This window comes from Schistocerca serialis, chromosome 5, assembly GCF_023864345.2.
Source record: "Schistocerca serialis cubense isolate TAMUIC-IGC-003099 chromosome 5, iqSchSeri2.2, whole genome shotgun sequence".
NCBI classification, from domain to species: domain Eukaryota; kingdom Metazoa; phylum Arthropoda; class Insecta; order Orthoptera; family Acrididae; genus Schistocerca; species Schistocerca serialis.
Window position 1 is genome coordinate 621,960,008 of NC_064642.1, and position 144,179 is coordinate 622,104,186.

At 42.6% G+C, this 144,179-nt stretch overlaps 1 protein-coding gene and 1 non-coding gene across 2 annotated transcripts; both read right to left on the reverse strand.

Moving 5' to 3' along the window:
- Positions 1-44,658: 44,658 nt before the first annotated feature.
- On the reverse strand, positions 44,659-102,874 carry LOC126482143 (uncharacterized). The gene is made up of 3 exons (XM_050106120.1): positions 102,832-102,874; positions 66,374-66,610; positions 44,659-45,209 (listed from the first exon to the last, which is right to left on the reverse strand). The coding sequence occupies exons 1-3, from the start codon at positions 102,872-102,874 to the stop codon at positions 44,659-44,661; spliced, it is 831 nt and encodes a 276-aa protein (XP_049962077.1).
- Positions 102,875-106,286: 3,412 nt separating this feature from the next.
- Trnaa-ggc (transfer RNA alanine (anticodon GGC)) lies at positions 106,287-106,359 on the reverse strand. The gene has a single exon. It is a non-coding gene; the product is annotated as a tRNA-Ala (tRNA).
- Between the last annotated feature and the right edge of the window lie 37,820 nt (positions 106,360-144,179).

Consider the following 144,179-nt stretch of genomic DNA (forward strand, 5'->3'; position numbering starts at 1 on the left):
TGCCTGAAAACTGGTATTTCAGGCACACTCTTCACAGCATGGATCTCGAAATACCGAACTCCCTAACGATTTCCGAAATGGAATGCCCCATTCGTCTAGCTCCACCTATCATTCCGTGTGCACAGCCTGATGTTTCCCGTCGTACAGTCGTAATTACGTCTGTAGCATTTTCATATGAATCACCCGGGTGCAAATGACACCTGTGCCGGCCGCGGTGGTCTAGCGGTTCTAGGCGCTCAGTCCGGAGCCGCGCGACTGCTACGGTCGCAGGTTCGAATCCTGCCTCGGGCATGGATGTGTGTGATGTCCTTAGGTTAGTTAGGTTTAAGTAGTTCTAAGTTCTAGGGGACTGATGACCATAGATGTTAAGTCCCATAGTGCTCAGAGCCATTTGAACCTTTTTTTTTGACACCTGTGCCAATGCATTGTCCTTAAATACCTTGTGTAAGCGATAATAACGCCATCTGTTATGTGCTTATCGCTATCCCATAACTTTTGTCACCTCAGTGTGAGAAATGAGGAGTTTTTCTGCAGAATCGGCAAGGAGGGATATATGTGGGAAACATTTGTAAGAAGAAGAGCATTAGGATAGTGTATCAATAAATAACTTGTGGTGTCACCGCCAGACACCACACTTGCTAGGTGGTAGCCTTTAAATCGGCCGCGGTCCATTAGTATACGTCGGACCCGCGTGTCGCCACTGTCAGTGATAGCAGACCGAGCGCCACCACACGGCAGGTCTAGAGAGACGTACTAGCTCTCGCCCCAGTGGTATAGCCGACTTTGCTAGCGAAACTACACTGACCAATACGCTCTCATTTGCCGAGACGATAGTTAGCATAGCCTTCATCTAAGTCATTGGCTACGACCTAGCAAGGCGCCATTACCAGTGTATAGTAAAATAGAGATTATATCTGTACAAGAGCGATGTACACCGATTATGGATTAAAGTTAAGTATTACAAGATTTTCGTACTTTATTGCAATTCTCAAGACATTGTCCTGTTCCAGACCTCACGCCGGTCTGCGTGTATTTAGACGCGTGCATTTCGGCCTCCTGTAGCGACACGGTGTTGGCTCTTGAGCCAACACTACATAACTTCCATGATACCATAGGAAACTGGAGAGGGCAGACACTCTAGGGGAAGAAAGACATTCTAATATACATAAAAATAATTGAGGACATATGGTATAAGTGCGACTCTTTGTTGAAGATGTTGGCACAGAAGACGAGGTCGTGGCGAGCTGTATCAGACCAGTCAGAGATCTGGTGACGCATAAAAAAGGGAAAAATGAAAAAATAAACGGCTGTATCTGTGATGATGATATCGATGTGTTGGGTACTTCTATCACTCTCGAGGTGTATAATCTTATTTGTAATTCATCGTAGCTTATAGGATTCATCAGCCATTAGCTTATATATTTATTATATGATTATCGTGCTTTTTACATTTTATTTTGTTTGATCGAAGGTGCCCCTCGGTCCATCTTCTTTACTTCTTTAATTGGGATAGATTTGTCTTAACCCATTCATATTCCACGAATATGAACCGGAGCGGTCACATCGCTTCAGTCGTAGGTGAAGCAAGTGGCAAACTGTGGGTCATTGGCAGGACACATGGGAAATGGTATCAGTCTATAAATGAGGTTGCATGCAAAACAGTTATGTGACTGATCCTAGAGTACTGCTCAAATGTGTGGGACCCCTACCAAATAGGACTAACAGGGGATATAGAACGAATACAAAGGAGGATAACACGATGACAGGTTTGTTGGACCCTTGGGAGAGTGTCAGGTGAGTGCTGAAAGAACTAAGTTGGCAGAAATTTGAAAATAAACACGAACTATCCTGCGGTCTATATAGAGAGTTTCAAGAACCAACTTATTGTTATGGATCTAGGACTACGCAACAACCCCCTACATATCATTCCGATAGAGATCACGAAGATCAGATTAGACTATTTATCATAATGCGCACAGAGTCATTTAAGTAATAATGTTTTCTACGCCCCTCACATGAATAAATATGAGAAAAGCACTAACAGCTGGTACAACGGGCCGTGCCCTCGTCCAAGCACTTCACATGTGGTATGCAGAGTACAGATATAGATGTAGATATAGCTGTAAATGTTTACAGCGTGCGACTGGAAGTAAAGTAATATTATTATTTTTCTCTGGTATCCTACAGTTGTCTTGCATCGGTACGAACTTCTACGAAGGCCTACTGACCTGTCAAGATTTTTTTTAACATTACTGAAGAGTGAAAATCGGCATCCGGAACCCATTACGAATTTAACCTCTGGTGGGGTATGTTGTGACAGATTCGGTCCACGTCCAGTCTGTTATGTGCAGATGCTGTGCTTAAGAAAATTTGGATCTATGGTCCTATGCCGGACTATTCTTTAGCGACAGTTTGTATCTCAAAATAATCTGTTGTTATCGCCTGCAGTATTGGTGGTGTCTTTCTTCAAAATTTCCCAGCCTGTAATAATATTGGAATGAATATCTCTACAACAGATAATGGTACTTTGGTGTATGCAGCAAACAGGTCATGTTGGACAGTAATGAACAGTGCCGCACTGCAGTACATCAGAATTGCATCTTTTGAAATAAACAGAGGCAGTAAAATTTACTCTAATAAATGTTATACGGACAACACAGATCTTGACAAAGTTTGCTGGAAACGTCCCATGTTTAAAAAGTAAGATTCCAAACTTCTGGTTTAATCCCTTAATTACAATGCCAATGAAATGGCTACAGATTCTCGAAAAGTGAGTAACAAAAGGCCATGTTGGTTTTTGTATCTGTATATGCAATAAATTAAAGCTAAGTTTAATGTGACGTTATTAATCGCCAATAATTTGATAGTCGTTCATAACACAAATATTGTTAGTACCCATGTAACTTAGTAAAGTATAACCTACAAACAATAACTAAATTTCTGGAGTTCACTATCAAATGGTAACTGTACAAAGCTGTAATAAAGTCAGTATTTCTCAGTTATTCCCAGCATAAAGTCCACAACGATTACACTCTAATTAAGCTTGAAAAATGTGCATGCGTCAACGTATATTCCGCTAAGGCTTAAAAATAGCTCGTCTTATACTTGTTTCCCTGGAGACATAGTTGTCAAGGGTGGAAATACTGCGGTGGGGTCTGCAGATCTTGCAGAGACTGAATTTTTTGTAAGACGCACATTCATTACAATTTTTAGCAACTCGCTCCAGACCAGGTATAGTGGTTACACCAATTTAGCAAAAAGGCTAGGACGATGCCTTCGTTAAGTCCATTTACTGAATAGCCTTCGTTCATCATCTGTGAAGGCCCGTGTGTCTACAAGACATTAAAGTGTAGCCTTCCTTCCTTTATCGACTTTTGAATTGATGCAAAAGGGGTAATGTTTTTTAATAACGTTTTTCTTAGATTCATTGATGTAATGGGATCTAGGCTGCAGAGCCACCATTAAAGTGTGCTTAGCAAAACATTTCTAATGCACACATAGTATAAAAAGTGATGTATGTATGTTCGCTATCTGTTTCTAAATCACAAGACCTATTTCAATCAAACTTGGTACACATATCCCTTTCTATCAAGCAACATTCTCTATAGGGCTAAAAACAATCAGTCATATTTCAGGGTATATGACGTTACAAACGAAATGCAGAAAAACTGGAACATCATGCATTATGTTTAACTTTGTTACTCCTGTGCTACTAACTACATTCACAACATATTTCGCAGACAGTATCCACATGTCACTATGTGTACTTAGAATATTATTTCATGGTACCACCATAGCTCAGGAGATATGAGGTGATAAACGCTGAGCTGCATGAAAACTGACGCATTGTGCATGATGTTTAAATTTAATGCGTCATTTCTACTAACTCTATTTACAATATGTTTTGCAGAATATGCCTACAAAACTGTATCAGTGTATGACACATGGACCAGGAGATGTGACGGCATAATCACTGAGATGCGTTAAAAACTGCCGCATCATACAAGAGGTTTAAAGTTATTACATCTTTGGTACTAACTATATTCACAACATATTTCGCAGTCAGTATCCACTTATACCGCTGAATGTACCCACACAATGTATGATTATACAGGCGATGGTTCAAGAAATATAACATTATAGCCACTGCAATGCACAAAAGAATGACACATCACACAAACTTTTAATACATTTATTCGTTACTTCTGAGACACTCCTACAGTCGAGTCAGTTTAAGGAAATCCCTGACACCTGGCACCGGTTTTTACAACTTACAATGGCGAAGCGGAAACAGCTGTAGACAAAAATAGCCGTGTGTAGAGCTACGAAGAGGCGTAGCCATAGAAACGTTGCAATATCGGGTTGTGGATACCCGGGGCAGCTGCGCCCCGCGTGCAGAAACTGTTTCATAGTTTCAGAGGTGTTTCGCGAACACATGGAAATTTTTCCAATAATACAATGCAAACACAGTTCACTTCGTTACTGTTTCTAACAAAAATTTGACAAAATAAATACACGGGCCATGCCGGGGTTTGTCAGCTAGTAAATGAATAAATATTGTCCTTTCTCTCTAGCAACCTTGCTTACTTGCAATACACCGTCTCACACTTCACAGCTCACATGAAATAGATGCTGGCACGTCTAGAGTGTCAGGATGAAGAAGCTGCAAGTGTGAGAGTTTTCCAGCGGGACACAGGACGACGAATAGTTGGTGGGGTGTCCGCCAGGGGCGCACCGATCGCGCCCTCCAGAACCACACGGCGGCGGCGGCGTCCGGCCAGATAACTTCTCTCCGGACACTCTGGCGCCCACGTCCCAAACTTTCTTCCCTGAGTCAATTACATTCCCTGCCGTCCTCTCCCACCCTCCTGCCCCGCATCAGCCCTACTCCTGCGCCGCTAAGAAAGTGCCTCGACCTCCATTAGGGATCTGACACGTGTCATCTGTTTGGCTTCGCCCCGACTGCTGGCAGATTCCTGCTTTTCATCCGAGGGATTGGAAAGTGTAGGAGCACCGTACAAGAACCGTAAATTGGTTTAACCTGCACAGGCACTCACATTAAGTTAGAGCTGTTAATCAACTGATATGCTACACTCGCCACATGTATCTTGCATAGACATTTTTATTGTAAGCTTTGTCTTGATGTCTAAGTTCCTACAAGTCTTAGTAGTACACAGTCTAAATGGTCCACTGTAGCACTCTCAGCGACTGTTCAGACGACAAGAGAATTGTTGCTGCGATTTCACATTCACTCGGTCGTAACAGACTGCAAAGCCACTAGCTTCCTCCGCTAGGTCTCTGCAAAAGTTTATCAAGGTGGTTGGCTACAATACGGCGCGGATATTTTCTGCCCACTAACGAGTCTGTCCACATCTGTCGTCATCCAGTGCTCTCACTGGACTTGCATAGTAGTTAGCCTTTACTCTTTCCTTTTTTAAGGTAGTGCACAGCAGGCTGATGTAGACTACAGCTTTGCTGCGAAATAACGCAAGAAGCCGGGATGGTCCAGAGGCATACGGAATTTGGAGTAATTGGGTATGAATTTCCAATTTTGGCACTGGACTCATAACCAAACGGAACTTCGGAAAAAATGTGGTTGAAATAGAGCAGGAACAAAGTTATGTATTTCCACATACAGTAATTAAAATGTTTAACACTTTTCTAATTAAAGATTTGGTAAATAGTGCTCTGATCCAAACACAGGCACAAATGTTCGTTACGAGATTTTAAGACAATCATTTATCGCTTAAAACTTCCGAAGATTTAAGTAAAGATGCTTCGCCTTTCGTCGTTCAGGACTTACTGAGTTTGGCTTTAAAGGCAAACGTTAAGCTGTGTGGTGCCCTTATCATGGTGCCAAACTCTTTGCACATACGGAGCTAGTGTTAAGGCGTCTTTGGCAGATAAAGAAGGAAGCTGATCAAAGGGGAGAGAAGGCATGAGAATGAAGCCAACATGGGAGCACTATATTACGACGCACACAGAAAGATCTAGACTGTTCCTTGTTAAAAGAAGTATGTCACCTGGTGCGGTATTGACTGTTTTTCAGTCTATAAATGTCTTCTTGAGCTGTGAAAAATTTATGAAACGCGATCTTCTTAGTCAAATATAAGAATGTTGTTGCCCGCTCGAGAAGGCAAAATCTTCCGCACAGGTCCATGACATTAAGAAATGTTTTGAACAGCGGAAGGAATGAATTTATACTCGTGTGGACTGATTTCGGCCTTACAGCGAAGGTGACCACCACTAACTGAACAAGCTCACATTCACGCAATGATATTCTCGATATTCTTACGTGACATCAAGTGTAAGGCATTTTGCTGCGGGATACGAGAACACTTCTGTGATAAACAGCTCGCCCATTGCCACTGAACTGATGGAGAAAGTTGGCATGTCTTATTGCCACAACTCGTCGTTTGAAACCAGCCAGACCGTAATACAACTGAGCAAGCAGACCCTTCGCAAAACAAGCAGTCTAATTTTGTGCCGAGACAGTACACTCAAAGAAAAATAAAAGAAAAAGAAGCTTTGGCGGCTGTTGGGCGAATGTGTGACGCTGCTGTAGCACAGTGCACATGAAGTCTTAGCAAACTACATTCGTGTACTCAATTAGATACTGTCCGAACCCGGTAGCTGAGTGGTCAGCGTGACAGAATGTCAATCCTAAGGGTCCGGGTTCGATTCCTGGTTGGGTCGGATATTTTTCTCCGCTCAGGGAGTGGGTGTTGTGTTGTCCTAATAACCATCATTTCATCCCCATCGACGCACAATTCGCCGAAGTGGCCTCAAATCGAAAGACTGGCACCCGGCGAACGGTCTACGCAACGGGAGGCCCTAGTCACACGACATTTACATTTACAGTTAGACAGTAACTATGCCTCGTAGACAAGCTCGTGAACAATATATGCAGATTCAGCGTTTGAGAGAGGACGTGTAGTTGGGCTCAAAGACGCCAACTGGAGTAATCGGCGAATGGCTCGATATTTTAATAGGAGCGATGTAGGCAAGGGTGAACCATGAACGAACACAGAGTCAAGAAGGAAGCAGTCGACCTTGAGAGACGCCAGAACGAGATGACCGAGCAATCATCAGAGAGGCACTCAGAGCTGCGGATTCATCATTATCAACGATCTGACGTGCAACACGAGCTTCAGTCACCATAAGGACCATTAACAGGAGACGCACAGAAACGGGGCTGAGATCATGCCCCCCCCTTGCGCAGACTGCCATTGACCTCTGTCTCGCGTTTGCAGCAGTATCGGGCACATGTGGCCTGGAATCTCATTGACTGGAGTAGAATTGCCCTAGTATCTCATTAAATGTTGTATAAGTGTCTCCACTGATGAGCCATGCTTCGACTTGAGTCTCGGTTCCCAGCAAAGACGTGGCGTGGGAGATGACCCGGGCATTAGTGGGATAACAACTTGTCCGTCACACTGCCCGGCAGCTAGAAATGATGGTCTGAGGTAACATTTTATTTCATAGCAGGACCTCTTCGCTTATCATCCGTGGCACCCTTACAACATAGTGGTACACCTATGATATTCTACGTCTCTTTCTGTTGCCCTTCGTGGAAAGTCATCCTGGGCCTACATTTTGGCAAGATAACGCCCGCCGGCACACGGCGAGAGGTTGTCTTGGTGCTTGGGAAACCACACTTTAGCGGGCAAGGTCGCTGGACCTCTGTCCAATTGACATTTGGAGCATTGTGGGCAGGGCGCGCCAACCAGCTCGGAATTTTGACGATCTAACGCCTCAGTTGGACAGACGTTGGCACGATATCTCTCAGGAGTACGTCCGACAACTAATCAATCAATACTAAGATGAATAAATGCTTGTATAAGGGCCAGAGATGTACCCACACGTTACTGACTTTCTCAATTTGTAAAGCTCCTTCTCTTGAGTAAAACATCCAATTTTTACAAAATTTTAATCATTTGTTTGTCTGTACAAGTACACTATTGATTTCCCTGCCATTTCGGTAATTCCTTCAAATGCTTCGTTTTCTTTTGTCTTATAGTGTAGTACGAATGCTAATTTAACGAAAGTGATTGTACCACTCTTCACACTTTTCTGTGAAACCATGCCTGCCTTCTCTAATAATTCTGTCTCGTGGATAGCAAACTGGACTCTGCACATTTCTGTATTGAACAGTTCTGTCTTCAGCTGAGTAATCCTAATTTGGAAGTTAAATGCTGAACAATTAATGTTCGTTCATTATATACATTTGTATATATCAGGCGTAGCAGATTAGCAATGGGAAACTGATACGTTGTAGTTAGTTTTATTTTTCATTGACTGCAGGCTATAAGTTTCTTCCCTAGCGAAGGAAGGCAGTGCACGTTCTCAAGTTCCTCTGACGTTGCAGCCATTTCGATTTCTGGCGCTTTAAGAAATTTTCACTGCTCCAGGTTGACCAGCACTGTACGATGGAACGTAGATTATTTCCATATAACAATATTCTGATATTTACGTATGCTGGGCATGTTTTGTACACTACCAGTAATTTTCTTCCCATTCAACAGAAACACATTTGAGATTATTTTCGTGTTGGATTTTGTTGGTTAGTGCAAATATGTACAGGATCCTAAACAGGGTGTTGAGAAAGTGTCACATACTTCTATAGCGATAGTGTTGGTAGAAACGAGAAGAAAAGTACCGCTAATAAAAGATTTTGCCTGAAATTCAGCAACTTCGGTAATATGAAGCCATCACAAAATTGTACGAGGTTAAAGTAAAGCACGATTTTTATTTATTTTGTCCTTGTTGGTGTAGTGAATCATATAAAACATCCAGAGACGCATTACTTTCCATTAAGAATGTAGAAACGTTTATGTCATTGTTGGCAACCGTTAGTGAGTTATTTCAGTCCTTTATAGTGAATGTATTGTGAAACTGTGTGTGCATTGTACAGCTTACTTCACACTAATCTTTGTGTTTTCCCGGTTTAACATGAATTCACGTGTGTTATGGTATTAATAATATCAGAATATGTGACACATTCATACAGTTTCAGTTAACGTTATAACCATCATTTCTCCAAAATTAAATTCTCTATAACTTCTGTTGAAAACTTCGTGCAATTGTCTGGAATGTAAAAAACAAATTGGCCAAGTAGTTAATAAATTAAAAATTTTACGAAATTATTTCTTTGCTTCTCATATACTACAGATACACGTCTGGGACATGTTTTATTGGATTCACCAGATGAATATCAACAATATAAATGGAATCGTGCTTTACTTTTACTAACTTTTGCGATGGCTTCATATTAGCGAAGTTACTAAATTTCCGGCAAAATCTTTTATTAGCTGTAACTGCGTAACTAGACGTTTGCGGACCTATGTTTATACGAATTTTTTCTTTAGTTTCACCTGTACGATAACATATTTAAATATTTGCATATCTTGGTGAATCACCCTGTTTAGGCGTTGCGGATCACAGGGTCGTATTCTGCCTGTTTAGATATCCCTGTATTTGAATAGGCATGCCTATACCACTTTCTTTGCCTCTTCAGTGTAATATCAATTCTTGCTTATGTGAGCCTTCCAACTTTTTGGCAATTCTGTATGGGGTACATTTATTGCTGAGCAGTCTAATTACACGGATCACCTCACTGGAAGCTTTATCAATGGTATCACAACGGTTCTCACTGAGTTGTTCCTTCAGTCTGGGAAACAAATCAATACCTGGTGGGCTCACGTCAGGACTGTGGTGTGGATGGGGAAGTATTTACCATCCATAACTTTAGAGCGTTTCTCTCACTGATGGGGCAATATGCGGTCTTCCATCGTCGTGCAAAAAATGAGGACAGTAGTTGCAAGCATGTGAGACCTTCTTTGGAGAATTTTTGGACACATAAAATTTTGCAAAAATAGCTCGTAAAAGGTTGCTCTTACAGAGGTTCCCGGGGCACTCTGTAGCTACGACTTCATTCATGTCATATGCAAAGGCCATCGTCAGTTTCGCTTTTGACTGTTGACGGCGGAATTTTTTCTGGTGTGGAGAACAGGAACTTTTTCATCGCGACGACTGAGAATTCACTTTTGGCTGAAAATCTCGTTTCCAGTTTTCATCAGGTGCAACAATCCTTTTAGAAACTTTTCTCCTTCCTTTCCATAACGTTGATGCAATTTTGCTATTCTTTTACGACGTGCTTTCTAATCTTCACTCAGATCACGTGGAACCTATCTGGTAGAAACTTCCCTTACCTTTAGCTTTTCAGTTGTGACTCTGTTAGCTTAAGTGACAGACATTCTGGCCTCATATGCAATTTCTGTACCAGTGTTTCGCCTATCGTCTATCAAAATGTCATTATCAATATCTTGAGAAACGTAGTCTCTTGCTGTTGATTCCACTTCTTCGGTTGTCTTCATTGGTTACCAGACGTTGATGGACAAGGGTACTGTCCTACGATGCACTGCACTATTCCCACACACCTCTCTCCAAGCGTTGTAAATTTCCGTTGGTTTCCTTCCACGTAGAGATTCCATTTTGGTGCAGGAACGGTGGTCACTACGTGTAATCCGACCTGACTCGGTTTCAGCTGCCATTTGAAAACTGTACTGCTCAAGACATAGCCATGGAAATCATCAAACACACATACGACAGTCACACCTAAAGTGTCTCTCACAAGAGACATGAATTTCAACTTGATCACGCCACTGTAACGGTCGCGCATGCGCAGTGTGTAGGACTTTTGAAATGACCTTGATAGTTCTGACCAACACCATCTCATGTGGTAATATGTCTCACATTCTTAATGATCCTGTACGTATAAGAGAAGAAATCTGTCATATATCTCCGTAACTTTCTCACTAAAGTACAGAAAAATGGAAAATTAAAGTCAGAAAGTAAGACAAAAAAACAAAACCAAAAGATAAGTAATCGTTTCTCTACAGGTTGTCTGGTAGCTGTCTGTCGAGTGTCAGTTGCAAACGGTTAACTGTTAGCTTCCCTGGTCGGACACTGTCACTGTTGTAATACCGGAGGCTGCAGTGAGGCGCGTACCCACCAATCAGGCGTCCTCTTGTTTACGGCCGCAGTGGATCTCCCGGTGGGCCGCATGAATCACGGAACGGCGGCAGCGGCAGGTGAGCCAACACTGTGGTCCGGCCGGCCGGGCTGTTGCTGTTATTTCAGGGCGACCGATTGTGCGAGTGAATTATGGGCCGATGCGGCCGGCGCTGACGCGTTATTGATGGGCGCTCGACGGCGCCACGTTAGCGCTCGCCGCCCTGCAGATAGCGCGCCCACACGGCCTACTGCCCGCGGACGCAGTTAGGAACAATTTTTTGTGATATTTCGCGGCTAATGGAGCGTGAGGCCTGCTGGCTGTCATTCAGCTGGACCATCACCGGCTGCCGACTGTGGTGAACGGTGTCGGGACGCTTGCGAGCACGGACAGACACTTTTAACCCTGGACATTTGCGGTTTTACCTGCTCTGAAGGGTTGGCTACCCTAGACTTCTTCTCCTCCCCCACCACCCAGCCCAAGGAATTATTTTAGAGGTGAGCAGATACCTACAGTTTTACCTGCTCCAAAGGGTTGGGTGCTCTGTTCTTCCTCCATCACTCGGCCCCTATAATTCCTCTGACGGTGTCCACACACTTGCTGGTGGGCACCCATCTCTTCTTCTACTCCCGCACTACTCAGCCCCTAGAATTCTTCTGGAGGTGTCCACACTTTTGTGGTTTTACTTGCTGTGAAGGGATGAGTACCTGTTCCCTTCTCACCCTCCCCTCTCCCTCCCCCTCACTTGGCCTCTGGGATTCCAGTGGATGGAGTCCAGACACTTGTGGTTTTACCTGCTCCAGAGGGTTGGGTGTACTCGTCTTCTCCTCCTTCCCTACCACTGGGACCTGCAATTTCTCTGGGTGGTTTGTGGTCTTACCTGCTTCAAAGTGTTGGGAGTCTTCTATCCTCCTCCTCTTCCCTCACCACTCCGCTCTGGAATTCCTCTGTGAAGAGGTCCTTGCATTGTGAGCAGAGTCAATTGTGGGATGAAAGGAAGGGAGGCCAAGCACTCTTATGAAATTAATATTCATGAACATCCCTTAAAAAGGGAAGATGACGGTAGTTTCTTTCTGGAAGACGATAGATTAGAGGAGAGTATATTCTTTATTAACGGGAACAAAGGAAAAGAATGTTTACAAACGACTTTCTATTTTTTTATGGATGGTGCATTCAAGAGCTGTAATAAACAGTATTCACGAATCTAGGCCATACATGTAGACTCAGGAGGAACGAGTGACGAAACAAACACTCTTCCTGCTTTTTTTTCACTTCTCCCGAATAAGAAGAAAGACACAAATGATCGACTGTTTCGTCTGAATAAAAAAGCAGCTCTTCCGTGGTGCCCTAGAGAAGTGAACGTCGATTTTGAGGCAGCTGCGATATGTGCCCTTCGCCAAGCATTACCCTCATGCGAACTAAATGGATGTCATTCCATGTGAAAAAGAGATTATGTTGAAGACTTCAAGATCTTGTTCTAATGAAAGATTACCGCCAGAACGAAGGTTTCAAAAATGGTTCAAATGGCTCTGAGCGCTATGGAACTTAACATCTGAAGTCATCAGTCCCCTAGAACTTATAACTACTTAAACCTAACTAACCTAAGGACATCACACACATCCATGCCCGAGGCAGGAATCGAACCTGCGACCGTAGCGGTCGCGCGGTTCCAGACTCTGTAGCGCCTAGAACCGCTCGGCCACATCGGCCGGCAACGAAGGTTTAAGACTTCATGTCAGCATGTGTGCAGCACTGGTATTTGTTATACTGCGAACGCACCTGAAAGCACAAAATGAATAATATTGTTGGAATCCTGCAACTTAGAATCACCCGCCATTTGGTGGAGTGATTGAAGAAGGAAGTGCAACTGCAAAATTCATAAACATGAAGGGAAGAAGAAATACTTGATGCTGGACGACAGGATATAGAGAACTGAAAAAACTTATGAAGAGACTGGCAACATTCAGAAAGTGGACTAAAAGATTTTAAAAATTAATGTTTTAACTAGCTATGGAGTCCACATGAGTCCTTCCAAATTATTCATTTAAAATTATTAAGCAGCATTGTCGGTGCTAATATTGAGCTACAGTTATAGATAAATGTAAAGCGTTTCTGAAGAAGAGAAATTTGTTAACATCGAGTATAGATTTAAGTGTCAGGAAGTCGTTTCTGAAAGTATTTGGATGGAGTGTAGCCATGTATGGAAGTGAAACGTAGACGATAAATATTTTGGACAAGAAGAGAATAGAAGCTTTCGAAATGTGGTGCTATATAAGAATGCTGAAGATTAGATGGGTAGATCACATAACTAATGAGGAGGTATTGAATAGAATTGAGGAGAAGATGAGTTTGTGGCACAACTTGACAAGAAGAAGGGACCAGTTGGTAGGACATATTCTGAGGCATCAAGGGATCTCAAATTTAGCATCGGAGGGCAGCGTGGAGGGTAAAAATCATAGAGGGAGACCAAGAGATGAATACACTAAGCAGATTCAGAAGGATGTAGGTTGCAGTAAGTACTGGGAGATGAAGAACCTTGCACAGGATAGAGTAGCATGGAGAGCTGCATCAAACCAGTCTCAGGACTGAAGACAACAACAACAACAACCACAACATTGCCATTGTTGCATAAAAATAATGGCACCTCTTTAGGATACTTGTACACATGCCAAACTGGTAAATGATCATTTATCATTTTGACAGTCTAAAACATGTGCAAGGTGTGATGGGAATTGGCCTTCATTATTTGTAAAAATTAAATAGTGTTCCAGGCCTCACAGAAGTATCTGCAAATAGCTTAAGGGGCTCCGGAAAGGCCCAAAATCATGTAAAGTTCAATTTTTACTTTTTTGCGTTTTCTGAATCTGAAGACTATTACCTTTTAATAGATATATAATTTATTCAATTCCGAAGACTACAACTATTTTTAAATTTTTTTTGAAATGTGTTCTACATGGGCGTGTCCCACTGTGGCGCTGTTAAACTGCTGTCAAATGGTGTTATTATTAACGTCCGTGTTCATCAGGTACATTTTAGAGATGTGAGATAAAGTATGTGTTGTGGCTAACCTGTGATGGTTCAATATATATTGCTGGTGTGATTGTCGATTGTTTCATGTTTATTTACTCTGTCGTTATCTCGAAAATATTCGTAATTAATTCTGTTTCTTGAGTCTCTGTTTTGTTGAAGTATAATAATGAGTAAAAGTAAAGTTATTAGAAATCCTTTGAAGGCTTTTAAGAAAAGGAGAAATGTTGGAAAGGCAAAGGTATGTGTTATTACTGTAAACAATAAAGACGATAACCAAGTGAGTGAACCTAACCTCCCAAGTACACCTGCCCATAGCAGTCAAAGTGGGAAAGAAAATACTTCACAGAAGAAGCTTGGTTCAATGAGTGAAAACTATGAATGTTTTATGGGCGAATCGGATGTGAATGAAATATTTGATATGTCGGTTCTCAAAGGAATTTTTTCAAACTGTGTAAGATGTATTCATTGTAGTGAAGTTGGTCTGGAACTCTCCATAATAAAGCACGTAGGACTTGCTAGTGAAATACAACTGAAATTTGATAAGTGTTCATACATGACCACCTTTTGGAACAGTGTTGCAGTAACTGCAACTGAAGAAAATGGTAGCAAAATCTACGAACACAACAACGAGCGATGCTTGCTTTAGACAAGGAACGCCTTCGGGCTGCAGACAGGGCTGTAAAGAGTCTAGAAATACAAGCAAGAGTAAACAGGAGGAGGAACAAGAGGAAGCTGGAGGAGGAGTTTGCAGAGGATGAAGATAATCCATCCTATGGACCTGGAATGCACTAAAAAGTTAATCCAATCTTTGTCGCTCGATTCCCAAAACTTTTATTTTCTCATACTAATTACATGTTTTCTAAGGATCTTCCAAACATATTTGTTTCAAACATTCAGTAAATGTTACACAGTACCTTCTGCATAATTTAACACAGCCTTTTTCCAAAAAACTGCATATTTTTGAATATATAAATAAAAAATTGCAAAAAAAGTTGTGAATTTTCATTACAATTGAAAAAAAATCATCTTTAATAACTGAAGTAAAATTTTGTAAAATCCCTGTGTTAAGTTGTAGCCCATATTCCAATAAATAATCTGTAAATAGTTCAACTTCCTACCTCAAATACTTTGTGAGGAAAGATGTAATTTATAAGCGTTATTCTAACATTGCAAGTATAGGGCGTTCCGGAGCCCCCTAATGATGAAACTAGTTGGTCGCAACTCGGTTCACTAGCGTTTAATCAGTACTCAGTGAGATTTGACTTTTTGAAGCCAACATTAAATAACACTCAAATTAAACCTCTTGTCGCCAGAAATTACAATTACATCTAACTTTTCTCAACTGTAGTTTCCTATTTACATCTACATATACAAGGATACTAAGCAAATCACATTTAAGTGCCTGGCACCTTCACAATTCTCTATTATAAATCTCATATAGCGGGCGGAAAGAATGAACAACTATATGTTTTTGTACGAGCTCTGATTTCCCTTATTTTATCGTGGTGATCGTTTCTCCCTATGCAGGTCGCTGTCAAAAAAATATTTTCGCACTCGAAGGAGAAAGTTGATCATGGGAATTTCGTGAGAAGATTCCGTTGCAACGAAAAACTCCTTTCTTTTAATGATGTCCAGCCCAAATCCTGCATCATTTCAGTGAAACTCTCTCCCATATTTCGCGATAATACAGAACGTGCTCTGCTTCTTTGAACTTTTTCGATGTACTCCGTCAGTCCCATCTGGAAAGGATGCCACATCGAGCAGCAGTATTCTAAAAGAGGACGGGCAAGCGTAGTCTCCTTAGTAGATCATTTTCTAAGTGTTCTGCCAATAAAACGCAGTCTTTTTTAGCCTTGCACACAACATTTTCTATGTATTCCTTACAATTTAACTCGTTCGTAATTGTAATTTCTAGGTACTTAGTTGAATTTACTGCTTTTAGATTTGACTGATTTATCGTGGAAACGAAGTTTAACGAATTTCTTTTAGCACTCATATGAATGAGTTGACACTTTGCGTTGTTTAGGGTCAACTGCCAATTTTCACACCATTCAGATATCTTTTCTGAATCGTTTTGCTATTTGTTTTGATCTTCTGATGACTTTATTAGTCAGTAAACGGCAGCGTCATCCACAAACAACCTAAGACAACTGCTCAGAATGTCTCCCTAATCGTTTATATAGATAAGGAACAGCAAAGGGCCCGTAACATTACCTTGGGGAACGCCAGAAATCAGTTCTGTCTTATTAGAAGACTTTCCGTCAGTTACTACGAACTGTGACCTTTCTGACCGGAAATCACAAACCTAGGCACATAGCCGGCCGCGGTGGCCGAACGGTTCTAGGCGCTTCAATCCGGAACCGCGCGACTGCTACGGTCGCAGGTTCGAATCCTGTCTCGGGCATGGATGTGTGTTGTGTCTTTAGGTTAGTTAGGTTTAAGTAGTTCTAAGTTCTAGGGGACTGATGACCTCAGATGTTAAGTCCCATAGTGCACAGAGCCATTTGAACCATTTCAACCAAGTCACATAACTGAGTCTATGTTCCATAAGCATGCAATTTCACTACAAGCCGCTTGTGTGGTACAATGTCAAAGGCCTTCCGGAAATCCAGAAATACGGAATCGACCCGAAATTCCCTGTCAGTATCATTCAGCACTTCATGCGAATAAAGAGCTAGTTGTGTTTCACAAGAACGATGTTTTCTAATCCCATGTTGACAGTGTGTCAATAGACCGTTTTCCTCGAGGTAATTCATAATGTTCGAACACAATATATGGACCAAAATCCTGCTACACATCGACAATAAAGTGACCATATTTTCTTTCTCTGTTTTGAACGTAACACTCAAGTGGAATAGTAGTTGGAAATGTTGTTCTTAATTTTTGGGCGCAAGAGATATCGGATCTTAGTGAGTAAATTAACACGGAGTTAACCGTTCTTCTTTCCAACCATTCACATAACAATTTATTGTTTTTTATTATGTTTCGGACCGTCAGTCATAGTAATTAAAATAGCCACAAACGCAGCGCTGAGATTGATATGTGAACATTCGCATTCTTTTCACATCTTGCCTTTCCTGTTCCTCCCACGGCTATGGGCGCTTTCTGTCATAGTCAGTAAGTGTGGAAAGAAGCTACCATACAGTCGGAGAGAAGATGTGGCTTTGTTTATGCTCGGAAAAACTAATTACATAACATGGTATTGCTTTCGTTTCGTTTTAAACATTTCGATTTTCGGATATTGAAAAGAAGCTCTGTATTTCAGTAAAGTGGAAATTTCAGATACGGTATTTGCATATAACACAAACACATTTCCAGTTGGAAATGTGTTGGTGTTAGAAGCAAATACCGTATCTGAAATTCAACTTTGCAGTGGGGTGCTATCATTAATTATATCAGTATTTTGATTTGCCAACGGGACTTCAAGAAACCAAGATGTCGAAGAAGGAGAGCTCTTATACAATCGCTGTGTCGGGTAAGATGCGTAGACGGTAGCTTGAAAGCGGACACGACGAGTGAGACAAAAGGCTCCCACGACAAAGGGACAGACAAACTAACAAAAATGTGTGCCTGACCGAGACTCGAACTCGAGACCTTTGCGTTTCGTGGGCAAGTGCTCTACCATCGAGCACTTGCCCGCGAAAGGCAAAGGTCCCGAGTTCGAGTCTCGGTCGAGCACACAGTTTTAATCTGCCAGGAAGTTTCATATCAGCGCACACTCCGCTGCAGAGTGAAAATCTCATTCTGGAAACATCCCCCAGGCTGTGGCTAAGCCATGTCTCCGCTATATCCTTTCTTTCAGGAGTGCTGGTTCTGCAAGTTTCGCAGGAGAGCTTCTCTAAAGTTTGGAAGGTAGGAGACGAGATACCGGCAGAAGTAAAGCTGTGAGTACCGGCCGTGAGTCGTGCTTCGGTAGCTCAGATGGTAGAGCACTTGCCCGCGAAAGGCAAAGGTCCCGAGTTCGAGTCTCGGTCGGGCACACAGTTTTAATCTGCTAGGAAGTTTCATACGGCCAAACGTTAAACATTCTGAATTCTCATTATTCTGCAGAAAGACAAACTGAAACTGCCTTTCCTTTCTAAACAACGTCAAAAATGTCAGGTCTCCATTTCTTCGTTTCTTTGACTGACACAGCATTTTCTGTTGCTTATACTGGTACGGACACCCTCTAGAGATCGCTTCTCATCAACATTGGCAGCTGAGGCCGATCTCACGTGACGCAATCTGAGAGCGCCTGTGCGTACACAGAGATGTCGAGGTACAAGGAGGCAGATGCTCACATTCAGTGCTGTACGTTTAACGTTTGCCCACCCTGTCCTACTGTCTCACCCTACTATAAGTATAAAAAGAGTGACAGTTTTCATAGTCACATCGTAATGGGAAACTCTTCTATGCTTCAAGATCACTCCACATGCACACATTTCAACAACGCTGTTCATAAGAAGGAACATATTAGTAAGCATATACAGCCGCTTGTCAGTCTGCTTGTTGACTGAAGAGCGAGTAGCTTTCATGGTGGAAGAAGTATTGCACGTGCCATATTAGTTCACGAACAATTTGTTTCCCGTTTTGCACAGTAGTACGTAGTGTGATGAGTGCATATGAGTATATTTACGAGGGATGTTTGAAAAGTTCGTGCAAAGTCCGAGAGATAGCACCATCCTGTGCGTATCGAGGTCACGTTTAGTTAGTAGCATCTTTGAAAAGAACGAACACCAAGTTTCAGCCATATTGGTCTATTTCTTTGTGTTTGGCATTCTTGTGAATCAAGGAAGTCTAGTGATTGTCAAAAAATGGACGAAAAAGTATTTCGTGTGGTGGTTAAACATTACATTATGAAAGGCAAAACGCTTCAGGAGACTAAAGAGAAGCTTGGTAAACATTACGGTGACTCTGCACCTTCGATTAGAACAGTATTTTCAAAATTTTCGGACTGGCCATATGGGCACAAGTTATGCTGAAAGTTCTGGACGTCATGTGGAGGTTACTACTCCAGAAATCATTTATAAAAGAGATGATGTAATGATGGATGACGGAAGAGTGAAGGTGCGCGAGATTGCTAGTGCTGTGGCCATCTCGAATGAATGGGTACATAATATTTTGCATAAACATTTGGACATCGGGAAGCTATCCGCAAGGTGGGTTCCCGATTGCTCACACTTGATCAAAAACTGAATCATGTGAAGTGTTGCAAGGATGGTTTGCAGCAGTTCAGGAAGAATCCACGGACTTAAAGCGTCATTTCGCCACTGTCGATGAAACATGGATACATTACTATATTCCTGAGACCAAACAACAATCTAACCAATGGGTTACCAAGGGAGAATCTGCACCAAAAAAGGCGAATATCATTCCTTTGGCTGGAAAGGTTTTGGCAACTGTCTTTTGGGATTCGCAAGGGATAATCCTCACCGACATTATGGAAAAGGGTAAAACTTTTACAGGTGCCTATTATTCATTGTTACTGGACCGTTTGAAAACCGAGTTGCAAGAAAAATGCCGGCGATTGGACCGCAAAAAAGTCCTTTACCATCACGCCAATGGACCAGCACACACCTCAGCAGTTCTGGTCGCAAAATTAATGGAAATAGGATGCCAACTCGTTTCACATCCCTCATATTCTCCAGACTTGGCTCCCTCGGACAACTTTTTCTTCCCCAATTTGAAGAAATGGCTGGCGGGACAAACATTTTATTCAAATGAGGAGGTGTTTGCAGCAACTAGTAGCTATTCTGCAGACTTGGACAATTCCTATCACTCGAAAGGGATCACCAAATTAGAACAGCGTTGGACGCAGTGTATAAGTCTAAAAGGAGACAATGTCGAAAAATAAAAAAGGTTTAGCCCAAACACGAAAGTAGATTTCAATTTTGCACAAACTTTTCAAACGCCCCTCGTATAATATCAGTTACTCGTTGAAATAGTTTTGTCGATTCACTAATGTTTTCGTTAAAAGAGCGCTTTCCAATCATGTAAAACCTTTGCTGCTTAATAGAGTAATGAGATACAACTGAAATGAGATGGTTGCACGGTGGATGCGAAAGTTGTTGGAATAACGCATTACAGTTTTAATGAAATTAAAACAGGGATGGAGAGTAACAGTAACTACGTTTCTTCATTTGCATCGTGACACATACATTTTGAATACGAAGTTCTCAGGACACAGATACGACTGAGAGATTGGGCATGTAAGAGGAGGATAGTGTTGCTGAGAACTAATCATTTGGTCTCATCACACGTTGACTGAAGAGATGTGTTGATATTGAGTGTGGCGAAAGTAACACCGCTGTTTGTTGACAGTCTCCGGCTTTTATCACCTTTTATCTCCAAATCTCTGTGTACCCACAAGTTAGAGCAGCAGCTTAATCTGCAGTATGCCCGCCGCTTCCTGTTTAGCTGCTTCCAGTCAGGCAGTTGCCCCATGACAGCACTTACTGCGATTCTATTGTCTAGGCCACAATGACTGTTCGGCTTCTTCCGTTGCACCTATAACGTCTTATATCTGCATTACTTACACTGTGAAGATCATAGGCAAGCTATATTTGAAGTTTAAGGTTAAATAACGGAAACAAAGTCATGCCCGCTAACACTGCACGGAAAAGAAAGCCATCCAAAATGAAATGCAAACTGAGAATATCACAAAGTGACAATGAACACTCGGATGAAAACAGGAATCAGAACCGAGTAGGAAACGGACACACCTCCAGAAGAATCCGGAAGTTAGAACGAGGATACGCACACAGGTTGCAGAATCAGAACTGACATGAAGTGTTACAACCTGAAAGCAGCACGAGAATGAGAATCAGATCCAGAATCACAATCAGAATTAACCAGCTCATAAGTTTTGATTTCTTGTTCTTCAGAGCACTGTCGGATCATCTTGTCATTGGTGGATTCGACGAATGACAGACATTATGCAACTCCATTCTGCCTGTCTTGCTTACAGGGCGCCAACTTTTACATTCCTCCATTATCAGACACAACGTCGGAACTGCCTCTCTGGTGCCTTTACTTTTCCTAAAACAAAACTGACTGACATGTTACAGATCCTCAGTTTTTCTTTTTAATTCTTATGCTTATTGTTACTGTTAGCAAACTGGATGCACCAGCTCTAAATCCTGGTGATAAAAAGATTCTTTCAGCATAACAGCGAAATACCTATATTTTGTACGATTTGGGAATAGCAATGAGTAGCATTTGCAGCCTACACCCTCAGTTATTTGCTGGATGTACTCCAATATCTGTTTTGCTCTACAGTTTTTACCCTCCACAGCTTCCTCTAGTACCATGGAAGTTATTCTATTATGTCTTAACAGTTTCTGCGGTACTGTCTATTCTTCTCTTCAGTGTATTCCACGTATTCCTTCCCTCGCCGATTCTCCACATAACCTTCTACTTCCTTATCGTATCAATCCTCTTAATTTTCAACATTCATCTATAGAACCACATTTCCGGTTTTCCCACAGTCCATGTTTCACTACCATACAATTCTGTGCTCCAAACGTACATACTCAGAAACGTCATTCTCAAATTAAGGCCTGTGTTTGGTATTAGTAGTCCTATCTTGGCCAGGAATGCCGTTTTTGCATTGCTAGTCTTCTCTTTATGTCCTCCTTACTTCGTTCGTCATGGGTTAGTTTGTTGCCTAGGTGGCAAAAATCCTTAACGTCATCTTATTCTTGATCACCAATCCTCCTGCACAGTTTCTCGTCCTTCTCGTTTTGCTACTTCATATTACTTTCGCCTTTCTCCGATTTACTCTGATTCCATACTCTGTACCCATTAGACTGTTGATACCACTGACCACATCCTGCAATTCTTGTTCACTTTCACTGAGAATAGCAAGATCATCAGCGAATCTTATCACCGACATCTTTACACGTGGCATTTTAACTTCATACTTTTGTTTTCGTAAGTGCTTCTTCGATGTGTAGATTGAATAGTACAGGTGAAAGACTACATTCCTCCTTTACGCCCTTTTTAATTCGGGCGCTTCGGTATTGGTCTTCCGGTCATATTGCTCTCTCTTAGCTCTTGTATATATTATATATCACTTTTCTTTCCATATTTTGCACAATTTGACATCGTGAAACGCTTGTTCCTAGTTTACAAATCCTATGAACGTGTCTTGATTTTCCTTCAGTATGGCTTGCATTATCAACCGAAACCCCAGAATTGCCTCTCTCGTACCTTTACCTTTCCTAAAGCCAAACAGATCGTCATCTAATAGATCCTCAAGTTTATTTTCCTTTCTTCTATAAATTTTTCTTGTCAGCAACTTGGACGCTTGAGCTATTAAGCTGATTGTGCAATAATTTTTGCGCCTCTCGACTCTTGAAATCTTGGAAATTGTGTGGATGACGTTTTTCCGAAAGTTAGGTGGTGTATGACCAGATACTTACATTCTACACAACAACTTGAATAGTCATTTTGTTGCAAATCCCCCAACGATTTCACAAATTCTGATGGAGTGTTATCTTTCCCTCCTGTCTTATTCGATATTAAGTCTTACAAAGCTCTTTTCAATCCTGATTCTAATACTGGATTATCTATTTCTTATATATCGACTCGTATTTTATTCTTGTGCACATCAACAGACAAGTCTTCCCTCTCGCAGAGATCTTCAATGTACTCTTTCCAGCTATCCGCTCTCGCCTGCCGGCCGGAGTGGCCGTGAGGTTCTAGGCGCTACAGTCTGGATCCGAGCGACCGCTACGCCTCGGGCATGGCTGTGTGTGATGTCCTTAGGTTAGTTAGGTTTAATTAGTTCTAAGTTCTAGGCGACTGATGACCTCAGAAGTTAAGTCGCATAGTGCTCAGAGCCGCTCTCGTCTACCGGGCGAGGTGGCTTGGTGATTAGCGCACTGGACTCACATTCAAGAGGACGACGGTTCAAAACCGCGTGCTGTCCTTTGCCTGGTTTCCCTAAACACCACCAAGAAAATTCCAGGATGGTTCCTTTGAAATGGTACGGCTGATTTCCCTCCCCATCCTTGACACAGTGCGAACTTGTGCTGTGTATCTAATGATCTCGATGTTGACGGGACGTTAGACCCAATCTTACCTCCTTTTTCGTTTTCATCTCTGCATTTAATAGTGGAGTTCCCGTTAATGTTACAGCCGTTGCTATTAATTTCAACGAAGTTAGTTTTGAATTTTATATATACTGAGTCAGTCCTTACGACAATTATTTCTTTGTCGATATCTTCGCATTTCTCATGCAGCCATTTCGCCTTAGCTTCTCTGAATTTTCTGTTTATTTCACTCCTAAGTAAGCTGTATCTCTATATTCCTGAATCCCTGAACATTTTTGTATTTCCTTCTATGATCAGTCTACTGAAGTATTTCTTCTATTAGCCATGCGTACCCCGTACTTACTTTCTTTGTACCTAAGTTTCTCTTTCCAACTTCTGTGATCGACATTTTTAGAGTTTCCGTTTCTCTTTAACTGAACTGTCTACTGAACTATTCCTTATCACAGTATCTATATACCCAGAGAACTTCAATCGTATCTCCTCATTCCTTAGTACTTCCGTATCCCACTTCCCTGTACGCCGATTCTTCCTGACCAGTCTCTTAAACTACTTTCTAATCTTCATCACTGATAATTGTGGTTTGAGTCTATGTCCACTCCTACGCAAGCCTTAGTATCCAGTATCTGATTTCGGAATCTCTGCATGGCCATTATGTACTCTGAATGAAATCCACCCATATCTCCCACCGTTTCCAAGTATACCTCTTCCTCATGTGATTCTTGAACAGCATCTTTCATAGCACTTGCTGAAATTTATTGCAGAGCCCATTTCGCCTTTCTCCTATCACGTTCCTGTTAGAAAGCCCCTATTCTCCCTTATCCTCTTCTTCTACTCTTTCCCCCTTCCACTCTCCCATGACTCTTAGATTTTTATTTCCCTTTATGTACTGAATTAGTCGTGCAATATCCTTATGTACTACCTCTGTCTCTTGGCTTCTTCTTGCGACGTCGGCATGTATACCTGAACTATGTTGTCGGTGTTGGTCTTCTGTCTGTTCTGATGAGAAACGCTACACAGTTCACAGCAACTCTCTGCCGGCCGCTGTGGCCGAGCGGTTCTAGACGCTTCAGTCCGGAACCACACTGTTACTACGGTCGCAGGTTCGAATCCTGCCTCTGGCATGGATGTGTGTGATGTCCTTAGTTTAGTTAGGTTTAAGTAGTTCTAAGTCTAGGAGACTGATGACCTCAGATGTTAAGTCCCATAGTACTTAGAACCATTTGAACCATTTGAGCAACTCTCTGCCCTGATTCCCTGTTCATAACGAATCCCTAGTCACGCTATATCATTTTCTGTTTCTGTTACCAGAAATGATTGTATTGTATCTACTTCACTGCACAGACGCCACCTATATACAGATCGTGCCTTAGCATTTCCCTTTTCAGATTTTCTAGCTTTCCTACTACGTTCGGACTCCTGTCATGCCACGCCCCGACTCGTAGAACGTTATGCTTTCGTTACTTATTCAATTATTTTCTCATTGTTACCTCCCCCTTGGCAGTCCCCTCTTGGAGATCCGAATGGGGAACTAGTTGGACATCTTTGCCAATGGGTAGATCATCATGACACTTAATCAGTTACAGGCCACAAGTCCTGTGGATACACGTTATGTATCTTTAATGCAGTGGTTTCCTTACCTTCTACTTCCTCGTGCCGTTGCTTGTTACTGATTCTTCTGCATTTAGTGATACTTTATCAGCCCAAGGGCAAGAGTGAGCTCTGAATCTCTGTCCGCTCCTCCGCCCTCTTTGAAAAAGCCATCAGCTGAAGGAGGGAAACTTTTTATGGAGGAAATCTTGGACCGCCATTGCTGATCTTTTTATCCGAAACTTAAGCCGTGGCGGTGTTAGAAACCTGGACTGTAGACGTTTTGATTATTAATCGTAGACACTACTCCTAGACCACGGAACTAACTCTTCCTTTCTATTATATGTTTATGAGTCTGCTGTGAGTTTTGAGGCGGTAAATATTCTTACTAATGGATCAGGAAGAAAACAATTATATGAGGTATTTCCATGGTATACGTAGTCCGCCCCCGGTAGCTGAGTCGCCAGTCCGGCTTTCGCCGCCGTGCAGTGCGGACGTGTTGCTGTTTCCGCCTGCGCAGCGCGCGCGCTCGCTGTTGTTTACATTTCAGCGGCCGTCACTTACGTGTCGCTTACGTGCATTAGAACCATGGCCAACCGTTTTAGAAAATCAACATTACGATTCACCTTCTGCAACGACTACGCACGACCAAAGGCCTTGGAAGTGGAACGCTTCCTACGCGACGTTGCTAAGATCCCAGCTTCCGACATCTTGGGCATCCATTTCTCCATATTAAGCAGTACGGTGTACGTCAAAGTCGTCAGTGACGCGGTGTGTGAAAGAATACTTCGTGACACCAACCATGGATTAAGCTTTTGTCACGCCGACGGCAATGTCGGAGCGGTCACTGTCGACCATGCCGGCTTAGGAATGCGCACCATACGAGTTTTCGAACTCCCGTTCGAGCTCCCGGCGGACGACGTTATCGCGGCTTTCCGCCCATATGGCACTGTACATGGCCACACTGCCGAACGCTGGGCGGAATTCCAAACGTACGCTGTTCTTAACGGTGTACGGCAGATCACCATCGATCTCCATCGCCACGTGCCATCTTACCTGCATATTAGCGGGTGCCGCGCGGTTGTCATATACGACGGCCAACCCAAGACCTGTTCCGGGTGCGGCAAAGAAGGCCACCTCAGATCTGAGTGTCTTGAGCGAGGAATCACCCAATTGCCAGCCGCTACCGTGGCACCTCCGGCTCCGACGACGGTTTCACCGATCACCTACACATCGGCGCTCTCTTCTCCTCCCACCGGCCGCCGCCCGTCGGAACACGTACCGGTGACCCTTCCAGCTGCTACGGATACCGCCGGGGCCGACACGTCGCGCTCAAAGCCTGACGCTACTCCGGCGCCACTACCAACAGTGACGACTTCCGACCCCCACCCGCCCGACCATATGGACGCCCCTTCACTTGACGTTCCCGCGACGGCCTTCCTCTCAGAGCGACGCGACTCCCTTCCGTCTTCCGACACGGAGGGACGAACCCGCAAACAACGTTCACCTAAGAGGCGCAAGAGGAGGCGCCGTACGGTCTCGGAACGAGACGGATCACCTCCCCCTGATGCTCCAGAGGCCGTCCGACCCGTCGAGGCCTCGGAGAACCTGCACGACGATACGAATGACAACATGACGCCGACTGTGGCTGTGTCGATGCCTACTCTACTGGCTCGCCCAGGTGCTCCTGAACCAATGGACTCCACCGCTGCGACTGCCGCCGAGACGTCCTCCGCCCCTACGACCGACGTGGAACGTACGACCATCGCAACGACAGCGCCTTCAATGGTGTGGAGTGAGGACGTCGATGAGGAGCCGGACCACACGCTGGGGACACAGTTACCCCAGACGGAAGCATCGTTACGCCGCTGATAACGCCGTCAGGTGGCGTACGGCACGACTCGCCGTTACCTCGCCCCTCTTCATCCTCCGCCGGTGGAGTTCCCCTCCACAGCGGAGTACGGCTCCAAACCTACCGAATAGCGACGATCAACACTAACACCATTAGCTCACCCGTTGAAACGTCAACTGCTGCGAGAGATGATATGGGCGTCGGACGTCGATATCGCACTACTACAGGAAGTACACTTGGCCACACTTCCAGACGTCGCGGGATATAACACTTATCCTTCTCCTGGTGACCACCTGAGACGCGGCGTAGCCATCTACGCCAGAGAAGGTATCACATACCTTCCATCTGCCACAGGCATGGCCGTCACCGTCATGGGGACGCGTATCGTCAACATTTACGCTCCGTCAGGCTCCACCCGCAGACGCGACAGGGCACTCTTCTATTCAGAAGACATCGCTCCTTTGTTTCTTGGACGCTGCGACCATTACTTGCTTGGGGGTGATTTTAATTGTGTCTTGCACCCCAAAGATCAAGTGCCCCACTACAACACCTGTGAAGAACTGCGTCTTGTCATCCGCGATCTGCTGCTCCGCGACACTTGGGAAGTTCGGCACGGCGTCGCGCCTGGATATACTTACCAGACGAGTAACTCCGCGAGCCGCCTTGATAGGATTTAGGTCTCCCGGGAACTCACACCTGCAGTCCAAGGTGCAGAACTTTGGCCCCTGGCCTTTTCGGACCACTGTGCCTACATCTGCAACATTCTCTTCCCCAACCCAAGTGGTCTGGCGTAGTCGTGCACCGTGGAAGCTAAACACCACCCGTCTTCATGATCCCGAATGTCTTCAACGTGTTACCAAGACATGGGCCACCTGTGAACGTCGCTTACCTACATACTGCACGACCTTGACCTGGTGGCTGGAATGTGCCAAACCTGCCATTCGACGTACTTTGATTCAGTATGGAAAGGAAGTAGCTGCGTGGCGCCGGCACACTACCGACTATTTCTACACCGTTCTCCGCGACCTGGACGCCCAACCGCCCACCCCCTACACCCAGAGGGAACGCAGCAGGATTAAGGCGCAAATTATAACATTGACAGGCCGTAGACTGCAGGGGGGTATAGTGCGAACCCGATGGCAAGATTCGGCGGAACAAGAACATCCCACCATGCATCATATCACCTCCGATAGGAAACATCGACGACAACAACTCATCACCGAGATCAACACCTGTCACGGCCAGCACGTCACTTGCCAAGCTGAAATCGTCAGTGCCTTTGTCGACCACTACCGCACAGTGTACCAGGAGGAGACTACCCACAACCACGCTGAGGAGTCTGTGTTATCATACGTAACTCGCACCTTCACCAACGACGAAGCGGACGAGATGATGGAGCCAATTATGCGTGACGAAGTCCATGACGCAATCAAAAAAGGGGCTGTGAATAAGTCACCTGGTGTCGACGGATTGCAGATAGAATTTTATCGCGCTTTCCTCACACTAATGGCGTCACGGTGGAGAACGATGTTTCATGAACTGCTGACGATGGGGAACGCCGTACCGCCGTCCTTCGTCACGGGAATTATTATACCCATCCACAAACCGACACCAGGTGTGACGACAGCTCATTACCGTCCCCTGACTCTGCTTAACGCAGATTATAAAATTTTTACACGCCAACTGGCAACGCGATGCCGCAAGGTCCTGCCTAGCATTCTATCCACGGAACAGACAACTCCGGGCGGCTCAGTTAATATACAAACGGCCACAGGAGAATGTCGCGATTTAATTGCACTGGCAGCGGCGTGCAGACTCCGCGCCGCAGTGGTTGCCATTGATTTTGACAGCGCATTCGACAAAGTGCGGCATCCTTTTCTGTTCTCAGTGATGAACCGCATGGGTTTTCCACCAGCCTTTATCGACGTGATCCGGCGCCTGTACGGCACCGCCGAATCTCTGATTCAGGTTAACGGCCGTGTGGCGGGACCAGTGGCGATCCGGCGTTCCGTACGGCAAGGCTGCCCACTTTCGACCCTACTCTATGCCATAAGCCTGGAGCCACTCATTGGGAGTCTGACGAGCCACCTTTTTGGTCTCACTTTGCGACAGCACAGTTTTCAATGTCGTGCGTATGCGGACGACCTCCTCCTCTTGATCCGCTCGCGGAGTGAAACACACACGGTACTTGATTTGATATCAACGTACGGCACTGCAGCGGGCAGTAACATGAATGTGGCTAAGTCCGCGGCGATGCCCATTGGACGCGGCCTCTCACACAACGACTTAGCACCTCTCCTGTGTGTACAAAAACTACGATACCTTGGTATCATTTTCACCTCCACTGTGCGCCGCTCCGCTGCCATCAATTTTCGGCGTGCACTGCAAACTATCCGCACGACGGTGAGACAAAATCTTCTCCGACGACTCGATTCTTTACAACGTGTCCTATACCTGAATCCAGAATGGTCCACATCGCACAGGTCCTCCCGCTGCCATCAACAATTGGACGCAGCCTCCAGGCTGCCTTCGGTACTTCCTTACGGCCGGTACGCTCTTTAAGGTCTGCTACGACACGCTCACCCTTCCCATGCGAGCGGGAGGCCTCGGCCTTGTCAATGTGCGACTCCGAGCGGCGTCCTTGTACATGTCCACCATGCACAAGCAGTGGCACGGGGGCACCTCTCTTACGCGCAGCTTGCTGGAAATTCTTGTGCCCGCGACCATAACACAAACAGTACCAGTCGGACACATCAAGCACCATCTGACGCACATTTGTGATTTCATCGTCGACTTCAGTTATGCTCACACACACTTACCGACCACGCGTTCTCCTCGACCTTCCATATCCAGCAACAATATCGAACTCAGACATCCGTCCATGCGGTGGCCCACGGTTTGGCGTCATATCCACCAGCCTTTTCTTCCCTCCAACGTCCGGGCAACGTGGTACCAAGTCGCAAATGAAAAATTCGCCACAAATCATCGCCTTCACGCCATCGGACTAATGGACTCACCACTTTGTTCCATTTTCCACCTCGTGGATGACGATGTCCATCAACTGACTTGTGCTGCCACCAGTGACGTCTGGAAACTTGTCCGACAGTTCGTTGCCTGTTACCTCCGCGTTCCGCCGGACTCGATTGACCCATGGACTTTTATCCATCCTGTGAATACTTATTTCCCCGCCGCCATGGGTCAAGGGATGTATAACGATGGCGACAAATCACGCCTTGATTTCTGGCAGTACTTACAAACCGCCCACAGTCAAGTCGAACACCGACCGCGCTACCGCGCCTTCTTCGCCAATTACCTACATGCGATCTTTACGTCACCCCCTCTCAGTTGGATGGTGCCACACGCCAACAACACTCCCGCCCCCCCTGCTGATATTGTAAGTAGGCTGTTTATGTTTTCTTATTGGCAACGTTACGTAGCGCTCAATATGAAAATCACTGGCTGTGCTGTGTGCAGTCTGTGGCTGCTTTGCATTGTTATAATACTCGCCATTGTAGTGTTAGGCAGCTGGCTGTGAACAGCGCGTAGCGTTGCGCAGTTGGAGGTGAGCCGCCAGCAGTGGTGGATGTGGGGAGAGAGATGGCGGAGTTTTGAAATTTGTCATGAACTGCTATATTTGTATATGATGATATCAAGGTAAATACATTGTTCGTTCTCTATTAATATCTTTCATTTGCTAACTATGCCTATCAGTAGTTAGTGCCTTCCATAGTTTGAATCTTTTATTTAGCTGGCAGTAGTGGCGCTTGCTGTATTGCAGTAGTGGGAGAAACGAAGATTATTGTGAGGTAAGTGATTTAGTGATTTGTGAAAGGTATAGTTTAATGTTAGTCAGGGCCATTCTTTTGTAGGGATTTTTGAAAGTCAGATTGCGTTGCGCTAAAAATATTGTGTGTCAGTTTAAGCACAGTCGTGTATAATTGTTCAAAGGGGACGTTTCAATATCTGAGACTCCCCGAGCTACTTTCTATATTGTAACCCACAGTGGAGTAGGCGCATGGACACGCGCCTCCTTTCTTTTACGCAATATACCAGAATACACTGGTTTTTCCCTCACTCCACTGTATATTGCCTCACACCTCTTAGCTTACACCAGTATTATTATTCCTTTTTTCCTACACCTTGTTCATAAAGACAAAAAAAATTGCTCGCCTTGTACGAGTATAATGTCTTGTGTTATTTTCGCCGGAAGGATGGCATTTCTGTTGTATTTCAGTTTGTACCAATAAAGATCTTTTGTTAATTTCCCTGTTCCTGGTAAAAAAAATAATCACGATAATAAAATAAAAATAAATATAAAAGCTACTTTGAGGGAGTGATTCAGGGACGGGAGGGGGGAGACATCGCAGCCAGGCCTCGGGTTCCGACCCCTGCCCGCCTTGTCTCCACCTACTCATAACTGAACACTTAGTAATAAAAAAATAATTAAAAAAAATGTCGTCAGCACTACAGAATGTCAATCCTAAGGGCCCGGGTTCGATTCCCGGCTGGGGCGGAGATTTTCTCCGCTCAGGGACTGGGTATTGTGTTGTCTTAATCATCATCATTTTATCCCCATCGGCGCGAAAGTCGCCGAAGTGGCGTCAAATCGAAAGACTTGCACCCGGCGAACCGCCTACCCGACGGGAGGCCCTCGTCACACGACCAAAAAAAATGGTATACGTATATATTTACCAGTGATTGTGCTGTAGTTTCGCATCCATCAACCAATGACAACATCGGACGCTGTAGAAGATATTCGTCTGATAGTTCCATGGTATTTCGCCAGTCTCGTAGATTCTGCATACAATCTCAACAAATCGTTTTGTGGTCATTTCTTATTTGTTTGCAAGCTCTACAAAACTTTCTCATCACTATCAAATGTGTTCTGAGTCATCCCCTGGTACACCTTAAATCCACTGTCTGATTACAAAATGCCTGTCTTAAAATGATGCAGGAGAGAGTGTTTTACCTTGGTACACTTCAGACTTTCACCTCTAGCCAGCGCAGTCCTTTTTTGAAATTACAGTATTTTTTCCAGGAAGTTAAGTTTTTTCCGCATGTTCCAAGATACAACATTGCCATTTACGTAGGAACACATATTCGAGTGAAATTTGAATGTGTTGCAACGGAGCAAAATCTTGTCAGTACTGTTCTTTTTAGCCCATATGTTTCACTTTTACTCTATTGCACACCAACAATCAGTAAGTGAAATCAAATTTGGCAGAAGAACTATCAAAAACCAGATAAAAGTTACATTCATTTTGAAACTTAGGCTATTGGAAACTAACAAAAATTTTTATTTTCAAGACAGGTGAAACCGTTGAGACATTAAAGAAATTCAGTTCCATTGCACGTAAGACGCGCTCCTTAGTAAAAAATTTTCTTCTGTTTCGACCTACAAGATGGTTCATAAACCACGAAATATGACGAAATATTACTTAACTGCCACATGTGATATAAATAGTTCTAAAACTATATAGCATTTTACTCGTCATAAAAATCTCTACCTGAAGGATTAATACGTTGCAAATAGCTGTTGTTGAGGAGTACTGGGCCATCGAGATTAAAAGGATGGGGTGGTTAACTGAGCTTGGGTCACACATTTTACACAAAACATTTATTAAAAATTGTATTAAATTTTTCATTAACCCACTTCATCATGCCAAAGCCAACTTACCTGGACTCACAGTCCAAAGGAATACAAATTTAAGAAGAAGCTAAAAATGGTTAAAAGACTCAAGCCTTCATTTATATGAATCACTTAAGAAAACAATTCAGTAAATAACCTCTCTTCAAGACAGTTTTAGACATTTTGACTTTCATTTATTTAAATAGGTTTGCCAGTAAGACTGAATTCAAAAAACACTTACGATAATACGAGGGTTCTCCAGAAAGTAAGTTCCGATCGGTCGCGAAATTGAAACCGCAAGGAAAATCTGGTAAAGCTTTGCACAGCTTTGGGCAGTGTCTCTAGCGTGTCAATCGATCCTGTCGCGTCGCTCTTTGCAGTTTTGAGCGAACAGTGAGCACATAAAGATGTGTAGGGATTAGCGTCTTCCGCCAAGTATGGAGGCCTGGTTAGAGATTTCGCCTATGTCATGCAGCCCAGTTAACACAACTGTCAGGCAGTTCCTTCTTCATGCCAACTCTCGGCCGCACACTGCAGGGCCAATGAAAACGCTCCTGCAGCGTTTCCGATGAGAATTGTTTGATCGAACACAATAAAGTGCGTAATTGACTCCCCCTGAGTCTCATCTCTGCGCACAAGAACCGGTGGCTATGAAGACAAAATTTTTCCACAGACAACGAGCTGCAGAACAGTGCAGATAACTGGCCGAAAGCACAGGCGGTTGCTTTCTATGACGAGGATGTTGGAAAGTTGATACAACACTACGACAAAAACTCGAAGTTGGAGCGGCGACTATGTAGAGAAGTAGCTGGAAGGTGTACCTAACTGTTGCTAATAAAACATTTCTGGTTTTCTCTGTGGTTTCCATTTCGCGACCGATTGGAACATACTTTCTGGACAACCATCGTAGAAAAAAGAAAGTCTGACACAGACAAAATTCTTACCGGAAGAAAGAATTAATGTTCTTGAGGAAAATGTGCTTCAATTGGGACACTCTTAATTGTAAAAGATTAAACCAGTCAATACACACATACAACCATAACTACCAAAGGAAATTCTTGATCGTATGGTTCTCTTCAGTACATTATTATGCAGACATAGCAACTGTTGCAGCAATTATAAGCAAGCCCATCTTTTAACAAGTTCAAGTAATATTACAAAATGCTGTTATAATAGATACAGTATATTCATGATAATATAAAACAAGGCGTAAACAACGTAAGCTTTCCTTGTTCACTGCGTGCGGCACCGGTGTCGCTCTCCTTCCCATATGTGACAGGCATTTAGCACATCGATTCTTTCAAGTAACAAATGTAAAGGGAATCGGACCAGGTACAGACTACAACTGAGAGACAGTAGTCACTGTTCTTAAGATCAGGGCAGTTCAACACTTCTTCCTTTCACTACAACTGCTGGCCAGCGTAAATATCAACACACATCCCCGTAACTTACAGTTAATTACACGAGAGCAACTTGGAATCAGAAAATAGCAAACAGAAAGTCAGTCCCCAAACAAACACTCTGAGTGCTTTAATACAGGAACATAGTCTCTTAGTGAACTCAATACAGCTCACTGCTATCCAAGAGGGAACTCAACAGACAGGACAGTACGATGTAGCAGGAACAGCAAGCGCAGCCCCGGCTCGTTACACAGACCACAAAGGCACTCTCTTCCGTCTCATCGGCCCAGCAGGATATCGACGTGCGATATACAATCTTTCAGAGCATTAAGGTAAGGGCACTCGCCAAACCAGCTGCTGGTGTCTGTTCACGAGGTGAGGAGTCACAACTGCCCGCTTCCTCCTACCTCTTCCAACTGTCACTCTACACTTCCTCCTCGCTGTTCCACGGATAAACACACTTTTTGGCAGCGATCTCGAAAGCCGCGGTGGAAGTTTTGCCAACTTATGTCACACTTTAGAACAGTGCCAACCATGGCACACTATATATCGGTATTTCTGTGCCTCCAGGACTTTCCTAAGAATATTTCCTCCTTTTGTGATTCTTAAACACTTGAACAGTTTCTTCCTAAAGTTTTTTGATTGGTTTTTAGCGGCCCGCTACAACATACTTTCCTGCGTCAACCTTTTCATCTCTGAGTAGCACTTGCACCCTATGTTCTCAATTGTTTATTGGGTATATTCCAGTCTCTCTCTTCCGCTACAGTTTTAGGCCCCTACAGCTCCCTTAGCACCATTTCTTCTTGCCAGTGTTTTTCATATGATCCTTTCTTCGCCGATTCTGCAGAGAACCTCCTCATTTCTTCCTTATCTTACCGGACCGCCTAAATTTCAACGTTCTGCTGTAGCAGCGAAACTGGACACTTCGATTCTCTTCGTTTCCGGCTTTCCCCCAGTTCATGATTCAGTATCATACAGTGCTGCACATTCACTGATATTTGTTCGTCATATTCAATGTTTGTCACCAGTAGGCTTCTCTTAGCCAGGAATGTCCTCTTTGCTTGTGCTAGTCTGCTATTTATGTCCTCCTTGCTTCGTTCGTCACATTTTGCTTCCAAGGTAGCAGAATTCCTTAACTCCGTCAACTTCGTGGTCACCAACTATGATGTTAAGTTTGCCGCTATTCTCATTTCCGTTACATGTAATTAATTTTGTCTGTTATCGGTTTACCCTTAATCCGTATTCTTTAATCATCAGACAGTTAATGCCATCCATCACATCCTATTACGGAGACCACATTCGCCTGTAACTCTGTCTTCTGTTCCTTCCCTTATAGCGTTCCACTCCAACTTGATTATAAAATTTAGATCTCCTTCTACCTGCTGACGTACGTATTCAGTGCCTTCACGACTTTTCTCCTTCTCTTCGCCGTTTGCTTCTAACATAATTTTGTGTATATGAACTACATTTGTTGGCGTTGACATGCTTTCGATTCATATCACTGAACTGTTCACGGCAGTTCACTGTCTCTCATGCTTTCCCGTTCATGAACAATTCTAATGCTTTTACACTGTTTTCTGATGCTATTAGTATTACCCTTTTTTCGTCTGACCAGAAATCCTAATATTCTTAGCATTTTACGCCACTGAATATTGTTATTTATCGACTGTCTTTTCATTGTTATATTTTCTCACATCCATGCATTTCCGGAGTTCAAATACATTAGCTGCTTGAATACTCCTAGGAGTCGACATTCATAACTTGTCCGAATAGTAAACTGAGAGAAATGACGAAAAATTCCTCGCGGAATGAAAATGTACTTAAGCCAAACTGTGGCTGAGATCCCAAACAGATCCCAGACAGAAATTTCTGTTGCTTGACGTTCACTGATTTGTATGGAACAGTGACAACGACAGCGAGAAGCCGTAGAAATATGGAATTTGAGGCATTTGATTTTTACTGCAACAGACAGGTGTTCAGAATCCTATATATGGATTTGGTTTCAAATGATGACATGTCAGAAAGGAGCAGTGGGGACATGACCGAAGAACGGTTTGCTCCGGCGTACAGGACTACTAACTGCAGTTGTGAAAGAAGAGTATTCGATTGGTAAAAATTAAAAATATGTTATGGATCTCAGTGAACATCTACGTTGAACAATATATACAACGTAGTGTGAGTGTAGATGTATGTTACGTTCAAGCTAGTTAACCAGTCTTTTCAGCCTTTAAGTGCGAACATCGCATATCTCCTCTGGAGCTAAATAACGATAAACAAGTGACGAATTAGTCGCTAAGTAAACTTTTACAAGCCATGATTTAGTGTAAGAAAGATCATAACTTAGAATTACGGATCAAGCTCAACACTTCGCAGTCCCCGACGCGAATACAACACGTCGGTTATGCATGGATAAAAATTATAGGACATTCATGTTTCATCGTATTGTAAGGTTTTCTAAATCTACTGTTGCGGGGTTGTTTACGTTTCCACTTAAGGCTAACTTTCCATCATGTTGTTCTTATATCCTCCGTGTCAGAGGCCGTCGGTGTAAAACTTACATGTGCATGCACATCCCGACGAATCATAGGATATTTTTGTTTTCTCAGAAGTTAGCGAATACCCAATGATAGACTATAGCTGCAAATACCACCAATATACGGCTGGAACGTTTACATGTAGACATCTTTTCTACGTTTGTAAGTTACATTACCTTTCTTTTGGTAAAAAGAAAGTGTCCTAGTCTGCCGTGAAACGGTTGTAGAGTTTTATGGCCCAGGGAGCGGTAATCTGGCATTCTGCCGCTTCTGTCTTTACAACCAGCTATAAACCGACCAATTCTTCCCTCTTTTTATACTTTGTAGCTGCTTTCAAATGATCGTAACTAAAGAAGCAAAATTAGAGCAAAGTAAAAGGTGGAACAAGGAGAAAGCATTGTGTACAACGAATATAGAAATTCTGAAAACTTTTGCGTGGAAATATAAGTCGTACAGTTTGTGTGCGCATACAAGAGGAAAGGAAGTGTTTGATAACTCACGAAATTTCTTCTTAATAAACTGTGGTGCTTGTTGTTTGGCAGATACCAATCACCAAGGTCACAAAATATAACAAATATGTCTTTTACATGCATTACAGCACGAATCGTGAAGAAAAAGTACAGCATTACACAAGTAAAGATCGCATCTAGTAAGGCCGGAGAATGGTGTTGCGTATGTGGCTGACTAATTCAGTTTAAAAAAAATTGTTATATTTAGTACTTTATCCAGCTTCAGCAGCTGTATGTCTCGTAGTGGAAAAAACATCAACCAGTTACACAAAGAAAATTTTATTCTTTTGTCAGTTTCGGGTACCTATTCCTCTTGTTCAGATTAGGTAATCGTCTGAAGAGGGGCACGGAGTGCCTTAAGCCGAAAAAGAAATGAAGTATTTTTCGTACGCCTGGTTGATGATTTTTTTCAAATAATTAAGACTTTACCGTTCGTTTGTACCATAATGCTACTTGAAACTGTACGTTTAAAACCGTATAGTGATACTGGTCATGCTAAGCAATGCATAATTTTTAATAATGGAATTGTAACAGGCTCTCCTCTATTTTGTGAACCGGTATCTCCAGTCATCTCCAGGGCAGGAAAGCGGGGACCCACCTGTCAAACCTCCCGTGGTGACACTGATGATGCGACTCTACACAACCCACCAATCAGCTTCCTCCAATCAGATCACAAAAGGCTTACCTGTAGCAGGCCCCTCTCTGCCGCTGGTCACGTTCCGCGACCGCCCGATCCGAAATCCTGACACGTTCCAAGACATTACAGCCCTTCACTACACTTCCTCTTGACTGGAGCCCATAACCCCTGTCCAAATAAACCACATATGCGTCACATATGAATCTTTATTAATCGTAATCCTCTTCCTAAATCGTTGTGTGTTTTTAATTTTATTCTGGTAAACATCTTTATTTGTCATGAACATAATTTCCTCTCGTATGCATGTGCGTGCATACTTCACTGATAATTTTCTGTCATTTGATTTTCTCACTCGTTTTTGCTTGCAGTACGAACGATGGTGTTACGTTTTAATAGTGGTGTTTTTGAAACCACGCACGACGGAAGTGTGCTAAGCTTATGTAGTGAATAAAACCTTAATTTCAGTACAACACAAAATCCATACATAAATATGAACGAATCTAGTGATACAGATTATTCAGCAATACAATACCTAACGGGCTCTAGCTGAGACCATGAAAATCTGCACGTAAGAAATATTTTTGTTGCATTTTATTATGGTGTGTAAAGTCGAATTAAAAGTAAGGAAATAAATATCGTAACTGTAACGGACTGAGAAGGTACCCGTTCTGAAGCAACTGTGGGATAGCAGATTCTAATATTCTGTGTACATAAATGAGGATTTTTTTTGGTCATGATATTTAGAAGAATACGACAGTCAAATGGCTACTTAATTATTAACTATATATATGTCTTGTCAAGGTTAATTTCTTGGACTTCTAAAGTGGTGGATACACATTCTGATGCAACGGAGTTTAAAACTAGCTCTGCTTTCCAGATTTAGATTTCCGAATGCTTCCTTAAACTACTTCAGCCAAATACTAAAGTGGCACCTTAGATTGGAATACGGCTGATTTCCTTGTCCATCGTAGTCCACTTGAGTTAATACCTCGTCTCTTAAGGCGTCTGTTTGCAAAGTTTGATGTTAGTCCTGTTGGGAATTGGGTTACTGCATACGCTCGTGGCGCTCATCTATAAGTTTAATAAACAATGCAGATATACATAATACAGACTTTGGTCATCAATAATATATTCTCCTTCACTATTTACAACAATCTGCCAACACTGGGGGAACTCTCTGCGACTGTATAAATCACTGGGGACGGCCGGTGTGGCCGAGCGGTTCTAGGCGCTTCAGTCTGGAACCGGGTGACCGCTACGGTCGCAGGTTCGAATCCGGTCTCGGGCACGGACGTGTGTGATGTCCTTTGGTTACTTCGGTTTAAGTAGTTCTAAGTTCCAGGGGACTGATGACGTCAGCTGTTAAGTCCCATAGTGTTCAGAGCCATTTCAACCATTTGAAATCACTTGATTTTGAGGCGGGAAACTCGTTGACCCAAGTTGTAGCGCACTTTCATCCGGGAAGGCAGTTCCTTGAAGACTGTTCGATACGGAGCGGAAAATGTGAAAATCGGAGGGCGCAAGATCAAGTGAATAAGGTGGCTGCTGAATGGCTTCCCTACCCAACCCTGTGTCAGTTGCGGGCAGGCGTTAGTGCGAAGTAGCATCAGTTTAGACAGTCTTACTGATCGTCGTTCTTGGATTGCGTCCGCAAGACGTCTCAGTTGTTGACAATTAATGTCACCAGTGATGGTTACCCCTTGGGGAAACAATTCATAGTACAAAGTCGCTTTCCCACCAGACGAATAACATTATCTTTTGTGGGGCTCAATCATTCCTTTCTTTTCTTTGTGTTAAAATAAAGACACAATTTCTCGTGACCAGTAACGATACAGGATTGGACTGGTCGGTGGTGTTCACGAGCCTCTTGATGACGAGCAAGCAGAAATGAACAGACTGCCACCAGCTGATTTTTGTGATTTTGGCTTACAGCATGCGGTACTCACACATCCGATTTCTGAACTTTCCCCACTGGATTATCGTGGATAAATGCGTTGCAACGATCTTAATCAAACCCTAAAAGTTTCTTAAATGTTGAGAGTCACTAATGATAAAACGATCCTCCTTGGTTCAAAAAAATGGTTCAAATGGCTCTGAGCACTATGGTACTCAACTTCTGAGGTCATCAGTGCCCTAGAACTTAGAACTACTTAACCCTAACTAACCTACGGAAACACACACACATCCATGCCCGAGGAAGGATTCGAACCTGCGACCGTAGCGTCTCGCGGTTCCACATTGTAGCGCCTAGAACCGCACCGCCACTCCGGCTGGCGATCCTCCTTGCTGTGCTCTCTCCAATGGCTTTACCCCCCTATACGACACAAATACACTCCTGGAAATGGAAAAAAGAACACATTGACACCGGTGTGTCAGACCCACCATACTTGCTCCGGACACTGCGAGAGGGCTGTACAATCAATGATCACACGCACGGCACAGCGGACACACCAGGAACCGTGGTGTTGGCCGTCGAATGGCGCTAGCTGCGCAGCATTTGTGCACCGCCGCCGTCAGTGTCAGCCAGTTTGCCGTGGCATACGGAGTTCCATCGCAGTCTTTAACACTGGTAGCATGCCGCGACAGCGTGGACGTGAACCGTATGTGCAGTTGACGGACTTTGAGCGAGGGCGTATAGTAGGCATGCGGGAGGCCGGGTGGACGTACCGCCGAATTGCTCAACACGTGGGGCGTGAGGTCTCCACAGTACATCGATGTTGTCGCCATTGGTCGGCGGAATGTGCACGTCCCCGACGACCTGGGACCGGACCGCAGCGACGCACGGATGCACGCCAAGGCCGTAGGATCCTACGTAGTGCCGTAGGGGACCGCACCGCCACTTCCCAGCAAATTAGTGACACTGTTGCTCCTGGGGTATCGGCGAGAACCATTCGCAACCGTCTCCATGAAGCTGGGCTACGGTCCCGCACACCGTTAGGCCGTCTTCCGCTCACGCCCCAACATCGTGCAGCCCGCCTCCAGTGGTGTCGCGACAGGCGTGAATGGAGGGACGAATGGTGACGTGTCGTCTTCAGCGATGAGAGTCGCTTCTGCCTTGGTGCCAATGATGGTCGTATGCGTGTTTGGCGCCGTGCAGGTGAGCGCCACAATCAGGACTGCATACGACCGAGGCACACAGGGCCAACACCCGGCATCATGGTGTGGGGAGCGATCTCCTACACTGGCTGTACGCCACTGGTGATCGTCGAGGGGACACTGAATAGTGCACGGTACATCCAAACCGTCATCGAACCCATCGTTCTATCATTCCTAGACCGGCAAGGGAACTTGCTGTTCCAACAGGACAATGCACGTCCGCATGTATCCCGTGCCACCCAACGTGCTCTAGAAGGTGTAAGTCAACTACCCTGGCCAGCAAGATCTCCGGATCTGTCCCCCATTGAGCATGTTTGGGACTGGATGAAGCATCGTCTCACGCGGTCTGCACGTCCAGCACGAACGCTGGTCCAACTGAGGCGCCAGGTGGAAATGGCATGGCAAGCCGTTCCACAGGACTACATCCAGCATCTCTACGATCGTCTCCATGGGAGAATAGCAGCCTGCATTGCTGCGAAAGGTGGATATACACTGTACTAGTGCCGACATTGTGCATGCTCTGTTGCCTGTGTCTATGTGCCTGTGGTTCTGTCAGTGTGATCATGTGATGTATCTGACCCCAGGAATGTGTCAATAAAGTTTCCCCTTCCTGGGACAATGAATTCACGGTGTTCTTATTTCAATTTCCAGGAGTGTATTTCTGGCTGCCTACGCTGCTGTCACCCGTCTATTAAACTCAAACAGAAGAATGTTTCTGTAATGTTCCGATTTCTCCCCTTGGAATTCCATTTTCTAGCATCCACAGCGCCAATCGTTAATCTCCAAATGACAAAATGGCAATATGTAAACTCAAATAGCAACAGTCAACTACAAAAAAAAAAAAAAAATCATAATTGATAAGTAAACCCATAGCAACGGGAATACCAACATGTAAAACAAAAACGATACGAACTTATGCACCAACGCAATGTATTTTGTCGCTATTTTACATTCATAAATGGCGCCACATATTTGACACCACTATGCGATATGAGGGGCATGTCTGATAGGTATTAAAGCAGAAAATCATTCACATCTGTAAACGACAGTAAGAATTCTTAATCACAAAGAAATTTATGCTTATATTGTTATTGCTGAAAACAAAAAAGAATAATTTTTACTTCTTAATTAATTTCATTTGTCTGATGACTACTAGACTGATCATTTCTGAAAGGTCCCATAAAGGGTAATTTTAGAAAAATAGAAACATAAGTTTTGTAATCAACCCGTTGCTTCCTGAACAGCTATCTCCTGTGTCAGTAATGAATATCAAAAACGGTATTGTACAACGAAAGTAGTGTTATGTATTCAGTAGGAAGAAAGCTACATCCTTCTGAATTTTATAAAATATGTGTGTTTTAGCAAAGAGTTCAGAAATATGATTTTTCACGAACAAAATGTTTAAGGTTTTATTTGTTTACTAACCTGTTCTGTGAGTGTGATGAACAATTTAACCTAGTAATGTTTTAGTCCTTCTTCCAGGAAGTATCTTCGTAATTCTGTGCATATCTGGATGGGACGCATTTTGTGACTTTAATGATGTGTTATATTTTCTTATGTTTCCCTGGAACACTTCTGCTGTACACGTGTCATCGAGGATGAGTGACACTTTTTGTTGTTCGCAAACTTACGTTGAAAGTAAACTTTACAATTCCACCAGTTAAATACGACCAGCGTTCTTAGATTGTTTCCTGGTGATGCTGTCGCTTATCGCCTTGTAAAGTCGTCAAATGATCGAAACCTATTTGAAAATGATTTAGACCGTATACTGTATGCCGCGAAAAGTGAATACTGACCCTAAATAATGAAAAGTGTGGTCATCCACATGCGTACTGAAGGGAAACTGCTAAATTTGAGTTACAGGATATATCACAAAAATCTAAAGGCTGTGAATTCAAGTACATTCTTAGGGATAAAAACTGCGAATAACTTATATTAGAACGATGATATAGATAATGTTGCGTGGAAGGCGAACCAAAGATTGCGATTTGTTGGCAGAACAGAAGATCTAACATGTTTACTAAAGAGACTGCCTACACCAAACTTGTTCCACTTTTTCAAGAGTATAGCTTTGCAATGTGGTATCAGCATCAGATACGATTGATGGACATCGAAAATGTTTAAAGAAAGACAGTTCGTTTTATGTTTTCGAGAAACAGGAGAAATATTGTCACGGATATGATACGCCAAGAGTTGAAAGAAAGACGTTTTTCGTTGCGGCATGACCTCTTCACGAAATTTCAGTCACCAACTTTGTCCTCCCAATGTGAAAATATTTTTTTTGGCGCCCACCTTCATACAGAGACATAATCATTGTAATAAAATAAGAGAAGTCACAGATCAGACGTGAAGATTTAAGAATTCGTTTTTCCTACGTGCTGTTCGAGAGTGGAACGGTAGAGAAGTGGCTTGTAGGTGGTTCTTTAAACCCTCTGCTAGGCACTTCATTATTAATTGCTGAGTAGTCATGCAGACGTAGATTTAAATAAAAGGCGGGAACCACCCATACGTCTGGATACACGCTGTCTTTGATTTTAATTGTAGAAATTTCCTCCTGATCCCCAAAGTGGACTTTCGGACTTTCTTGTTCATAAAACTCCAGGTTAAGTGCCGTTTCTCCAGAGCAAGTGCCCTTTCATAAATAAATGAAAACATTGTTAGTAGAGATAGGACATTTCTCGAAAAGGGTAACGTGAAAAATAACGCAGAATTAGCGTAGCGAAAGGAAGTGATATCCGCGAATTTTGGAGGTATCGGGAAATGCATGATTTTTCGGTATAGAAATTTTATCCAGATGGCAGATTACTAAAATTCGTAACTTTTATTTATTCAGTAATAAAATAGCATTTTGACTCGTAATCTGATCAAGGCTGAGCTTCATGTATCATCATAAAATGACAATTTGTTTCCCTCGTAACGAAGTTTGATCTGACGAGGAAAGCAACAGTTAATTCACACAAGAAACAACACCGAAATTTGAAAAACAACCTCAAAATTAGCAAAACAACAATGTATTTAACAAAATCACGGAATCTGGAACACCAAATGTGGCAAAAGATATCTAATGTGGCAAAAAAAACCATCAAGTTGGGGAAAAGCAGCAGAGAATGTGGCGAAAACAACATCCAATTTGGAAAAAAAAAGATCAAATTTCGCAAAAAACCATGCGATTTGGCAAAAGAGCAACTCAAAAGTTGACGTAAAATAGTGAATTTCGCAAAAAATAATATAGAATTTGGCGAAAAAGAACATGGCATTTGGCAACAAGGCAAAAAATTTGGTAATAACCAATACCGAAGTTAGCAAAAAGGCAGTATGGAATTTGGCAAGAAGTAACACCAAGTTTTGCCAAAAAACTCTGAACTCGACTACATTGAATCTGGCCAAAATACACACTAAATTTGGTAAAGGGTTTTCACTACATTCGGCGAAATAAAAGCAACAAAGAATTTGACAAAAAATGGTACTGGACGTTGCAAAAATAACGCCGAATTTAGCAAAAAATAACAATGAATTTGAAACTTCCTTGCAGATTAAAACAGTGTGCTGGACCGAGACTCAAACTCGGGACCTGTGCCGTTCGAGATGCATGTGCTCCACCATCTGATCTACCCAAGCACGACTCAGGCCCCTTCCTCACAGCTTTACTTCTGTCAGTACCTCGTCTCGTACCTTCCAAACTTTACAGAAGCTCTCCTGCTAACCTTGCAGAACTAGCACTCCTGAAAGAAAGGATCTACCAGGAAGTTTCATATCAGTGCATACTCCGATGCAGAGTGAGAATCTCATTCTGGAGACAATGAATTTGATAAGAAATAAAAACGACTTCGTCAAAAAAGCAATAACGAATTTTGAAAAAGTAGCTGCTAATGTGGTAAAAATAAGAGCGAATATCTCCGCATTTGACAAAAAATTGCATCGAATTTAGCTAAAATAAATCTATATTCTTCTGTCCCTCGTTATTGGCTTCTGGGTCCAACTACGAGAGGAAGTCCTGATGGCATACAGTGACGTGATTACAACTGGAGAATCATAAACCACAAAAAAAAATTAGAAAGGGCGTTTTACAAATGAGTGAGCAATTGTATCAGTGAGTGTATTGGGTGTTCAGGCATTGTAATTGACCATCCTCGAGGTCAGCAGCCGTGCAATGGTGCGGGAAGAGCACATGCACTCTCGACGTTCCGTTCGCCAAACGAGAAATGTGGAGCATTCTTCTCGTCGGCATTTCGTTCTCCTTCAGAAATGTCTCTAATTTTACGGTGAAACAGTTTCCGATCGGCAGCGACCCGGGCGACGGGTCGCGCGGCGCGGCGTTTCTTTTCTCTTTTCACGCTAGATTTCCCCGAGACAGCGGACCGGAACGCCGTACGTAGAGACCTGCGCGGCGCGGCGCGGCGTGGCGGAGAGGGGTGTGGGCAGTAGACACATCAGCGGCGCCCAATGTCCCTCGGGAGGCAAGGCGGGGGCCGCCGAAATCCGATACGGAGGCGGCGGCGGCGGCGGCCGGATTATAGCCGCAAGAAGGCCCGATATTGGCCGGCGTCGTGATGTACGGGCCCGACATGTCCTAATATCGCGGCCGGGCCCAGGCACGCGGGTCGCGTTCGCGGAGACTATCCGGCTGCGGGGGTGGAGGACGCACGCGCCGCGCCGCGCCGCGTCACAATCGGCCGGCGGCCCGGCCTGGCTCTGCTGCCCTGCCGATTTGTTGTCCGACACCTCCGGGCAGGCGCACGTGCCAGGCGGCGGCGGCGGTGAAAGAGGCGGGGGCGGGGTTCGGGGACTGAGACAGCCAGGATGCGCCAGTAGGGCGTTGTCAGTGTTCCAAACGTGACACGGCTGTCTAACACAGCATGGCGATATAGGAAAAACCATAGAAGCTCCTGAGAAAAGAAGAAACCTTAATTAACAGCGCAAAACCGATAAGCATTAAGTCAGCTATCAAGAATCTCAGAACCGAACTGTATACACTGGAAAATGGACGCGGGATATATGGTTGAATATGAAACCATACAAAACCCAACCGGTGCTGTTTGGTCATTCTTGCCTCATTAGCCCGAAATATCTCTCTTTTACTCTCATAAACCCTCGTCGCCAGTTCTTTAAACACCACGTCGCTACTGCTGTGGAGGCCGAGTTGCTACTGTTGTTACGGTATGCCGAGCTTGTGGGCTCGTGAAACGGCTTCTGGTGCAGTACACCACTAAGTCAATTTCTCCCTGCCGCTATTACACAGCTATGCCCCCTGTGGCAAGTAACAGTATAGCAGAACGAAGGTCTACACTGCTCCGACAAATTGGTAACAATCTTTGTTGATCCATTATGGATCGTGGGACGACGGCTGGCATGAACTTCTTGGTGCAATAATTTTCGAACAGCCGTATGTATTGTAGAAATTTATTTTATTTTATGAACTTCTATGTGCTACCATTTTCGGCATTACATTGATGCATTGATGCCATCTTCAGGCCCCACTCGTCATAGTCAAATCGCTATACACCGAAGGAGCCATGTAACTGGATCTGAGAATCAAATCGTCCTGCAACAGCTCTTGGTGCCCAGGCGACACAGACTGAGGTGGTTTGATAAAGGAAAAAAAGGGTAAAAAAAAGTCACACAAACGAGTTAAAAGGTTTACTTATGTTTGTGTCTGGATCAATATCAAAGTCTGCAACACTTCTTGTAATATAACACAAAAAAGACCTTCAATGGCTAACTGCAAATATTCGTTGGTGAACTTCATCCTCACCGCCGCCCGTGGCGCTGGTGGATCTCGCGCAAGTGGCAAGTCTCCATGGCACTGGCACCAACTCGCATCATTGCGCCTTTGCCTTCCACCACCTCAGACCCTAAATGGGACAAATATCAACTTCTCTCATTCAGCAAATAATGTAGGAGCTATGCAAGGAGATGACAATCTAAATTGAATTGAGCACATAACAGCAATATGCTAGGAGTACTCTGCATCCCTTCATGCCTTACAAAACATAAAAAGCCCTTCCACTTGATCTGAAAAACAATTGGACGAACATTTATAAAAAAATGTGTGTGAAATCTTATGGGACTTAACTGCTAAGGTCATCAGTCCCTAAGCTTACACACTACTTAACCTAAATTATCCTAAGGACAAACACACACACCCATCCCCGAGGGAGGACTCGAACCTCCGCCAGGACCAGCCGCACAGTCCATGACTGCAGCGCCCAAGACCGCTCGGCTAATCCCGCGCGGCTCGAACTCTTATACTTCCAATTCTTGATTACAGCGATGTTGTCCTGCAAGGCTTCTCTCAGGAAAGTCCACGGAGCCTGGAACCTATTGTGAGTGCTTGTGTTCGTTATATCTGTGATGTTTGACTCTTTGATCATATTTGATCATATTTGGTCGGCATATTCTCAGCGTATTTTGGATGAATGCAGACAAGCGCACAGAGTTCCATTCCTTCTGTCTTAAAAAGTGTACTGCTCGTCACATCTCGCTCTTGTCTGACAAACGTGATGGAGACACCCATTGCCATCAGAGCAAAATCTGTTGTCTTCCCCTCCATCATTCAGGCAATATCTCGAAGCCCTTCCCAGCTGCAGTTACCACTATATTTACATCTATACTGCACAAACTTCCTTACTATGAAAGGTGTTTATGTTCTCCAGTGGAGACTAGTGGGTCAAGAGCAGCTCGTCGGCTGCTGAAGCTTCTGTTTAGTTCTCAGTGTCACACAGGGTGAATAATGTTCAAATGTGTGTAAAATCTTATGGGACTTAACTGCTAAGGTCATCAATTGCTAAGCTTATAAACTACTGAGCCTAAATTATCCTAAGAACAAACACACACACCCATGCCCAAGGGAGGACTCGAACCTCCACCGGGACCAGCCGTACACAGGGTGAGTCACTTAAGATACATGCTCTGTTTAATTTAGTGAACGGTTCCAGATATCGAAACAATGTTTTCGGCAAATGATAAAAAGCTACGGGACACTACTTTGGTATGTAATAAAGAGTCTTCAACTCTTGTATCAATCAAGATACTGAAGCAAGGATGACTTTTTTAAAATAGAACGATGTATTTTCTTTAACGGCATCCTAAAGTGCTTGAAAAGACAAATACTGTGATTCTATGCTTGTTAATTATGAGATTGAAACTCTTCGCAAAGGAATCCGAGCGACATCCTAAAACTGAAAAATATGTCGGCGGAAATCGGCTATTGTGCTGTAAAAGCCCTCATGTCAGGCTACGTCGTTGTATCAAGCCTTTCGAATGTTTACTTGTCAGCAGTGCACAACTAGCAGGAATGTGTTGCCTATCGGCAGGCCATTTCTGTTTACATATTTCTCTCGTACAGACAAGTGTACCGATGAGGAGAAGTCGGACTTGCCACGTTTATACGGCGAATGTCAACCAAATGCTGTCGAAATGGTAATGAAAACTGCCTTGGGAAACAGTAGTTGTTTCCGTAAAAACTTGGAACCACGCACATCTGAAGCAGTTTTTCTTATTCCCGTTATCGTGCGCTAGAAGCAAGCATATCTACTGCTTTAGCACCGTATACAAAAATCATAGTTGACCCAATGTCTCCGTGTGTCGTATAAGAAATGAGGCTTTATCTTACTTACTTACGGCGGAGCTTTGTATCGGAGCTCTGCTTGGCGTTGTTTACACAGCAGTGGCCAACTCTGGCCACATTGCTCTCCAACCTTAGTGCATTGGTCGGACTCTTTTACGAAACACTTCACCGTCAGTTCTTAGAATCGCTCTATGACAGTCATTTCAATACTTCGATAGATACCGGAGTACAGAGCCTTATCCATATGAAACAGTATGTGCCCATATGATATAATCAATTGCGGAAAACCTCATTTGACGTATCGAACCGTTCAGGAAATAAAAGGGCCATCACGCGTAACGTGACTCAGCTCCTGTACTGTAACTCGTGTCCACGTCAGGCTGGTGCTTGATGGTGTGCGTTACAACCACAGTAGAGGTGATCCAGCTATCTGTTCCTACACTGTGTGATCAAAAGTATCCGGGCACCTGGCTGAAAATGACTTATAAGTTGGTGGCGCCCTCAATCGGTAAAGGTGGAATTCAATATGGTGTTGGCCCACCCTTAGCCTTATGACCGCTTCCACTTTCGCAGGCATACATTCAAAAACGTGCTGGAAGCTTTCTTGGGGATTGGCAGCACATTCTTCACGAAGTGCTGCGCTGAGGAGAGGTTTCGTCATTGGTCGGTGAGGCCGGGCACGAAGTGGTCGTTTGGAAACAACCCAAAGGTGTTCTGTCGGATACAGGTCAGGACTCTGTGCAGTCTAGTCCATTACAGGGATGTTACTGTAGTGTAACCATTTCGCCACAGGCCGTGAATTATGAACAGGTGCCCGATCGTGTGGAAAGATGCACTCGCTATCCCCGAATTGTTCTTCAACAGTGGAAGGCCTGTGCTGTGATAGTGCCACGCAAAACAACTAGAGGTGCAAGCCCCCTACATGAAAAACACGTCACACCATAACACCAGTGTTTTCGAATTTTACCGATGGCACTATACACGCTGCCAAACGACATTCACCGTGCATTCGCCATACCCACACCCTGCCATCCGATTGCCACATTGTGTACCGTGATTCGTCGCTTCATACAAGGTTTTTCCACTGTTCAATCGTCCAATGTTTACGCTGCTTACGCCAAGCGAGGCATTTACCGGTGCGATGTGTGGCTTACGAGCAGCCGCTCGACCATGAAATCCCATTTCCCACCTCCCACCTAACTGTCGTACTACTTGCAGTGGATCCTGATGCTGTTTGGAATTCCTGTGTGATGATCTGGATAGATGTCTGCCTGTTACGCTTTCTCCCGGACGAAAATACACTTTTTACGTGTTAAGTAACAGTATACTTTTCCCTGGAATTGTAAAACTTATCAATCCTTTCAGTGGTTGTGGTTTTATAAACCGGCGTAGAATTTCCCGGCACTTTAGAAAACGAATCTCAGGGGAAAGAATACGTTTAGGAAAGATGTCTGATGTGCAGCAACATGTACACTGCATATTTTCGTATTACGAAAGTATAAATTCAAATTCCACCAAACATCGCATGTTACTTTCGGAAGAACTGAAATCGAGATTGCGATGTGCTTTTGTAAGCCAGTCGTAGCTCATGTCAAGCGATCTCGCCAGCCGATGGCAGCGGATATTCAAAGCATAGAACACGTGATGTAGTCAGCCAATAGCAACATCAGTGTTAAGTAGCTCGAGCACAAAAATAGGAAAAGATAACGGTTTAAATTAATGTACATAGTGTTGCTACAAGAAAAGAAAAACTTTTACGTATAATACTGTTCTCTAAGATTAATAAGCTGCAAGAGAAGCTAAGCTTTCACACATAATGTTGATCTTTTTGGCGCGTGTTACACCTTTAGATATATCACACAAATGTGCCAGTAACATTTTTAACAGCGACATAAATGTCTGATCGTCTGGGCTCGAAAATATTCTAAATTGTCTTCGTGAAAGATTTGATTTTTGAATGAGAGTCAGACGCCCTGTTATTTAAAAAATTCATCGGACATTCGCGCACAGAGTTCATCTACCGTAAAAAGAAATTTACTTTGAAAGTAACGCTTTCCAAACAACCATTCGGAATATTTTCTCGCGACCTGTTAGAAATAGGTTCGCTTCAGCAGTTGCCAGAGAGCGCCAGATAAGAGGCGTCGCCGCTCTTGCGCAGCTACGGTGACGCAGGAAGCCCGTACGTTCGTACGTGTAAAACAGTAAATGATCTTACAGTATGTAATAAAAGAAACAAGACATTAGAGGACACTCCAAGAGCATGGGAATTTTGTGAACTATACTAAAATGCATCATTCGGCTTAAAGTGCACATTCGTATGTCCAGATTCAGATGTAAATTCTCTTGGAGTACCAGTACTGTATTATCTCATGTTTGGTTCTTTATTGAGGCATAATCCCATACGTGCTAAAAGATGAAAGTATGAACTTGAAATGCAGCGAGTAGTTGAAACTAGCCAATAGTGTAGGATTAAACACTTCGTTCAAATAAATTGACTGCCTCAGCAAAATAGATTTCTTTAACAAACCGACAAAAATAACTTCATTGTTCTGCAAGGCTATTAAAGTTTGACTGTGAGACAGGTGGAAACAAAATAAAATCTGAAACTAATTACATATTTTAGCCTTCCGTAATTATGTAAATGTATTTTAATTCACTTGGTAGCTCCCTGCCACATAAATCCGATTTGTTTTCATTTGACGTGAGAGCAATAAACGAAGAGGAAACAGAAAAATCACTTAACGTAAACACGAGTCACGTGTAAGACACGTTATTTGGTCTTAAGTGTGCCAAAGTGCAGTGCCACGCCTCTTCACACAGCATTCTTCCATCGCACGTCTCTGTATTTCACTCTGTGGCATTCAAACATGTAATATTTTGTAATGGGTGCCATCAAACTATCCTGCTCCCAATCGGCCGGTTTGACATCCTGCCCCTCTTCACAAAAATCTCACAATTAATACTGGATGGGATTATTTGTAACCAGCAGAACAAGAACGCTTTAGAAAATCTGCAGTCTTTACTGCCTATTAGCTAATAACTTGCTGTTTTGTGTGACATAAAATTAGATATAAGACACATAAAACGAGTAAAGACAAGAGACAAGCAAGACAGTAGAACACACTTCCTCAGTCAGTAAGTCCTAGCTTTTTTTCTCTCTAATCTTGCCACAGCTTTATATGTCATACTTTCCGTTCTGGAAAAGAATTTATTACCTCATCAAAGTTCGTCAACGTTTTGCTTCATGAGAATACTAATACTAGAAAAGCTGTTGATACAAATAGTACCCAAGACTGGTGTGGTTTCTCGATCTGATTACGTGTATTTTGTCACTGTCTGCTAGATAAAATGAAATAGGCCTGCCTAATATTGCAGCAATTGATAACACACCAAATAAACGAGACTGTTTTGGCACAAATGGTCATCATTTTTATAACACCACGGAATATAATTCACGAAGTACCAAAACCAAATGCCTATTAGGCCTACTACAAGCAAAACGTTTTATGTTAGGAAATAGTTTGACATTTTATTCATACTCTCTAGCTTCTGAAGCATGAGATCGAAAAGTCGTAGTACGAAATTTTTATATAATTTTCGAATCGACATATTCTTTCGTGATTTATGTGAGTCCCCGTTTCTTCTCCTTACACGTTCTAACAAACAATCTTGTCATCACTAATTCTGTAACTATTCCTGCCAGTATCAAAACTTATTCTTCGGTTAACTTCACCAACCCTGCCACAATCACCGGTTTAGTCACCCAGCATTTATTCTCTGGTTAGGCGTTATTACGTGTTCGTAGAACGCGTTTTCCGCGCTACTCCCAGAATAGAACTTTAGCGGCTGCTAGACGGGAACTGCATTACTAGCCCTTAGAAGTGTAGCGGTATGGCCTAAAGTTTTCTGTCAAAATTACATTTTCTTGGATACACAGAGGAGACAATACGCAATCTTTGTTGCCTGTTATTCCCGTTAATCGTTTATTTCCACTCTGGTAGTCTGAATCTATGGAATTTGCTAGTAGGTATAACAACGCTGATCATTTGCAAACCCAGTCAATCACATAAACAGCGACTGGCATTCACCCGTGCGGCTTTATTCCACTCAGCTTGCATAGACCCGTCCCCTTTTGTCTGCAGGAAAGTTTACTTCTAGATACGACGGGCATTCCCCTGGCACAGACATCACGTACCCTTTGCACGCATTCAAAAATCATCACGATTCTTTCAGAAATCAACTTTAAATTTCTTCAAAAAACAACAGGGATGTGTTAAAAATCATGTGAGTAATCTATAGCCCAACGTGCGCTGGTTGATAGGCGCTTTGTGAAACAAGGTCTTTTTCCTCAATAATATGAATTTGGCGCCCCCCACGCCCCTTAAACTGCCGCCTGTGGCAGATACCCAGGTTTGTCCCCGCCCCCTAGTTCCGGGCCTGTTGCGCATGCGTGAATCTGGCAGCTTAAGCACACCAGCAAATTTTTTCCGGATAGCATCTGGCTGCCTGCTGCTATTGCTTACACAGCTAATTGCCACACTTCTGTAGCCAGAAATGGGAGAAGGTATTACTCATACGTGACTCAACTGCATATGCTCATAAGCCCGCTTGCAACCGCTCAAACGAATCTAATGTAAACAGTTGTGACGTCACACTCATCGGAGGCAATTTGTTGTAATGTAACATTGCATAGTCTTCCTAAAGCCTTTGACATATTTTGCTGTTGGCAAACGATTGTATGAGCACTGTGTTTTGTTGTTGTGTATTTCCTTTGCAACTTCAGTTTTATTTTCGTTTTTTTTTCTCTCGTTAGTTTTTTATTGCTGCAGTATTATTCTGCTGTAACGAGATACAGTATTATTCTATCTTAGAGTATTAGTTCTTACCAGTCAAAGTTAGAAAAATTTAACTGAAAACTAAAACTATGAAAAAGTCCCGGAATTCTAAAAAATTCCCGGATTTTTCCCGGTTTTCTCCCGGATGAAAAAATTCCCGGGATTTTCCCAGATCTCCCGGTTATCCCGCGTCGTATGCACCCTGTATTGGTGAGAATCTAAAGTCTTTAAATTATTCATTATAGCACTGAATACGCCTTCAGCTGTTGTGCATTTTGTTTCAATCAAATCTAGGAAAATGTTAGTTGGTCCTGTCGCATCAGGTAGCATTGTTCGAATATAAATAATAAACGTAGAAAATTCAGTGATTCTTGAACTTCATCAAGTATCAAGGAAATTTTGGTATGTGATTCAATTATATTTTTTATGAGTCTGGCTTTCATTTTGCCGCTATATGACGTAATAATACATGCAAAACTGGAATGAGGAATATGATCCATTTCCACCCCATTTCATTTCTGAACAGCAATTTCTTCTCAGATTATTTAACAGTTGATTTCAGTTCGCAGTTTTGTAGGCATTTCCGAAAACATTAGCTATTATTGACTTGTCGCTCTCCAGTGCTTTAACGCAGAGTGCTAAGATTTTTCACTTCCCGCAGATAATATTTTCAGAGCATCTTTATGGGCTGAATTTTCTTTTGGAGAAATGTCGTCAGGTGTGTTTTGCTTTTTCCTTTCATAAGAATGAAATTTTTGACGACTGTTAAGAAATATTCATTCCTTGTTTACTTCTTTCTTCCCTCAGTGTCCTAATTTTCTTACAACTTCTATGCCCCCGTTCCTTGGTTTTCATTATCAACTATTCATTCTTCTTACAGAAAACTTTTTTCTGTCCAATTTTCCAAGACTCAGGAAGATCACAAAAAATGGTTCAAATGGCTCTAAGTAGTATGGGACTTAGATCTGAGGTCATCAGTCCCATAGACTTAGAAGTACTTAAACCTAACTAACCTAAGGACATCACATACATCCATGGCCGAGGCAGGATTCGAACCTGTGACCGTAGCAGCAGCGTGGTTCCGGACTGAAGCGCTTAGAACCGCTCGGTCACAGCGGCCGGCCAGGAAGATCACAATCGACATTATTTACAGAAGCAGGTCCGCACCTCAATAGCACATTTTCAGCACACGAGATTTCAGTTCCACACTTTTCTTCCCTTTCATCACCTCTGCCATTTTCGTCATCGCCCTGAAACAGTTTAATCTTTTCATTCGTTGGAAGTAAGAAATACTGGATAATCTCACGATTCATTTCGACCCTGCAAGTATAACAGAACTCCTTACTTCGGCGTAACCTCTTCAACGCCGAGTACGGAAGTGAATAAACGACATTACATCACTACACAACAATGAAAGCAGTGCCTTGTCGGAAGGTATTTTAAAATCTCACCGCACGGAACTATTATTTATTTCCGTGACTCTTAACATTCACATGAGGAACAATTTCAATAATATTGTACTTCTCGATATCCTAGTCACGTTTCTTAAAGGCTGTTAGAATGGCTACCATGGTACCTAAAACGAATATCACCGTATCATTTATAAATGCCACAGATATAGACGTAATCTAATATCATTACCTGCTTTTGTGTTACTGTCGGTGACGTTTGGTTTTTCTAACTTTTAATCTGAATAAAATGTAGTTTTTTCTTCTCTTTTGGGGATTCAAAAAGTTAAAGGGAGCCCATTCCTAGCGTACCCCCATAAACCCAGCACTGCAAGTAACATTCGAATATAAAGGGAAAAATGGCAAGCAAATATCGCCTGAAATTAAAGGAACCTCAGAAGCTGGAGACCAGACAGACGAGATGGAGTTTGAAAGATGAGAATATAGTTTGTGGTTTCAGTCAGGTCCAAGACATGAAGCATGTCTTTAACTTAATGTTAATGTACGGTTAACGTGAGCTACATTTTATTCTGAGTTAAACAGTGCACGGCAGACAAAGCACGGCACAACAGTATTTTCAGAATTTTCGTAATATTCTGTGCTTATTCAGTCAAAAATACACTGCCGCTAGAACTTCAGCCCGCTGTGGCTGGTAGGCTGCCCTTTTATAGCAATAATTTCACAACGGTATATTACGACCTATGGTTACCTGAGGAATTATGTTCTTTAATGTCAGCTTTTTGAAAAATCTGCTGTAAATGTGTAGTGGTGTGACACAACATTACAAACAACTGGTACAAACACATTACAGAATTTATTTTCTGGTTTATCTGCGATGTAGAATCATTTCTCTTGTAATACAACATCTCCCACAGTGCTGTGTTGTTTAGTTGAACTCATATTAGACTTGCAGAGGGATTTGGTGTGGGAGGGGGGTGGGGGAGGGGAGAGGGGGTGTACCGGCGCTCAAGGCAAGGTTATCAGATTGCGCTAAATGATAACCACTAGCTGGTGGCAGCTTAATTTTCGCATTCCTAAAAGCGACCGCAACACGGAGATTCTGACATGCACTTCCAGCTATTGGGATACTATTATTAGGGAAGCTGTTGAAATTAAGTAAGCTGGTAACTTTATAAATAGAGATTGTGGTTTTTGTTTAAATTCTGTATGGAATGCTGCTCTCTCACTTGCCAAACACAGAAGTACCGGGTTTATGCTACCTCACTACTGATTAATAATCTCAATACCGTTAACTTTTGACATCTGTCATCTTTGGTTTGCATTGGCGCTAGTGTTCACGGTGTGTGTGTGTGTGTGTGTGTGTGTGTGTGTGTGTGTGTGTGTGTGCGTGCGTGTCACCTTTAGGGAGTTTCTCTGAAAATCGAAGTCTTATATAGGCTTGCAGATCTCTTACCGTGAGAAACTGAAGTCTCGTGTTTGCTCCTATTCCTTTCTACATGAAATCCATTATTATGACCTATTTTCCTACACAATTCACCATGATTATTAGTATGTGGGATAAACCTTCTGTAAAGAAGGTAACAAGACCCGTAAAACCTTCTGTAAAGAAGGTAACAAGACCCGTAACGGCTGTAAGAATGTCCCTAGGCTAGAGATTATGAATTAATAATATTTCGTCATCAGTCACAAATTTTATTTTGGAATCGCTATCGAATGCGTTTCTGAACTGCACCTCCAGTGCCATGGGCTGAATGGGTATACTGGGCGTTATATCTGCTCAGTTTTCGCCGTAAAGGTGACAGAATGACACAGTTGTTAGATTTAATGAGATAAACTTTATCTCATGTGTAATTAATGATTCCTGTAAAAGGCTGGAGGAAAAGAAGTGTCGTCCCATTTTCAAACAGCAGCATCTGGTTTTAGGTCTAATGATCCGAATTATCATAGTAGATTACTGGAATAAGAAAGAACGGAAACGTCTCCCCCAAATAACCTTCGATGTAGGCAACACAAGAGTACGACCATGACGTTTGTGACAAATATGTGTAGATTGTGGCGAATGGGGTAAAAGTCAAGAGCAGTTTCAGTAGAAAGGAGTGAATGACTGTCCCAAAGAAACTACACTTCGGAGATTTAGTGCCGGCACAGGAAGGAAAGAACATTTGGTGCCTATAAAGAGCAAGGAAAGACATGGAGCTGGCTTGGCTTCCGGATATCCAATAACTTTAATGCTTGGTGAAACGAGCAAGGACTGAGTTTCACTTTCCCTTCGGAGACAATAACCGTATTGTACATGATCTTATAATTTTGAACTAATTTATAAGTGTTCATGAGTTTTTATTTATTTCCGCTTAAAGGAAAAAGTAAGTTTAGATTTTCTTTTAAAAATACTTGATATAATTTAACTCGTTCATCTGGGTTTTAGTTACAGAATTCCTTTCGTTGGTTTGACTTTAGTGCATGAACTTGTGGGTTTGAAGGTATTTTACGTAAATATTTTGAACTTTCGTTCCGTATTTGGGTTTTATTTCAGGTCACAGGGTATCGTAGGATTTGGTTTCCTTTAAATTAGATTTCATAATATTTTAGTTGTTAGGTTGGGGCTGTATGATATTCTTTCCGTGACGTTCTTTCTCAAAATGGGGACGGGGGGAGGGGAGGTGGTGAATGTACAGGGTGGCGCACGAAATGTGTTACCATTTTGTTTTTGAATATAAACTTTATTGTCAATACAATCTGAAAGGAACATATACTACAATGAAGAGCCGGCCATGGAGATTTGTTCTAACTCAACACTTGCTCAATATGTCCACCATTTCGTTTCCTAACTTCCTTCAAACGAACACTGATGTTAGTGATTACCCTACGGCACATGTCTTCCGTAATTTCACTGCAAGCTTGAAGAATAAGTCTTCTGAGCTCCATTAAATCACGTGGACATTTCGGGAAAATTTTTTCCTTTAGATACCCCCAAAGAAAAAAGTAACATGGATTGAGGTCTGGACTATTGGGGGGGGGGGGGGCAATTTTGTCCGTCATTGTAGCGACCTGGAAGCCTGAGTGAAATGATCCGCATGTCGAAATGCTCGTGTAAAAACTCCAACACAGTGCTTGCAGTATGTGGCCTTGCTCCATCTTGCATGAACCACTGCGTGTTGAAGGTCAAGGCAGTAGCAAGAAGCTGTGGAACTTAATGGAGCTCAGAAGACTTATTCTTCAAGCTTGCAGTGAAATTACGGAAGACATGTGCCGTAGGGTAATCACTAACTGCAGTGTTCGTTTGAAGGAAGTTAGGAAACGAAATGGTGGACACATTGAGCATGTGCTGAGTTAGAACAAATCTCCATGGACGGCTCTTCATTGTAGTATATGTTCCTTTCAGATTGTATTGACAATAAAGTTTATATTCAAAAACAAAATGGTAACACATTTCGTGCGCCACCCTGTATATGAAATGTTGCCTACTCTGACGGACTTTCTGTATAAAAGGGAGTTCGGCAAAAGCGTGTCATACTATGCCAGCTTTCTTATTGATTATTTAGTGTACTCGTATACTTAAACGGGATCATGTGTTCTCCGGGGCAGGGGGGAGTGGGGGGGGGGGGGGGGGGGGGAGCGACAGTAGGATATTATAGTTGATATGTAATTTTTATGGTGTTCTCGTTGTGATATTACCAGTAGTCAGGAGTTAAATCTGCGCCCTTATTGATTCCATTCCAGTGGAGATATAGTCCAATATTCTCTTCCTGGACTTGTCAAGCGAAGTTCTCCAGCCTAAAATCGGAAAGAAGGGATAACGTGATCGTTTATTCGGTGGACCTTAATCGGTATGTTTACCTCAGTATCTGTCATTCTCTAACTAAAGGCCAAATGGGGAACAGGCTATGGACAGCGGCAGAACATCAGCCGTTGGAAGCGCAGCAGTTGTCTGTCTAACAGCTCCGGTGTGAAACATGAGTGAATTGCATGGCGATTAGGAGACGTCGGACATTAGACTCCCCTACATACTTAGTCACAAGTTGGACAGAAAAAAGTTAACGCGAGCTCGATCACGTTTGGTACGAAGCCCATGAGGCACTTTTAATAGTGAGAGAATCGTATTGGTGCCGGGAACTTGAGACATCATCTTGGTACACCTAGCACGGCAGCGGAGTGATCAATGGGAGGCCAGTCATATGTATTTGGTGAGGTAATCAAGTAAAACGGTGACAAAGGAAAAAGTGTGTCTGGGTACCATCAGAGGTCATCAGTCCCCTAGATTTAGAACTACTTAAACCTAAGTAACCTAAGGACATCACACACATCCACGCCCGAGGCACGATTCGAACCTGCGACCGTAGCAGGCGCGTGGTTCCGGACTGAATCGCCTAGAACCGCTCGGCCACAGTGGCCGGCCGCAGAGAGTAAGTCGTTATTCAGTAGTAAGGAAATAGTGAGCTCTATCCCGTGTAACTTATATGCAACCAAGATGTAACATAGCTACAGCCAATATTGCCTAAGTTCGTCTGTAAAACTGGACTCGATAAGCAACCTGAGATTCCTGTAAACGGAATCTAACCTGCATACACTTTGCGCGTGTTGTATGAGTGCCAGTTTCACTGTCATTTAAACCCTCAAAAGATCGTTACATGAAAAATTTTAAACTATAATTTGGATAAGCTATCTGACTGCGTATTTTAATACGAAAAATAAGATTTTACAAGTGATACAGAATCTGACTTGTGCGACGGAATTTACTGGATTAGTGTACATGACATATTGTGTCTCTGTGTTGGCCCTAAGTTTTGTACTCACCTCATTAGATGACTGCCATTTTCCATGTGGTTTACAGCAATTAGCAACAGCATGAAGCAGCAGTGGCTAAAGCTTATTGTTACTAGGAATGAATTTAATGAAAAAGACTTTGCTTGGGTCCTGTTAACTAGTAAATAACTTGTGAGAAGGTATTTCATAAATGATGTCTGTTTAAAACTTCAGAATCACCATGACTATGACGTAGGTGCCAATGATGGCTGAGTGTCAGATTAGCAACTTATTTCAGTTTCAAAGTTACATTAATATTCAGTAACCACAGTATTTATTTATTAATTAGGTGTGGAGAATAATTATTATTATCTGGAGGATAAGAAGGCTTCTTTAACTGATAAGTAAAACATGGGATTATTGCAAACTCGGACTAACAATCACGAGCTTAACCCTGCAATCGTTTTTGCTCTATGCTTGCGAATATTACCTTGTATTCCACATTAAGGCGTAGTTAAGCCGTCTATATCTCTCCTGGCTATATACATGAATTCAGGCCTAGAGTGTGTAAGATCTGCTATCACCGACGTGAGCGTAGCGTAACACATCTTCTGTCTACCAGCTGTTGACCGACACTAATACTTCCACTCTCGCAGACAGACCTCATCTCACAACAATGCTTAGAATCGCGCTCCCATATTTCGTCCTCAGATTGTTACTATCGATATCTGAGTGCTTATTTATTTCCAGTTTTACACAAAACAAAGAATAGCGCTAAGTTGGATAAATTGTTTTCAATGTAATGGAGAGTTCTGACACACTCCTTACACCGGAGGGACGACAACCGGAGGGATGCAAACGAAAGGTAAAGAGCGGAAATAAATTCATTGTATATTTACGCATGGGAATAAGGAACTGTGATAAGTAGAAGAGACGTAGTTTTCTGTTATTTCAACTCGTTGCAGTGAAGAACTGGGAATTTCTAAGGGAATTACTAAGCATGAACTAAGAACATAGCTTAAAAATTTGTAAAGGTACACACACAGAAATCAGCTCCTACAAATATAGAAGCATCAATTCTCATTTGCAGTTGCGTGTCCTTAACAGTTAGTCTGCTCTTTTTTAATTGTTTCGACATATTTTGTGTTGTCACCGTGTTTCCAATGTGCTCCATAATGCTTTTGTATGGGAGATATAAATGAGGGAAGAGGTCTCCGTCCAGTTTTATTTGTTGCACTGAATCTTCCGACGTTGACATCCGTGTAGTTCGCCGATCCTATCTCCGAGATAGAGAGGCCTGATGATCCGCATTCAGAAAATTAGTCGGGATGATACTTTCGTAGTGAGGCAGGTGACACAATTAATTTTTGTATCAATTACCAGAGGATGATGTTGTAGCGAACTGAGGATATGTTTATTTAGACGGTTAAATACGGCGGTGAAGGGGTGATCGTCATAGGGTTATCGTCACTTCTTTTGAGTAGCCCTATTTTTACAAAAACCGAGTGAATTTAGCTGGACGAAAGTTTATCTAGATGAGTTAAAATTGACGAGAGCTACAGTGCTTTCTCCACACCGCTAATTTTAGTGCCAGAAGTGCTTCCGACACATTGTAGTCTTGGTTGCCACGTGTCAGTGCCTGACGTCAGCAACAATAACAACACACATTAACGGCAGTTTCTTGGGAAGCGACCTTGCTGTGGAACGCACCGTGTCTTTAGGAATAAGTTGCAATCTGAGGGTATTGTAACTGCTGGTGGGTTCATTGTTTTTTTCTATTCCTCGTAGTTTTATGTTTGTGCTGTTTCACTTCGTTGTAGCGATATGTCAGAAGAAAATAACTTTTTTATTTTTTTATTAATTTAACCTCATCATATAAGGTAATTCACACCCTCTCTTAAACCAGAACAATGTTTTGCATATATAGAACTTCTTTCGTTTTAGTTAACAGATGACAGTAACTATAATATGTAATTGCTGTTGTTGTCGAAGTCTTCAGTATGAAGGCTGGTTGCATGCAGCTCTCCACGCTAATGTATTCTGCCCAAGCTACTTCACCTCTGATTGAGTACTGAAACCTACACCCATTTCAACCTAATTAGTGTGTTCATGTCATGGGCACGCTCACATTTACACCCCTCCACCCCCCACCCCCCCCCTACCGCATCCAAATTCCTTCTGTTACCAAACAGAGAATTCTTTAATACCTCAGGATGTGTAGTTTCTGATAGTCAGACTATACCCAAAAATTCTTTTTTCTTCAGTTCTGTTTAGTACCTTCCTATATGATAGTCGATGTACCCATTTAATCTTCAGCATTTTTCTACAGTACGACTTTTCGGAAGCTTGTATATGCTTCTTATCTGAACTGCTCCGTTTCACATCCATACAAAGCTACTCTCCAGAAAAATACCTTGTGAGAGGAATTTAAATTTATATTACGTGTTAACAAATTCATCTTTTTCTGGAATGTACAGTCTGCGTTTTATGTCCTCTCTGCTTCGTTCATCATCAGTTATCTTGCTGTTCCATTAACAAAATTCGTTTGCTACTTTCAAAAATGAGTCAAATGGTTCTGAGCACTATGGGACTTAACAGCTGAGGTCATCAGTCCCCTAGAACTTAGAACTACTTAAACCTAACTAACCTAAGCACATCACACACATCCATGCCCGAGGCAGCATTCGAACCTGCGACCGTAGCAGTCACGCGGTTCCGGACTGCGTTTGATACTTTTATTGTCTCAGTTCCTAATCTAACATCCTCAGCTTAACACGTTTTACTTCGACTACATTCCATTACCCTTGTTTTATTTTTGTTGACGCCCATTCTAAAATCAATCCGTTCAACTGCTCTTCGACGTCCTTTGCCTCTGTGATAGGATTACAAAATCATCCTCAAACGTTAATATTTTTATTTCTTCTCCTTGAACTTTAATTTACTTCCCTAATTTATCCTTAGTTTCCTTTACTGCTTGTTCAGTGCTTGGACTGAATAACATACCGGATAGGCTACAGCCCTGTCTCACTCCCATCTCACCAAGCATCCCTTTCATGTCCTCCGACTCTTGTAACAGCTGTCTGGTTTGTGTTCAGGTCATAAATAACCTATCATGCCCTATATTTTGTACTTGCTACATCAACAATTTTAAAGAGTATTATCCAGTCAGTATTGTCAAAAGCTTTCTACATCTACATCTACATCCATACTCGGCAAGCCACCTGACGGTGTGTGGCGGAGGATACCCTGAGTACCTCTATCGGTTCTCCCTTCTATTCCAGTCTCGTATTGTTCGCGGAAAGAAGGATTGTTGGTATGCTTCTGTGTGGGCTCTAATCTCTCTATTTTATCCTCATGGTCTCCTCGCGAGATATACGTAGGAGGGAGCAATATACTGCTTGACTCTTCGGAGAAGGTATGATCTCGAAACTTTAACGAACGTCCGTACCGAGCTACTGAGCGTCTCTCCTGCAGAGTCTTCCACTGGAGTTTATCTATCATCTCCGTTACGCTTTCGCGATTACTAAATGATCCTGTAACGGAGCGCGCTGCTCTCCGTTGGATCTTCTCTATCTCTTCTATCAATCCTATCTGATACGGATCCCACACTGCTGAGCAGTATTCAAGCAGTGGGCAAAGAAGCATACTGTAACCTACTTCCTTTGTTTTCGGATTGCATTTCCTTAGGATTCTTCCAATGAATCTCAGTCTGGCATCTGCTTTACCGACGATCAACTTTATATGATCATTCCATTTTAAATCACTCGTAATGCGTACTCCCAGATAATTTATGGAATTCACTGCTTCCATTTGCTGACCTGCTATTTTGCAGCTAAATGATAAGGGATCTATCTTTCTATGTATTCGCAGCACATTACACTTGTTTACATTGAGTTTCAATTGCCATTCCCTGCACCATGCGTCAATTCGCTGCAGATCCTCCTGTATTTCAGTACAATTTTCCATTGTTACAACCTCTCGATACACCACAGCATCATCTGCAAAAAGCCTCAGTGAACTTCCGATGTCATCCACCAGGTCATTTATGTATATTGTGAATAGCAACGGTCCTATGACACTCCCCTGCAGCACACCTGAAATCACTCTTACTTCGGAAGACTTCTCTCCATTGAGAATGACATGCTGCGTTCTGTTATGTAGGAACTCCTCAATCCAATCACACAATTGGTCTGGTAGTCCTTATGCTCTTACTTTGTTCATTAAACGACTGTGGGGAACTGTATCGAAAGCCTTGCGGAAGTCAAGAAACACGGCATCTACCTGTAAACCCGTGTCCGTGGCCCTCTGAGTCTCGTGGACGAATAGCGCGAGCTGGGTTTCACACGACCGTCTTTTTCGAAACCCATGCTGATTCCTACAGAGTAGATTTCTAGTCTCCAGAAACGTCATTATACTCGAACATAATCTAGAAATTGTTTAATCGTAGGGATGTTTTTCTTTACCCTGTCTACTAAAATTAGTCGCAGGTATAGAACTGCCTCTGATGTTTTTAAATTTCTCCAGAAACCATTCACAGATGATAGAACCTAACTTTTCTGAAGTTCGAATTATTATACCTTCATTGGGTTTTTCTGGAAACTATACTAAGTACTGATATCTATAAGAACCTACTTTTCAATTCGAACTGCAACATTCTTCATTGGATTTGAGGACATTTCACCTGACTGAAATATCTTGCGTACCAGGTGGAATAGTTTTGCCATGACTATCTCTCCCAAGGCAGACATGATGGTCGTTTAGTAGATGTGTTATTAATTGACTTTGAAAATCAAGATAATATTTAATTCTCTGAAATACTACGGGAGATCACTTGAATGTAGGACTTCTGCTATTGAAAAGGACGTATGGAAAGCGGCTGACTGATGTAATGGGACCGTAAGGATTTTGCTTTGCTGCAAACGAGTGTTTCTGCTGCTGGTTTTTTAGACAAGTGATTTAAGGACCGGGAGAGATGGGAGGATTGTATACTGAACGTTGATAAGACGGCAGACGAGACACATTGTGTGTAAATCTCTGCGCTTCTGTCGACGTAGCCTGGATACATGTGAATAGAATGGTGAGCTGTGATCCGTTATTCGAGCATCACAGCTATAACGTACGTGGACGTTTATCACCAGTTCCAAGTGCCGTGAGTTTACCTGAGAAAGACCTCGCAAGATAACATCGCTGTAAACAACAACTAAACAGCAAGAGTTTTATAGTTTATATGTCAGGTCAAAAATGTGGAAACAGGTGTACATTTATTTCGGGGAAAAGGGACAGTGCATTATCCTATGACACCCCCAATGTGTACTCAATATAATCTACCAGATCATGCAGCTCTTTGTACTGAGTCTGATGATGTGATGTTCTTCAGTGGTCGAAAAAGAAGCTTTGCGCTAGACATTGTAGAGAGAGTGCTTGGCTAAACCACGGGAAGCCTTGGCTTCCGGAAAAGTATACAGTTCGAAGTTACAGTTGACAACGGTGGGATTGTCTTGTCGAATAATATATTTAATTCGTCCCGAGGATGTTCAAGTTGCTAAGGAAAATATATGAGTTTTAGGTTCCAGAGTTCTTCAGGGATATACTGTAGTAGATAAGTGAGTTGACGTCAACAAAACGCCTGAGTTGTTTATGAAGGTTTTGTTCCTTTAATTTTGAGCCGTATGGCTTGATTTCTGTCTGTAATTCTTTCCTGTCGTTAGGTATGGAAGACTCTGTAACAGTAGTTACAGGAACTGAAGGTAAGGGCAATCATTACAAGTGTACCAACGCTTATGACAGATGCAGCACAGATACGGCATTACCTACGGGTAGGATTTTTTAATTCACATCACCTGTGAAATGGTTCAAAGCAACACAGTGTGAAACTCGCCACAGCTGAGGTACCGAATTGACGTGAGATGGTGATACAGTTACCACTACTGTACCGCAGTCAGTGATCTCTCGAGTTCAACTAGCTGACAGCAGAATCTGGAGCAGGTGTAGCATGGGATGAGTAAGAACATGAGCGTAATGTAATGTTACGTGGAAATATACTATGGTTATTTAGATGATGATTACGTGAGTCTTATCGGTTGAACTGTCGTTGCATTATTTCAAACTGTGAGAGCACCTAAGACGAATAAAATGTGTCAGTTTTTGTGGCTGAGCCTGTATAGAACGATGCTCTGTACATTTTCACTGAAGCCATTCTTACTGATGACCGACGTGTCAGCTAATGGGATATTAGCCATATGCAACCAACTCCACCTTCAAGAGGCTGGAGGAGATATGGCATTTATGTTGAATTTGTTTTGTGTGGCTGTTCTAATAATGTGTATAGTTTCATTACGTAAGATAATACGTCGTAATAGCGCTTGTAAAACGGTATTTCTTATGGAATAAGCTATCACTAAGTTGTGGTTGATTATACTGTACAAAAGGGAAGGAAATCCGAGAGGGATAGTACTACATCTTACAAAATCCGTGTTCTACCCTGAAGCTCTTGCAGTATTCAAGTATTCTTTTCAGAAGATGAAACACACCTGTCGTTTCATTACCTGTGATGCCCATTGCACCTGTTACCCACTAAGTGTGTTAGGTAATTTAGTCTCTACATTCTCGTATATAAACCTTGGAAATTCTTGTAATATTTAGTGTTTCTGTACAGCTGGATATAGATTCTTTTCTGATACGTGTAAACATAATAGTACTCTTGGAGAATTATTATTTTCATATTTCATACTTCGCAAATGCAGTGTATAAAATAAGTATCCTGAATAAAACACAACTGACTTCATACTGTGACTGTGACTGTGACTGTGTGAACAATAGTAGCGTAAAACTTTAGGAGTGTACATATACATTGATGGAAGTGAATATCAATAACTTAGTTTCTATTCGCATCATCCACGTAAATAGTCTTCTGTGAAGTAACATGCCGCAGATGTCGGGGACTAAGTTTTTCCGAATAGGGTGAGGAAAATTGTGGTCCGAAAGAATGGCGTGGATTCCACGTCTCCTGCTGATGCTGGCAACACCACCACCACCACCGATTATTCTTTTTAACACGTGCCCAGTTTCAGCTCCAAATGTGTCATCTTCAGTCCCCAAGCGTAACCTACTGGCCGTTTTCATATGCGGTGGACAGAATCGTATGCAGCGGGCCAACGTTAACTGGCCCGTTACATACGATTCTGATCACTGCACATGAAAACGGCTGTGGATTGCAGGTTACGCTTGGCGCCTGAAGATCACACCATTTGGTGTCGAAACTGACAGCACGTGTTAAAAAGAATGAATGAGGTAGAATCAAACACAGCGAGTGGTTTTGTTATTGTTCCAGTACGTCGTGTCTAGCTGCGTTCCCAGTTTCCTTGATGAAGTACCAGAGAAAGGGCTAAACAGGTCGCTGGCTTAGTTTTTCGGCAATCACGGCTACGTGACGATGCCGAGAAAGCGGAAAAACAGTGCATCACCCTGGTGCTGTCAATACGAGACCATCCACTCACCAGGGCATCGGTCGAGATCTGTTGAGCAGACGAGATACGTTCGACTCCCATCTGTCGTACAGCGAGGGTCGCCTGACGTAGGAGTCTGCGGTTCGGCGCCGCCCGCGCTGTCCCGATTCACCGACGCCACCAGCGCCGCGACGCGGCCAGCAGTGCCCTGCGACCCGCGCAGTGGCCGTGACAGCCGAGGACGCCATGTCAGCCACAACTGGCGTCTGACGCAGCGCTGCACCGCCGCTTCAAACACACACCTTAGCCCTGCATCAATTGGGAATCGACGCCAGATCGCGTCCACTAGATGTGGATGCCATTCGTCTCTATGAGTGTCATGTCCCGTTGGGACGTACTGTCGTTTGATCCCACATAGAATCAGTTATCGAGGACGTAGAAATCACAACCTCTAGCGCAGAGAAGCAACTGTTAAAGTTGGAAGCCAAGCACTCGCTACGTCCAGTTCCGTCTAACAGAGAGTACAATGCGGCATTGCCCCTTGCATAGCTTGCATTTATCGAGAATCTCTCATCCAACCCAAAGTCCCAAGGATCTGAAAAAAGAGCAGATGACTCCTGTATATAAGGAAAAAAATCAATACACTTAACATCGGCTGATTCAGAACTACTGATCACATATTGAGTTCGAAGATACACACATCAGAAAAGCCGGCCGCTGTGGCCGAGCGGTTCTAGGCACTTCAGTCTGGAACCACGTGCACTACGGTCGCAGGTTCGAATCCTGCCTTCGGCATGAATGTGTGTGACGTCCTTAGGTTATTTCGGTCTAAGTAGTTCTAGGGGACTGTTAAGTGCCATAGTGCTAAGAGCCATTTGAACTACTTGAACATCAAAAAAAGTTTTGCATCACTTCGGTTCCGAGGGTTGCGAAACCTGTACAAAAACCCGGAATAGAGATCAACATTAAAATTATTTCCGCCCTTTTTATAGCTCATGAAAACCACACATTTGCACCATCATACAGCGAGACCTTCTGAGGTGGTGGTCCAGATTGCTGTACACAACGGTACCGCTAATACCCAGTAGCAGGTCCTCTTGCATTGATGCATGCCTGTAGTCGTCGTGGCATACTATCCACAAGTTCATCAAGACACTGTTGGTCCATATTGTCTCACTCCTCAACAGCGATTCGGCGTAGGTCCCTAAGAGTGGTTGGTGGTCACTTCGTCCATAAACAGCTCTTTCCAATCTATCCCAGGCATATTTGATAGGGTTCATGTCTGGAGAACACGCTGGCCACTCTAGTCGAGCGGTGTCGTCCTCCTGAAAGAATTCATTCACAAGATGTACACGATGGGGGCGTGAATTGTAGTCCATGAAGACGAATGCCTTGCCAATATGCTGCCGATATTGTTGCACTGTCGGTCGGAGGATGGAATTCACGTATCGTGCAGCCATTACGGCGCCTTCCATGACCACCAGCGGCGTACATCTGCCCCACATAATGCCACCCCAAAACAGCAGGGAACCTCCACCTTGCTGCACTCGCTGCACAGTGTGTCTAAATAGTTCAACCTAACCGGGTTGCCTCCAAACACTTCTCCGACGATTGTCTGGTTGAAGGCATATTGCGACACTCACCGGTGAAGAGAGCGTGATGCCAATCCTGAGCGATCCTTTCGGCACGTTGGTGGGCACATCTGTACCACGCTGCATGGTGTCTTGGTTGCAAAGATGGACCTCGCCATCGACGTCGGGAGTGAAGTTGCGCATCTTTAAGCCTATTGCGCATGTGGCTGCACGAGAAGCGTTATTCAACATGGTGGCGTCGCCGTACGGTTCCTCCGAGCCATAATGCGTAGGTAGCAGGCATCCACTGCAGTAGTGGCCGTTGGGCGAGGCATGTCATAGATATTTCCTGACACCCTGTATCTTCATGTCGCAACTACATCGCTTTGGTTCACTCCGAGACGCCTGGGTACTTCCTTTGTTGGGAGCCCTTCCTGGCACAAAGTAACAATGTGGACGCTGTGGAATCGCGGTATTGATTGTCTAGGCATGGTTGAACCAGAGACAACACTAGCCGTATACCTCCTTCCTGGTGGAATGACTGGACCTGATCGCCTGTCGGACCCCCTCCGTCTAATAGGCGCTGCTCATGCATAGTTGTTTACGTCATTGAGCAGGTTTAGCGACATCTCTGAACCGTCAAAGGGACTGTGTCTCTGATGCAATATCCACAGTCAACGTCTATCTTCAGGAGTTCGTGAGATACAAAAGTATCTGTACATAAGTCAGCAAGGATTTAGAAAGTATCGCTCGTGGGAAATTCAGCCTGCCTTTTCTCAAATGATATCCTACAAACAAATCTGAGTTTTCCTATAGCACAACGTTTCAAAAGCTTCTTTTCTTGTATGAACGCGGACCCACGTTTCGCTTCCATACAAGGTTACGCTTCAGACAAATGCCTTCAGAAAAGATTCCATGATACTGCAATTGATATATGCGAATGTAGACTTTTCCGGCATGTACAGTTGATGAAAAGCTCTCGGGTTTGCACCCAGGTGGCAGTATTATAAAACCGCGACCTTTCGACGAGTGACACACTCATCATCTTCTGGCGAAGTTAGGAGTTATATCAAACCAGATTCAAGACCTAACAACAACATCACTGCTACTACTACTACTACCACTACAGCTACTAAGTAACAGTGGCAAAAAAATAATGGCAACAAATACAAGATTATAGAGAGCAGGCACTTCAGCGTCTCTTCCGTAGTGATCTTCGCCAGAATATGATTAGTATGTCACTCGTCGACACGTCGCGGATTTATAATACTGCCACCCGCTAGAAACCCGAGAGCTTTTCATCAACCTCAATTGATATTTTATGTTAATAAATTCTTCTCTTTTCCAGAAATGCTTGTTTCGCTGTTGCCAATCTGCATTTCAAATACTCCCTAGTTCTCCCTTTAAAACTTACTTCGCTTCCCAAATAGTAAAACTCATCTACTACTTTCAGTCTCTCTGATTTAATTCCCTCAGTATCACTTGATTTAATTCGAGGCTACATTCCATTACTCATGTTTTACTTATGTTAATATTCATCCGTCAATGTTTTCTCAATACACTATCCATTCCGTCCAACTACCCTCCCAACTCCTTTGCCGTCTGTGAGACTATTACTGTGTTACTTTCAAACCAATATGATTTTATTTCTTCTCCCTGCACTTTAATTCCCATTCAGATGTTTTTCCTTGTATATCAGTCGAACAAATCAATTTGATAATCACCGTCCCGTGATTAATATTTTGCACCAGTTGTAATTCATATGTGCTATCTCACTCTGTCTCTTCCTAGCTCTCTCACATACACATATGAAAAAATGCCGTGATCGCCAGAAATATTTCTAGAATTTCTGGCAACGTAGGCCAGATACTCATAATCATGGTCCTTTAATAGGAGTATAGTACGCAACAGAAACCGAATTCTCATGTTCGGTACCGAACTATTAACCTCGTAAGACTAGCACTTACTTGCCGTACTTTTACTAAGTAGACAAAATCAATGAACTCTGTTACATAGGCAGTAAACTAAATCGTGATGGACGGAGTAAGGAGGCCTTAAAAAACAGACTAACACCTGCAAAAAATGCATGGACGATAACCAGTTTGGACAAGAAGAGAACAGAAGCTTTCGAAATGTGGTGCTACAGAAGAATGCTGAAGATAAGATGGGTAGATCACGTAACTAATGAGGAGGTATTGAATAGGATTGGGGAGAAGAGAAGTTTGTGGCACAACTTGACTAGAAGAAGGGATCGGTTGGTAGGACATGTTTTGAGGCATCAAGGGACCACAAATTTAGCATTGGAGGGCAGCGTGTAGGGTAAAAATCGTAGAGGGAGACCAAGAGATCAATACACTAAGCAGTTTCAGAAGGATGTAGGTTGTAGTAGGTACTGGGAGATGAAGAAGCTTGCACAGGATAGAGTAGCATGGAGAGCTGCATCAAACATGTCTCAGGACTGAAGACCACAACAACAACATCCAAAATAAATCTACTAGTTTCAAACATAGCGAAACATTGACTACGGGAAAACCGGAACAGAAGAGAATCGAAGCATTTGAGATGTGGTGCTACAGACGAATTTTGAAAATTAAGTGGACCGATAAGCTAAGGAATTGGGAGATTCACCGCGGAATCGACGAGGAAAGTAATATATATAAAACACTGACAAGAAGAAGGGACAGGATGATAGAACATCTGTTTAGACATCACAGAATAGCTTCCAAGGTATTAGAAGGAGCTGTAGAGGATAAAAACTATAGAGGAAATCAAAGACTGGAATACATCAAGCAAATAATTGAAGACGTATGTTGAAAGTGATTCTCTGAGATGAAAATGGCTGGCACAAGAGAGTAATTTGTGGCGGGCCGCATCAAACAAGAACAACTGCTGAACTGTGTGTCGTACAATGATGTAATTTTGTTGGTTCATTCAGGGTTATGTGGCTACTGTCTACAGAATGTGTCGCAATACAGTTAGTAGAAAAGAATAATAAATTAACGTCAAACTTAATGCTTCATGCAGTTTTACTTCATGAACACTGAAAAGGTGTAAACGTAAACTTTTTTCCTTTTATCATTTTGTGGGCGTTGCCAGAGAGGAAACGTTCCCTAAAGGTATGAATTATATGTAAAATACGTTGCAAGTTAAGTCCTCCCACTGCCCGGTTGTCCAATACTGGATGAACAAAATACGCTATGCGCGCATCGTGCGCTACACTACGTTTTCGCCCTCATCTCCTTCCCTTTCACAGTTAGGAGGTTCTCATCCCTACAGCGATCCTTTGTAAAGTTGTATCTGTGCCATGTTTGGCTGAAATTGGTCCTATGGTTTAGGAGGAGATGTGAAAGATACACACACACACACACACACACACACACACACACACACACACACAGATATATATATATATATATATATATATATATATATATATATATATTAGTTTACTCATACTGAGTATGAAGGGGCGATCTGTATTTACTTTCTCAGGAGAAGAAAAGCTTCATAGCCAAGATTGCGAAAATCACTGTGAGCCGTGCTGATCCCTGCTTATGCGTTGCTTTAAAACTGGGTTGTTACTCAGTGTTTGGTTTCCTCACCCGTTATCGCTGCCCAACATGGTGTGTAGTTTTTGACGGGTTAATGTATTTTTGGTTGTGGGAGGCTATGTCTATAACGTTTTGGATTTGGAAATCTCGTATACTGGTCGTTGGTTAGCAAGCCGTCTTGTCGGTGGGTCCCTGACTGTCTCTTGGTTGTGTAGCCGGCGGATCGAGTATTGTTGGGCCGACTTCTTCTCTCACCTAAGGGAGCGTTAAGATTTCAAGGGCAGACCGAGCTCCCTGGAAACTTCTGAGAGCCGTTGCCTATACTGCCTTTCTTGTTGGCGTTTAATTGTGTATTTTTAATGGCTCATAGCCGATGGTTGGAATTTCTATGCTTGTAATTGTGTTTTTAAAATCAAAGGCCTTCAGTCGTTTTAAAAGTAAGTTTTTCTAAATTGGGCAAGTCTTACATTGTCTGAAGATAGAGCTTGGGTCTTCTGCCTGTTGAAAATTTATTGTATTGTTTTAAAGTATCAGCCTTAAGCCGCTTTAAGTTTTAAGGATCTCACTTATTAAGTATTACCTTTTGGAAGATAAAGCTGTGGGCTTTCTGCCTGTTGAAAAGTTATTGTAGTGTATTGTTTTTAAAAGCATCGGCCTTCAGCCACTATAAGTTCTAAGGATCCTACTTATCAAGTATTACCTTTTGGAAGATAAAGCTGTGGACTTTCTGCCTGTTGAAGTTTTATTGTATTGCTTTTTAAAAGCGTGGGCCCTCAGCCGCTTTAAGTTTTAAGGTTCTTACTTATCAAGTATTACATTCTTTCAAGATAAAGATGTGGGCCTTCTTCCTGTTGAAAATTTATCGTAGTTGTATTGTTCCTAAAATGATGGGCGTTCGGCCGCTTTAAAATTTTAGATTCTTACTTATCAAGTCTTACATCACTTGGGCTTAAATACTATTTAAGGTTAAAAACTTTGGGCCTTCTTCCTTGGAAAATTGGTCGCAGCTTTTTTTTAAACAAAGGCCGTCATCCGTTTTGGAGTAAGGTTTCTTATTGGTCATAAAGATTGGGCCTTCTGCCTATTGAAAGGTTATGGTAGTTATGTTGTTTTAAATTGATCGGCCTTCAGCCACATTTAAAAAACTTAATCTATCTGACTAGTCAAGTCTTGCATCGCTTGGCCTTAAATACTATTTAAGGTTAAAGCATAGAGCCTTCTGTCTCAGAATAAATAACAAATATTTATAGCAGTTGTATCTAATTCCTGGGCCTTCAGCCGTTTTAGAATTAAATATCTTTTCTGTCGATAGTCAAGCTTAGAAGTAGCGCTGTAATGTTTGGACAACTAAATAAAGTGTTATGTTTGAAGTTTAACTGACAGCGGCTCATTCTGGCCCTCTTCCACAATTCCTACTACTGGTCCTGTCCTGCGGGTTTAGCAGGGCGTCTCACACTGTGTTGTGGATAACCAGTTTCGGTACTCTACGTTACCATCTTCTGATCTTCCTACAGGTTATGTTTATAATAACCTGTAAGAAGGTCTGATGATTTTTGTAACATAGTTTACCGAAACCGGTTATGCACAATACAGTGTTTCATCGCAATCTTGGCTAAGAAATTTTTCTTCTCATAAGAAAGATACATGTATTTTTACAGTATGTGTGGATATTTACTGGCGCAAAAATGACTACTAAGCATATATAACATACTGTGGAGCATAATTTGCCACATACAATGGAGGCGGAGAAATTCGCAGTGATGTAGCCCAAATTCTGTTTCACTATATAGCAAAGGTCCCATAGAAGTCGAAATGTATCTCACGCAGCACAATACTGTAAACGGCGACCTGCGACATGAGTACGGCACATGTTACAAGGAGACTTTCACTTGGATGACGCTGTACCTGGACACGACACTATCGACCTGGCCCCTCCCGCGGGAGGTTCGAGTCCTTCCTCGGGCGTGGGTGTGTGTGTTGTCGGTAGCATAAGTTAGTTTAAGTAGTGTGTGAGTCTAGGTACCGATGACAACAGCAGTTTGGTCCCTTCCGAATTCACACGCATTTGAACATTTATAGACCTGGTGCAACAACAAGTGCCTCCCACTTGATGACGCATTTATATCGATCTTTGACCAGTCTCTGTGATCCATTGTCCACAAGAATCGTAAGTGGAGGTGTCATTTGGCCAACATGGGAACACATTGTGGTCCTCTGCGATGGAGCCCTCCATTCAGAAATGTATTCTGAACGGTGTGCTGGGATACACCGGCGCTTGCAGCGGCACTGTACTCTTCCACCAGGTCTGCCACAGACTGCCTACTTGGCAGTATTGGTGTTTCCGAGGCGCCCGTTCCCAAGCGCTGGCCCATAACAATCTCCTGTTTGTCATTTCGCTTACGTCAGTGGCTTTCCCCATTTGCAGCCTCCGAGCGTGGGTCCGGAATTCCATGAATAAGGAGTTGCTCCAGAACTTGAGCACGCTAGCCTTTCGCTGTCGATGGGGGAAGGGCATCATGCGTAGGATAAAGGAGCTTTAACGCTCAGATGGCGCCTGCAGCGGCACGTGTTAGCCCCGTGGTGGGGGCGGCAGGCGGCATTTGGGAGGGTTGGGCGAGAGGCGGGATCCGGCCGCTTGGTCGTGACGCGGAAGGTAATTTGTATTTTGAGAGAACAATAAATCACTGTCAGTTGCCTGCCTGAAGAAATCCGCCAACCGCGGCGCGCTCTTCAGCAGCTGCTGCTGCTGCGTCTGCAGCTGCAATTCGCAAGACATCCAGCAAAATGACTCGTATGTCTTATCTGTACCAGTCTGTCCCACACACCTATCACGTAGAGGAGTACAAGCTACATATTAATTATGGTGATTAAGAAATTCGCTATGGTTGAAGGTTCGAATCCTGCCTCGGGCATGGATGTGTGTGATGTCCTGAGGTTAGTTAGATTTAAGTAGTTCTAAATTCTAGAGGACTGATGACCTCAGATGTTAAGTCCCATAGTGCTCAGAGCCATTTGAACAATTTTTAAGAAATTCGCGCTGTTCTTCTCTGTAGCACGAATAAGTTATCTCATAGGAATATGGGACGTATGGCTGCGCTAAGAGTACACCTTGTGTGTAGTAGAACATAGACAGCACTCGGGTTGTTGCGAGGGATAGCAAAACAATGGTAGTTTGTTGCGAGGGACAGCAAAACAGTGGAGTTTCGAAGTTTGACTACGGCGGCGTCGGTGTTTCTTCAGATTACGTTTGTTACACGAATTAGTTTCGCTACTAATTAATTATTGATGGCAGGTTGGTTAACGAACTGTGCCTGTGGAACAATATGTTGCGAGAAAAGGTGAGGTGATAATTTTGAAATAGGAATCCACATCAGAAAATGTGTAGGTTTGTACACTGTGGGGTGCAGGAGACTGAGAACACCCGGGTAGTTGTGATATAATTCTACTGAATTCTTCTCTACTGTCGTACAGTAAAGACAGATTTCGGTCACACAGTCTACACCTAGTCGCACGTAGCGATTCAGAAAGAAGCCTCTTGATTCACCTTCAAATGAATTTTCGCGTTATGAAAATTGGTTCTTATGTATGGTAACGGTTTCCACTATTACGTAAAATTGCTTCAAATGATACGTCTCTTTCCATTTAGAGCTCGTATTTAACTTTTAGAATTTACAGATATTATCCCAAGCATCACTACCAACAACTGAGGGCCACAGCAACTTCTCAATCACAGTGAAATAACGGATTTTGTGGAGCACTGCTTCAATGAACTAATTCCCCAAACCCTCATATCAGAACGCTATTCAATCCATTTCTCGAAAATTTCTTCCAAAAGAATTTTGTAGTAATTGAAGAATCGCAGATGATCCTATAATGAATGTTAATTAATTAAAATAATGACACAACTACTTCGATAACTTTCGAGACACTTTATTCTGTCCATATCTAAAATCTATGATTAAAATGAAATATTTTGATGTATTTATAACCAATTTCTGTTTGATTTTGAATTTGACTTTATGTAATGACCTTCGTTCTTCTGTGTTTCTTGAACTTTTCCCCCACGTCGATCGAGTTCAGTCCATATATTACAACATGATTTGTTTGTAAACAGATCAGTCACACACGAGGATCTTCGAATCCTAGTTAGTTCACTGAATCATACTACTTATACATCTACATGGATACAACTGCAAATCACACAAGTGCCTCGCAGCCGGTTCATCCAACCACCTTCACAATAATTCTCCATTGTTGCAATCTCGAACAGCACAATGAAAAAACGAACAGCTATATCTTTCCAAGCGAGCTCAGATTTCCCTTAATTTATTAAGACGCTCGTTTCTCCCTATTTAGAGCGGCGACAACCAAATATTTTCTCAATCGGAGGAGAGAGTTGGTGACTGAAATTTCGTGGGAGGACCCTGCCATACCAAAAAACGCCTTTTGATGATATCCATCCCAAATCCTGTATCATGTCCGTGACTCTCTGTAGTCCATTTCGGTATAGTACAAAACGTGGTGCCCTTCTTTGAACTTTCTCGATGTACTCCATTAATTCTATCTGGTATAGATCCCAGACTGCGCAGCAGTACTCCAAAAGAGGCCGGACAAGCGTACTGTGGACAATCCCTTTAATAGATCTGTTACATTTTCTATGTGTTCTGCTAATAAAACGCAGTCTTTGGTTCGCCTTCCTCCCAACATTTTCTATGTCTTGTTTTCAATTTAAGTTGTTCGTAATGGTATTTCCTAGTATTTAGTTGAACTTACGGCCGTTATATTTGATTGATTTATCGGGTAACCGAAGTTTAATGGATTCTTTTCAGCCCTCATGTGGATGACCTCAAACTTTTCACTATTTAGGGTCAATTGACAATTTCTGCATCCCACAAATATCTTTTCTAAATCGTTTTGCAATTTGTTTTGGTCCTGGGATGAATTATCTTCTCGATAAACGACAGCATCATCTGCAAACAACCTAAGATAGCTGCTCAGATTGTCTCCTAATTCATTTAGATAAGGAAGAGCAGAGTACCTATAACACTACCTTGTGGAACGCAAGAAATCGCTTTTGTTTTACTCGACGACTTTCCGTCAATTACTACGAACTGAGACCTCTCTGACAGTAAATCATGAAACCAGTCACATAACTGAAACGATATTCCATCAGGAAGAAATTTCACTACAAGCCTCTTCTGTGGTACAGTGTCAAAATCTTTTTAGAAATCTACAAATACGAAATCCCTTATCAATAACACTCAACACTTCGTGCGAGTAAAGAGCTAGTTGTGTTTCACAAAAACGATGTTTTGTAAATGCGTGTTGACTATGTGCTAATATACCATTCTCTTCGAAGTAGTTCATGTTTCGAACAAGATATATTTTCCAAAATACTGCTGCATATTGACCTTAATGATATGAACGTGTAATTTAATGGATTACTCTTACTACCTTTCTTAAATATTAGTGTGACCTGTGCAACTTCCCAGGTTTTGAATATGGATCTTTCGTCGGGCGAGCGGTTTTATATGATTGGTAAGTATGGAGCAATCGCATCAGCCTACTCTGAAAAGAACCTAAATGGTATACAGTCTGGACTTGCTTTTATTAAGTGATTTAAGTTGCTTCACTACTCCGAGGATATATGCTTCCAATTTCCACATGGTGGCAGCTATCCTTGATTCGAATTCTGGAATATTTACTTCTTCTTGTTTGGTGAAGAAATTTCGGAAGACCATGTTTAGTAAGTCTGCTTTAGCTGCGCTGTCGGCGATGGTATTTCCATTGCTATCGCGCAGAGCGGTCATCAATTGTGTCTTGCCACTAGCATATTTTACATACGACTAGAATCTCTTTGGATTTTCTGATAGGTTTCGAGAGAAGGTTTCGTTGTTGAAACTATAATAAGCAACTCGCATTGATGGCTCCGAGCTTCTGTAAAAGATAGCCGATGTTGGAGATTTTGCGTTCGTTTAAATTTCACATGCTAGTATCTGCTAGTATCATTGTTTCTGGCAACTGTTCTGACCCGATTTGTGTACAGTGGGGATCAACTCCGTTGTTTGTTAATTCATTTTGTATAAATCTGTCAACTGCTGTCGATACTATTTCTTTGAAATCAAGCAACATCTGGTCTACACCTACATTGTTAATTTGAAAGTAGTTTAGATTGTCTCTCAGGAAGACTTCAAGTGAATGTTTAGCTGCTATTCTGAATAGGTTAATTTTTCGTTTTTGGAGGATTTTGGGGTTACAGTAGTCAGTCTCGTCACGACAATCCTGTTTTCACTAATCTCTGTATCCGTTTTGATGCTCGTTATTAACTGAGGTTTATTTGCTGCTAAGAGGTCAAGAGTGTTTTCACAACCGCTCACTATCGGTGTGGGCGTATGAACCAACTGCTCGAAATAATTTCCAGAGAATGCGTTTAGCACAATTTCGGATGACGTTTTATCCGTACCTCCAGATTTAAACATGTATTTTCGCCAACATATAGAGAGTAAATTAAATTCACCAACAACTATAAATGTATGAATCGGGTATGTGTTTGTAATGAAACCCAAGTTTTCTTTTAACGTTTCAGCAGTTATGTATCGTCTGAGTTGGGAGGCCGGTAAAAGGATTAACTTTTTATTTTATTCCGGTTGCAAAGAACGATCTCTGCCCATACTAACTCACAGGAACTATCTATTTAAATTTAGCTACAAATAAACTAACAGCAAAAACGACGCCACTGCCAACTGTGTTTAGACCATCTTTCGCTAAAATTTCGGGTGAACTCATCTCCGGCTTTAGCCAGCTATCAGTGTCTACATGTATTTGAGCATCAGTGCTTTCTATTAGCGCTTGGTGCTCTGGTACTTTCTCAACACAGCTACCATAATTTACAGCTCTCATATCGATACTGAAAATTAGCTTTCAGCACCGTTGAAAATTATAAAATTATCAGTTGATTCGTAAGACTAATTATAATTATGATGTACTGTTCGGTTGATTCCGTTAGAATGGCGTCAGAAACCACCACACTAATCGTGCGGTAGCGTTCTCGCTTCCCACGCCCGGGTTCCCGGGTTCGATTCCCGGCGGGGTCAGGGATTTTCTCTGCCTCGTGATGGCTTGGTGTTGTGTGATGTCCTTAGGTTAGTTAGGTTTAAGTAGTTCTAAGTTCTAGGGGACTGATGACCATAGATGTTAAGTCCCATAGTGCTCAGAGCCATTTTTGAACCACCACACTAAAGGAAATACCTGAATTGCAGATGGAGAGTTGGAGGCAGTTGTGGAAGTTTTCAGTGTTGTAGGCTAGCTTCTAACGTAACAGGTTAATTTTCCTTAAAAATTCATTAAAATTCTTCAATTAATCTGTGACTGCAAAAATCTATACATAAAAATATCGATATTTCTAAATAATCGTAAAATATTGGTGCAAATAAACTATGACAAATGTCATTGACGAACCGTAAAAAGTAAATTACATAGTAGACTAGCTGGCCCGGCCACGCACTACAGTCAAATTAATATTCACTAATACAGCTGAAAATAGTTTAGCCGATTTTAAGACGTATGAGATTGAGAATGCAACGTTCGCAAAAATTTGAAAGTAATTAGTAAAGTATCGGAATGTTTAAATTAACCACAAACCAACATAAATTTTAAGTTTACATTTTGTTCATCTCATATTCAACTACAGTTTGTAATCAGTGACTTATTTACAAAATACTTAATAAACTAATAACATATAAAAATGAGGCATATAACATTTATTTTTCGCCTTTCAATTCCATTATTTCAAATTATTACAATTTAAAATTTTCAATTATCTAAACACTAATTGGTGTACAATATTTTTGGTTAACCTGTCTTTTGCTGAAACGAATACTTTTGATGGTTTTCCCCTCACGTGAGCAGGTGATACATAGTTTCCCATGGGAGAAACACGTATTTTCCAAGTCTAAACCGGCAAATATATATTGTTTGGCCTTGAGACTTATTTATGGTCATCGTGAAAACTAAACGAATCGGAAATTAAAGCATTCGAAATGGCTATGGAGATTCTGACGCTATCACTGGAATACGTGGCAGCAGGACGATTTCTCCTTTAAACTTTCCCGCCGACCGGACTGACCGAGCGGTTCTAGCCGCTACAGTCTGGAACCGCGCGACCGCTACGGTCGCAGGTTCGAATCCTGCCTCGGGCATGGATGTGTGTGATGTCCTTAGGTTAGTTAGGCTAAAGTAGTTCTAAGTTCTGGGGGACTGATGGCCTCAGAAGTTAAGTCCCATAGTGCTCAGAGCCATTTGAACCATTGTTTAAGCTTTCCCGTCAAAATGGTTGCTTCGGGAACATTTTCGGTGATCCTTTTGATGTCCAGACGTGTACCGTTGCATAATGCGTTTAAATTGTCGTGAAGAATAATTGTTGAACCACTCTTAAACCGAAGATTCTGTGGTAGCATTCCTGGCATATCCAGGGAATTTAAAAATTCAGTTGGATAGTTTACGGCTTCGTTTTCATCAGCTATTGTGTCATAGCTTTAAAAGACATAAAATCACCGGGCAGCAACTGTTGTATCTGGGAATTAATTTCGTTAGCATCAACATTTATTGCTGCCAAAATACAACGATTCCTGAGCCAATTATGAAGAAACTCTGAATTAGTTCACTTTTTGACTCAACAACAGTGCAGAAATTGTCTGACTATCTGATGTCTTGTGTATTTGTGATGCAGTTCAGTTTCACCGTTTCCAATATCCAGTAATTGCTTAAAAAAATACTTGTGCCGATGGATCATTTTGCAGTTGTACTCGCATGTTCATGGTCAATCGAAGCGTCACGATTGTTTTAAGCATGCGTTAATCTTATCGGCAAAAGTAGAGCAAGAAAAGACTTGTAATGTCTGCCGGAAGTCGCCAGACAGTAGGAAGTTTATCGTTGCCTTTCAAATCTTGCATAGAACTGAATTTGCGTGTCTTGAGTAACAACGGTTTCGAATCGTCTGATTCGCCAGAAAGAAGTGATTGTAAGGGTTCCGGTGGAGTAGGAAAAGGTGGTGGTATACCTTTTCCTGATGCACAACACATACTGATTGCTTCATTGCGGAATTTTGACACTTGACAATACTGGCATATTTTGTCCATCGTACCAACTGTAATTTTAGAATGTGCAGAGTATTCAGTGTCTGGTGCGTAGTCGAAAGCAAGGCGAACGAATGATGCACGTGTTAATGCACGACTGGTTCCCTGCTTTCGCATTCTCTGAATGTGGCTATGTGCCGTTTTCACTCCGCTCTTGTTCTCGATATATTTTATCACAACGTTCATCACACTGGCCTCGAGATTCTTGTCTACTAATTTCTGCTGTCATGATTCGGTGAGGTGCGTTCCTTGCCGCGATTTGTTCATCCGATTCACGAGCTCTCTCAACATACTTGCGCTGTGCTTGTCTGCTACACGCATTGTTGATGTTAGAGTTTATCCGCACCATTATGCAGAAATTGAAAAAATGATAATATTTATTATTTTAATAAATAAATTACATCAAAATTAATGGATGAATTTATTAACAATTAACAGATTAAAACATTAAAGCGAAATACAAATGATAAAGTAGGAAGAAAGCAAGAAATAGTTACAAGTTTTCGAGGTGGTATAAAGATCAACGGAAGAGAAAATTATCTGTAAAGTTTTATATTATTATTTTTTCTGTTAAAAGTGATGATAATATCCAAACGATACACAGCACAATTATAACACAGTACTCAGTACAAATATAAAAATGATACACGAAAAATTGTAATAGAACGGTTATGTCGTAAACATGAACAAATATCATAATGCAGCATCTAGAAATCGAAACACGACGCCATCTACTGTATGTCTACCCAACCTAGATTTAAAAAAATGTTAGAGTGTTGTGTCGATGAATTAACCTGTTAGGATCCATAGAACTTGAATATAAATACATACTATTGTCGTATAATAAACATTTAATTTGCAATAACAAATATTGAGCTCAATAATCGAGATAAAAACTATCCTACATTTAAGTTGGACCAAATTACACTTAGCTGCAAAACTTCATCTAGATCGGTTTAGTAGTTTCGAAATTTATCCGGGACAGACGTCGTGACACGAGACTTTTATATGTATAAAGATATCGTTTTTTTAAAAAACGGAAGCATTATAGTGTTATTTTTATAAACACTGTAATGTTCACACTGTGTTTGAAATTCTAAATTTCCTGTAATATCTTAGGAATCCGCTTTGCGTTTTCAACCTTGGGACTGGTCGTGCGGGGAAAGGACTGAACGAAATGAAAAGATGACAGTCGCAGACATGGTGTATGTCGTGGTTGCGATATATCTCTCGATGTCAGAATACTGTGAGTGTTGAAACGATGCAAAGCGCGCGAAAGTTGGTGTGGTAGCGGCAGTGGTGTCCTAAAGTAGAGAAATTGTGGATTTTGGACAACAAGAATATCCAACATTTATATAAGTTGGAATTTGTAGCCAACAGAATTTCGAGGAAAATGGCTACTACAAGCAACTTGTTAGTAATACATCACGTCCATCTTAGTGGAGACGTGAAGAGTCTACCCATTTATCATTCTGTAACCGTCATCTACAGCGCAACAACGATTCCAGTAATCGGGGCAAAGTTTTTTTTATTAAATACAAGCAATTAGACGTGAACCGGATATTGCAGTCATGAGCATTATATATAATTATGGAAAAGATTCACTTTTTTCCCTTATGTGTTTGTTAAAGTGATTCTCCTAAAGTCAGAAACTGTGCCAACTTGTTTAAGTACTTTTGAGTAAATCTGAATCTTCAAAAGATCGTATAAAGCAATTTCAGGATAACTGCAATGAACGACTGACGTAAGAGAATTTAGCTCTAAAACAGAGCTTTAAATTTATTTGTGTTGTTACCAAATTTTCAAGCTGCGTTGTTGGTTACTTCCACTTCTTTTTCAGTTATCCAGTTTCCATTAATACATAGCTGCAGTGTTTTAAAGATGGGAGCCATTGAGCTATGTCAGAATCTAACAGTTTGCATCCATCTTGATTCCAAATAGTACATATAAATTGATTATCTGCCCCCGGTAGCTGAATGGTCAGCGTGACGGATTGTCAAACCTCTGGGCCCGGGTTCGATTCCCGGCTGGGAGGAGGAATTTTCTCCGCCCATGGACTGGGTGTTGTGTTCTCCTCATCATCATCCTATGCGACTGCAGGTCGCCGAAGTGGCGTCAAATTGAAAGACCGGCACCCGGCAAACGGTCTGCCCGACGGGGGACCCTAGCCATACGAATAAATAAAAATCTGAATATGAGTAATAATAACATAAATTTATTTCTGTAACACTTAAATAACTTCTGAAAGAACAAAGCTAAAGCCGGCCGCGGTGGTCTAGCGGTTAAGGCGCTTCAGTCCGGAACCGCGCGACTGCTACGGTCGCAGGTTCGAATTCTGCCTCGGGCATGGATGTGTGTGATGTCCTTAGGTTAGTTAGGTTTAAGTAGTTCTAAGTTCTAGGGGACTGATGACCACAGATGTTAAGTCCCATAGTGCTCAGAGCCATTTGAACCATTTGAACAAAGCTAAATTGCTCCTTCGGAGCTGGCTACCAAAAATCTCCTCGTATTTATTAGTATGTTTTTCAAAGTGTGACTGTACAGCCACAGATGTGACTTCTGAAGGTCTCTCTGGACCCTGTTTCGCGTAGGTTGAGCATTGATAATGTGTAGCCTACATATAGTCTAGGGTTGGGAAATTTGGCCGGCCGGAGTTGCCGTGCGGTTGTAGACGCTTCAGTCTGGAACCGCGCGACCGCTACGATCGCAGGTTCGAATCCTGCCTCAGGCATGGATGTATGTGTTGTCCTTAGGTTAGTTAGGTTTAAGTAGTTGAAAGTTATAGGGGACTGATGACCTCAGAAGTTAAGTCCCATAGTGCTCAGAGCCATTTGAACCATTTTTTTTTGGGAAATTTGGATCTCGCGTTTATTTTTTTTCCTTTAGTTGTCATCAAATTTTGTGCAACTTCTTTTGCTTCTAGTCACCGGATTTGTGCTCGCGTAGCACGTCCGGCCAGCGAGCGGTCGGTCACCAGTGGGCTTCGTTGCGGAGCGGAGGCGGCAGATATCGCGGAGTTTGTTGACAGTTGTTGGCGCTCCGGTGGGCGGGATTACCCGAGCGGTCTAAGGCGCTGCAGTCATGGAGTGTGCGACTGGTCCCGGGTGAGGTTCGAGTCCTCCCTCGGGCATGGGTGTGTGTGTTTGTCCTTAGGATAATTTAGGTTAAGTAGTGTGTAAGGTTAGGGACTGATGACCTTAGCAGTTAAGTCCCATAAGATTTCACACGTATTTGAACATTTGTTGGCGCATGAAGTCACAGTTGACAGATAAGAAGGGGTGTTGTCAAGCTAGGCGGTGGATGAGCGTCGGCACCCACAGCGGCAGCTGCTTTGTAGTTCGTCCGCTAGATGTCGGCACTCTTCGAGCTCAACTATTGGAGCGGACACTATGTATGAGAAATTCTGATGCTGGCAGACGACTCAAGAAGATGGTGCTGGTGTTTCAAGCGCCCTAAAGACGTTGGGGAGCAAAATGGTGGAAAGAACCTGCACGAGAGACTAAAGTATCCAATGAAGGACTGAAAAATCTTATATACACTGAAGGGCCAGAGAAACTGGTACAAATGCCTAACATTGTGCAGGGCCTCGCGCACGCACAAGTGCCGCAACACGACGAAGCATGGAGTCGCCTAATGTCTGAGGTAGTTCGGGAGGGAATTCACACAATGAATGCTGCAGGGCTGTTCACAAATCCGTAAGAATAAAAGGCGATGGAGACCTCTTCAGAACAGCACGTTGCAAGGTATCCCAGATACGCTCAATAACGTTCATGTCTGGGATGTTTAGTGGCGAGCGGAATTGTCTGAACTCAGAAGAGTGTTCCTGCAGCCACTCTGTAGCAATTCTGGAAGCGTGGGTTCTTGCATTGTCATGCTGCAATTGTCCAAGTCCGTCGGAATGCACGATGGATATGAATGCATGCAGGTGATCAGACAGATTGCTTACGTATGTGTCACTTGTCAGAGTCGTATCTAGACGTATCAGGGGTCTCATATCACACCAACTACACACGCCCAACACCATTACAGTGGCTCCACCAGCTTGAACAGTCCCCTAACATGACACGCAGGATCTGTAGATACGTGAGGTTGTCTCCGTACCCGTACACTCCATCCGCTCGATACGATTTGAAACGAGACTTGTCCGATCAGGTAGCCTGTTTCCAGTCATGTCGGTGTTGACGGCTCTAGGCGAGGCATAAAGCTTTGTGTCTGCAGCCATCAAGGGTACACGAGTAAATAACTACAGACCAGAATGTGCATTGTGCGCTGAAAAGTCGATAAATGTAACCACAAGATTAATTAACGTCGTAAAAGTAGCGGGAGCATTAAAGAACATCACTAGTTAGAAGAAGAGAATTAGGTTCACAATTAACTATATTTACTAGCAATAATATCAAATGGCTCTGAGCACTATGGGATTTAACTTCTGAGGTCATCAATCCTCTAGAACTTACAACTACTTAAACCTAACTAACCTAAGGACATCACACACACCCAGGCCCGAGGCAGGATTCGAACCTGCGAGCGTAGCGGTCGCACGGTTCCAGACTGTAGCGCCTAGAACCGTTCGCCCACTCTGGCCGGCAGCAATAATATCACCGAAAGTAACGTTTTTCGCTTTAAATGTGTAATTTATGTGATAATCGTAGGAGCAAATATACTTGATTTGACTCATGTGACCTATGCGGGCGTATATATACACTGCCGCCATCTTGGCTCAGGCACGCTGGTTTGGGCAGTATTCTCTACCAGTCTCTGGTGATTTGGTTGGGCGGTGGGTTGGTCGTCCCGTGAAGGTATTGAGATTTTCCTGCGCCGAGTTGTGGACGTAAAAAATTTTATCGCGTTTCGCCAGTGAACAGTGTAATTAGAATATTTTTTCGTCAGGAGACGATTCCGAACTCTGAAATTATACCCGTTAGCATATGGGAACTTTCACTTCAATCTTAAGCATGCGGGACTTCGAAATTTTCGAGACTTTGGAGTAAGTGGGGACCTAGTTCAAATACTGCCCGATATTTTATGCTCTCGCATAAAAAGACATTCATCCTTGGAAGTTGATTAAACTTGCTGCTAGGGGTCATAAGGAAAATAAATCTAACAGTGCTTTATTACGCAAATCCCCCCCCCCCCCCCCCCTGCATTCTGTTAAATAATTTGGGAAAATGCCATGAGTGAAAAAAATCTGTGGATAATTTGTCCTTAGAATTTATCGCAACCAGACTTCAGAAAAATCCAACCTTCCCCTGTGGTCCGTGGGTTGTGCTACTAACTAAAACTTTAATTAATAGATAATTTGCACAGAAATGCTGGGGGCTCAGAGCTATTTCAGTAATCTATTGGACACTGGCTTTCAAGCGATATTTGTTTAGCTCAGTACTTTAGTCTTACGTTTATATTTTGAAGTTAGTTAGTGCACAGAGGAATTAGTGGACAGTCTAGAGAGGGATTATCGTACGGTAAGATTGCACCAGTCGACAATCCATTCGGTAGTGTATTGCGGATAAAACTAACAGGTAATCAATCAGTGTATTGAATGTAAAATACTTTGCTGCGTACCGAAACTATTGGAAATCGAGTCCCGTTATACCTATCGTCTTTGGGAGTGAAATCCAAAAGAAATCAGTTGCCCAGAATCCACAACATTCCGATGGGTTACACATGGACAATTCAGTAAACAAATTTTGTTAGAATCATCCGACGTAGTAACAGTGATAAGTAGATTTAATGTCAATGCTTACCTGAGCGAACGAAAAGTTGTATTTTCTAGGGGAAGAGAAACAGGTTGCCCAAGGAAACCGTTCTTCTTTATGACGGTACGTGGGACAGCGGCGGCGTCGTGGGCCGTGCTGCCGTAAAAGCGGACGATATAAAGGCATGTTTTTCTGTAACTCCGCAGGCGTCGAAGCTTTTCCTTTCCAATATTTTTTAACATTATTCCGCACCATATTACGCATCGTTTAAAGTAAACACACCTATTAGAGTAGCTAAAAATCGCTAGTATCGTAGTTTCGTTGCTAAAAAATATCATAAAAAAGTTCAGTTACGTGCGATTCGTGTACATTGAAATTTAGGAGACGAATCGGTCACACGTTGAATGGGCAGGTTCGGTTACAACTTCCTAGCAGAGTGCAACAGCGTCGTATGATTGTTTCCTTTTAAACAGAACGATGGCTACCACGTTTAACTGGAGCATTATGTCTTCGAACTGAATAAAAAAGAAGCATTACAGCAACCGTCATGGTCAGACAGAAATTCCAAAATCAGATGTTGGGTTGTAAGGCGTACCGGCGAGTAAACATATAGCTAAGCTCACAATCTGGTGCTTATGAAGAACACATTGCAGGTTAAGAGAACCGCGCGCAAGAATTATTGTGGAAAGAAGTGTCTAACTGACGTACTGAGAAATGATGAGATGTGATTGAAGTTCTGTATGGCTACAGATACTGTACTAATGAATACCACAGTACGGAAATGAATTGTGGAACAAGGGATATTTCTAAGAAGAGCAATCATAGAAGTTGCACAGATGTAGATAGAAAGAAGGTAAAGACCCTTTGGTAAAAGAAAAAAAATCAATTAACCTGTGAGAGAATGGAGTACAAAAATGCCCAAAAAAAGATAGTAATATAGCAACGTCAGTCATTTAGGGAAAAAAAATAAATAGGAAGAGGGGAGAAGTCAAGGGGAATAGTTACAGGAAGTAAGACACAGAAAAAGTACGGTCGCTGAAAGAGTGATTCAACATATCGAAAAGTAAAAGCAATATTAGGTGAAATTAACACCTGTGGAGTGTAGAGTCAACATTAAGAGTGGATGTGGAGTCCTCTGTTTAACGCAAAGGAGATAACAAATAGGAAGAAAGAGTACACTGAAGATCTCTACTAGGGGTATGACTTGTCTGATGACGTGTTATAAAATGAGATGGGAGCCGATATTGAAGACACAGGGAATCCAGTGTTGGAGATAGATTTTAAAGTAGCTTTGGAAGACATGGGATCAATTAAAGCAGAAGCCGTAGGTAACATCACTTTGGAATTTCTAATTTGAAGAAAAGGCAATCAAACATCTGTGCAAGACTTTCGGGAAAATGACATCGATAAAATCTAGAAGATAGTAAGAGCAGATAAATGTAAGAGCTATCGCATAATCAGCTTAACTTCTTACACATTTAAGTTGATGACAAGATTAACGCGTAGAGGAATGGAGAATATAAAATCGTGGATCTGTTAGATAACCAGTATGGAATCAATACAGGCAGTTCTGGCATTTCACTTGATAATGAGGGCAAGACTTATGAAAAGTCAACACACGTTCATGCCATTTGTAGATCTGGAAAAAAGGTGAAAGATTTTAGAATATTTCAGAAAAATTGGATTAAGTCTATAGAAAGACGAAAATATACGATAAGTATAAGAATCAAGAGAAACAAAAGGAATGGAAGACTTCTAACGAATTGCTCATTTTAGAAAGGGTGTAAGACAGAAATGCAGTCTTTCGCTCCTAGTATGAAATCTGTAATCGAAGGAACAATGATGGAAACGAAAGGAAGATTTATTAGTGGGATTAAAATTCAAGGTTTAACGATATCAATGGTTACATTTACTGATGTCATTGCCAACTTCAGTGAAAGTGGGGCAGAATTGCATGTCCATCTGTCAGTAATAAACAATCCATTGACACAGAATAGGGATTGAGAGGAAACCGAAGAATGACGGAAGTAATAAGAAACAGCAGAAATGTGAATAGTGACAAAGCTAACATCAAAATTGGTGATCGCGAAGTAGATGAAGTAACGACATGACGAACGATCCAAGAAGAACATAAACAGGAAATCAGACCGGCAAAGGGGGCCTGACCAAAAGAAGTCTACTAGTATCAAATATCTGCCTAAATCTACGGAAGACGTTTCTGGTAATGGAGTTTCGGAGCACAGCATTGTATGGTTGTGAAACATGGACTGTGGAAAAACCAGAAGGGAAGAGGATCGAAGAGTGCAAACTAAAAAAAAGGCTACCAAAGCCACATCAAACATTTTATGAAGCCGTAGGCCTGCAATCATCCCCAAGCCAAAGAACACAAGGACAGTATCAATACACAGTTGTACATTACAAATGGGAACAAATTTTAGGCCTCCAACTTGGCAGATATGTGCGGCAGCCAGCTCAGTATCTGAGTCACCTCATGGCTTTAAGAGATAAGGTACATGTGTAGAATACATCGTAGTATTCACAGTCGGACGTAGAGAATAGTGAAGAGATGCAATATCGCCTGACTGTGGTAGCCATGGATCAGGTCTTCCTCTACCAGTCCATAGCTTCCGGTACGTGGCGTCCGGATAGCGCTGCATATTTGCATCGATGTGAGCCATTGCTCCCTCATTCTACAGCCACATTATTTTACAAACCCTTAGTGATGTCCCATACAACAGCAAGAACGTCTCTGAAAGAAATGTCCTGTTATTTCATCTAGTATTACACACATGCCGATGGTATCTGACCACAAAATGTACCAGCATACAAGTTAATATTAGTCCTTTGTAGCTTACTTCTAACCACTAGCATGCGAGGTTTATCGTGTACCCAAATATCAATTTTGTTCGAGGTGACAGTGTGTGAACGTACGAGGGTGTGCTGAAAATAATGGCTCCGATATTACTGCGTGAAAACTCTTACGGGTTTTTACATAGAACAAACGTTGTTATCATTCGACATCTTTATTCTTCAAGTTTACGTATTTATTTTTCAGCATAGCCAGCCGTTGTGGCCGAGTGGTTCTAGGCGCTTCAGTCTGGAACTGCGTGACCGCTACAGTCGCAGGTTCGAATCCTGCGCATGGATCTGTGTGCTGTTCTAAGGTTAGTTAGGTTTAAGAAATTCTAAGTTCTAGGGGACTGATGACCTCAGATGTTACGTCCCATAGTGCTCAGAGCCATTTGAACCAGCCATTTTTCAGCATAGTTACCTTGGCGACCAACATAGTTCCCTCAACGACAGATCATTATCTTCATAACGTCACAGTAGAATGCTTGATCCTGTTGTGGAGACAGCCCAAGGCGTCAGACTATGGCAGGTGTCTCACAGTTCGTGTATGGCCCGGCATTGGCATGCTGAAGGACAGCGTGCACCATGCCTGGATGACGGATTCGAAACTTGATTAGAGCACGCCGTTTCTTATCTCCCAACATAGTTACGTCACACGCTACCACGATACATGCTACAATTCGAAGCCCTCTAGTGCAGAGGGCTGCAAATACGTAGGCATGAAGAATGAAGCTGTAGAATGTTAATGTTTGCTTTATTTAAACAGTTCTAAGAGTTTCTGCTTAAAAATTCGGAGGACTTACTTTTCAGCACAATGTTAATGACGTTTGTTTTCTTTGGAAAGCTGTAAGAGTCTCCACAACAAAAATTCGGTGGCATTACATTCCAGCATGCCCTAGTACATTGGTGAGCAAAACGTAAAATGTGTCACTGCCACGTAACATAGCTCTACGAAACTTGGACCATACGTAGACAGAATTGTTATAGTACAGGAGGTAACTGAAAGAAATAAGCATTGAGACAGACGGATCTGACGCTTTTATTCAAAGACAATAGCTATACAGAAGTGACGGAGATTCATTATTTTCAGGAAGCCCATTGAGGACCCTTGGAATGCGCTGGAGAGACGAACTCCAGGACGTTCACATACACCAGCAACCATGCAGCATTTGTCAACCGTGCTGGTGGAGAAATGGAACCCCCTACCACAAGAACTCGCTACCAACCTTGTGGCCAAAATTGGAGCACGTTGCAGAGTATTCTTTGTCGTCCCTGGTGATCACCGTGTTATCAGCCATGTGCCTAGTTTTATGACGTCCAGGGAACCATCACAATCCGCGGCGACTTCTGAATAATTATTATCTGTCAGTAAAAGTATAATTTCTGTTTGTCTCATTACTAATTTCTTTCATTTGCCTTGTGTACTATACTGTCGCAGCTCTTTCAGTATATGGTTCAAGTTTCACCAAGCTGTCATTGGCCATTGATACATCACGCTAAAATTGCTTTTGTAATTACGTTTGGCAAATCAGTATATAATCACCAGTGAAGATGACTGATTGATTGTTGAGGTTGTTGTAGTTGCATCATTCGAAGACTGGTTTGATGCAGCTCTCATGCTAGTCTATCCTATATAAGCTTCTTTATTTTTGCATAACCAGCACAACCAACATCGATTTGAACCTGCTTATCGTATTCATGCCTTGGTCCCCTTCTATAATTTTGACCCTTAAACTTCCATCCTTAAAAGAATTGACAATGCCTTCACGCGTCTGGATGCCCCTGTCAAACGATCTCTCATTTTTATCCAGTTGTGCCACAAATTTCTTTTTTCCCCAGTCCGATTCAGTGTATCTTCATTTGTTATTCGACCTACCCAGCTAATCTTCTACACACTTTTAGAGCAGCAAATTTCTAAGACTTTTGTTCACGTTTCACATTCTTACAAGGCTACAATATAGACCAACACCTCCGGAAAAGAGTTCCTAACATATAAATTGATATCAGATATTGTTCACGTTTCACATCCATACAAGACTGCAATTTAGACCAACACCTCCGGAAAAGACTTCCTAACATCTAAATTGATATTACATTTTTCACTATTTTCTGCCTTTCAGAAACGCTTTTCTGAACCTGTAAGTCTTCCTTCGTTTTAAAACCCCTCTACTTCGGCTACCATCAGTAATCTTACTGCCCTAATAGCAAAACTCGTCTACTACTTCTAGTTCTTCATTTCCTAATCTAATCTCCTTAGCATAGCATCATGTAATTCGATTATACTCCATATCCCTTGTCTTACTTTGATTGTTGTTCATTTTATAATCTCTTATCAAGGCAGTATCTATTACGTTCAAACAATCCTGTAAATCCTTTGTCATCCCTGAGAGAGTTACAATATCATCGGCAAATCTTAATGTATTTATATCTTGTCGATGGGCTTTAATTCCCTTGGTTTCCTTTATTGCTTGCTCAATGTACAGATTTTAAAACGTTGGGGACAGGCTATGAGATCGTCTCAGTCTTTTCTCAGCTATGATATCCCTTTCATGACCTTTGGCTTTTGTAATTTCTGCCTCGTTTCTGAACATGTTGTAAATAATTAGCTTCCTTGTGTTTTATTATACCTAAGCAGACCCCTGTGTGTGAGTGTATGTGTATTTTTCGCAGCTGCGAACCTCATACTGGATGAATCACCTAAGGCTTGCACCGCCAATTTTACTCCAATGCTAAGCGCCATTGATGTACGGTTTTCACAGAAAAAATGGATTGCTAGTCAGGGGCTCGTATCGTTCGCCAATAAACAGATTACGGTAATGCTTAGAAAGTGTACAGTTGTGCAAGCATACCCTTTTTAAATGCCTGTTGACATAAACACATTAAAAGTAGGGTAAATTACAATGTCAGTGCTGTATGTTACAGGATTATAGTGTGAGTCGTTTGCGAGATATGGTATTTTGGATACTTTTTGCATGGACACTTGCTTGTGCCATTCAAACTGAGTACTTGCTAGGTACGATGTTGTTGTGTTTGGTTGCAGTGTTCTAGTGTATTCCTTGAGTGGAGTGCGACTTGCTAGTTGGTTAGTGTCTCAGTCCAAGCAGCAGGTCGTGAGTGGTCGATGGAATTTACCAATGCAGAAAAAGTCGACATTTCCATGGTGTATGGAGATTGTAGGAAGAGAGCATTTCTTTATTGCACTGTGAATTCGGCAAGACATTCCAATATATGTCAACACGTCGGCAATTATTTATCAACTTCGTCAGCCAGTTATTTGAAAGTTGCAGTGCAAAACCCAGACAACGTAACAGAAGGAAACCCACGACGACAGAAGAGAGGGAGGATTCATGTTCTTGTTTCTGTTGCAGATGATACGCACAAAATGTATCATCTATTTTGTTTAGTGTCACAGCCACATTAACCGATTGCGGCCAGATTAACCACCGAAACATATACTATTGGTCTGCTGATAAATCTTTTTGGCTTCGCCAATTGTAAAATCAACATACATCGAGTGTAAACGCATGGTGTGGGATCAGCTCAAAGGTCCGTTTCTCATAGACCGAACACTGACAGCCGGAAGTCTCACAGCCTCCTAGCAGATCATCTTCCACAGATGCTAGAAGACGTTCCTCTGCAGGCTAGGAGGAACCTGTGGATCATTATGGATGTCCAGCCGATAGAGCACGAAGTACTAGAGCTTGTCTTCACGAATTGTTTCCAAACCGTTGGATTGGACCCAGAGGTCCTGTACCTTAGTCAGCCCGTTCCCCGGATTTTAGGCCGGTAGACTTTGCTTTGTGGGGAGAGCTGAAAGACGCTTTCTGCAACGACATACCAACTGCACCCGATGATATACAACGATGTATTACTGGAGCCTACTCGGACGTCTCCGTTGAAATGCTAGAACGTGTGCAGACAACAAGCGTGTGCTGCTGCTCCAGGTGGTCATTTTGAGCATATCCTGTTGTGGTCAGTTATTTACTTACAGGTCAGAACTCGTATAACTACTGTACGCACTTGTGTTGTTCTCTAGTATGCCCTACCGGAGTTATTATTCAAGTGCCTGTGTGGAAACCTTTCAAAATACGACATCTCGTAAAAGACTCACACTAGAATCCTACAAAAAACACTACGGAAATCCTAATTTACAGCACTACAACCCTTCAATAAACACCTCTGACATTCTAATTTACCCTACTTTCAGTTTGTTGATGTCAATAGGCACCGACGAATTTAAAAAAGTGTATGTTAGCACGAAAAATATACTTTCTAGGTATTATTACAGTCTGTTGATTGGCTAAAAATACAGGCCCCTGAATAGCAATGCATTCTGTGAAAACCGCACAACAATAGCCCTTTCCATTTGTGCAAGTCATATGGTCAGTATTGCCTCACGTGTTAATACCTGACGATTTGCTTAAAGTCGGAAATTGTGACTGGAATATGCAGTGCTGTAAACACCAATGCCTAAAATGTACTCGACGTGGATAGTGCTCATCTTGCGCTATCTCTAAATATTCACAGGCTACACGCTCCCCTCCAGCATGACTTATGCCCAAAGCTTTCGCCATTTGTTGAGTGCAGGAGGGCGGTTCCATATCGAGGTGTCTCAAAATGACTTCCTCAAAGACAACTGTTCGATCCGAGTGTGAATGGCTACAAATACCAAACAATATTTACGAGGCATAACATACAGAGTAAATTTATCGATACAATATGCCACTTCAGTACCCATACAAATAATAACAATCACAGAAATGACACTTTCTTGCGTGAATGCATCAGTTATGGAAACACTACTCGAGGAAAATACCGACTCTACATGGAATTTTCAGGCATATCTAGGCTTTGTCTCAGTCTCTCTGAACCTCGAATGCTGCGGAATATTTCTGTTGAGAAATTTTTCTACACGTAACGGCGCTACAGCATTACCGTTGCCATCAAGCTTGCCGTATGCAAGTAGAATATAGATCACTTTCGCCCGTGCGCCGATGTATATCACAAAGCTGCAAATAACATTAATGTATTGGAGTACAACACCACCACCTAGTTATGACGAAAACAACTGATTACTGTAAGATGCAGCTTTTGGTCAGTAGAGCTGTTTTGTGCCATCAGTGACGCACTTCTAACGGATAATTAGTAACATACCTAATTAAAATTCCGAGCACTGCAGCTCGGCTGCAACGATTCTCTAACATAAACGTCCAAGAGTCTCAAAATATTCATTTTCTATAGAAATCTTTCCTGCTGATAGACGATCAGCTTGCTATGCCATACAGCATACGAAGCTTTTTAGGTATTTTTCGCATGTACTCTTTAATGAATAAACACAAGGTATATTGATAATGAAAAATCATCTAGAGAAGAGGAAGATCAGTATCTTTGCACGGAGAGCTGAATATGATTTCAGTGAAGGTTTTGTCTTACATGGACATACAAAAATATTTAAACATAGAAACTTCCTTCGCATACCAGATGTGTTCCGTAATAACACTGGAGCGAAATACGCAACTTCATATTCCTTCATTTTAAGCCAACAGAAGAGAACGAGCAATCTCATGTTTATTCATTCTTTCATCTTTTAAAAGCACTCGTAACTACATTCACTCCCTTGTTAAAGAATATCTTTCGTGCATCGCATTATATTCCTTTGTGTAATCAAGTCCTACAGTAAGATTATTAACAAGTCAGCCATAATCTCAAGACAATGTTGACACAGTGTTGAGACCTAACGAAGCTTTAATTAAAACGAGATAACTCACACAAAACCTGAAGAATATTAAATATACACCTGCACTGAGGGGTATCCGAGGAATGAGGACGAAGTATTTCTGGCATCTGACCAGCTAAATATCTTAGTAGACAGAAGACAGCGATGATACCTCAGAAATGAAAATAGTTTGAACAGATACTGTATTTATCGAACTCTCACTTTAATTAATACAGACTATTTCTACATCAAAATCTATATCGAAACTCTGAAAACCAACCTCAAGTGCATGGAGGAGTGTACTTCCCTTTGTACCAGTTATTAGGCTTCTTCCAAATTACATTCACGTATGGAGCGAGGAAAGAATGAGTTTTTAAATGCCCCTGTGAGCATTGTAATTAATCTAGCTTTGTCTTCGCGTTCCCTACTGGAGCGATACGTAGGGGTTTTAGTGTATTGCTAAAGTAATCATTTTGAAATTTCGCACGCAAGCTTTCTCGGGATAGTTTGCCTCTGCCTTCAGGCGTATATCAGTTCAGTTTCTCCAAAGTCTCTGTGATACTCTCCCAAAGGTCAAATAAACCTGCGACCTGGGACTAAACCTCAGTGACCGTTTCAAACACTACGAAGTCCTGCACTTAGATTTTTACATGAGCTGAACGATTTCAACTGGTCTCGCAGATACTGTTGATATAGGACACAAAGCTTTTATGTTTCCTGAAGGGTACGAATTTTCATTTTTGAATATTTAAAGCCAGTTTCCAGTCTTACAACCACTTTGAAATCTTAACAAAATCCGACTGAATACGTGCGCAGGTTTTTCGAGCAGTACCACGTTACAGATAATTACTTCATCCGAGAAAATTATGAGGCTACTATTAAAATAGTGTGCAAGCTCATCAATATATAACATGAACAGTATTGCTTCAAAGACTCTAGTAGTTAATTCTACGTCTGTCGATGATTCCCTACCCAAGATTACTTGCTGCATCTTTCCTACCAAAAAGTCCTCAAGCTAGTCACAAATTTCGCTTGATGTCCCATGCGAACGTATTTATGATAATAAGGTAAGAAATATAGCATCTACCCTATTGGCTTGGTCAAATTGAGAAAAGTGCGGGCTGGTTTTCATATAATCGGTGTTTTCGCAGTCTTTGCTGTCTACCATAGAGGAGGCCATTCTGCTTAAGATGCACTACGATTGATCTCAGAAGATGTTCAAAATATATACAATAAATGGATATAAAAGTTGATGGAGTTAATTTTGTAGATCACTTCCGCTTCCATCATTATAGACTACTTTCCTACAACTAGTGGGCACTGATCTTTGTTAGAGTGATCTACAGTATATTATACACTGACAGAAAAGAAGCGCAACACCAAGAAGGCGTTATGCGACATAAACGAAAGTTGGTGGGTTTGTTTCTACATATGAAAGATGACGTCTGATTTCGCGCGAGTCGCTTAAGAATGGAGCTAGTAGCTCCACGATGAATAAGAAAATCAGCTTTGCTTTGAGTACATGGTGTAAGGATCGTGAGCTTTACTTACCTTTGACGCTGGACGTGGTGAGTTGATGTTAGTCAAGAACACCTTTATGGAGACAAGGACGCCATTATCAACACGTCTCGGAGTTTGAACGTGGTCGCATAATAGGCCTACGAGACGATGGATGTTTCTTCTAGAACTGCAGAAAGACTAGGCAGGAACTTAACCACAGCACATGATTGCCGGCAGCGGCGGTCACGAGAACGTACGGTCGCAAGCAGGCTGGGTTCCGGACGGCCACGTGGCACTACAGAAAGGGAGGACCAACGTGTACGGTATGTGGCTCTGTCGCATCGTACTGCAGTGGCAGTTTGAGCAGCAGTTGGCATCACAGTGACACAACGGAACTGCTACGAATCGGGTACTTCAAGGACAGCTCCGAGACAGACGCCCAGTAGTATGTATTCCACTGGCCACAAGCCACCGCCATTTGCGTCTTAGTGGTATCAGGCGAGAGGTCATTGGAGCGCTGATGCTCTTTTTCTGATAAAAGCCGGTTCTGCCTCGGCGGCAGTCGGCACTGTGCGTTGGTTAGGAGGCCAGTTGAGGGCCGGCAACCAAACTATCTGTCTGCCAGACATACTGGACACACATCTGGAGTTCTGGCCTGGGGTGCGATTTCGTACCACAGTAGGAGTGCTCTCGTGGTTGTCCCACGCACCCTGAATGCAAAATTGAATGTCAGTCTGACGATCCGACGGGCTGTACTGCCATTCATGAACGGCGTTAAAGAGTAATTCTTCAGGATGTCCCGGTGAAGCGTTGTCGTGTTGAACAATCGGGTTTCTACCGGTTATCCGACTTTTTCTTGCACGATATTTCAAATGATTCGCACTCTTGTCAGGTGCTGTCTGATACTGATTCCAGCGTGGAACGAGTGCGGTACTTGTGGGTGTGCCGTGATAGGCAATCCGTCTGCGGTCCGCCGAGCGTCAAGTGCTCTGTGCGTGGTATGCGCCGACCAATAGCAGCGGCTGTTCCGCAGGCAGTGAGCTTACTTTGTGGCTAATTAGCCGTTGTCAGCCTTGCTGTATGAAATACTCAATGACGTCCAAGTCTAGCTAGACATTTTATCTTTCGTTCTCTTCATTGCTCAACAATAGCTGACTTCGTTGCCTGTCTCAGTTTGGTATGCCTTTGGTGTTCTTTGCACCTGATGTCAGCGGTCCTACTCGTCTGGCCGAGGTATGCCATGCGACATTCACGTCCGTTTTCTGTAGATCCAGGTCATCATTCACACTCCATATCGGAGACTTAATCTTGGGGTTTGGATGGAGCTGATGGGAGAAAAGTTCAGCGGTGCTCTCCCGGACATATACAGGAACATATTGATCTCGACGTACTTCCTATATGGGGGTCTACTCTACGAGCAAACGAACATTGTGGCAAAGCGAGCCTTCTGTCTGGTGGTTGCCCATCTCTTTGTGGAGAGATTTGAAGAGGAGACACTTACATCGGCCCGAGATTAATCGAACTGTTATAGGTAAGTGGATGACAGCTTTGTTATATGGCCCCACTGTGGGAAAACCTCACTGTTCTCTTGGACCACCTAACCCCACGCCACGCTAACATTCCATTCACCATGGAACTGGAGAAGGATGGGCAACTCCCATTTCTAGATGTACTAGTCAAGAGGAAGGCGGAAGGTATATTAAGTTACATTGTGAACCGCGAGTCCACTCACACTAACTTGTATCTGCAAGCCAGTAGTTGCCACTATCCGCACAGAAAAATGATGTACTCAGGACTTTGGTTCACCGGGCACAATTCATCAGATCTCGATAATTTGGCGACGAAGGCAGAACACCTACAATCTGTGTTCTCGAAAAATGAATATTCTTCTCGAGATGTTCAAAAGGCACAGCGCCCTGTTTCCCGGCCAGATGTGTACGAAGTGTTAGAAGAAGAAACGAAGAAGGTTCGCATTTTTTCCATATGTAGGTCCAGCATTTGCTAAAATCGTAGAATTCTCCTCAAACATAACAACAAGAGCGTGTTCTATCTACCCACCAAGAGTAAGGCTGTGATAAGAAGTTTCTTTGACTATAACTCAAACCCTGGTTCGAAACCCGCAACCGCTTAAAATTTGATTAATAATCAGCATTCGCGGCCGAAGACTTCAAGCATAAGAAGTCATCCTCATTCTGTCAAAGAGGGTGGGCAGAGATTCAGGGCACTGTCTTGTCCTTGGGGTGGGAAACTGCCTCTGAAGGCGGAATATCAGCAATGAGCAACGGCATGAGGATGTAGAAGCCAATGGAAACCACTGAATTCAAGATAGATAACGTTTATCCATAGGACATATGGCCTGTAACTAAAAAAGTGTCATGATGATCTCTCAGTTGGCAAAAGACTCAGGAATAGTCTCACAGGTGACCATAAAAAAAGATTGAGTTGCTAACGAACGGATAACGTTCTACGAGTGGTGGGAAGGGGGGGGGGGGGGGGCGTGGAATGTCAGAAGCTTGAAAGCGGTACAGAAGCTATAAAATCTGGGAAGGGAAATGTAAAGGCTCAATCTAGATAGAGTATGGCGTCAGTGAAGTGAAATCGAAATAAGACTGGGATTTATGGTCAGATGAGCATTGGGTAATATCAACAGCAGCAGAAAATTGTATAAAGGAAGTGGGGTTCATTATGAAAAGGAAGATAGGGCAGAAAATATGTTACTGTGAACAGTTCAGTGATAGCGTTGTTCTTATCAAAGTTAACATAAAACCAACATCGACAACGGTTGCTGGGATATACAAGCCGACATCGCAAGATGAAAATGAAGAGATAAAGTATATGAGGATACTGAATGGGTAGTACAGTACATAAAGGGGTTCAAAATGGTTCAAATGGCTCTGAGCACTATGGGACTCAACTGCTGAGGTCATAAGTCCACGAGAACTTAGAACTACTTAAACCTAACTAACCTAAGGACAACACACACATCCATGCACGAGGCAGGATTCGATCCTGCGACCGTAGCGGTCGCGCGGTTCCAGACTGTAACGCCAGAACCGCTCGGCCACCAGCGGCCGGCACATAAATGGGGATGAAAATCTAATAGTCATGGAGGACTGGAATGCAGTTGTAGGGGAAGGAGTAGAAGAAATGGTTACAGGAGAATACGGGCTTGGGACAAGGAATGAGAGATGATAAAGGCTAATTGCGTTCTGTAATAAATTTCATGTAGTAATATCGAATACTCTGTTCATGAATTACAAGAGGACGAGGTATACTTACAAGGGGAGGCCGCCAATTGTGAAATTCAGATTCGATTCATACTGCCCATAATAAAAGCTCATGGCCACAGGTGTAACGTGGCAAAGCACCAAGATGCACTTCTCAGCCGTTGTCGACAAAATGGACAGTTAAAAGAAACCGTTGCGGTGAGATACTCTCTACGAGTAACAATTTTCTACAGCGTCGTGGCGCAGCGGTAAGCGCTCGGGTTCATAATCCGAAAGTCGCCGGATAGAATCTCGCGCCATGCAATTTTTTTATTATTAGTTTTTTGTAATTCATATATATAAACTATTAATGAATTGCTTATGCATCTTGGTGAAGGCGGATCGCTCTCCAATTGTACCGCCTCCATTTTTCCGTTTGTTTAACAGGGTGTACCAAAGCTCTCACGTCCGCACTGATTATATATATATAATTCCCGGCAATCAGTTGCAACAATGATGAATATAATAAGTTGTTGAAAGTCGTTTGTCGTGGAAAAACTGGCGACTTCGAACACCATTATGTTTTCCGCAAACGAAGTTGTATTTCACAAATGTTATTAATTGTCTTCATAATGTTAACCACGTATAGTTAACGGAAGACGTAGAAACGATATTCCGAAACGAATACGTATAGCGTAAGTCAAACATTCGAATTAGAATAGAGACCCTACGAACACAAATTTGCTGTGGCAGGTATGAAGTATAAACTCCGTTACTCGCTCGTTACACTTGTAGGACAGATGTTGAATGGGCCGAAACGAGCCGCCGCATAACAGCGTAGTTGCCTGCTAACTTCGAAAGAAGGTAGATGCGGTCCCTAGCGCAACTTATAACATCGTCGAAAATCAGTGCGGACGTGAGAGCTTTGGTACACCCTGTTAAACAAACGGAAAAATGGAGGCGGTACAATTGGAGAGCGATCCGCCTTCACCAACATGCATAAGCAATTATTAATGTTTGAATTACAAAAAACTAATAATAAAAAAAATTGCATGGCGCGAGATTCGACCCGGCGACTTTCGGATTACGAACCCGAGCGCTTACCGCTGCGCCACGACACTGTAGAAAATTATTAATTGTAGAGAGTATTTCACCGAAACGGTTTCTTTTAACTGTCGATTTTCTCGACAACGGCTGAGAAGTGCATCTTGGTGCTTTGCCACATTACACCTCTGGCCATGAGCTTTTATTATGAGCAGTATGAATCGAATCTGAATTTCACAATTGGCGGCCTCCCCTTGTTAGAAAAGGCCGGGTGATACGGGAAGATTTCAGTTGGACTACATTATGTTCAGGCAGAGATTCCGGAATCAGGTACTGGATTGCAAGGCGTACCCAGAAGCAGATATAGACTCAGATCACAATGCAGTAGTGATGAAGAGTAGGCTGAACTTTAAGAGATTAGTCAGGAAGAATCTATACGCAGAGAAGTGGGATATGGAAGTACCAAGGAATGAAGAGATGTGCTTGAAAGTCTCTAATGCTCTAGATATGGCAATAAGGAATAGCTCAGTATGCTGTAAGTTGAAGAGGAATGGGTGTCTCTAAAAAGGGCAAGCACCGAGGTTGGAAAGAAAAACATAGGTATAAAGAAGGTAACAGCGAAGAAACTATAGGTAACAGAAGAAATACCTCACCTGATAGATGAAAGAAGAAAATACAAAAATGTTCACGGAAATTCGGAAATACAGAAATACAAGTGGCTGAGGATAGAAATAAATAGGAAGTGTAGGGAAGTTAAGATGAAATGACTGCAAGGAAAATGTGAAGAAATCGAAAAAGAAATGATTGTCGGAAGGACTGACTCACTATATAGGGAAGTCAAAACAATTAAATTAAATTAAATTAAAAGCAAGGGTGGTATCATTAAGAGTGCAGTGGGAATTCCACTGTTAAATGCAGAGCAGAGAGCGTACTTGGACGGCATTGAGAACTTCATACAGTAAAACCCACAACAGATAGTAACCAAAAAGTACGCGCAAAGCGTTCGGAAGAGCTGCGGCTAAAATAAAACACAGCGATCGCTGCTATTGGTCTGCGCATACAACTGACAGACGCTCCACAAGGCGCAGACGTAGTGCGTGTCACAACATATGCATAAATACAGGACTCATTCCACACTGTAGTCAGTATCAGACAGCATATGCAAAAGACAGCGAATCATGCAGTTGAAATATCGTGCAAGGGAAATGGGATAACCGGTGGAAACCCAGTTGTTCAACATGAGAGCATTCCAGTGGATGTATTCTAACAAGATGATGCTCGCCAAATATCGCTGTTGTAACCCAACACGCTCTTCAGGGTCTCATCACATTCCCTTACCCTGCTCGATCACCAGTTTTGTCTCATCATAGGTCGATAACTCCAGCGTCATTAACAGACAGCGTAAATCGTTCCTGTCATGACCGAAGAAGTGCAACAGGCATGGAACTCTATCTCAGAAACTGCCATAAGGCACCTGCTTGCTTGCATTCATCATTCTGGCGGTGACATCGATTATTAATGTTCCAGTAATTCACATGTACAATGACTTGTCTTGCACTTAGAGTAACCTATGATCTTGCGATGTTGATGACTTAAGCATGTTACCTAGACAAATGTATCCACGAAGTTTCATTAGTGTAGATTAATTAATTTTTGATGTTTCGTTTTTCTCCGTCAGTGTAGCTGAAAGAAGGGCTAATTCAGCTGCAGATACGGTGTAGAATCAGGAATGAATTCCATCAGGCCCTGAAGCTTTGTTAAATTTCAGCGATTTCAGCTGGTTCTTAGAGCCACTAACACAAATATCCAAATCACTCATCTGTGTAGTGGTGCGAGAATTAAAATGGGACAGTATTCCTGTACATTCATTTTCAAAGGAACAATTGAAACAGAGTTCAGTGTTTCTCCTTTTGCTTTGGTACCCTCAGTTTAAGCCTCTGGATTTTCCCTGAGTAATAACTTCTGAAAACATTGCGGGAAGACTACCGTGATATGATGGATAATTAAAATACTAATCGTTCTTGATCGCAAGGACTCAATGAAAAATCATCTTCAGACCATGTCTCATCAGATGTTGAACAAAGACGACGGCTGGAGCGTTGGTAAGTGTCGGAGGACACCATTGGTAATTGCTCAGCTGAGCAGTTAACGCTGGAGTCTTCCAACACTTACCAACGCTCCAGCCGTCATCTCTGTTCATCATCTGATGAGCAGTCAGCAGAGATGTCCTCCGTTACTTACCAGTGCTGTAGCCGTTGGCTATATTCACCGTCTGGTGAGACATGTTGAAGACGGTCTTTGATAAAATCGAAATCGGATACAATTTTGATATGTGATTATTAATTTTGAGTAAATTCTAGCGATCAAGGCTGATTGGTATTTTAATTCATCTTCTATGAGTGTCTGAACACTAACTTTGGTACCATTAGCAGCCTTTTGGTATTACCAGAACATCTTGGGGTTTCGTGGAGGATTCTTCGATAATGTTCTGCTATGGTAGTCGCTGAACGTTTCACGCGTTGCCCTCTTGACAACCAAATATGTTTCATTCAGCGTTTCAGTATCTACAGGGTGTTCGGAAATTCCCATCACAAACTCCTAGGACTTCCACAAGGGATTAAGTACATAATATTTTGAATCGAACCCATGCACGGAAATGTTGCGTTTCCGTGCTACATCCGTTGAAAAGATGTTGGTAACGAGACGTTTTTTACAACCAATTTATTAGGCGTGACCCAGTACTTCACTTGGTTTACAATTCTACTTACTAATAACCAAAGAAACACGAGAAATTGTTCGTGTAATCGTTGAGGGGCTCTCTTCAACTTTGTACAACACGCCAATTCTGAAGTGCAGCGACTGCTTGGAGCGCTACCTGGAGCTTCACCAGCTGACGGTTACGGTATCCTTTCTCGAAGCCGTTGCTTCATTGTGCTAAAAAAAGGTATACTCTATGGAGTTGAACGTTTTGGATAACGATCTTGATACAGCCGACAAGCGACTCTTCCTCTACCATGAGCTTCAGATACAGAAGGATCACGTCGGTGTATCCTGCAAACATGTACTCAACCATATTGCTCTAACACTCATAGACACGTGAATGAGTTTCGAACCAGGTCAGAGACGAAGGATAGACGTCAAATGACATCAGCAGACCGGAGGTTACCAACCCCTCCCCCCTCCGCTCTCACGGTGACTGCCTTGTTGGATACCTACCTAGCAAACATGTTTTAAAACGACAGTAGGACCCTAACTGTATGTTTCCGGTCGTGCGTAACAGCTCTATGCTTTGTTTTACACCTATTATGCTGCAGTCTCTGTTTCTTCAGAAGGTTCTTTACAGTGAATGTGTACCGTGGAGGATTCCTCCCATCATGTCCTCTTCTACAAGGCACGTATACACACTGACGAGCGAAAACATTATGGCCACTTGCTTAACACCTTGTTTATCCTTGCCGGCCGCTGTGGACGAGCGGTTTTAGGCGCTTCAGTGTGGAACCGCGCTTCTGCTACGGTCGCAGTTTCGAATCCTGCCTCGGGAATGGATGTGTGTGATGTCCTTAGGTTTTAGTTAGGTTTAAGTAGTTCTAAGTCTAGGGGACTGATGACCTCAGATGTTAAGTCGCATAGTCGCGTAGAGCCATTTCAACCACTTGTCCGTCTTTGGAACGAAATACATAACAGATTTTGCGTTCCACGGATCCAACAATTTGTTGGTAGGTTTGTGGAGGTATGTGGAACCGCGCTTCTGCTACGGTCTTGTAATTCGCGTAAGGGGTCGCTGATCTGCGTACGAAGTGGTGGCGCTCGATAGCGACCCTGATGGGTTCCATAGGATTTACATCAGGTGAATTTTATCGCCGAGACATCAGCGTGAGTTCACTATTGCTCCTCAAACCACTGTAGCACGGTTCCAGTTCCGAGACAAGGACAATTATTCTGCTGAAAGATGGCATCGCCATCGCAGACGACATCAAGCATGAAGGGATGCAGGTGGTTCGAAGCTGTCAGCGCGTCTTGGATTACTACCATACGTCTCATGCAAGCGCAGGTAAATGTCTCCCACAGCATAATACTACTCCCACCGGCCTGCATCCGTGGCGCACTGCACTTTTCGAGCGGTCGTTCATCTCAGTGACGGCGTTTGTGCAGACGACCATCGACCTCGTGTAGCAAAGATGTGATACAGCCGAAAAGACGACACGTTACCGTCACTCGACAGTCGAATCCCAATGGTCTAGTGTCCACTGTAGCGTAATTGACGATGTCGTTTGGCCAACATGTGAACATATAGGATTGGTCTGCTGTATAGCTCCATGTTCAACAACGCAAGATGATCGGTGTGCTCCGAAACACTTGTGCGTGCAACAGTATTGTGCTCTTACGGCAGAGACACCACAGATCACCAACTACCCTTCTTTCCAGAACAGACCAGCCTCCGAACCCCACTTTCTGTGAAGGTTCGTGGACGTCCAACCATTTAGCGTCTGTTGGTAGTTTTACTGTCCTTCTAACTCTCTCCGTAGGTACCCGCGACAGTAGCAAGTTAACATTCGACCAACTTCGCCGTTTTCGAAATACTTGTTCACAGGCTCTGCGTAATAATAATCTGCCCTTTGACGATGTCGCTTATCTCAGTGGATTTCTCCATTTGCAGCCCATAACTTCTCTAGGGTGATCCTCCGTCCGTGTCTGCTCCGCTTGGATATTTTTGTTACCGTGTCATGTGCGCGCAACGCCATCAGGAGGCATCCTGCATTGCGGTGGGCAGTGGTCATAATGTTTTGGCTGTTCACTGTATACCAACTGCATGCCTCCAAATCTAAGCCACATTTCTTCCAGTGACTCCTCTCCGGAACTAAATGTTTCCAGTTCCTTATTGAGATAACGACACTACTGTCCCGTTATCTAGTTTGCTGAAAATTAAAAACCTTCTGCTTGTACTACTCTCGCTTTGTACTTTGGTAAAACCTGTTGCTACAGCAGCTTCATTGTCACTAATACCAGTTTCCGTGTGGACGTCCTCAAAGAAATGAGGGCTGTTTGTTCGTCTTACATCCAAAATTGTTTCATCATCAGTGGGCTTCCGAACAATCTGCTCTAAAATTTGGCAATATTTCTTAGGACGCCTTAATATGTCCGCCGCTTGGAAAACGGAAATTTTCCGAATGTTGCATGATTACAGTCTCTTCAAAGAACGAAATTACGTGCAGAGAACTTACGTACTAGTCAACTTTAATGTTGTCACTAGGTAGTAGTTTCTTGTTTCTAATGCTCTCACGCCGATGATTCCACATAAGCTTCAGCATGTATGACGTGAAGGGTAATCACATAAAGTTGTCCATGTGACCGAGGGCCGTCATGTAGAATAACGAGAAAACGTTTTTGAATTTTCTTTTACTTTCTCTATTTTTCTCATCCATGTATCGCTATACGTAACTCACCCGTTTGTAATCGCAATTTTCATTTTAAATTTCTATGTAGATGGCGAAATGAGTTATAGGGTGATGTACTATGAACGACTACACTGATGTATTCTTTTATGAATAATTAGTGTCTGTTCTTTTGGCCATATCCGAAGGAACTGACACCATAGAGAATTCGCAGCTGTGTACCATCGTATGTACATTGACGGGGATCACTGCTGTCAGCTGCAGCAGGACATTACGTGGAATCAGCACGACGAGTGAAAACGTCTACCGGACCAGGATTCGAACCTGCGATCTCCTACTTGCCAGGCAGGTGCGTTAACCACTGCGCCATCCGGGACACAGCACTTTCGCAACTGCTCGGGCTATCTCGGCCCGCCTCGCAGCCCATCCACATTCCCACTGATCGCCACATATCCGCAGTCTCTGTCCATTCCTCCGTGCTCGCTACTCTGATATTCCCACGGGGGATCGGACGTATTTGTGCATCTGCTCTGAAGAAGGTGTATGGACGCGGACTGCTGATAGGTAACTCTCGGTGGGAGTGCGGACGGGCCTTGAGTTGTGGCGAGATAATCGGCGCAGTTGCGACAGCGCTGCGCTTCGCATGGAGCAGTGGTTTAAAGCTCCTCTCTGGTAAGAAGGAGATCCAGTTTTCTAATCCCAGTTTACTGCCGCTGATTCCGCGTAATGTCGCACTGTAGCTGACTGCAATGATCGCCTTCAGTTTACATATGTTGTATTCTTCTTACAATCTATCCAAAGAAGGTGGGATGGTGACTGTGTGCGTCTCTAAGTGGTGGTAAAAAATAATGAGAAGGTCGTGAAGTGTGAGAAATTTACAAAAATTATAAAAGCACTCCAGATTCATGAGTCTTTCGGTGCAAGTCACAAACTGTCGCTTTTTTCCAGCGTGCTCAAAGGGATGTACAATAACAGTGAAAGGGATTAAGATGGAAAAGGTAGTGGGCACTAGAATGTGTGCTCATTGAGTATTTACGTGATAATTCTTACAGACTTTCCGCTCCAGTTTCCGCCCCGAACAACTCAATGAAGCGTTCAGGAGTGTATTGTTCGCAAGTATATGAGTGCCTTTAAATTGTGGAGGAAAAGGGTTAACAGCATAAGGGTTCTTGTGGAATACGTAAAACACGTAATGCAAATGCCAAGGTGTTTAGTAATGTCACAACCTCTAGAAGTAGTGGAATTTCATCAGTAAAGGATAATTATGATACATGAAGCGTTGAAAGGCTTTGAGGCCAGAAATAGTACAAATTTGGATGTATCAACGAGTACATAATTTATGTCATTAACTTTGTATGTGGTTTGAGAGCAGACGAGTGATGCTTAATAGCTGGTGGTGATACTCAAACATAGTTATATTATTCCATAGTCTGAACGGCGGCCACTCCTTCGGAAAAAAACTGAGTGTTCATATAACTTAATGAATCCGGTTTCTGCCCTGAAATGTATGTCCAGAGCAGCGCGGGATAGCCGCTTGGTCTAAGGGCGCCTTGCCATGGTTGGTGCGGCTCCCCCCGTCAGGTTCGAGTCCTCCCTCGGGCATGGGTGTGCTGGTTATCCTTAGTGTAAGTTAGTTTAAGTCAGATCAAGTAGTGTGTAAGCCATGGGACCGATGACCTCAGCAGTTTGCTCCCATACGAACTTCCCACAAATTTTCAAAAATATGTCCAGAGGCAGAACATGATCCATTAATAAGGCAATCCGAGCACAATTATGAAATTTCTAAGATAGTACAGCTTTTTACAAAACGCTGTGAAAAAGGCGGGATTACTTGGAAGTGAGAGAGATAAGATTAAAATTAGAACGTTAACTGGAAACAGCGTGCCACAATACTTTAAGTGTGATAAGTCGTCCTTCTAGCTCCAACTTGACACAGGCCGATATCTGAATCAGTTGTGGGCTATATGCTTACCAGACTACAAATATATCAACTGGCAAGGCGGAAAGTATAAATTACGATAAAGCCATCTCCGCCAGTGCGTGTCTCTTTGAGTACCGCGTAACTTCAAACTTATCTGTGGTGCTGTAAAATTCTTACGGAAGATGCAAGAACTGCTCATTCACGCCCCGTTATTCTTTGATTAATTGCAAAGAAAGTGAATGGAGCATGTCATTATGAAACAAATCGCAGAAGTTGACATAAAGATGTTACCCGTGCTGAACCTGTGAAGAATGGAAGATGTGCAAAATAATAAATTTGTGAAGACCTGAAGTATGAAAACCACAATATGTTTGAAAAGACAACAAATATGAGATCATTCGTCATGACCAATCGAAAGTATCAGATCAAACCGTTTAACTCCCCAACCGATATCGTAGCGGAGGCCGGCCGCGGTGGTCATGCGGTTCTAGGCACTGCAGTCCGGAACCGCGGAACTGCTACGGTCGCTGGTTCGAATCCTGCCTCGTGCATGGATGTGTGTGATGTCCTTAGGTTAGTTAGGTTTAAGTAGTTCTAAGTTCTAGGGGACTGATTACCTAAGATGTTAAGTCCCCTAGTACTCAGAGCCATTTGAACCATTTTTTTCGTAGCGGAAGACTATTCAAAACAATCTTACAAGCTTCTGAAACACGATATTCCTAGTGAGAGGAACTGTTCGTATGTCATTCGAATTTACGGATTGTTACCCCACAAGTAGATACCGATCACCACGTGTTCTGATGAGGTCAAAAGCGAGAATAACGGAGCAACGGTTCCAACGCCAAGTTATAATGCAAAATGAAACTAAAAAGGACAGATTTTGATATGTTGACCTAAAGCATGCCTGTGTTCTAACCACATAAATGCTGCACAAGAACATGTCGCTTGCTCCACTCTCACTGTATTTTTGAGAGTTGTGAGTTGAATGCGCACATTTAGAAAACACACGAGACAAGTGTGTCAATTTCATCCGTTCGATGTGCTTCCAGAAATCATAGTGCTTTGTACCTGAACTGTACAAGGCATCCTAATCCATCTGTACGTGTAAATCGCTCTAGCAGTGAGGTGGCGCTGTGGTCAGCACACTGCACTGTCAGTGAGGAGCACAACGACTTAAATCCGCATAGAGCCATCCGTGTTTAAGTTTTTCGTGATTTCCCTATAGCGATCCAGGGAAATGAAAGTGCAAGGCCGATTTCCTGTTCCATCGTTGAAACATTTCGCGTTTGTGTGCCGTCTCTAATAACGTCGACATTGATGGATTTTTTCTGATCTTTGTTCCATTTCATTAATAAGTTATAAAATTTTTGCCAGGTTCGCTTTTACCGTTCAAGGGTGCTTGAACGGTCCAAATATAAAATGTTGCAAGGCGTTCGGAATGCTGAAAAAAAATGGAAGTACACTATAGGAAAAGGCAGATAAAATGCAATATGTGCAACGAACAAGAGGGAACAAAAAGGATGCAAGACCAAGAGCGAAATACGCGGATTGCAAAGACGATAAGAGTAGGGAGTAGTGTTGCGCCACTGCTATTCGGACTATACATCGAAGAAGCAATGACTAAAACAAAAAAATGTTCAGGAGTAGGATTAAACTTCAGTTTGAAAGTATTTCAATCACAAGATACGCCGATGGTATTGCTATCCCCCGTAAACGTGAAGAAGACTTACAGGACTTGTTGAATTGAATGAACGTGTTGCGATATAGTCGCAGATTAAAACAATGATCTAGGAAGTGTAGAATGAATTTCTTTTATTTCCCCCTATGATCACAAAGCCTCTGGTACTTATAGTACCGGTTTCGGTCTGCAATGTCCATTTTAAGATCTGTTTCGTAACATGTCCTAATACAATATCATTATGGCTTCATTATATTAGGACGTGGTATGAAACAGACCTGAAGATGGTCGTTGTTTTCCACAACAGGTAGTCTAAGGGCCAAGCCTTTTGTTATCCTTGGAGGAAACAAAAGTCATTCAGTTTAATGAGTGCAGAATTAGGATTTATTCTAAACCGTAGAAAGACGAAAGCATGAGGAGTAGCAGAAATGAGATCAGCGACTAACTTAACATCAAAATTGACTACGAAGTAGATGAAAATAAGTAATTATACTACCTTGCAAACAAAAAAACACGTGACACACTAACTAAGGAAGACATAAAAAGCAGACTAGCACACGCAAAGAGGCTATTCCTGGCCAAGAGAAGTCTGCAAGTTACGAGACATCAGCCTTAATTTCAGGAAGATGTTTCTGACAATGCACGCTTGGAGCTCAGCGTCGTATGTTAGAGAAGGATGGACTGCGGGGGAACCGGTTTGAGACGTGCTGCAATGGAAGGATATTCAAAATTAGGTGGACTGATAAGATTCTGTGAAGAGTGCAACATGTGGGGAAAACTGAAAGGATGGACAGGATGGTAGAACACATGTTAAGACGTCATGTTTCCTGGTCGGACGAGTCTAGTTTCAAATTGTGTCGAGCGGATGGACGTGTACGGGTATGGGGACAATCTCATGAATCCATGGACCCTGCACGTCAGCAAGGGACTGTTGAAGCTGGTGTAGGCTCTGTAATGGTGTGGGGCGTGTGCAGTTGGAGTGATACGGGACCGCTGATGCGTCTAAATACGATTCAGACAGGTGAAACGTATGTAAGCATCCTGTCTGATCACCTGCATGCATTCATATCCATCGTGCATTCCGATGGGCAATTGTAGCAGAACAATTCGACACACCACACGTCCAGAATTGGTAAAGAATAGCTCCAGGAACGCTCTTCTGAGTTTAAACACTTCCGCTGGCCACCAAACTCTCCACGCATGAACATTACTGAGCATACCTGCGATGCCTTGCAACGTGATGATCAGAAGGGATCTTCTTGTATTCTTAGGGATTTATGGACATCCCTGCAGGATTCATGGTGTCAGTCCCCTCCAGCACTAGTTCAGACATTAGTCGATTTCATGCCACGTCGTGCTGCGGCAGTTCTGCGTGCTCGCGGGGGTCCTACACGATGTTAAGGTGGTGTAACAGTTTCTTTGGCTCTTCAGCGTAGTGTTAACCGGCAAGTGTGAGGGCCTGGTAAGAGATCTCGCCTGGTGTCATGCAGCTCACATAATATAACAGTAGTGCGTTTCCTTCTTAATGAAAGTTCTGGGCCGCACTCTGCTAGGGAAAAGAAGATGCTGTTGCAGTATTTTTGGTTTGAAATGTTTTATCGCCCACAATACAGCTCGTAACTGGTTGCCCCTGAGTTGACATCTCTGCTCTCATGAACCGCTGGAGAAATAACATTTTGTCGCAGACAACGAGCTGTAGATCAGCGTAGAGAATTGGCTGAAAGAACAGGCGGCTGCCTTCTATGACTAGGGTATTGGAAAGACAGTGCAAAGCTAAGACAGATTTCTAAGTCAAAGCAGCGAGTATGTAAAGTATGAGACGCCTCAATACGTCACTAGTAAAGAGGACAAGGAAGGCCTGGGGAAATGGGGATTTAATATCATTCGTTAATACACAATTGAACTACAGTTTTTTAAAATTACGAAATTCTACATAATTCACCAAATTAGCAAACTTAAAGTGTGACCCCAAATCAAAAGTTGTAATTAAATATTTTCATACTGAGATCACTGCAATGCAAAGACTTAGATGGGTAAAATTTACCATGTATACTATACACCAGTGAGCATTTGAGAGTAAAATTACACAATCGTAACAGTGTAGGCCTTTAAATAAAATCAAATAGCACTTAAAACTTTTTAACAGTGCTCGAAATGATTTATATAAACTCACAGTAACACCAAACGAACTTTAACTGGGCACATCCTGTGACATTCAAATCAAGTTAAAAATGTTTTAAGGAAAGGAATATACAAAATCTGCAATAAGGAATTTGGAGGTGAAACCTTTACAAAATACTCTGATCAATCTCTCGGTTTGTAAGCAATTTGCACTGGGTGGTAGAACTCGTGACTCTCCACAAGAATACAGCCAATTAATCAAAATTAAATGGTTGTAAATCACTGGAAACAGGGGAGCGCCAGCATTCGTCTTATAAATTTGAAACTCTTTTTTATTTTTATTATTTTTAGTCATTATTACTTTTTATTTATTTTTCATTTTATTATTTATTACTTAAAACATGCACAAGTCTACTATTACAAACAGAATAAAATTAACGCACACAATCTAGCACGGCAACTGCAGGATTCGAACCTGCGAGCCGAAATTCAGGCTCTGGGGATTAGATTTAGGAATTAGCTGCTCTCTTTCTTCAGTACTTGAGTACGACTCAGGTTCACAATATAAGAAAGGACAAGATAAATTCATGGTACCAGGTGATGTAACAGAGAACTACAATAAGTTAACACAATTTTGCTGCATTTCCAAGAAGCATAAAATTTTTCTTTGCAAAATACGCTCAACCGGGTTTAATAAAACAAACCCATTAATGGCTTAGGCAGCCGAGGTTAGGCAATTTCCACGAGGAACGTCCACAAGGAACAGGTGGAGAGTTGAAACTCATGCCACAGCTTTACGCTGTTCACAGCGGCAAAATTTACTGAATATAAGATCATATGTGCTTATTCACTTGTCTCACCAACAATAAACAGCAAGCCATTACTGAGAAGGAAGCCTTAACAAGGGAGCCTGAACCTTGTAAAACAAATCAGGTGATATAAATAGCGTGGTGATAATTAGCGGGTTTCGGTTTGTATCAGAGGCTTGCCCGCTTGACGAGCATTACCTTGCAAGACACTCTACTAGTATAGCAGGACAGCGCTGCTGCGCTGCTAATTGCAAGCAACCACCTCAAAAACTTCTCTCTGCCTATTAATGGAGAGACGTAAACAAGCAGCTTGTGGTCTCACGGCGGCACATGGAGTAGAACTCTGGCGTAATCGGCGGTTTGCAGGACCAGTCCTTACGCTGCGGTGGAAAAGGCCCCTCTTCCAGTTCTGCCTGCGCTGCGGGGGCGCGCGGCATACGCGGCCGTCGTCAAAGGCGCAGCCCCCAACACAGGTGCTCCGCAAGCCCCACGAGCTTCCCTTCTAAGCACTGCGTGCGCCCTCGCCGGACCGACTGCGAGCGAGCTAGCTCGCCAGGCACCTTTCAGAAGCCGCCCGTGGACGCCCTCTAGCCAAAGACCAAAGACAAGTGCGCACGGGAGCCTGGGGCGACAGGTCGATTCGCACACGGCTCAGAGAAGTAGCTGCAAGGTGTAGCGAACAGTTGTAAATAAAACATTTTTGATTTTCAGAGTGGTTTCCACTTCGGGCCCGATCGAACATTACTTTCAGATTTTATTTTATTTTTTGTTTTGAATCATCAGTCTTCTTACTGGTTTGATGCCGCCCGCCACGAGTTTCTCTCCTGTGCCAACCTCTTCAACTCAGACCAGCACTTGCAACCTACGTCCTTAGTTATCTGCTCAATCTATTCCAATCTCTGTCTCCCTCTACAGTTTATGCCCTCTACCACTCCCCCTAGTACCATGGAAATCATTCCGTGATGTCTTAACAGATGTCGTACCATCGCGACCCTTCTCCTTATCAGTGTTTTCCACATATTCTTTTCCTCTCCGATTCGGCGCAGAACCTCCTCGTTACTTACTTCATCAGTCCACCTAATTTTCTACATTCGTCTGTAACACCATATCTCAAATGTTTTGATTCTCTCCAGTTCCGGTTTTCCCAACTCTGCGTTCCAAATGTATATTCTCAGAAATTTCTTCCTCAAATTATGGTCTATGTTTGATACTAGTAGATTTCTCTTGGCCAAAAATGTCCTTTTTGCCAGTGCGACTCTGCTTTTGAAATCCTCCTTACTCCGTCCGTCATTCGTTATTTTGCGGCCTAGGTAGCAGAATTCCTTAACTTCATCTGCTTCATGACCATCAATCCTGATGTTAAGTTTGGCGCTCTTCTCATTTCTCCTACTTCTTGTTACATTCTTCTTTCTTCGATTTACTCCCGTTTCATATTCTATACTCATTCCAATATTCAATCCATTCAGGAGACCTTGTAATTCTTCTTCACTTTCACCCAGGATAGCAATGTCACCAGCGAATCGTATCATTGTTATCCTTTCACCTTGAACTGTAATTCCACTCCTGATCCTTTCCTTCATTTCCATCATTGCTCCTTCGACGTACAGATCGAACAGTAGGGGCGAAATACTACATCCTTGTCTTACACCCTTCTTAATCCGAGCATTTCGATCTTGGTCATCCACTCTTACTATTCCCTTGTGGATCTTCTACATATAGTATATTACTCGTCTCTCCCTATGGCTTACCATTGTTTTCCTCAGAATTTCGAACAAAAAAGTGGTTCAAATTGCTCTGAGCACTATGGGACTTAACTTCTGAGGTCATCAGTCCCCTAGAACTTAGAACTACTTAAAGCTAACTAACCTAAGGACATCACACACATCCATGCCCGAGGCAGGATTCGAACCTGTGACCGTAGCGGTCACGCGGTTCCAGACTGTAGCGCCTAGAACCGCACGGCCGGCAATTTCGAACATCTTGCACCATTTTACATTGTCGAACGCTTCTTCTAGGTCGACAAATCCTATGGACGTGTCTTGATTTTTCTTCTCTTGTTTCCACTGTCAACCACAGCGTCAGATATGCCTTCCTAAAGCCAAACTGATCGTCATCTAACACATCCTCAGTTCTGTTTTCCATCCTTCTGTATATTATTCTTGTCAGCAACTTGGATGCGTGAGCTATTAAGTTGATTTTGCTGCGATTCTCGTATTTGTCAGCTCTTGTAGTCTTCGGAGTTGTGTGGCTGATATTTTTTCTAAAGTCAGACGGTGTATTGCCAGACTCATACGTTCTAGCACCAATGTGAACAGTCGTTTTAGTGCCGCTTCCCCTAATGTTTTCGAAATTTTGATGGGATGTTATGGATCCCTTCTGCCTTATTTCATCTTAAGTTCTCCAAAGCTCTTTTAAATTTTGGTTCTAATACTGGATACCCTATCCCTTCTACATCGACTTCTGTTTCTTCTTCTATCATATCAGACAAATCCTCCTCCTCATACAGACTTTCGGCGTATTCTTTCCACCTATCCGCTCTCTCCTCTGCATTTAACAGTGGAATTCCCTTTGCAATCTTAGTGTTACCATCCTTGATTTTAATGTAACCAAAGGTTGCTTTTACTTTACTGTGTGCTGAGTCTGTCCTTCCGACTACCATTTCGTTTTCGATTTCTTTACATTTTTCATGCAGCTATTTCGTCTTAGCGTTTAGCACTTCCTATTTATTTCATTTCTAAGAGACGTGTATGTCTGTATTCCCGAATTTCCCAGAACATTTTGTACTTCCTTCTTTCATCGATCAACTGTAGTATTTCTTCTGCTATCCACGGTTTCTTTGCAGTTACCTTCTTTACACTTGTGTTTTTCCTTCCTACTTAAGTGATTGCCCTTTTTAGAGATGCACATTCCTCTTCAACTGTACTGCCTACTGGATTATTCTTTATTGATCTATTGCGTATCTCGTCATTCCTTGGTACTTCCGTATCCCACCTCTTTGCGTACTGATTCTTCCCGACTAACCTCTTAAACTTCACACTGCTATTCATCACTAGTATATTGCGATCTTAGTCTATATCTACTCCTACGTACACCTTACAATCCAGTAACTGATATCGGAACCTCTGACCACGATGTAACCTAATTGAAATCGTCCTGTATAAGCCAGCCTTCTCCAAGTATACCTCCTCCTATTGTGATTCTTGAACAGAGTATTCGGTATTACTAGCTGAAATTTATTACAGAACTCAGTTGGTCTTTCCTCTCTCTTACTCATTGTCCCAAACTAATATTCCTCAGTAACTTGTTCTTCTACACTTTCCCTTACTACTGCATTTCAGCTCCCCATGACTATTATATTTTCATCTCCTTCTGCATATTGTATTACACTTTCAATATCCTCATATACTTTCTCCATCTCTTCATCTTCAGCCTGCGATGTCGGTATGTATACGTGAACTATCGTAGTCGGTGTTGGTTTTCTGTCGATTCTGATGAGAATAACCTTATTACTGAACCGTTCACAGTACCACACCCTCTACCCTATCTTCCCGTTCATAAAGAATCCTATTCCCATCATACCATTTTGTGCTGTTGTTGGCATTACCCTGCACTCATCTAACTAGTCATCTTTGTCTTCTTTCCATTTCACTTCACTGACCTCTGCTATATCTAGACTGAGACTTTGCATTTCCCTTTTAAGACTTTCTAGCTTCCGTACCACATTCAAGCTTCTGTCATTCTGTGCACTGCCTTCTAGTATGCTAATCTTCGTTGATTATTCAATCCTTTTTTCGTGGTCACCTCCCCCGTGGCAGTCCCTTCCTGGAGAAACGAAAGGGAGAGTATTCTGGAATCTTTTGCCAATGGTGAGATCATCACATGTCCTGTGGATACACGTTATGTGTATTTAATGAAGTAGTAACCATTGCCTTCTGCGTCCTCATGCCGTTTATCATTGCTGATTCTTCCGCCTTTAGGGGCAGTTTCCCATCCCTAGGCCAAGAGAGTGCCCTGAACATCTGTCCGCTCCTCCGCCATTTTGATAAGGCCGCTGGCAGAATGAGGGTGACTTCTTATGCCGGAAGTCTTCGGCCGCCAATGTTGATTATTAATCGAAATACACTATTCGAGACCGCAACCAAAGACCTTTCGATTATGAATCAAAGGAACCTACCCAGCGCCCAAAGGGAGAGGTAGGGGTAAAGTGGGCAGGTGTCGCAACCCGAGGCCTGGCCACCATGTCCCGTTCCCATCCTTCAGGAACCAAGGAAAGCGTAGGGAACGTGGAGTAGAGGTACAACGAACATAGTTTATTTATTTTTCTTTTCGTTCTTTTTTGTTATTCTTTTTTTCAAAAAATGGTTCAAATGGCTCTGAGCACTATGGGACTTAACATCTATGGTCATCAGTCCCCTAGAACTTAGAACTACTTAAACCTAACTAACCTAAGGACAGCACACAACACCCAGCCATCACGAGGCAGAGAAAATCCCTGACCCCGCCGGGAATCGAACCCGGGAACCCGGGAGTGGGAAGCGAGAACGCTACCGCACGACCACGAGATGCGGGCTATTCTTTTTTTATTTATGCCATTAATACCACCGGGAATATCATCAAACCCACTTCACGCGAGGAGGAGGGCGCACCAAGACGTCAATCTAATTGAGATTATCAACGCTTTTTTTTCTTCGAAAGAACATTACGGATACCAGTGAATGTATCGGCTCTAAGTGTGGAAGAGGCGGGGACCAACTCTTCATGACAGGAACACCCCAGCTCTGGGGTCGGTTACGGAAGACAAGAGGAAATTGGAGAAAAATTGTATGTAATTTGGATTGCGGACAACTGCACAGTGGCTTTCATTAAGGAACTGCCAAAAGTTAAGTACACTTTTCTCGCCATCTGCAAACAAGTAGTGTGCTGCGTGCTCACAAATCCACCTCTCAGAGTTCGTCTTCTTTGCGGGAAGTATCCCGCGTCCGGGAGGAGGAGAAGATGAGTAGGTATATGATGAGGAGTACGGGTAATTAGGGATAACATACGTCATACCTAGGACCAGACACCTTTCGCCGATCTGCACACCACGCAGTGCTCGTCTGTGGCCATAACATCACAGTCGACACATAACGGGGCGTCTGTGAGGTGAATCCTGTGAAGGCGTGACCGGCATACTTGCTTCCCATTGACAATAAGGCACCAGGCAGACTGGACGTCAGGGTCAAAGTAAGGAGCGCATACCGATCGTCAAACGGCACGCCAATCGACGTGGAGAAGCTTCCCTTCAGCCTCATTCGGTTACCTGTGCTGCTGAAGGAAACCATAGATCGCCTTCGTGGATATCAATTGCGCCGCCAGTACCACAGTACGGACGTAGCTCAGCTCAAGGAAAAAGTGGAGGAAGTAAAAGAAGGGCGGCAGGACTTCCTGAAGTTGGATAGATGCTACGAAAGTGTGCCATGCAAGGGCCTCCAGCAATAGCTGCTGAGGCACATAGGACTAAGGAGCCACAATGTCATGTGAGAGCCAATGAAAAGGGCTACCGCTCTGTCGGGCACGTGATACAGACCTAAACCGACCCCGCACCACGGGGAGTGAGAGTTTCGTACCTTATCTTGAACACCAAGCCGTGACAAACAAACGAACCCAATGCTGCTAGCATGCGACGGGCAGTGGCTGGCGAAATAGGAAGCGTCTGTGCCACGTGGGGGATACGTGAAACCAAATATACATTTACGTATTGTGTGCGTTGCGGAAGACTCAGTGGTCGTAAACTGTGATCAATGAGCCCAGTTCGTAGCTGGGAATGTGGACGTCCGCAGTTGAAGGCAAATGTCCGTCGAAGTTCACTCGCGAAATAGAGTCCTAAGCAACAGAGAGCAACAACCATGGTGCTCGATTTGCGGACGTTAAGGCATTTACCAGAAGCTTCGCCGTAGGCGCTGACCCTTGCCAGTGACTTCCTGACCTCAGCACCGCTACGAATAACGATAACGAAATCGTCTCATACGCAGTGCAGCTGAATACATGGTCACCCAGAGACATCCTAGATAGGCGTTGACGGAGGCCGCATAGCAATGGTTCCATGGCAGTGGCATATAACAGTGCAGAGAGCGGGCAGCCTTGACTCACTGATCGACGGATCGAAATGAGAGGAGTAGGACGGTCATTATACACGAGACGTAGTTCCCCGTAGGATACGCACTACGACGTCGACGGTAGCATCAGGGTAGCCCATATTGCGGAGCATCCATTCCAGGAAGTCGTGATCGACTCAGTCGAACGCCCGGCTGAAGTCGAGAAGTGCCAAAAGTCCAGGCATACGACGAGCGTGTGCAAGAGCTATTATGTTCCGGTAGCGGCAGAGGGAAGTGCGGATGTTATTGGTACTTTCGAAAGAAGTTTTATGGGGAGAAACCACGTACCGAGCAGTCCATTTAAGCCGCACTGCCAACAACCGGGTAAAGATCTTTGTATCGCTGTTGAGCAAGGTCAAGTGTCGGTACTCGCATATCTGTGAGGTACCCCGAGGGAATGAGGAAACCATCGAGGAAACCGCCTGGAATTGGCATGAAAGGTTGAAAGGGTACAGTACCGCCCAACATTGAAAATAGGTACGAAATTCTTGTCAGAACAACACATTTTTTGTGTAAAAGTAACTCAATTTCAACTAATACAGCGAAGCCGGATACCAGTGTGGGAAAGAATGACAATTTATTTATTTAATTGATCACATGTGCACTCCCTCAAAATAAATCCCTACATCCAGTTTGGTGAGATCTGTGAAAGGAATGAATGTATGGTCGTCTGCTAACCACAGAGAGTGAATCGGAATATATGATCATCTTTGAGTCGATCCTTTGGCTACCTTTGGTGAGACCAAAGAGATGGAAGTTACCAGAGCTTTGAGCGTCTGAAATGTGGCTGACCAATAAGGTAGCAGGGTGCTTCTCCCACTTCGAGAGAGGTGCGAGAGAATCGGAATACGGCCATGTTTCAGGTACTCTGCCGCTGAACCTTCTGCTGTAAAGACCTGTTTTTTTGTTGTGCTCCGGAATGAAAGAGTGGAGGCATGGTATGGATGTGGAATATTTAAGAGTAGTTAGAATTAATAATTTCTCTTTCACAGGACCTTTTGTGGGGAAAATTACAAAGTGAGGCAGGTAATTTTAAGGGGATTGTAGTAAACCAACGGTCACAAAGAGCCCACGTGTAGATATAAGTTGAGATACTTCCGTGAGCTTAAGCTGAAATATTTAAGAATTAATAGCGTGTGTACAATAAGCTGAAATATTTAAGAATTAATAGCGTGTGTACAATAAGCTGAAATATTTAAGAAATAGCGTGTGTATCATAAGTTGAAGTATTTAAGAAATATCATTCCGTGTGACGCTGAATTTAAACTCTGAGAGAGAATCAAGGTGAGTCGGCCGTTTTTCCAGCAACGCCACATGGCTTGCATTGCACAGGAAGACGTGCGTTTATCTCCAGAGTTCACATTAGGAAAGTAGAAATTACAAAGTGGGGCAGTGTCGTGTGAAACTGGGATAAATATTGATTGAAGTGGGAAAGCGGAAAGTGATGAAGTTGTAACCGTTCTTTGTGTAATATTTCATATTGTTGTGTTGTGTATGTCTTGTAATTTGGGTATGTGTGTTTTGCATGGGAGTAGCAAGGTAGTTTCGAAAGATTTGTGGGTATGCCTGTTCCTTCTGTATCGCTCGATCTGGAGGAAAGTTTCGTGAGGATTATTGTGAGAGGCGAAGTGTGAGGTATAATAAAAGATCCACCATCCGATCCAGGGAGTGCACTGTTGCGGTAAATAGATTACGAGACCATAGTATAGAGATTCACTAACGTAAAGCCATGCCCACTGGGCGGAATTTCTCATGTGATTTTGTTGTAGGTTGTAGAATTTGTGTGTTTAGGAATAAATCAAATAGTGAAAAGAAAGAGATTGGAGGCCTTTTTCATTAAATTGTATGTTATCGTAATGTCCCGAATTTATATAAAAGCCGTTAAATCAAAGACAAAAGGTAAATGTGGTATTGCCAGTGCGTAGTGTACAGTCAGAGTTCTATAAATCACTGATAGTCAGATGCGTGTTTCCGTTGCGTATTATTCATACAGGAGGATAATTTGTAACTAAATAGTAAGATACGAGAATTCATGTTGCTCGATAAATTAAGGAAGATTCCACTCGCTTGGCAAACCACACATCTTGCAGGCCTGACTGCTTGATGCCACAGTATGAGAAAGGCAAGTGGGTGCCTCTCATAATTTCGACCCTGCCAGGATTCCGTTTTTTTTGCCACGATAATTTTGTTACCTGGGTATTTAATTTGTTGCCAGGATTCCATTTTTTGCCACGATAATTTTACCTGGATATTTAATTTGTTGCCAGGATTCCGTTTTTTGCCACGATAATTTTGTTACCAGGATATTTAATTTGTTGCCAGGATTCCTTTGCCAGGATCGTTTTTGTTAGGATATTTTGTTGTTAGGGTTTGCTGTTAAGATTTTTTTTATGGAATGTATTGTGATAGCGTTAAGAAGTAAAATTTTTTCTGTTTGCAAATTCTTTCTGGATTGGTGAGGATCTTTTATTTTATTTTATGTAATTAATTGCTATATCGCACAAGGCTGGAAGATCGTTTCATAATTTTTTTTGCATAATGTCCGTAGTAACTAGGTCGCAGTCGAAAAGTGTAGCCACCATGGAGAATAGCGATTCTGGGGTGGACGTAGCAGTGCAGCAGGAAGTAGCTGTTGACCATGGGTTAATGAGCGAGAAAGACAAACGCTCCGAAGGGGCTGTATTGTTCAGTGGACCGCTGCAAGGGGAACCTTTATGCGGCGGGCTTTGTCCACAAACGCGGGCTTTTCCCGACGACGCGGGCTCGGGACTAGGTCAGGTATTCAGTGAAAGTGAAGCTACCCTTAGCGAAGCTACCGTTTCTCAGGCGAACGAGGTGAGCACGTCGAAAGTAGGAAATAACGATGTGATACTGCAGTTTTTACAAGCGATGAGTAGGGAGACTAACGAAAGATTAGAAGCGATGAGTAGAGATAATAAAGCGATGAATAGGGAGACTAAGGAAAGATTTGAAGCAACTAACGAAAGATTAGAAGCAATCAATAGAGATAATAAGGAGAGAGATAGGGAGAATAAGGAGAGAGATAGGGAGGCTAAGGAGAGAGATAGGGAGGCTAAGGAGAGAGATAGGGAGACTAAGGAGAGATTGGAAGCAAATAAGGAAAGATTGGAGGCAATTGATAAGGGAAATAAAGAGGCAATGAGGAAGCTACACACAGTTATCGATGAGCGTCTGTCTGCAGTTAATAATCGGTTAGATGAGGGGGAGAAGAATCTGGATGCGGTGCAGCAAGAATGTGATGCTGTGAAAGAAAAGGCCAATAATTTGGAGGTACGAATAAGTGCAATAGAAAGCGATATTACAGAACATAGGGGCGTGTGGCCGGATGAGCGAATCAAAGACATAGTGGAGGACTTACTTGCAGATAAACAAGGGGCATTAGACAGCGTGGAAGCTCAAGTCACACGGCAGGAAATGGCGCTAAATAAACACAGGGATGAAGTTGCGGAGGTAGTGGTCAGAATGAATACGATTAGCGCAGATGTAGAAAAGATCAGTATAAGAGGCGAAACAGGCTCTGACAGTACGCAGCGAGAGGTTTATGCCGACCAGGAGGAGATACAATCACTATTACAGTTTAAAGAGGCACAATTAGAAACAAATAGGAAACATAGGGAAGAACTAGCACAGTTGCAATTAGCGTGCAGAAGCGAAGGTGAAACACCACCAGGTAGACTGCGGAGGGAGAGTGAGATAAATTCAAAAATCGAAAATAGGCAGAAAGAGGATGACGAACTCAGAGAGTTAGAAGAACGGTTGTGTCGGATAAAACAGGTGGCAAACCCAACTGGGTATAGCCCAAGGTCGGAAAACATAAATGCGGAAGAAGAATGTAGGAGACACTTCGTGTCGGTACAAACGTACACTTGTTTTCCGGATCCTGATAATTACCAACATCCATGCCTGTGGCTGTCTCAATTTCAAGATTCATTACCTTCATCGTGGGGACCGCTCCTAAAAATGAAGTTTGTGTGTAACCATTTGAGGGACGAGGCTAGAGCGAAAATGCAGGAAGTTATTAAAGACTGTAGTAGCTACCAGATGTTTTGTGACAAATTTTTAAATGAATTCTGGTCGAAAAGTAAGCAGGACCAGGTTAAGCAAAGCATATTGATGATGCCAAATTGTAACGAAGGTGGTATAAGAGATCCAGTGTCGTGTTATCAGGAAATGCTGAGACGAAACAGGTATTTGGATGTGCCATACGAAACTGGGGAGCTCATTAGGATCTGTATAACGAAGTTGCCAGTGAGATTGCGCAGAGATATAGTGATAGCAGGCAGAGGCTTGAACGATTCTGCGTCATTTCAGCACTTATTACAGGAACTGGGTAACGAGAGCAACATTGTGAACGGCGACATGACTCTTAGGTCAGGCAGAGTTGAGGATAGGAACGGTAGAAACTATCAGAATGACAGGAGAGCATGGAATCAGAGGAATGACGGAAATGGAAGATGGCGAGGAAATAGGGGGCAGAATTCATGGGGATATCGACCAGCAAACCGGGAAGATAGAAGATGGGACAGAGATGGAAGAAGGGAAAATGAAAATGATGGGCGAAGAGAGGATAGGCAATTATTGGGTTCACGACAGGACAATCATTGTCACAATGACGGAGGGACAAGAAGGTGACTACTTGATAGACGGGTACAAACCAGGACTATTAATGATGTAAGTATTAGGTATATCGATTACGGAAAACTAAGGGAGAATCTGTTAGAGGAGGTAGGAGATGTGGGGAGTGAAGTCCACCCAATAATTAGCGTAGAAATAAATAATATAATCGTACCTTGTGTCATCGACACAGGCAGTGTAATGAGTGTTTTGAGGGAAAACGTGTTCAAGTGTTGTAGCCTTACGAAACCATGGCCAACGTTGCCATTGCAAAGGACAACAGTGAGAGGGGCAATTACAGGAAAGGGAATTGAGGTGAAGTTACAAGCGCAGGTAGACTTCGTGTGCCAGGCGAAGAGGTTTAGTACAGTGTTCATGATTGTGTCATCTCTAACTGTTGAAGGGATATTAGGGGTTAATTTTTTGAACCAATATAAAGCAGTCGTTAACATGAGAAATGGTTCGATGGAGTTGAAACGAGATTCGGAGGAAATTACATTAAGATTCGACGATTGCTTACATGGTAAAGATAACGCACACTTAGCATTATGTCTGGCGGTAAAGTCCGGTAAACAGGCACAGAATACGGGGTTCGAACAAGAGAAGAAGGAAATTCATAAATGTTTGGAGGAGGAGATCAGGGAGAAAATCTGGCATTTACGAGGGACCACGGTCTACGGGGAATTGCAGAAAATTTTATACGAGAATAGAAAGGTATTTAAACATGCTGCGGGTACAATAAGAAATTTTGTGTATAGATTCAAGGTCAAGCCACATAAACATTTTAGGGCCCAAGTGTACCCGATACCTGTTGTGTACAAAGAAAGAGTGGAAGCTGAGATCGAAAACATGCTACAACAAGGGATTATCGAACCAGCATCCAGTCCGTACAACAGTCCTTTAGTTTGTGTTGAAAAAAAGGATGGGTCAATTAGATTAGTTTTGGACGCAAGAAGGATTAATAAGATAATAGAGCCAGAGACAGATCGGCCGCTGACACTTGACGAATTGCTACAAAAGTTCCACGGGATCAGAGTTCTCAGCTCAGTTGATTTGAGAATGAGTTTCTGGCAGGTGGAGTTAGACAGGGGGTGTAGAAAATACACTGCTTTCTTGTGCTACGGGAAATCGTATCAGTTCCGGAAACTACCATTTGGGTTAAATGTATCATCCGCGGCATTTATCAGAGCGCTAAATACTGTCATTCCTAATGAAATAAAAGATAAGATAACACAGTACGTGGATGATGTCCTGATAGCCGAAAGAAACTGGGAAGACCACAATAGAACGTTAGGCATATTGCTCGGTGCACTGGAGAGACATGGGGTGACCGTGAATTTGGGAAAGTCAGAATTTGGACGAAAAGAAATCGAGTTTCTAGGTCACATTGTGACACCAGAGGGAATAAGACCAAATCCAGACAAACTCGAAGCAATCAGAGATTTTCCGGTGCCAAGAACAAAACGTCAGCTACGGGGTTATTTAGGATTAATCAATTTTTACAGGAGGTTCATTAAGATTGGGGGTGCATCGACACCCAGACTATGTCAGCTGACTGGAAAGAAAACGGTATGGAATTGGGACCCTGTTGCGCAGGAAGAGTATGAGGCGTTAAAGAAGGCACTGCTATCGGCACCTCTTCTCGGGCATCCAGACCTAGGGAAAGAGTTTTGTATGGCCACGGACAGTTCCCGTAGTGGACTTGGGGTAACATTGTTCCAAGAGCAAGAGCAAGGAGGAGAAGTAATACAACAACCTATTGCATTTGCGAGCCGAGTGCTTAGCAAAGCTGAGAGAAATTACACGGTAACTGAGCTTGAAGCTTTGGCAATAGTATGGGGTTTTAGTAAGTTTAGATACTATTTGTATGGAAGGCATACTAAAATCTATACTGACCACAAGTCACTACAGTTTCTGATGTCGGCCAAACTTAACCATAGACGACTCGCTAGGTGGGCACTCTATTTACAGGAGTTTCAGTTTTCGGTCATGTATATTCCTGGGCCACAGAATATAGTGGCAGATGCGTTGTCAAGGAATCCAGTAGGTCACGGTCAATGCTTTGATGAGGAGGTAAACGAGAACAGATATGATATATTGTATATGCAGGGCGTGCCGTTCGAGAAATACATAGGGACGGTACTCACAAATATCGCGAAAGAGCAGGATAAAGACGCGTCATGGAGAATGGTGAAGGACAGAGTTACAGCGAACTTAGATGCCAATATAGCACGTTTTTATACAATTCAGAACGGGGTCCTTTTCTACCGTAGAAATCCGAACACACAGGACTGGGTGTTGTGTATACCAAATGAAATAGTCAACAAGCTGATCTGGTACACTCACCTAAGTTACGGGCATTACGGGGCAAGGAAATGCTGTAAGAAGTTAAGGGAATCAGTTTATTTCATTAGTATGGAGAGGAGGATCAAGAACGTGCTTGGTAGTTGCAAATTGTGCCAGAAGGCAAAATCGTTAACTATCTCATGCAAAGCACCGCTTTTTCCGATAGTGCCAGGTAGATTGAGGGAATTCGGAGCAACAGATTTGTTTGGCCCGCTACCTAAGTCAGTGCAGGGATATAGATATGTTTTAGTAGCAGTGGAATTGGTGTCAAAGTATGTGACTTTTACCGCATTAAAACGTGCGACGGGAAGGACAGTGGCAGCACCGATCGTTAAAAACTTTTTGCGAGAAGTAGGAACTGTAGAAAAGTTCATAGCTGACAATGGACCGCAATATAGATCCAGACAATGGCTAACCACACTGAAGAGAAGAAGGATAAAACCGGTGTTCATATCCCGATACCATGCTGCAAGTAACCCCAGTGAAAGAGTGGTAAAAGAACTGGGAAAATTGTGTAAGATCTATTGCCATAGGCAACACAGAAGTTGGAGTATTTTTCTCAAAGATTTTCAGGACATCCTCAATGAGCTACCACATGGAGCAACTGGATTATCACCAATTACGGTACTAAAGAATGAACCACCACCAGATCGAGTCAGGGAGCTGGTAGATTTTCCGCGATCAGGAAAGCAGAGGCACACAGAAATTGTCAAGGTTGCGATAGAGCGTATTAAGAAAGCAGCTAAGGATAGGCAGGAGAAGCAGAAAGGAAAGATCCGTAAGATCGAATTGGCAGTAGGAGACAAGGTTCTAATTAAAACTCATCGATTATCAAAGAAGCACAGATTCCTAACTAGCAAATTCTTTACTGTGTATAGTGGACCATTCAGAGTGAGGTGGATTGTCCATGAAAATGCTGTACTGATTGAGACGATCAAGGGAAAACAGTCTCGTGGGCTTCATCACATTTCTAACATCAAATTATGGAAAAGTTAAGGATAGATCTAAAGTAGGCAATTTATGGTAGATAGTCAGTGTATTTATTTGTGGTGTGTAACGTTGTGCAGGGTCAAATCGAACATAAGAATTTTCAGGCGGGATGTCAGGAAGTATGACGGAATAGACTGGTCAAATGAGCCATGAACAGGAGTCGACAGAGTGGTGTATGTACGTATTTTTTGTCGTATGAATAAGGATCAAGCAGAAACGACGTGATGATTTATGAGGGAATAAAGATGGTAGATAGAGAAGCGACGTGATAAATAGTAGTGGATAAAGGTGATAGGTAAGGGAAGAAGCGACGTGAAGCAGTGTGATTAATAAATAGAGATTCGACGTGATGAAACAGTGGTAAATAAAGGTGAGTAGAATTGAATAATGTGGAGATGTCTTAGATGTATGTTACAGAGAGACCTGTGTATGCTGCAATAGAGATTGATGCGAATGGCGAAGGAAGACCAGGAAATGATGGAGTAATGGACGGACGGAGAGCCGAAATACGAATGAAGAGATGAGGACAACTGCACAATGTGAAAGGACATAAAGGGAGTATGAGATCCAGATGGTGAACGTTGTGGAACACTGACGTAAGATGTAATATAAGTGTAAGATCTAATTCTTAGCATAACATTTGCGATTTGGCAAAAATAATATTTATTGTTGTTGTTGTTGAAGCCTGGTACCAGGATAACTAATCAAAACGGTACCAAGAATGTGTACAGTTATTTTGCAGGTTGAATAATTTGTGTATTTTTGTTTCTTAGATGAAATGTCGCAATTCTAAGTTGATATTTAGCATGAAGTGAATGCGGAGGTAAGCCGATGGAGAGAGGTGCCAGAGTGAAAGGACGAATTCGGAGACTGGAAAGCTATCTCCGGAACAGCTTCATGTGTTATGTGGTTGAGTATAAGGGAGCAAAGGTATGGTATGTTGTCGTGAGTGTGGTGGTGTTATAAGTATAAGGGAGCAAAGGTATGGTATGTTGTCGTGAGTGTGGTGGTGTTAAGGTTAGCTGACTTCTAGACCTATTCTATTAGTGCATTAATGGATTGAATGAGAAGGAAAATGTGATGTCTGGTGAGTGAGAGTTGTAGAGTAGTGTGATCAATGCGCACACTCCTCTAAAGGGGATGCTACCGATCCATAACTAAAACATTATTGTGTATTGTTTGATTTGGATGAACCTCGATGGCAGGTCAGGATTAGACATCATGTGGATGGTTCATACATGTCCTAGAAATGTTGTTATATATAATAAAATGTAAAATGTATAAAGAGATACTAATTTCAATCTGTCACAAGCACAAAGGTGCATTGTATGTTGTAGATTTAGAGTCATCAGTTTCAAAAAAATGTTTGTTGTGTTAGGATGTGAAAGTAGTTTACTATTTAATAACATGTGGTAGGTAATTGTGAGCTATGTAGATTATTCTTATTTTTTGTTAGAACACTTTCAAGGGGTATTAATTTCAGTGTGTCACAAGCACAAAAGTTCGTTGTATATTGTAGTTTTAGGATAAAGTTTCTAATATTTTCACTGTGATAGGATGTTAGAGTAGACAACTATTTGATATTGTAATTATGAGCTGTATAGATTGTTTACTATTCCTTTTGTTTTTTTTTACACTTTCATGTTTTGTATGAGGGACGACAGGTACAATGAATAGCACGAGTGTTGGCTGTCTATAGAAAAGAGATAAATGTTGATGTTGTATGTGTAGAAAACTAGGGTGTATAATTTTAATGTAAGAATTTCCTTTTGTCTGTAATGTTGCGAGATGCACGGAAGGCTAAATGATTGGGTGTCGTAACGCCCATACCGCTAGCGGGCCGAGCTGACGATGCCATGGCGACAGGCGACAGAGCCGCGGCACTCCCCACTCCACTGTCGGACGGGGTACACTCCACGCGCCCGCTACAGCAGGTCAACGGCCTGGGGCGACACGCACGTACCACTGGCCATTCATGAGTTCCGCCACCCTTACGACTGGGGGAGGTATCCCGCGGAGGCAACAGCGGGTGGTTTCTTCTGCTCAACGGCGCGCGCAGCGGCGCTACTGCAGAATGGACAAGGCGCGGCAGAGCCCGGCGAGCATTTTTTTTACCAGCAGCTAATAACTAGTACTGGACTGTGGAGCCGTGAAACAAGATGACTGCGACTTTCCATAATGTGGAAAGTGAAGGACTGGTGTTTCCACGTTGTGAGTGGTGGAAAAGATTTTGTCTTTAGCAGACAGGACGATCGTTTTGTTTTGTCTTGACCACTGAATGGTGGGATCCATAAACTTTTGGCAGTGACTTGTTAAGTGTGCTTTGTGAATTTCATGTGGGACACTTGGTATACTTAAAGAGGACAGTTGTCGTTTGGTGAACAATTATTGTATGAAGGCAAGAAACTAGAGTGGGACATTGACATTTGCGTCTGTAGTAGGAGACATTTCTTGAACTGGTGCGGGAATAAGTGCTGTTTGTTGAAACTTACGACTTTTAATTACACCATGAACTGAAAGGACAGAACCGTGGGTAATAGTAGTTGTAGGGCCATTTTTTTGGACGAACAGATTCGTGTGGATGGTACTCTGACAGTGACTATGACATTTGTGTTTAATGTGAGATACAGCTTACTGTCCAGTGCGTGTTCAAAATGCCGATTTGAGTGACTCAAAGACTTTCGTCCGGGTAACCATGGGAGAGCTTTGACACCGAGACAGTGGTCCTAGGAAAACTATCAGCAACTTTTTGACCCCAAGAAAATCACAGAATGAAAGGTTTCCGTGTGACTCGCAAGATAGGGAATAATGTATTTGTAATTGTGTAAATGTTTTTTTATGTGTTTCATTCCTGGAGGGACAGCAAGTGTAATTGTATTTCATCAACATTTGTGTTTAGAATAGTTAGTGTTTGTTTTTTGTCTGTTCTGGGTTATCAAGTTCACGTAGCATGTTTATTAGAATATTTGGTACAATAATGCTCTAATTATAAGCCAGTGGCGTAATACTAACGTAGCGGTTCATGTAGCATTGATCAGTAAGATTGTCACAGGGGACAAGAGTTTGCATTGCACAACAAATATCGGAATTAACTGATGTATTTTGATGTCGTCCATAGTAATAATCTTGTTGGTGTTTTGACTGAAGCCACTTATTTTTATTATCACAGTGGTGACATTTCACATTAAAGTGTAACGAAGGCTAGTCGAAATGCAAGTTCTTGTCGTCTATATGTGTGACAACAGAGAAAGTATTTTTTTTTGTCTTAGAATTAGTGAAATTTGGATTACTCATAAAAATAACGAAGATCCCAGTAACTAAAGCAAAATTTTATCTCAAGATTATTTTTTCATTTCTATGATGTGATGTTTTATTTGTCATGTAGATTGTTGTAAATTTGTATGTGTACGTTACTCCGGATTGTGGAGAGTACAATAATGCAACAACTGCCAATTTGGTAAAGTAACAACATTTGGTCGTCAGTTTGAGGTCACCAGGGGCTAAGGTCTCCTCCTGGTTATTTTGATGAATTGCTACGTTTGTTTTAATACAATTTTCTTAAAAAAAAAAAAAAAATGTTCGGAACTACCCTCGCATTGCAAGGATAGTACCGTGCCATTTTTTTCTGCATGGGTAGCCGGTGGTGAAAGGGTACAGTACCGCCCAACATTGAAAATAGGTACGAAATTCTTGTCAGAACAACACATTTTTTGTGTAAAAGTAACTCAATTTCAACTAATACAGCGAAGCCGGATACCAGTGTGGGAAAGAATGACAATTTATTTATTTAATTGATCACATGTGCACTCCCTCAAAATAAATCCCTACATCCAGTTTGGTGAGATCTGTGAAAGGAATGAATGTATGGTCGTCTGCTAACCACAGAGAGTGAATCGGAATATATGATCATCTTTGAGTCGATCCTTTGGCTACCTTTGGTGAGACCAAAGAGATGGAAGTTACCAGAGCTTTGAGCGTCTGAAATGTGGCTGACCAATAAGGTAGCAGGGTGCTTCTCCCACTTCGAGAGAGGTGCGAGAGAATCGGAATATGGCCATGTTTCAGGTACTCTGCCGCTGAACCTTCTGCTGTAAAGACCTGTTTTTTTGTTGTGCTCCGGAATGAAAGAGTGGAGGCATGGTATGGATGTGGAATATTTAAGAGTAGTTAGAATTAATAATTTCTCTTTCACAGGACCTTTTGTGGGGAAAATTACAAAGTGAGGCAGGTAATTTTAAGGGGATTGTAGTAAACCAACGGTCACAAAGAGCCCACGTGTAGATATAAGTTGAGATACTTCCGTGAGCTTAAGCTGAAATATTTAAGAATTAATAGCGTGTGTACAATAAGCTGAAATATTTAAGAATTAATAGCGTGTGTACAATAAGCTGAAATATTTAAGAAATAGCGTGTGTATCATAAGTTGAAGTATTTAAGAAATATCATTCCGTGTGACGCTGAATTTAAACTCTGAGAGAGAATCAAGGTGAGTCGGCCGTTTTTCCAGCAACGCCACATGGCTTGCATTGCACAGGAAGACGTGCGTTTATCTCCAGAGTTCACATTAGGAAAGTAGAAATTACAAAGTGGGGCAGTGTCGTGTGAAACTGGGATAAATATTGATTGAAGTGGGAAAGCGGAAAGTGATGAAGTTGTAACCGTTCTTTGTGTAATATTTCATATTGTTGTGTTGTGTATGTCTTGTAATTTGGGTATGTGTGTTTTGCATGGGAGTAGCAAGGTAGTTTCGAAAGATTTGTGGGTATACCTGTTCCTTCTGTATCGCTCGATCTGGAGGAAAGTTTCGTGAGGATTATTGTGAGAGGCGAAGTGTGAGGTATAATAAAAGATCCACCATCCGATCCAGGGAGTGCACTGTTGCGGTAAATAGATTACGAGACCATAGTATAGAGATTCACTAACGTAAAGCCATGCCCACTGGGCGGAATTTCTCATGTGATTTTGTTGTAGGTTGTAGAATTTGTGTGTTTAGGAATAAATCAAATAGTGAAAAGAAAGAGATTGGAGGCCTTTTTCATTAAATTGTATGTTATCGTAATGTCCCGAATTTATATAAAAGCCGTTAAATCAAAGACAAAAGGTAAATGTGGTATTGCCAGTGCGTAGTGTACAGTCAGAGTTCTATAAATCACTGATAGTCAGATGCGTGTTTCCGTTGCGTATTATTCATACAGGAGGATAATTTGTAACTAAATAGTAAGATACGAGAATTCATGTTGCTCGATAAATTAAGGAAGATTCCACTCGCTTGGCAAACCACACATCTTGCAGGCCTGACTGCTTGATGCCACAGTATGAGAAAGGCAAGTGGGTGCCTCTCATAATTTCGACCCTGCCAGGATTCCGTTTTTTTTGCCACGATAATTTTGTTACCTGGGTATTTAATTTGTTGCCAGGATTCCATTTTTTGCCACGATAATTTTACCTGGATATTTAATTTGTTGCCAGGATTCCGTTTTTTGCCACGATAATTTTGTTACCAGGATATTTAATTTGTTGCCAGGATTCCTTTGCCAGGATCGTTTTTGTTAGGATATTTTGTTGTTAGGGTTTGCTGTTAAGATTTTTTTTATGGAATGTATTGTGATAGCGTTAAGAAGTAAAATTTTTTCTGTTTGCAAATTCTTTCTGGATTGGTGAGGATCTTTTATTTTATTTTATGTAATTAATTGCTATATCGCACAAGGCTGGAAGATCGTTTCATAATTTTTTTTGCATAATGTCCGTAGTAACTAGGTCGCAGTCGAAATGTGTAGCCACCATGGAGAATAGCGATTCTGGGGTGGACGTAGCAGTGCAGCAGGAAGTAGCTGTTGACCATGGGTTAATGAGCGAGAAAGACAAACGCTCCGAAGGGGCTGTATTGTTCAGTGGACCGCTGCAAGGGGAACCTTTATGCGGCGGGCTTTGTCCACAAACGCGGGCTTTTCCCGACGACGCGGGCTCGGGACTAGGTCAGGTATTCAGTGAAAGTGAAGCTACCCTTAGCGAAGCTACCGTTTCTCAGGCGAACGAGGTGAGCACGTCGAAAGTAGGAAATAACGATGTGATACTGCAGTTTTTACAAGCGATGAGTAGGGAGACTAACGAAAGATTAGAAGCGATGAGTAGAGATAATAAAGCGATGAATAGGGAGACTAAGGAAAGATTTGAAGCAACTAACGAAAGATTAGAAGCAATCAATAGAGATAATAAGGAGAGAGATAGGGAGAATAAGGAGAGAGATAGGGAGGCTAAGGAGAGAGATAGGGAGGCTAAGGAGAGAGATAGGGAGACTAAGGAGAGATTGGAAGCAAATAAGGAAAGATTGGAGGCAATTGATAAGGGAAATAAAGAGGCAATGAGGAAGCTACACACAGTTATCGATGAGCGTCTGTCTGCAGTTAATAATCGGTTAGATGAGGGGGAGAAGAATCTGGATGCGGTGCAGCAAGAATGTGATGCTGTGAAAGAAAAGGCCAATAATTTGGAGGTACGAATAAGTGCAATAGAAAGCGATATTACAGAACATAGGGGCGTGTGGCCGGATGAGCGAATCAAAGACATAGTGGAGGACTTACTTGCAGATAAACAAGGGGCATTAGACAGCGTGGAAGCTCAAGTCACACGGCAGGAAATGGCGCTAAATAAACACAGGGATGAAGTTGCGGAGGTAGTGGTCAGAATGAATACGATTAGCGCAGATGTAGAAAAGATCAGTATAAGAGGCGAAACAGGCTCTGACAGTACGCAGCGAGAGGTTTATGCCGACCAGGAGGAGATACAATCACTATTACAGTTTAAAGAGGCACAATTAGAAACAAATAGGAAACATAGGGAAGAACTAGCACAGTTGCAATTAGCGTGCAGAAGCGAAGGTGAAACACCACCAGGTAGACTGCGGAGGGAGAGTGAGATAAATTCAAAAATCGAAAATAGGCAGAAAGAGGATGACGAACTCAGAGAGTTAGAAGAACGGTTGTGTCGGATAAAACAGGTGGCAAACCCAACTGGGTATAGCCCAAGGTCGGAAAACATAAATGCGGAAGAAGAATGTAGGAGACACTTCGTGTCGGTACAAACGTACACTTGTTTTCCGGATCCTGATAATTACCAACATCCATGCCTGTGGCTGTCTCAATTTCAAGATTCATTACCTTCATCGTGGGGACCGCTCCTAAAAATGAAGTTTGTGTGTAACCATTTGAGGGACGAGGCTAGAGCGAAAATGCAGGAAGTTATTAAAGACTGTAGTAGCTACCAGATGTTTTGTGACAAATTTTTAAATGAATTCTGGTCGAAAAGTAAGCAGGACCAGGTTAAGCAAAGCATATTGATGATGCCAAATTGTAACGAAGGTGGTATAAGAGATCCAGTGTCGTGTTATCAGGAAATGCTGAGACGAAACAGGTATTTGGATGTGCCATACGAAACTGGGGAGCTCATTAGGATCTGTATAACGAAGTTGCCAGTGAGATTGCGCAGAGATATAGTGATAGCAGGCAGAGGCTTGAACGATTCTGCGTCATTTCAGCACTTATTACAGGAACTGGGTAACGAGAGCAACATTGTGAACGGCGACATGACTCTTAGGTCAGGCAGAGTTGAGGATAGGAACGGTAGAAACTATCAGAATGACAGGAGAGCATGGAATCAGAGGAATGACGGAAATGGAAGATGGCGAGGAAATAGGGGGCAGAATTCATGGGGATATCGACCAGCAAACCGGGAAGATAGAAGATGGGACAGAGATGGAAGAAGGGAAAATGAAAATGATGGGCGAAGAGAGGATAGGCAATTATTGGGTTCACGACAGGACAATCATTGTCACAATGACGGAGGGACAAGAAGGTGACTACTTGATAGACGGGTACAAACCAGGACTATTAATGATGTAAGTATTAGGTATATCGATTACGGAAAACTAAGGGAGAATCTGTTAGAGGAGGTAGGAGATGTGGGGAGTGAAGTCCACCCAATAATTAGCGTAGAAATAAATAATATAATCGTACCTTGTGTCATCGACACAGGCAGTGTAATGAGTGTTTTGAGGGAAAACGTGTTCAAGTGTTGTAGCCTTACGAAACCATGGCCAACGTTGCCATTGCAAAGGACAACAGTGAGAGGGGCAATTACAGGAAAGGGAATTGAGGTGAAGTTACAAGCGCAGGTAGACTTCGTGTGCCAGGTGAAGAGGTTTAGTACAGTGTTCATGATTGTGTCATCTCTAACTGTTGAAGGGATATTAGGGGTTAATTTTTTGAACCAATATAAAGCAGTCGTTAACATGAGAAATGGTTCGATGGAGTTGAAACGAGATTCGGAGGAAATTACATTAAGATTCGACGATTGCTTACATGGTAAAGATAACGCACACTTAGCATTATGTCTGGCGGTAAAGTCCGGTAAACAGGCACAGAATACGGGGTTCGAACAAGAGAAGAAGGAAATTCATAAATGTTTGGAGGAGGAGATCAGGGAGAAAATCTGGCATTTACGAGGGACCACGGTCTACGGGGAATTGCAGAAAATTTTATACGAGAATAGAAAGGTATTTAAACATGCTGCGGGTACAATAAGAAATTTTGTGTATAGATTCAAGGTCAAGCCACATAAACATTTTAGGGCCCAAGTGTACCCGATACCTGTTGTGTACAAAGAAAGAGTGGAAGCTGAGATCGAAAACATGCTACAACAAGGGATTATCGAACCAGCATCCAGTCCGTACAACAGTCCTTTAGTTTGTGTTGAAAAAAAGGATGGGTCAATTAGATTAGTTTTGGACGCAAGAAGGATTAATAAGATAATAGAGCCAGAGACAGATCGGCCGCTGACACTTGACGAATTGCTACAAAAGTTCCACGGGATCAGAGTTCTCAGCTCAGTTGATTTGAGAATGAGTTTCTGGCAGGTGGAGTTAGACAGGGGGTGTAGAAAATACACTGCTTTCTTGTGCTACGGGAAATCGTATCAGTTCCGGAAACTACCATTTGGGTTAAATGTATCATCCGCGGCATTTATCAGAGCGCTAAATACTGTCATTCCTAATGAAATAAAAGATAAGATAACACAGTACGTGGATGATGTCCTGATAGCCGAAAGAAACTGGGAAGACCACAATAGAACGTTAGGCATATTGCTCGGTGCACTGGAGAGACATGGGGTGACCGTGAATTTGGGAAAGTCAGAATTTGGACGAAAAGAAATCGAGTTTCTAGGTCACATTGTGACACCAGAGGGAATAAGACCAAATCCAGACAAACTCGAAGCAATCAGAGATTTTCCGGTGCCAAGAACAAAACGTCAGCTACGGGGTTATTTAGGATTAATCAATTTTTACAGGAGGTTCATTAAGATTGGGGGTGCATCGACACCCAGACTATGTCAGCTGACTGGAAAGAAAACGGTATGGAATTGGGACCCTGTTGCGCAGGAAGAGTATGAGGCGTTAAAGAAGGCACTGCTATCGGCACCTCTTCTCGGGCATCCAGACCTAGGGAAAGAGTTTTGTATGGCCACGGACAGTTCCCGTAGTGGACTTGGGGTAACATTGTTCCAAGAGCAAGAGCAAGGAGGAGAAGTAATACAACAACCTATTGCATTTGCGAGCCGAGTGCTTAGCAAAGCTGAGAGAAATTACACGGTAACTGAGCTTGAAGCTTTGGCAATAGTATGGGGTTTTAGTAAGTTTAGATACTATTTGTGTGGAAGGCATACTAAAATCTATACTGACCACAAGTCACTACAGTTTCTGATGTCGGCCAAACTTAACCATAGACGACTCGCTAGGTGGGCACTCTATTTACAGGAGTTTCAGTTTTCGGTCATGTATATTCCTGGGCCACAGAATATAGTGGCAGATGCGTTGTCAAGGAATCCAGTAGGTCACGGTCAATGCTTTGATGAGGAGGTAAACGAGAACAGATATGATATATTGTATATGCAGGGCGTGCCGTTCGAGAAATACATAGGGACGGTACTCACAAATATCGCGAAAGAGCAGGATAAAGACGCGTCATGGAGAATGGTGAAGGACAGAGTTACAGCGAACTTAGATGCCAATATAGCACGTTTTTATACAATTCAGAACGGGGTCCTTTTCTACCGTAGAAATCCGAACACACAGGACTGGGTGTTGTGTATACCAAATGAAATAGTCAACAAGCTGATCTGGTACACTCACCTAAGTTACGGGCATTACGGGGCAAGGAAATGCTGTAAGAAGTTAAGGGAATCAGTTTATTTCATTAGTATGGAGAGGAGGATCAAGAACGTGCTTGGTAGTTGCAAATTGTGCCAGAAGGCAAAATCGTTAACTATCTCATGCAAAGCACCGCTTTTTCCGATAGTGCCAGGTAGATTGAGGGAATTCGGAGCAACAGATTTGTTTGGCCCGCTACCTAAGTCAGTGCAGGGATATAGATATGTTTTAGTAGCAGTGGAATTGGTGTCAAAGTATGTGACTTTTACCGCATTAAAACGTGCGACGGGAAGGACAGTGGCAGCACCGATCGTTAAAAACTTTTTGCGAGAAGTAGGAACTGTAGAAAAGTTCATAGCTGACAATGGACCGCAATATAGATCCAGACAATGGCTAACCACACTGAAGAGAAGAAGGATAAAACCGGTGTTCATATCCCGATACCATGCTGCAAGTAACCCCAGTGAAAGAGTGGTAAAAGAACTGGGAAAATTGTGTAAGATCTATTGCCATAGGCAACACAGAAGTTGGAGTATTTTTCTCAAAGATTTTCAGGACATCCTCAATGAGCTACCACATGGAGCAACTGGATTATCACCAATTACGGTACTAAAGAATGAACCACCACCAGATCGAGTCAGGGAGCTGGTAGATTTTCCGCGATCAGGAAAGCAGAGGCACACAGAAATTGTCAAGGTTGCGATAGAGCGTATTAAGAAAGCAGCTAAGGATAGGCAGGAGAAGCAGAAAGGAAAGATCCGTAAGATCGAATTGGCAGTAGGAGACAAGGTTCTAATTAAAACTCATCGATTATCAAAGAAGCACAGATTCCTAACTAGCAAATTCTTTACTGTGTATAGTGGACCATTCAGAGTGAGGTGGATTGTCCATGAAAATGCTGTACTGATTGAGACGATCAAGGGAAAACAGTCTCGTGGGCTTCATCACATTTCTAACATCAAATTATGGAAAAGTTAAGGATAGATCTAAAGTAGGCAATTTATGGTAGATAGTCAGTGTATTTATTTGTGGTGTGTAACGTTGTGCAGGGTCAAATCGAACATAAGAATTTTCAGGCGGGATGTCAGGAAGTATGACGGAATAGACTGGTCAAATGAGCCATGAACAGGAGTCGACAGAGTGGTGTATGTACGTATTTTTTGTCGTATGAATAAGGATCAAGCAGAAACGACGTGATGATTTATGAGGGAATAAAGATGGTAGATAGAGAAGCGACGTGATAAATAGTAGTGGATAAAGGTGATAGGTAAGGGAAGAAGCGACGTGAAGCAGTGTGATTAATAAATAGAGATTCGACGTGATGAAACAGTGGTAAATAAAGGTGAGTAGAATTGAATAATGTGGAGATGTCTTAGATGTATGTTACAGAGAGACCTGTGTATGCTGCAATAGAGATTGATGCGAATGGCGAAGGAAGACCAGGAAATGATGGAGTAATGGACGGACGGAGAGCCGAAATACGAATGAAGAGATGAGGACAACTGCACAATGTGAAAGGACATAAAGGGAGTATGAGATCCAGATGGTGAACGTTGTGGAACACTGACGTAAGATGTAATATAAGTGTAAGATCTAATTCTTAGCATAACATTTGCGATTTGGCAAAAATAATATTTATTGTTGTTGTTGTTGAAGCCTGGTACCAGGATAACTAATCAAAACGGTACCAAGAATGTGTACAGTTATTTTGCAGGTTGAATAATTTGTGTATTTTTGTTTCTTAGATGAAATGTCGCAATTCTAAGTTGATATTTAGCATGAAGTGAATGCGGAGGTAAGCCGATGGAGAGAGGTGCCAGAGTGAAAGGACGAATTCGGAGACTGGAAAGCTATCTCCGGAACAGCTTCATGTGTTATGTGGTTGAGTATAAGGGAGCAAAGGTATGGTATGTTGTCGTGAGTGTGGTGGTGTTATAAGTATAAGGGAGCAAAGGTATGGTATGTTGTCGTGAGTGTGGTGGTGTTAAGGTTAGCTGACTTCTAGACCTATTCTATTAGTGCATTAATGGATTGAATGAGAAGGAAAATGTGATGTCTGGTGAGTGAGAGTTGTAGAGTAGTGTGATCAATGCGCACACTCCTCTAAAGGGGATGCTACCGATCCATAACTAAAACATTATTGTGTATTGTTTGATTTGGATGAACCTCGATGGCAGGTCAGGATTAGACATCATGTGGATGGTTCATACATGTCCTAGAAATGTTGTTATATATAATAAAATGTAAAATGTATAAAGAGATACTAATTTCAATCTGTCACAAGCACAAAGGTGCATTGTATGTTGTAGATTTAGAGTCATCAGTTTCAAAAAAATGTTTGTTGTGTTAGGATGTGAAAGTAGTTTACTATTTAATAACATGTGGTAGGTAATTGTGAGCTATGTAGATTATTCTTATTTTTTGTTAGAACACTTTCAAGGGGTATTAATTTCAGTGTGTCACAAGCACAAAAGTTCGTTGTATATTGTAGTTTTAGGATAAAGTTTCTAATATTTTCACTGTGATAGGATGTTAGAGTAGACAACTATTTGATATTGTAATTATGAGCTGTATAGATTGTTTACTATTCCTTTTGTTTTTTTTTACACTTTCATGTTTTGTATGAGGGACGACAGGTACAATGAATAGCACGAGTGTTGGCTGTCTATAGAAAAGAGATAAATGTTGATGTTGTATGTGTAGAAAACTAGGGTGTATAATTTTAATGTAAGAATTTCCTTTTGTCTGTAATGTTGCGAGATGCACGGAAGGCTAAATGATTGGGTGTCGTAACGCCCATACCGCTAGCGGGCCGAGCTGACGATGCCATGGCGACAGGCGACAGAGCCGCGGCACTCCCCACTCCACTGTCGGACGGGGTACACTCCACGCGCCCGCTACAGCAGGTCAACGGCCTGGGGCGACACGCACGTACCACTGGCCATTCATGAGTTCCGCCACCCTTACGACTGGGGGAGGTATCCCGCGGAGGCAACAGCGGGTGGTTTCTTCTGCTCAACGGCGCGCGCAGCGGCGCTACTGCAGAATGGACGAGGCGCGGCAGAGCCCGGCGAGCATTTTTTTTACCAGCAGCTAATAACTAGTACTGGACTGTGGAGCCGTGAAACAAGATGACTGCGACTTTCCATAATGTGGAAAGTGAAGGACTGGTGTTTCCACGTTGTGAGTGGTGGAAAAGATTTTGTATTTAGCAGACAGGACGATCGTTTTGTTTTGTCTTGACCACTGAATGGTGGGATCCATAAACTTTTGGCAGTGACTTGTTAAGTGTGCTTTGTGAATTTCATGTGGGACACTTGGTATACTTAAAGAGGACAGTTGTCGTTTGGTGAACAATTATTGTATGAAGGCAAGAAACTAGAGTGGGACATTGACATTTGCGTCTGTAGTAGGAGACATTTCTTGAACTGGTGCGGGAATAAGTGCTGTTTGTTGAAACTTACGACTTTTAATTACACCATGAACTGAAAGGACAGAACCGTGGGTAATAGTAGTTGTAGGGCCATTTTTTTGGACGAACAGATTCGTGTGGATGGTACTCTGACAGTGACTATGACATTTGTGTTTAATGTGAGATACAGCTTACTGTCCAGTGCGTGTTCAAAATGCCGATTTGAGTGACTCAAAGACTTTCGTCCGGGTAACCATGGGAGAGCTTTGACACCGAGACAGTGGTCCTAGGAAAACTATCAGCAACTTTTTGACCCCAAGAAAATCACAGAATGAAAGGTTTCCGTGTGACTCGCAAGATAGGGAATAATGTATTTGTAATTGTGTAAATGTTTTTTTATGTGTTTCATTCCTGGAGGGACAGCAAGTGTAATTGTATTTCATCAACATTTGTGTTTAGAATAGTTAGTGTTTGTTTTTTGTCTGTTCTGGGTTATCAAGTTCACGTAGCATGTTTATTAGAATATTTGGTACAATAATGCTCTAATTATAAGCCAGTGGCGTAATACTAACGTAGCGGTTCATGTAGCATTGATCAGTAAGATTGTCACAGGGGACAAGAGTTTGCATTGCACAACAAATATCGGAATTAACTGATGTATTTTGATGTCGTCCATAGTAATAATCTTGTTGGTGTTTTGACTGAAGCCACTTATTTTTATTATCACAGTGGTGACATTTCACATTAAAGTGTAACGAAGGCTAGTCGAAATGCAAGTTCTTGTCGTCTATATGTGTGACAACAGAGAAAGTATTTTTTTTTGTCTTAGAATTAGTGAAATTTGGATTACTCATAAAAATAACGAAGATCCCAGTAACTAAAGCAAAATTTTATCTCAAGATTATTTTTTCATTTCTATGATGTGATGTTTTATTTGTCATGTAGATTGTTGTAAATTTGTATGTGTACGTTACTCCGGATTGTGGAGAGTACAATAATGCAACAACTGCCAATTTGGTAAAGTAACAACATTTGGTCGTCAGTTTGAGGTCACCAGGGGCTAAGGTCTCCTCCTGGTTATTTTGATGAATTGCTACGTTTGTTTTAATACAATTTTCTTAAAAAAAAAAAAAAAATGTTCGGAACTACCCTCGCATTGCAAGGATAGTACCGTGCCATTTTTTTCTGCATGGGTAGCCGGTGGTGAAAGGGTACAGTACCGCCCAACATTGAAAATAGGTACGAAATTCTTGTCAGAACAACACATTTTTTGTGTAAAAGTAACTCAATTTCAACTAATACAGCGAAGCCGGATACCAGTGTGGGAAAGAATGACAATTTATTTATTTAATTGATCACATGTGCACTCCCTCAAAATAAATCCCTACATCCAGTTTGGTGAGATCTGTGAAAGGAATGAATGTATGGTCGTCTGCTAACCACAGAGAGTGAATCGGAATATATGATCATCTTTGAGTCGATCCTTTGGCTACCTTTGGTGAGACCAAAGAGATGGAAGTTACCAGAGCTTTGAGCGTCTGAAATGTGGCTGACCAATAAGGTAGCAGGGTGCTTCTCCCACTTCGAGAGAGGTGCGAGAGAATCGGAATACGGCCATGTTTCAGGTACTCTGCCGCTGAACCTTCTGCTGTAAAGACCTGTTTTTTTGTTGTGCTCCGGAATGAAAGAGTGGAGGCATGGTATGGATGTGGAATATTTAAGAGTAGTTAGAATTAATAATTTCTCTTTCACAGGACCTTTTGTGGGGAAAATTACAAAGTGAGGCAGGTAATTTTAAGGGGATTGTAGTAAACCAACGGTCACAAAGAGCCCACGTGTAGATATAAGTTGAGATACTTCCGTGAGCTTAAGCTGAAATATTTAAGAATTAATAGCGTGTGTACAATAAGCTGAAATATTTAAGAATTAATAGCGTGTGTACAATAAGCTGAAATATTTAAGAAATAGCGTGTGTATCATAAGTTGAAGTATTTAAGAAATATCATTCCGTGTGACGCTGAATTTAAACTCTGAGAGAGAATCAAGGTGAGTCGGCCGTTTTTCCAGCAACGCCACATGGCTTGCATTGCACAGGAAGACGTGCGTTTATCTCCAGAGTTCACATTAGGAAAGTAGAAATTACAAAGTGGGGCAGTGTCGTGTGAAACTGGGATAAATATTGATTGAAGTGGGAAAGCGGAAAGTGATGAAGTTGTAACCGTTCTTTGTGTAATATTTCATATTGTTGTCTTGTGTATGTCTTGTAATTTGGGTATGTGTGTTTTGCATGGGAGTAGCAAGGTAGTTTCGAAAGATTTGTGGGTATGCCTGTTCCTTCTGTATCGCTCGATCTGGAGGAAAGTTTCGTGAGGATTATTGTGAGAGGCGAAGTGTGAGGTATAATAAAAGATCCACCATCCGATCCAGGGAGTGCACTGTTGCGGTAAATAGATTACGAGACCATAGTATAGAGATTCACTAACGTAAAGCCATGCCCACTGGGCGGAATTTCTCATGTGATTTTGTTGTAGGTTGTAGAATTTGTGTGTTTAGGAATAAATCAAATAGTGAAAAGAAAGAGATTGGAGGCCTTTTTCATTAAATTGTATGTTATCGTAATGTCCCGAATTTATATAAAAGCCGTTAAATCAAAGACAAAAGGTAAATGTGGTATTGCCAGTGCGTAGTGTACAGTCAGAGTTCTATAAATCACTGATAGTCAGATGCGTGTTTCCGTTGCGTATTATTCATACAGGAGGATAATTTGTAACTAAATAGTAAGATACGAGAATTCATGTTGCTCGATAAATTAAGGAAGATTCCACTCGCTTGGCAAACCACACATCTTGCAGGCCTGACTGCTTGATGCCACAGTATGAGAAAGGAAAGTGGGTGCCTCTCAAGGTGACATAAGGTCTTGACAAATTTCCGTCCACACTGGCACCAGAAGGTGACGAAATATCCGATAAAACTCTAATGGGAGGCCATCAGGACAAGGCGACCTATTCGTAAAACCCGCCTGCATAGCGTCATGGACTTCGTCCACCGTGATGTTAGCAATCAGATCCATCGTCGCGTCCACGTGCACACAGCCAAAAGAGAGTATGGAGATCGCCGTAATGCTGGCAAGGTGGTGACGTTGGTCAGAGAACAGCATAACAAATTGTGCATGGAGGCAGACCCGATATCCTATTATGTATAGAAACGCTGTCTATCGTCATTAGTAAGAATATTAATCCTGCATGATACATAGATGGATGCTCTTACACTAACCCATGGTGTGTGCGCTCGCCCTGACCATAGCTCCTTCAAGGTGGCGGCGAGAGAGGGACGTGAGCTGTGCCTTTTCACGATTCGCCATCGCCTGGCGCTCTGGGGATTACGGAACCATTCCCGTAGAATGGTGAAATAGAATTCCTGAGTCCGTCACCGCCACGCCGCAACATCCCTTCCGCAACCAATGGAGCCTTACGGAGGGCAGCCTTTGCACAGAGTACCCACCAAGTCAGGGCAGACTGATAGGCATCATGGCGTTGACGACCAGCTGGGCACGTGGTCTCCGTGAGCTGCCGGCATTCGAATGAACCGTGTTCAGATCCAATGGTCCACGGCCACACCACACCCTTTGGCAGCAGAGACTGGTCACGCAGACATATGGGTCATGATCAGAGAACGCAGTGGGCCAGACTTCAGCAGCCTACACCCCACAGACATTATCGCAGGAGCTGTAAACACGGTCGAGTTGGCCGGAAGAATGGCTCTTGAAATGCATAAACCCCGGACGATCGCCCTGAACATGCTCCCAAGAATGCACTAGTCTAGGTCCTGTAGAACTGTCGCTAGCACCGGTCACGATGAGCGACGTGGTAGTTGATCTATGGGTGCCTGGGTGCAGTTGAAATCGCCTCCCATGATCAATGCATCCTGCCGACCCAGTAAGAGATGCGTG

Excerpts from the sequence above, each read along its gene's own strand:
- LOC126482143 (XM_050106120.1), bottom strand. The coding sequence starts at position 102,874 with ATGTCTCACCAGACGGTGAATATAGCCAACGGCTACAGCACTG. Across the intron at positions 66,611-102,831 it reads AGCCAACGGCTACAGCACTG|CGGCGGTGCAGCGCTGCGTC; the intron begins GTAAGTAACGGA and ends GTGTGTTTGAAG. Across the intron at positions 45,210-66,373 it reads AGATCTCGACCGATGCCCTG|GAGCTTCTATGGTTTTTCCT; the intron begins GTGAGTGGATGG and ends TTCTTTTCTCAG.